At 36.7% G+C, this 144,179-nt stretch overlaps 11 protein-coding genes across 14 annotated transcripts in view; 4 read left to right on the top strand and 7 right to left on the bottom strand.

Annotated features, from left to right (window-relative positions):
* Positions 1-24,035: 24,035 nt before the first annotated feature.
* Positions 24,036-29,743, bottom strand: rbm46 (RNA binding motif protein 46; the record flags this gene model as incomplete). The annotated part of the gene is made up of 5 exons (XM_082165897.1): positions 24,036-24,378; positions 26,822-27,622; positions 28,364-28,493; positions 28,688-29,025; positions 29,638-29,743. 5 exons carry the CDS (start codon positions 29,741-29,743, stop codon positions 24,185-24,187), a joined length of 1,569 nt encoding a protein of 522 aa, XP_082022023.1. The 3' UTR covers positions 24,036-24,184.
* Positions 29,744-31,244: 1,501 nt separating this feature from the next.
* Positions 31,245-33,865, bottom strand: lratb.2 (lecithin retinol acyltransferase b, tandem duplicate 2). Its single transcript, XM_082164954.1, has 2 exons — positions 32,894-33,865; positions 31,245-31,631 (listed from the first exon to the last, which is right to left on the bottom strand). The coding sequence occupies exons 1-2, from the start codon at positions 33,545-33,547 to the stop codon at positions 31,476-31,478; spliced, it is 810 nt and encodes a 269-aa protein (XP_082021080.1). The 5' UTR covers positions 33,548-33,865; the 3' UTR covers positions 31,245-31,475.
* Positions 33,866-35,544: 1,679 nt separating this feature from the next.
* Positions 35,545-38,051, bottom strand: LOC309494360 (lecithin retinol acyltransferase-like). Its single transcript, XM_082163679.1, has 2 exons — positions 37,413-38,051; positions 35,545-35,948 (listed from the first exon to the last, which is right to left on the bottom strand). The coding sequence occupies exons 1-2, from the start codon at positions 37,938-37,940 to the stop codon at positions 35,796-35,798; spliced, it is 681 nt and encodes a 226-aa protein (XP_082019805.1). The 5' UTR covers positions 37,941-38,051; the 3' UTR covers positions 35,545-35,795.
* LOC309494336 (uncharacterized protein) lies at positions 37,739-57,728 on the bottom strand. Of its 2 annotated transcripts, XM_082163636.1 has the most exons (21): positions 57,340-57,728; positions 56,632-56,732; positions 56,412-56,478; positions 56,075-56,205; positions 54,957-55,045; positions 54,748-54,847; positions 50,317-50,360; positions 49,564-49,641; positions 48,383-48,579; positions 47,592-47,656; positions 47,349-47,455; positions 46,111-46,213; positions 45,901-46,000; positions 45,723-45,762; positions 45,566-45,617; positions 45,137-45,257; positions 42,131-42,214; positions 41,260-41,383; positions 40,689-40,779; positions 40,237-40,340; positions 37,739-37,875 (listed from the first exon to the last, which is right to left on the bottom strand). In XM_082163636.1, exons 1-20 carry the CDS (start codon positions 57,587-57,589, stop codon positions 40,266-40,268), a joined length of 2,019 nt encoding a protein of 672 aa, XP_082019762.1. In that variant the 5' UTR covers positions 57,590-57,728; the 3' UTR covers positions 37,739-37,875; positions 40,237-40,265. The 2 variants fall into 2 exon arrangements, with proteins under 2 accessions (XP_082019762.1, XP_082019761.1); XM_082163635.1 differs by lacking the exon at positions 37,739-37,875 and having other exon boundaries at positions 39,639-40,340; positions 57,340-57,727.
* A 1,507-nt stretch (positions 57,729-59,235) lies between these two features.
* fga (fibrinogen alpha chain) lies at positions 59,236-62,508 on the top strand. The gene is made up of 6 exons (XM_082163634.1): positions 59,236-59,394; positions 59,543-59,653; positions 59,782-59,965; positions 60,090-60,235; positions 60,444-61,344; positions 61,648-62,508. The coding sequence occupies exons 1-6, from the start codon at positions 59,341-59,343 to the stop codon at positions 62,343-62,345; spliced, it is 2,094 nt and encodes a 697-aa protein (XP_082019760.1). The 5' UTR covers positions 59,236-59,340; the 3' UTR covers positions 62,346-62,508.
* Positions 62,509-66,373: 3,865 nt separating this feature from the next.
* Positions 66,374-70,665, bottom strand: fgb (fibrinogen beta chain). The gene is made up of 8 exons (XM_082163656.1): positions 70,521-70,665; positions 70,407-70,421; positions 69,884-70,087; positions 69,407-69,590; positions 68,580-68,921; positions 67,704-67,826; positions 66,998-67,283; positions 66,374-66,890 (listed from the first exon to the last, which is right to left on the bottom strand). Exons 1-8 carry the CDS (start codon positions 70,593-70,595, stop codon positions 66,659-66,661), a joined length of 1,461 nt encoding a protein of 486 aa, XP_082019782.1. The 5' UTR covers positions 70,596-70,665; the 3' UTR covers positions 66,374-66,658.
* A 1,445-nt stretch (positions 70,666-72,110) lies between these two features.
* rnf175 (ring finger protein 175) lies at positions 72,111-82,482 on the top strand. Its single transcript, XM_082163669.1, has 9 exons — positions 72,111-72,239; positions 74,958-74,995; positions 75,424-75,565; positions 77,378-77,532; positions 78,259-78,366; positions 80,175-80,295; positions 81,038-81,171; positions 81,389-81,490; positions 81,881-82,482. Exons 1-9 carry the CDS (start codon positions 72,219-72,221, stop codon positions 81,999-82,001), a joined length of 942 nt encoding a protein of 313 aa, XP_082019795.1. The 5' UTR covers positions 72,111-72,218; the 3' UTR covers positions 82,002-82,482.
* Positions 82,483-82,705: 223 nt separating this feature from the next.
* Positions 82,706-102,975, bottom strand: trim2b (tripartite motif containing 2b). 3 transcript variants are annotated; one of them, XM_082163631.1, is made up of 13 exons: positions 101,098-102,975; positions 96,313-96,473; positions 95,546-95,593; positions 95,209-95,369; positions 93,544-93,695; positions 93,013-93,193; positions 91,157-91,919; positions 89,576-89,679; positions 89,330-89,497; positions 89,078-89,246; positions 88,881-88,951; positions 87,771-87,911; positions 82,706-86,352 (listed from the first exon to the last, which is right to left on the bottom strand). In XM_082163631.1, the coding sequence occupies exons 3-13, from the start codon at positions 95,583-95,585 to the stop codon at positions 86,200-86,202; spliced, it is 2,103 nt and encodes a 700-aa protein (XP_082019757.1). In that variant the 5' UTR covers positions 95,586-95,593; positions 96,313-96,473; positions 101,098-102,975; the 3' UTR covers positions 82,706-86,199. The 3 variants fall into 3 exon arrangements, with proteins under 3 accessions (XP_082019757.1, XP_082019758.1, XP_082019759.1); XM_082163632.1 differs by lacking the exon at positions 101,098-102,975 and adding an exon at positions 100,768-101,079; XM_082163633.1 differs by lacking the exon at positions 95,546-95,593.
* A 152-nt stretch (positions 102,976-103,127) lies between these two features.
* On the bottom strand, positions 103,128-105,301 carry eslec (eosinophil lineage-specific marker). Its single transcript, XM_082163683.1, has 6 exons — positions 105,174-105,301; positions 104,992-105,079; positions 104,717-104,814; positions 104,266-104,400; positions 103,529-103,640; positions 103,128-103,323 (listed from the first exon to the last, which is right to left on the bottom strand). The coding sequence occupies exons 2-6, from the start codon at positions 105,065-105,067 to the stop codon at positions 103,241-103,243; spliced, it is 504 nt and encodes a 167-aa protein (XP_082019809.1). The 5' UTR covers positions 105,068-105,079; positions 105,174-105,301; the 3' UTR covers positions 103,128-103,240.
* Positions 105,302-129,782: 24,481 nt separating this feature from the next.
* The window catches only part of LOC309494350 (interferon-induced protein 44-like), a 132,692-nt gene continuing 118,295 nt past the window's right edge, over positions 129,783-144,179 (top strand). The window contains exon 1 of the mRNA XM_082163667.1: positions 129,783-129,921. The gene's annotated coding sequence lies outside the window, so the exon portion shown is untranslated. The remainder of the gene's footprint in view (positions 129,922-144,179) is intronic.
* LOC309494356 (interferon-induced protein 44-like) overlaps positions 130,658-144,179 on the top strand; it is an 18,143-nt gene continuing 4,621 nt past the window's right edge. The window contains exons 1-2 of the mRNA XM_082163674.1: positions 130,658-130,688; positions 131,034-131,238. Of these exons, the coding sequence (XP_082019800.1) occupies positions 130,678-130,688; positions 131,034-131,238 (216 nt within the window). The 5' untranslated portion in view covers positions 130,658-130,677. The remainder of the gene's footprint in view (positions 130,689-131,033; positions 131,239-144,179) is intronic.

Here is a 144,179-nt window from a genome sequence, read left to right as displayed (position 1 = left end):
TGAGTTGTTCCAACTTGATGACATCATTACACGACAATGTAAGAGAACGGCTGCGATCATTTTTTAACCGATTCACTGAAACAACCCATCCGAAAGAACCAGTTCACGGAAATGAATCAGACTCTGTATCACTACCCTTGCACTTTTATTGTGAAGTAATGACATAATGATCTACGGAGCCCCTGAGGGGACCTGTGAAAAAAAAAAAAAAATAGGACTTTCGCGTGCGCACGAGAAACTATCGCGTGGGCACGAGAAACTATCGCGTGCGCACGAGAAACTTTCGCGTGGGCACGAGAAACTATCGCGTGGGCACGAGAAACTTTCGCGTGGGCACGAGAAACTTTCGCGTGGGCACGAGAAACTATCGCGTGGGCACGAGAAACTTTCGGTTTGCGTTATAGCGTCATTAATACAAATGTGGAAATATGGATGATGTATATATCATTTATGTTGTTGTTTGACATGTTTTGAAGTGTATATTTTAGCAAAAATCTCAAGCAAGGTGCTATTAAAGACAAGACTTAGAGGCATATTTTAGTCACAATTCAAATAATTGTATTAAATGTGAATATACTTTGAATAAACTTTGTAGGCTATTTGTATGTGTATTGATAAAAAATAAACAACAGGCTAATAATCTTCTGCTACTGAGATGAAGGAAACATTTTTTTAAAGAAGTAAAGTTCACAAGATTGCTATTTATCTTGACCAAACTGTTCCTTCATCAGCTCTTCCTCAGTTCCGCACTGCAGAATAAAATAGTCATCCTCTGCTGCAGTTGTACGGATTCTTAACGCATTTATTGCAACTACATTTCATCTTTTTCTCATCAAACAACCAGACTAACGAATGGTTCGACACAACCCGTACCTAAGAGCCTAGACAGGTCTTTCTTCTGTATAGATATACTGTATACAGGGTAAATGACGACTGTTGGCCTACCATGGTCGCCCTCGTCCAGTAAGTTTTAAATAATAATAATAATAATAAATTAAGATATAAATCAATATAATTCGTTGTAAATTAAATTTAAACAATAGCTACAAAAAGGTAATAATTGACTGTATAGTCCTAACGTTCATGCATGAACTGCCATTCAGACTTACTAACAACCAGAGAACAGAGAACATCAGAGATATTAAAATACATACTCTTCTGAGTTTTATGATGTAGGCCTTTTTTTATTAAAATGTATCGGCCTATAATTTATATCTCAAGGATGCGAGCTTGTGCGTGGCGCACTCAGTCATGTTGAGAGGGAAACACGCATTATATTATTAGGCTAGTATATTCAGAAATAGTGTAAAAGACCTGTAAATAAAATACAACATTAACATTATAAACACTATTAATAACATATAGGCTATGCGTATTTTACTTCCCCATAGCCAAATCCTTAAATGAATGGAATCAGAAAACAACAAGAAATGAAAAATAAGTAACCACTTATAATAATAATAATAATAATAATAATAAATGCATAGTAGTCTATAAAAATAGCCCATTGTGCCCTTTATTACAAACAACTTTTAGCCTATTTTAAACGCCAAGCCTAAACGAATTTATTTGAATCGAAACTGAAACGAAACTGAAACTATACCGCAAAGTTGGGTTCGCGCATCTTTCGTTCGGTCCAAAGTTTAATACTGAACAGGAATTAATAATCATTTAATAATGAACCGGCTGTGATGTCAAGTTAATGTCAGAAGTGAACCGATGTTGTTAATATCGCGATTCGCCGGCGCCATCACTTGAATTTGTTCCTCAGTTGGGGAAATAACTTTATCGTTTCATACTCTGTCATTCGAAACAGTAAAATGTATATTTTTATTTGTGTAGCCTACATTCAAAATGACTACAAAATGTCATGCCTTTGAAAAAGAAAGAAAACAACATGATGCGGACGTGTAGAACTTTATCCAAGAGCTGCTGTAAAGCCTAAACAATCTGTTACAGTAATGTTCTATTATATGCAAAAGCTGCAGCCAAATTGTTAAAAGCGCTATATAAATGAAGGCGACTTCACCTGACCAGGGGTGCGTTTCCCGAAAGCATCGTTAGCCAACTATGGTCGCAAGTTCCGTCGTTATCAGCATAGTTCAACGATTTGGTGTTTCCCGAAACCATCGTTCAAACGAACGTTCGCAAACAGCATCGCAAACTTGTGTGGTTGGAACGACAGCTCTCGAGCTGTGGTTAGAAGCATAGTTTCTAGTTTACATTAGATGTAGACTGAATAAATCCTTATCTTTAGCAAAATAAGCAAGCTGACATTCAGTACAACCCGTGTTATTTATTTAGAATACATACAAATGTAATTTATGTCTTTTAGTTTGTCAAGAGATTTAAAACACCGTTTTTGAAGACTGCGCATGTGCGAACGTGCTCTACTATGTAAGAACGAGCCAAATATTGAGTCTGGTAATAAAGCAAAATAACTGAGAAAAATTAGAAATGGTCCTCAGATGCAATGTCTGTAACTTATATGACAAAATCTAGCGTTAATTCGATCTCAAACAGATTAATTAAAATAAGTTATTAGTCCACCACGTGCGAGACGTCATAAACCAACGTGGTTGAACGATACTTTGCGACAGACGGTTTCGGGAAACAGTCGTGACTAGCTAGTTGATTTCTCCAACGATGCATCGTACTATGGTAGTTAAGCAGCGAGCTATATAGTTGTACGGGAAACGCACCCCTGACTAGAAATCGAACAATTCAAGCTGTTTATTAAATTTTCTACATCAGAACGAAAAACGTTTTAGAAATATTGTTTATAAAACGAAAAAGGAACTCTTTTCTAATTTTCTACTTTAAATATTAAATCAAATAAAAAACTATACTGAACGAAAGACACACTGATTCAATTACACTAATTGAAGTTTGAATAATAAAAAAAAAAAACCTTTATCTAAAATTTATATTTTATATATATATATATAAATTTAAAACATTGTCTTTTTCAGACTTTCTTCTGTGAACACAAAAATGTTTTGCAGAATGTTCATTGAACAGTCATCAGCTTTCTTTGTCATCATTCTTTTTTCGATTTCTAGTCAGGTCAGGTGAAGTCGCCTTCATTTATATAGCGCTTTTAACAATTTGGTTGCAGCTTTTGCATATAATAGAAAATTACTGTAACAGATTGTTTATAGGCTAGGCTTTACAACAGCTCTTGGATAAAGTTCTACACGTCCGCATCATGTTGTTTTCTTTCTTTTTCAAAGGCATGACATTTTGTAGTCATTTTGAATGTAGGCTACACAAATAAAAATATACATTTTACTGTTTCGAATGACAGAGTATGAAACGATAAAGTTATTTCCCCAACTGAGGAACAAATTCAAGTGATGGCGCCGGCGAATCGCGATATTAACAACATCGGTTCACTTCTGACATTAACTTGACATCACAGCCGGTTCATTATTAAATGATTATTAATTCCTGTTCAGTATTAAACTTTGGACCGAACGAAAGATGCGCGAACCCAACTTTGCGGTATAGTTTCAGTTTCGTTTCAGTTTCGATTCAAATAAATTCGTTTAGGCTTGGCGTTTAAAATAGGCTAAAAGTTGTTTGTAATAAAGGGCACAATGGGCTATTTTTATAGACTACTATGCATTTATTATTATTATTATTATTATTATTATAAGTGGTTACTTATTTTTCATTTCTTGTTGTTTTCTGATTCCATTCATTTAAGGATTTGGCTATGGGGAAGTAAAATACGCATAGCCTATATGTTATTAATAGTGTTTATAATGTTAATGTTGTATTTTATTTACAGGTCTTTTACACTATTTCTGAATATACTAGCCTAATAATATAATGCGTGTTTCCCTCTCAACATGACTGAGTGCGCCACGCACAAGCTCGCATCCTTGAGATATAAATTATAGGCCGATACATTTTAATAAAAAAAGGCCTACATCATAAAACTCAGAAGAGTATGTATTTTAATATCTCTGATGTTCTCTGTTCTCTGGTTGTTAGTAAGTCTGAATGGCAGTTCATGCATGAACGTTAGGACTATACAGTCAATTATTACCTTTTTGTAGCTATTGTTTAAATTTAATTTACAACGAATTATATTGATTTATATCTTAATTTATTATTATTATTATTATTTAAAACTTACTGGACGAGGGCGACCATGGTAGGCCAACAGTCGTCATTTACCCTGTATACAGTATATCTATACAGAAGAAAGACCTGTCTAGGCTCTTAGGTACGGGTTGTGTCGAACCATTCGTTAGTCTGGTTGTTTGATGAGAAAAAGATGAAATGTAGTTGCAATAAATGCGTTAAGAATCCGTACAACTGCAGCAGAGGATGACTATTTTATTCTGCAGTGCGGAACTGAGGAAGAGCTGATGAAGGAACAGTTTGGTCAAGATAAATAGCAATCTTGTGAACTTTACTTCTTTAAAAAAATGTTTCCTTCATCTCAGTAGCAGAAGATTATTAGCCTGTTGTTTATTTTTTATCAATACACATACAAATAGCCTACAAAGTTTATTCAAAGTATATTCACATTTAATACAATTATTTGAATTGTGACTAAAATATGCCTCTAAGTCTTGTCTTTAATAGCACCTTGCTTGAGATTTTTGCTAAAATATACACTTCAAAACATGTCAAACAACAACATAAATGATATATACATCATCCATATTTCCACATTTGTATTAATGACGCTATAACGCAAACCGAAAGTTTCTCGTGCCCACGCGATAGTTTCTCGTGCCCACGCGAAAGTTTCTCGTGCCCACGCGAAAGTTTCTCGTGCCCACGCGATAGTTTCTCGTGCCCACGCGAAAGTTTCTCGTGCGCACGCGATAGTTTCTCGTGCCCACGCGATAGTTTCTCGTGCGCACGCGAAAGTCCTATTTTTTTTTTTTTTCACAGGTCCCCTCAGGGGCTCCGTAATGATCAGATCAGTAAATAATTTTTCATTTTTGGGTGAACAAACACTTGAATCATTATGTATTGTAATGGCTGTTTAAATTCAGTTTAGCATGAATTGCACAATCAATCACAGACTAACGTATTGCAGTCAGAGTGAAAAACTGTGTAATGTAATGCATTACTCTTGGTAAAGAATTACCATCACACGCTATTGATTTCTTGGTGTAAATGATTAACTGTAATGAATTTCACTAACACTGTCATTTCCTAAGTATCAGTTCACGCACCAACAGACTATACAACTAACCAAGAATACAAAAGCAATTGTGCAAGGAATCTGTCCCATACAGTGCACTAGCAATGCAGATCATGTGCTTCAGCAGAAACAACATAGACAGCACTCAAAGGACAGGGGTTGTTTTAGGACATTTATAAATAATGAAGATCAGGAAAAATCTTAAACTTTAAAGAATTCATGTGATAAAAACAAACAAAACTCTAAGCTATGCTGCAGTGAGGGTGACATAATGGATTATATGCAAGATAAAAATAGTTTAGATATGCAAATTAAGACCTCAAACAGTTAAAGGAATAGTTCAACCAAAACCCATTCCAAACCCAAATGCTTCAAAAAGAACATTGTTATTTTAGCATTATTTATTGTATTTATGCTTTTATATAACTGTTTATAATTGCTATATTATTGTTATTTATTATACATTTCATTGTTTTATTTTATTAATGCATTGTTTGTTCTATTGTAGGTGTATGCTTTGTGAAGCGCTTTGAGATGCTTTTTAAAGGCGCTATATAAAAATAAAGTTTATTATTATTATTATTTAAAAAAATAAAATAATTAGCTCTTATTTTTATATTTTTTATTTGAATTTTGGTTCAAGTTTTAGTCATTTTTTGTGCATTAATAATTGTTATTAGTTTTTGTTTTTTTGGTATAAATCTATTTAGCTTTAATCTAAATAGCAATGTTTCTAATTTGCATTTACGTCGTAGAGACGCTATTTAATGCTTAAGGCTATTTTTTTAAGTTTTAGTTAGCAATAACAACACTAAAAAAGCACACCTACATTAATACACAACGTGGAGGCAAAGACCCACCCGACGCTTATACCATGGTCATTTGCCAGCATTGACAACTTAAAACTGTTATTGATGTCTGCAGCGCAATATTTGACCAGAATGGTAATAATGATGGTTATTTAAATCAGTTATGGCTCGTTAGATCTATAGCATTCTGCCCGCTGTGAATCAGACACAGAGATAAAGTAGAGCGTAAGATTACATTTATTTGAATCAATGAATTATAGCATTTATTTGAATTCGAGAGAGAGAGAGAGAGAGAGAGAGAGAGAGAGAGAGAGAGAGAGAGAGAGATGTGTATTTGAATTACCTGTGTCTGTTCAGGATCTCTCTATTAACAATGAAGCTGTGAGTTTAATTACTTCAAAAACAGTTATTTAACCCCCTCATTGCTGAGAAATATTATGTAGAGATTCAGTAGTGAAGCTCTTTTTAAAAATAAAAGTCACGGGCAGCGTTAAGTTTCAGTGCTCCTAAATGTTTCTGTGTGCTTCGATGAAAACAACGCTTTAAGAACGGTGATTAAACTGACTTGGAACTGCCTGTGTATTAAATGGTTTTAATGCACACCTTCCAACCAATCAGAATCGAGTATTCTGAAAGACCATGGAATAATAATAAATTAGCTTTTCTAATAGGTGGTGGTAAGGTTGCAATTTTTTTAACTAATTAAACTCACAGCTTCATTGCTAGTAGAGGGAGATGCACATGCATGTCGCACGCACATTTCTCTCAATCGATCGATAAGCTTAGTTCTTTATTTTCCTTTTTTTGAGATTTTATAGTGGAAAAATCTATCTTCTCCTCACAGGTGATCTGCAATGTCAGTCTTGATCGACCACTTCAAGGTTTCCATGACATCGCTGCATGTCATCTGCTGAAATTATTCGCTGAGGAATGAAACTCAAATAGGCTACTTTAAAATCACCAGCAGCCCATTTAAACACAGTTTAGAAAAAAAGAAACATGGCAAGAGAGGCAGAACCACAAAGGAAATTAAAAAAGTTGTCTTTTGTTTAAACAACAGCTACAGTATGTTCTGTCTCTGTTCTACATAAAACCATTCCAGTAATAGCCATTATTATTTAATCTCTATCAGGTTTCGCAGAGTCCGCAACCAACACAGAATGTCAGAGGTAAATCCACAGTTCTCCCAACCCCATCATCACTCTTATCAGATCTAATTTGGAGATATTACAGTCATTCTGAGGATCATTAGCTGGACAATCTCAACAAAAAAAGGCTAAAATAAACATGATACCAGATGTAAGCCATACACAATTCTCAAGTGATCCGATAGCGATGCATCGCTCACAGATGGACAGAAGAAATGACAGGGAACATAGATGGATAAATGAAGGGTAAAAGGGCATCGGAGATGATAAGCTCTTTACATGCTGCCAGAGCATGATCCCGTTTACTATAAGACAAAAGAAACAGGAGACGTTAATCCTCAAAATACAGGTTGCAGTAAAAAGACCAAGAAAGGGGAGACAAGTCTGAACACTCTGAACCCATAACTCTGAAGGTTATGGCGACCAGCAATGAGAAATGACAAGCTGTGAAAAAGTCATGCGGACGAGCAGAGCCGAGACAGGAGGAGGGAGCTACATTACATGAGAACGAGACAAGGGAGATAATGAAAGCCTTGGATAGCAAGGAAATGTGGAAAGAAAGAAGCCAACGAAGGGGAAAAAACAACTGAGAAAGGAAAACACACAATGTTAGGAATCAGGTGCAACACATACTTAAAGAAGTCATATCATAATTGTTTATATATATATATAAACAATTATGATATCATTAATATTATGATAATATTATGATATATTAATATCTATCTATGGATAGATATTAATTTCAATTTCATAAGATACAGGACGTTTTGTTGGTTGCTTGGTTTCAATTTCTGCAGCATTGCACTGGGTTGCGTGGCCCGCTGTGAAATCAAATTGGTCCAAAATCCCACACCTCATAACTGTTAATTAAACATTCTGATTATATTCTGATTAGTTGTGATTGTGTTGAGACATACAGCAGTTTTCTGGTGGACAGAAAAGGTGTTTGTCACTGAATCTTCTCATCTAGTTATGACAATTGTTTTGAATTTAACAGGTCATTTCAGGTAAAGACTTCCAAGTAAACCTGTTCATATGTAAAATTATTAACAGCGCATACGGAATTTGCGTCTCCTTGATATTTTGCACATTTCTGGAGAATCAGATCGCCGTCATTCACAAAGTTCTACACATTCGCTGCCCCTGTTTATTTATGTGGAACAAGCAATATTAAATAAGTTAAAGTGCATGAGATTGAAACAAATTGGATTAATTGATAATAAATAAATAAAAATGCTTATTGTGTTTTTAAAACACTTTGTTAATTTGTATAATTACAAAAAAAATATTTCTGTACATAAAAAAAATTCATTTATGTATGACTGACAAATGTATGATAAAAGAGAAATAAAAATTTTTGTACAATTCAAATACATAAATCTTAGGGTAAATATTTTTAATGTGTTTAGGAAATAGTATTTTACTAAATCCTCCTTAATACCTCACCATGATTATGAAGGACACATTTCTGAATAGGAATTGTACACTGTATAATTTTTATTTTTTTTGAAGATGTAATTAAAACAATAATTATTGGAAAGCGTTTTACAAGAAAAAAGACTATTTTAAATACTATTTTTAATCATTCAATGTGTTACTTGCAGTTTCTTTGTAATTGTTTGTGAAATTTACTAGGAAATTCTCAGCGAAAATTATTGAAATTGAAAATCGCGATTTTATTTTATTTTTATTTTTCAGTGTAAAAAAAAAAAAAGTTGCTGCCTTAAATTTGAGTACAATCTACTTGGATGTTTAAGTCATTTCAACTTAAATTACATTAAACTGACTTAAAAAAATTGTTGAATTTTAAATAACTTTGTTAAGCAATGTAAAATCATAGTTGTCAACTTCTTATATAATTTCTTTACAGTGTGTAGATGCATAAATGTAGTCGGTCATATGTTAATGCACTCTTCATTCAGAAAGTAATAGATTACAGAATTGCAGGCATTTTTTTAGTATTGACATGGACTGGGAATGAAATTGAGATACCTTCGAAATATCAAGGACATTTAAGAGACAACACACACATACTCTCACAGGCACACAGAAAATTCAATCTGATCGCACCAGCGATTGTGACCTTTTATATAACTCCACTGTCAGAAAAGTCACACGAACCACCTTCATCCGTAGTTTTAAATCAGAAGATGTCTGTGATTTATCAACTTGGTTCCATGCTCACTGAAACATGTTTCCTCTGAACAGGGAGTCTTTAAAAGACCATTACAACAGCACAAGTCATGACAGCATCGTAAAAATCACTTAGAACTGGCACAGCATCAGAACAGCCTGAACAATTTACAAGACAAACTGATGAAGGTTGTAAGGACCATATGAAAATGTTGCAGCAAAATGAGCTATGAACTCAATAAATAACCTTCACACACAGTACAGCAAGATCCAGGAATGCTAAATGGAAAAGGAGACTCTTCAATTATTTTGTTTTCCTGTGAACAAAATAACAAATGCTCCTTATCTTCATTTAAGTTCATTTATCACGCACAAAGCCCTCATCAAATTCTTCATTCACACTTCAAACACATTTCGACATGCATTATGAAACATGCTGAATATATCTTGGGGATAATCTAGAATTATGCTTATGGTGAGTGTGTTTTTCACAAAAGCGCACCTGTATCTTCTGTTCATGCCCCAGATAAACATCACAAATAGGCAAACGCTGTCTGAAAAGTGCTACATGCTGCGATCTGGCCCCTCATTTCTCTGACATCGGTGAAATTATCACCTTGATTACCTGCCAATCAGTTTGTAAGGTGCTGCAGACAATGCAGATATCACACACTGATGCACATTTATAATGCTCAGCTTGTTTGTTAGCTTGTTTCCTATAGGAAGTGAGGGGGATGAGATGACCCAGATATGTTCACCTCTTAATGTTAGGAAATTTGTTCCATTAGCCTCTGCGATCTCACTGGGTTGAGAGGAGGAGATCCATAGCAACCAGCTGAGCATCACGCCTCCTCTCACTAGTGCCGTGTAGAGTTCAGGATTTCAAAGACCGTCATTACAATGGCACCTGCAACTGAGGAGGCGAGAACCGGTGTTAAAAAAAGATGACCACCCTAAGGCATTTTTCTCTTTTCAATGCAGACATAAGAAAGAAAGAAGGATAGATAGAAAGATACGAAGAAAGAAAGAAAAAGGAAGGAGAGCTAAGCTACATTTGGTAAGCAAATCTTGATCATTAAGAAATTGCATCTACATTTTCAAATAATGATTTGCTAAACAAACACCAAATGTCCATGTGTTTTAAAGAATGCTTTTTATCAGTGTTTGTTCCCCAAGAATCAAATCCATGACCTTGGCATGATCTACGGGGTTGCACATCATTCAGAACTGAACTGAGAATGCCTTTTGAATTCCAATTCAATTTGTGAACTTAAACTGAGGAAGCAAACAGGGTGCAGAATTATATCGAATATTTGTATTTGAATTTGAATTTAAGGAAGCAGAATTAAAATGGAATGAATTTCAAAGGACTCCAATATGAGGTTTTTAATTATATATTTTTTAAAAATGTGTTATTCATAAACGTTATCATACACAACATATAAGGTATTTTCGGAACAGTGTTAGGTAAGTTGCTATAAAAAAAGTTATAAATTACTAGCTACTAATTCAATAGCTTCAACAGTGTAATTAGATTACTGTAGGCTACTAAATCTCTGCAAAAATGTATTGCATTATTTATTATTTTTTACTTTCTAAATCCCTTATCAATTTCGTCCAGTTGAACAATACAAGGATAGACATGAAACTACTATTTTAATTCTTTCAAATAAATAATATAAAACGGCATAAATTATTCTTGAACTGGGCAAAGTGTGTGAAAGGAGAAGGTTACATTAAAAACATTGTTTTTATTGTTCTATAATCTATACGGTATTTAATGCAATTACATCAGAAGTAACTAAATTACAGAAAAATTAAGAGTGATCCCTTATTAGTTAATTAGGCTTACCAGATGGAAAACTTAAATTATATGTTCTTGCTGTCATTTTAATTCAACTTTCTGTGGCCAATTCATTTCAAATTCTAACTCCTGAATTGAAATGCATGTCAATTCTGCCAAACCCTAATGCTATCAGCTGAAGTACAGGAAGAACGAACAGAAAATGACAATATATTTTTGACATTATCAAATATGCAAGAGCAGTATTAGTTGTGTAATGTTAAAGGAACACTCCACCGCATTTTTAAATAGGGCTTATTCACCTTCTTTCCTACATTTAGAAAGGTGGGCAAATGCATTTTTGTCTCAGTGCATGCATTGTTTTAGTTTGACAGGGTCGGCGCGAGCTTAGCTTAGCTTAATGAATGGAATCCTTTGTTGCCAGCTAGCATGTCCTGAGTAAAAGTGATCAAAAAAACAAACAAGAAACACCAAATTACTTCTTGTGGCCTGCGTATTCACAACGGGTACAAGCGATGCAGATTGACACTAGGCGATTTCCTAAGCAGATATTGACTTGGGACTATATCAGGGTGAAGCACAGGCGAAGCACTGCTACTTGGGCGCAGAGATATCACGAAACACATGAAATCCACAACTGCGGGCACGCTCATCTTGATCTGACGCGTTGAGCCTGGTCATCAATGGCAGTAACTTGTCCCACTCGCCACAGCACAGACACTCTATTTCAGTCGGCATAGATTGGCATATTCCCCCACATTCACACCACCAGTTCGCATTGGCTCTCATCCTCACGTCCTCAGGCTGTTGAGCGATCGCAACCTCTTCCTCCTGTCGTTCTATTTCCAAAGCACGCAGCTCATCTTCTGAAAACTCTGGTTCAAAGAGGTATGGTTCTGGATCTTGACTGTCTGAGAAGTCACCCTCATCGTCTCTCAGCCATGTTCATCGCCATTCATGTACTGTAGGAAAAATAGCCAGCTATACTATTCACTCCGGTATGTTGACGGAAGTCGTGGGATTTCATGTGTTGCGTGATATCTCTGCGCCCAAGTGGCAGTGCTTCGCCTGTGCTTCCCCCTTATAGTCCCAAGTCAATATCTGCCTAGGAAATCGCCTAGTGTTAATCTGCATCGCTATTTGTACTCGTTGTGAATACGCAGGCCACAAGACAGTCCCTCCAGAAAAACGCGATTATGCGATCGCATAATTCAGTGCATAATCAGCCAAAGTCCGCATATTTATGTGGGGGCCGCATTTTTTCAAATACGCCGCACTTTCGGCGCATAAATTGCCGATTTTCGCGCGCAAAATACGCGGGGCTTGCATGATTTCATAATCCCCGCATTTTCGTTGCAAAAAAGTCACATATATCTTAGCAGAAAGTTGAAAGATTTTGCGTTTACGTCACACAAGAGCAGCCATTTCCCCCTGTTGCCATTGGAACGTTATGAAGTGACGTTATTACAGTTGTAAGTATATTAGCAGTATGTACATTTACGTTACAGTAAGAGATTGCACTTTGTGCATTTTTTTATTTAATTTTATTTATTCATTTTTACAGAAGTTGTAGCATATTCCTTTTGTAAAGCTACAGAACTTGTTTGACTCATCAATGTTCTGCAAGTCTGAGCCATGAGTTTATAATGTTTCATGTCTGAAATAAAACAAGATGAGAAGATATTCCCTGCACTTTCTGTGATGTAGTATGCTTGCTTATCATACAGTAGGAAGTAATAAGAAATTACTCTTTACATTAAGGTAGTAGCCTAGTGTGAACAGGGTGTTGGGGGAATCACTTTTTTTTCTCTTTTTCATCAAGTTCCCGCAATTTTTGCAAGTTCCCGCAATTTCATCGCATAAAATCGCATAAATATCCCGCATATTCCATCGCATTTTTTAAGAAAACGTGCCGCATAATCAAGGATTTTTGCCCGCAACAATCACAAAAAAACTCCGCATTTTTCTGGAAGGACTGACAAGAAGTAATTAGGTGGGGTTGTTTTTTTGTTTTTTTTTATCACTTTTACTCAGGACATGCTAGCTGGCAACAAAGGATTCCATTCATTAAGCTAAGCTAAGCTCGCGCCGACCCTGTCAAACTAAAACAATGCATGCACTGAGACAAAAATGTATTTGCCCACCTATCTAAATGTAGGAAAGAAGGTGAATTATAAGCCTATAAACGGTGGCGTGTTCCTTTAAAATATAAAGAATTCAGATTTCTCAAACATCAACAGAAGATTAAACAATCATTGCTATAAAATAGACAATACTAAAAGGACTCAAAATTAAAAAAAATCTTGTCATGACATCTTTTGTATATATATTTTTGAGCATTTCAATGGATCCATGTGATCTAAAGACAAACATGCCACACATAAGCGCCTCCTGACCATCAATAAAAACTTGAATAGGGTTAAAAAAAGGGTTTCAATCACAGCTGCAACCTGGTATACACACAAAAACACATATACACACACACACACAAAGTGCTAGAAGCGTTTAAGAGCAGCCCAACACTTTCTGTACACCATACTTTTAAAATATTATGAAGAATCGTTCACATTGCCTGCAGGTCCCAGATGTTATTTGTTAATTAGAGCTGCACTTTGCAAGAGGCTGAGTAACATTACAAGTGAAAAACAAATCAATATAATATAATAAAAACGTGTGATATTGTAACGATATAGACTCAGAGAGCACACCGGGAGAACAGTTAACATCAGTTTATTGAAATTGCAAAGAGAATGACCACACGTTGATAGCAGGCGGAAACAGCGTGATGAGGGATGATGAGATGTCAACTGAAAGTAATTGTATAACAGAGTGGGAGAATGATGGTTGAGAAGCACACACCTCAGTTGTCGATGACCAGAAGGAAACAACGGTGACAAGGAAATGCACGGAGACGAAGGAGAACAACTAGGGAGATGGTGAGAGAGTAAAGATCGTGGAACGCTGGAGAAGGTATAGGAATCTTTCGTAGAGACGTTGTCAACACAGGTAAGTAGCAATTCGAGTGTCAGTATCCACTTGGGAGAACAAACAATGTGTGCGACTGAGGTGTGTGCTTAAGTAGTCCATGGCTGATAAACAACAGGTACAGGTGATTAGTATTCGGGTGACAATGATCGTTGTGAGGGTGTGAAAGCAAAGCCACTGAAACATATTTCCAAAACAGATCTTTGATTTGACCATTGCACTGGTTATATTAAAATATGTTTGTTACTTATGCCCTCGCTTTTTAAATACTTTTTAAAGTGTTCACAGATAGGTCTAAGTGGAAATATTGGTGAAAATAATGTTTTGTATAGATTCAAAAGGCATCATTTATGAAACACAAGCAGAGCACAATTCTGTGCAAAATGTTTTCAAACCCATACTTTTTAATATTTTTGTATAAAATTCAATTTCCATAAAAAATTCATTAATATTTCCATTTGAATGGATTTGAGAATAATTTACACAATTTATTCTGCTCATGTTTCATTAATGAGGCCCAATGTTAAGTGCGAATCTACAGTACATTAATAAAAAGCAGCACAGTTATGACCTTGAATGCTTCTTATAACTCCAAAGACATTTCAGCAAACCTGGAGGCAAAGAATGATTGACAGTCAGAGGGCATTTCTGATTGGCTAAAAAAGGCTCTTTTTTTTAAGGTTGTCACAGAGACGGGTGTGATTTCAATATCTGTCAGAGTAATGGACACTTTATGCATGTTTTTTTTTAAAAAGACCTCTGACAGGGAAAGCGATAGAAAGTTTGATAACAATATTTAAACTCTTGAGGTCGAGTGCAGCTGAGAGACAAAAGTTCAGATAGAGAATTTATACACGTAGCACTTCATTTTTATCTTTTATTACAGCTGTTAGCTGCAAGGACAGATGATCATTAGTCCACTGAGCTCAAGAGCTCCCCTGCCATTTTCACTTCGCACTGGGCCTTGAACTGTCCACATCACTTTTAGCTAGTGAAAGATGACAAATACCAGGGATTTAGGCTTCATAGTCAGTGGCGCGTCAGGGATTTAGTCTGAGCTGAGCATGAATCTCAGGAGCGTTTGGGTGCTAAATGGTAAAACCCACGGAGGCATTTCAGTAATTCAAGTGAAAATTACTTTCTTTTCCTTGCAAAAGCGTTGTGAGCCATGCCTTTAATAAGTCAATCATGTTTCATTGTGTTGCAGAATGTTTTATAGCTTGTTGTATTGTAATTTTAAAGTATGCTGCAGGCCAAACACTGAGATGTATTAATTTCTATCTGTCTGCAAATAAAGTGCTTGATTGAAACTGAAATAAGGGCAGATTTAGTACTCTCCCTTGAAGTTATTTGCTTTTTTTTCCTTTCAGCATGGGACACAATGCTTTACACATGGGACCCTATTTTAACAATCTAAGCGCATGGTCTAAAGCGCAGGCCGCAAGTGCAGTTAGGGAGTGTCCGAATCCACTTTTGCTAGTTTAACGACGGGAAAAATGGTCGGTGCTCCCGGCGCATGGTCTAAAAGGGTTGTCCCTATTCTCTTAATGAGTAATGGGTGTGTTTTGGACTTTGCGTGCAATAAACCAATCAGAGTCTCATCTCCCATTCACTTTAAATGCCAGTTGCGCTCGCACCATGGTGGATTCGCTATTTACATGACGGAATTTGATAGTGGAAAGACCGAACGCGTCTCCAGAGCACAAACGGATCTGCTCATGCGGTGGGTAAAAGTGCGCAAGCAGACCATCTACGGGACAATGCATTTGCTATTTAAATAACGTGGCGCAGGACGTAAAAATGATAACTGCGTCAGACTGAAACTAGCAAAAAACACTTGCGTCGCGCTTGGCACTGCATTGCGCCGGCTGTAAGATAGGGCCCATGGTCTGTTAAATATTTTCATGGGCCCATTTTACGCAGCTGTTTCTTGACATGCTTTTTTAGTTTCTTTTTAAATCTTTTTGACCATGTTTAAAGTACAACCCCAATTCCAGAAAAGTTGGAAACCCCGCTACATCAAGAAATGCAACTTGAATCTCACTCTGTGCATCTGTTCAATGCAGAGATGGCGCTGAGTTTTCTGGGCCCGAGCTTATCTCAGATGGTCCCAAAGACAGTGGAAATGTGAGCTGTGGTCAGATGAGTCCATGTTTCAGCTTGTTTTGGGGAAAAAACGGACTTTGAGTTCTCAGTCTCAAAGATGAAAGGAACCATCCAGATTTTCATCAGCGACAGTTGTAAAAGCAAACATCTGTCATGGTATGGGGGCGCATCAGTGGAAACAGCATGGGTGACTTATGTGTGAAGGTACCATTGACATGGAGGCGTATATTGGGATTGTACAGAGACTTGTACTGCCATCAAGATGACATCTTTCCTGGGAAGCAAGACAATGCCAGGCCAATACCATTCTGCACGTGCTTCAACAGAGTGGTTTCTAGGCACTCTACACGGAGTAGAGATGTTGTGCTTGACTGCCTGTCAGCAGTTCAGATCTGTCTCCTATTGAAAATGTACGGCCCATCATGAATCACACAACAATGACCACAGACTGTTGACAGCTGTCTTGTATCAGACGAGATTGGGCAAAAAAAAAAAAATACACATGCAAAACTGCAACAATTAGTATCCTCAATTCCCAAACATTTAGGTGAGGTGATGTAAAACAGTGGTAAACATGCCTCTGTCCCAACTTTTTTAGAGTGTGCTGGGGCCATCAAAAACAAAATGTGTTCATATTTACAAAATACAATTAAGTTGGCCAGTGAAAACATTGGAATTGTACTTTTGTAAGTAAAATAAAGGTTTAAGATAATTAACAAATCACAGATTTTTGGGGTTGTACAAACCTCATCAATTCTGGTATTTTTTTGTATCATAATTATTATTATTATATGTATTTTTCTAGTTATTTACCCATAGTGGCTAATGAATTGGAAGTTTATTAAAGATAGCTTACTTCCACATTGCAAAATAAGGTGGATATTAGTCCCTAGATATGGCTCAATGTAAGTCTATAGGATTTTTGTGACAGTTTTGTTGTCCATCAGGTAAAACCCGCAAGCCTGAATGCGAAGAAAATAGCACACCTCTCCTCAAGCTGTCTTGCTCAGTCTTTGTACAGTCAGGTATACATTTTCTATACAGGGGCCATGTATAGAAATTAATCCATTGAAAGAGGCTTGGACAAATAATATCCCTGTAGTTCCAGTAACTGAACAGCAGACTCCATTCCTAACCGATTCAGCTGAAGTTGTTTAAAATACACATTTTATAAAGCTTCGTGACTAAAACATCACATCTAGTTATATTCAGCTGCTCCGATCAAATGCAAAAGTCAAGGTGTTGAATCATAGTGCTATACAAGACAGTTTTATAGAAAGTAAGAGCGAAAGATTGATAGAGAAACGTAAAAAAGTATGAAAGGATGTGCCGTGTAAGCAATATTCATATCGCACAGGTATAACCCACACTCATCTTGCCTGGTTAATGTCCAATAAAGCAATATGTCAAACCATAAAGTAGCAGTGCATTAAATTATATTTATAATGAAAGTCTGGCACAAATGCACATAAATTGAAAACGACGCTCTGAGACTAGAGAGCACAGAAAATCTAATATATAGAATCGGGTGTCTCCTGTGTCAATATTCTAGCTCACAATGGCCAAAGGTCAAACTATATCATTGCAATGAGGCTAGACAGCTAGATTACAGTGCTCTTGTCCAGATGATTAAGGTCTACTAGAAGATACGTGACTATAGCTCCCGCTGTTCATCAGATTGGCTTGTGGATGAACGTAGAGGTTGAGAAAGTTCGTCATTATCTGTCACAGGAGGTGGCCTATTTGACAGCTGGCTACATATTGACCTTTAGAGAACAGTATTTTAGCGTCAAGCTGCAGGTGCAAAGTGCAGGTCAGAGCTATGAACATAAATTCAAGATTTGTACATTCCTGGCATGCTTATAAAATTCTTGGAAAGGCGAATGGTAATCTAGGTTTATTGCATGGCTTTTATAATTGGTCAGACTCCTGCAATGGGCAATTGACTTGCCATGTTATTTATTTTTTTTTATAAAAAATTTTAAGACCAATTATCTATGCTTGTCTTAGATTTTCATTACTTGCCATGGAAAGCTTTGTCTATCAAAACTATCCATTCAAATTGTGAGCAAATTGTAGAAATTGCAAAATTGCAATCTGACAGTATTCATCATGAACTGAAATGAACAAAAAGATTTCTCTGGAAATTGGAAGACTAAATGTTATAGCAGCAATCTCTCAAAATAGCTTGAAATGTCATGCAGTGTAAAATACTACATTCCATCTATCTATCATTATTATATATGCACTTTATATTAGCATATCTTAACTGAAGGAATATATGGAACATTTATCCTTTAAAAAAATAATTTGTCAAAAGGACTATTTATGTATATTAACTAGTCAGGGTAAATAGAGGCATGTGGCATCTAAAAACAAACATGTTCTCTTGCAAATAAATGCCTCTCAATATAAAACCATTTATTTGAAAAAGAAAAGGTCATTTCATTTATCAACTATCCATTTATACTGAAGCTCGTCTGTGGGCATTTATTCAAAATGCTGTCAGTCTGACTATAGCATTAATGAAGCAACATTGTTATAATATTGTGATCAAAATTGATCATGAAATAGAGAACGCGTGGTCTGTTTGGCTCACATACATTAGTAATCAGCACGCACATATCCCGATGGTCTAAAGCAATTTTAACCATCTACTGTACATCTTCAAATGAACTTTTTAACTCGTCTTTATACAGTATAACATATTTTAAAATGATAATCTCACTGTTCTGGATGCTGATTCCAAAAATGCATTGTCTAAATGTATGAACAAAATGATTTGTGTACATTTAAGAGCTCACTGCCTATAGGATAATTTATTTATTTGTAATCAGTTTTTCTGCATGCTGTCAGTCATGATACAAGCTCAGATATATTACGGCTCAGAAAAAATCATGCTGGGATCATTTTATCCTCTGGGGCCCACTATCTTTTGATACCCTTATAAGAATTTATTTCATTTTTCCTCTAGTCTTGATCTGACATATGGGCTCTGCCACCTGAAACCATTCTCACAGCACCATGAGACTGCTTCTTGACCTCATCTGTCTAACTTATCCATTTTTCATGCACGAGAGTGCATGTGTGTGTGTATCTGTGTGTGCTTGTTTTATTGGACTGTCTCTATAACACACAACCAAGCACTGAGAGGCCCTCGACTTTATTAATAAGATTTACTCCAAATTTAAAACGCTTGGCAATTGGCTCTTAAAATGATCCATTGCTTTGGGCACTCTCATTCCACAAATAGCCTCCCAACCAGAAACAGAATCTAAAAAATATAAGGACTACAGTAAGTTACTCCTGAAATATAAAGTGAATGCATATTCCTCTTCTTCTTGCACTTACTTGACCGTATAATAGTTAAAGACCCCCTGTGGTGAAAATCAAGCTTTTAATGTTGTTTATATGTCTATGTGGTGTTTTTTTAATATGCTTTCAGACAAACCATGTGTAAATTCATAAGTCAACACCATTGCTGAGTATTTTCTCCTTAAAACTGCAGTGAACCAAAGACAGTCTCAAAAGCTCGGTTTGAAATCGCTGATGTTTCTGACGTGTCAATCTACCTTGTAACCACTTACGTCAACGTGCCGGCGGGCTTTAGCATTTCATCATTACTATACTGCGAAGCAGGGGAGTCTCAAGAAAAGCCAGATCAGGTATGATCTGGTACATTTAGCAATGTAGCGGGTGAATTATGTATATGATGTATTTTACGATGTTATGATGAACTATATGCCTTTCTCCACTGATGCTCTAAGTTGTTCAAAGCATTTCTAAGGATGCTGATTTTTAGAAGGCAGAATGAGACAGCGAACATGCTTTGTGTAACATTAGCAACATAATTAGCTGTTTGATAACATAGTCAAGCAAAAGGCTAATCATATTAATTACTGTTATATCCGACATTGTAAAGAGCAATTACTTACCATTGTGCAGCGTTTACTACGGTAACTTGAGTAAAGTTGACCGAGTGCATCTCTGAGCTGGCCTGAGTGGAGGCAGGACTAATTTACATACTCATGGATCCGCGTATACTAAACAAAGCAAGTGAGTAGAGTTACATTCAAGCTTTTTCAAGGCACAAAGACATTTTTTTTTTTACAGTAAAAACTTTTAAATATGTCATTTTGGTGATCAAAGGTGTTTTAAGGGTTAAAATGATTGACTACAGGTGAACTTTGAGGAACTGGACAGGTCATTTTGTAGGAGGCAACAGTCTTTTGTAGAATACTATTACCAACATGTGACCTCTGCCACTCACTTTATGAAGAAAAAACAAGAAAAAAAGAGCTACATAAAGATGCATTCACTAAAAAGATTGGCAATAACTACCCACCTTAACATTCATTCTCAATCATGTTCAAAGTTCACAATATAATTGAGGTCAAAATTATATATGATCATGGAATAAATAAATAAATTATAATATATGTGACATACTTGAGGAGGGGGTGTGTAATGAATAGATATCCATAAGTGAACTGCATAAAACCTATTCTGGGAAAATATTCACAGAACTCAAGCAATCACCTCGACATAAAATCAGTGGAATTGGGAAAATTTTGCAGCCACAAAGTGTTGCACTGCCCCCTAGTGATAGGCATTGAAGATGGTACCTTTAAAGTCTCGTTCAGAGACCCACAATATGCACAAAAATGTGTCCTAAGCCACAGTCATTTTAATTTAATTTTAACAGGAAAGTCTGATTCTATGGGACAAATGGCACATTGGTTCATCCTGCAGTTTTGTTTTACTAAATAGGTATTCGACAGACATCACATTGACTTAATATTTAATAAGTGGACACAGGTATAATACAGCTATGAGAAGAGTCAATACAAAATAAATGTTGAATATTTGTTCAAATGTGACCCTGGATCACAAAACCAGTCACAAGTAGCACGGGTATATTTGTGGCAATAGCCAAACAATACATTGTATGGGTCAAAATTATCGATTTTTCTTTTAGGCCAAAAATCTTTAGGCTATTAAGTTAAGATTATGTTCCATGAAGATATTTTGTAAATTTCCTACCATAAATATATAAAACATTTAATTTTGTGAGTGAATGCAGCACAATCGCGAACATAAATGAACAACTTTAAAGGCGATTTTCTCAATGTTTAGATTTTTTCAGATTCCAGATTTTCAAATAGTTGAATCTTGGCCAAATATTGTAATATCCTAACAAACCATACATCAATGGAAATCTTATTTATTCAGCTTTCAGATGGTGTATAAATCTCAATTTAAAAAAATGTACCCAGAATCACAAATATCAAATTCCGAGATACACCAAAGTGGTCCGTTAATCCTAAACATCACCTTTTAAGCGCGGGCAAAGCTTTCCTTCCAGGAAACTGGTTGACCTCATCTTTTGAGAAGGGATAAAATAGTTTGTTTCTCTAGCAACACAGCTTTTGGCTGTGGTTTCCAAGGTTACTGCAGGATTTCTGAAGATGTCATGTTAAAAAGCTCCCTTCACTGCTCCCTTCAGTATTTTCAAAGCTGAAGTACTCCCTTTGAATCCAAAGAAAGTATATGTGACGTCAATGGCCACCACAATAACGCCAAACAGGTGAAGTGTCTCACAGTACAAATGCTAATAGACCTCATGACATCATGAAAGTATTTATCAGTACCCAGAGTGGACAGGTTAATTTCCAACAGCTTCGAAAAAGTAATTACCAGACCTGGGGTAAGACTGTCATTTTTAGTGCCTATACTGTTGGCCTACAAATAATGTGAAGTTTCACAATACTTACCAAAAGCACCTGCTGTACTTTTACAGTACACGTGATGACAAGAATGAAGAAGTAATGATGAACCGAGGTGCTACGTTTGTTCAGCAAACCCTGTTCTGCCTTTCCTAAAAAGGACATAAAAATGCTTCAATAAACCAATGTTAGAAATGTCCCAATTGAATTGGGAAGAGTTGCAGTCACATGCCTGATTTGGATCGAAAGACGTCCCCTGAGCTTCTTCAAACATCTGCTGATCAGGTGTACTTCATGGATGCCAGTCCCATGGTCTGGCTAAAAGAGTAAAAAAAGAGGCTAAAGAATTGAAGAGTAAAGGTAAAGCAATATGTACAACACATTTCTAGTAAGTAAATTCCATTTATAATTAAATATTTCAAATACACACTTGACCCAATGTAGAATTTATGCAATGGCGGTTCAGGTTCAGTCTGCGCTTTCTCTCTCTGTACTGTCCTGTATAGCATATGGATATAATAAAGTCAATAAAACACAAAAAGCAAACTAATGGCTATATTTTGTAAAGAAACAACTAATTTTGTGTCCTAAAAAGATCTTACAAACCTTATACAGCTCTTATAATGAGAGTATTCTGTCACTCCCTTTCATTCTCCATACTGGTTTACATCTCTCACTGTTATGAACATAGACTGCCTCCAAAGCATCAAAAATCTCATTAGAAATCACTGGTGGCCCTACAAAGCCTCAGCACATTCTGTGAGCAGCAACACTGGCAGAAAGGCCCAGCATTGCACAACAGACAGCATCTCCATTGCCAATTGAATCTACTCCTTAGCATAGCAGAGGCTATCCAATTACTGAAAAGAGGACAGCAATGAGTCAAGCCAGGAGCTTGACACACAAGTATACTAAATTGTCACCACATGCACAATGTTTTAATTATATAATTTGCACCATTGGATTGTATTTTTAATCTTAGTCATCGGATATTTTTTATATTGAATTTTGCCTGGATCCTAGTGTCAGAGACTGTTTAATTTTGTATGCACAAAACTTAATTGCCCTGTGAGTTTAATAAAGATGTATTATTCTGTACTTTTTGAATATTTACTTGGTTTAATTACCTTAATCATATAATATCTGACTCAGAAATAATTACAATAAACATGCTTCAACTGACTTAAAAGTGCTTAAAATTATAACACATAAGGAAATCTTTAAAAAGGTTTAAAACTAAAAGACTAATCAAAGCTGTTTTATATTACATGAAGCGGGTTGCATTATGAAGCCAGACATGATGAGATTATGATGAAAAGTTTTGCTTTTGCATGACACTATCCATATACCTAGCAACCTACCTAGCATATAAATTGAGGACGAGCGCAGGAAACAAAACGAAAAACAAATACAACAATATAAAAGAGCACCTTTAATGTACTAACTGCATGCTTGACTAGGTGGTTATAATGTTTGAGCATTGTTGGTCATTTTATCAAAACATTCTTTTTACATCCATAATAAATGAACAATCAAAATGAAATTATGAAATTTAATCTGCCAGGGGGAATGTAACACAAAGTTGAACGTGCAACATTACCTACTCACTATTGCAGTATTAAGAAGATGCGTCTGTTTTTTGCTAATTTTAACAGTTTATATCTTTAGTTTCTATTCAAACACTGTTTCTAATGCAAGTAAATAACTTACTTCTTAAAGGGATAGTTCACCCAAAAATGAAAATTCTGTCATCATTTACTCACCCTCAAGTTGTTTCAAACCTGAATGAATTTCTATTTTCTGCTGAACACAAAAGAAGATATTTTGAAAAATGTCTGTAACCAAACAGTTGATGGACCCCAATGACTTCCATAGTAGGAAAAAAAAATACTATGGAAGTCATTGGGGTCCATCAACTGTTTGGTTACAGACATTTTTCAAAATATCTTCTTTTGTGTTCAGCAGAAAATAGAAATTCATTCAGGTTTGAAACAACTTGAGGGTGAGTAAATGATGACAGAATTTTCATTTTTGGGTGAACTATCCCCTTTAAGAATAAAAAAGGGAAATAAACACCCTAACAGAATATATAAAATACTCAGCTAAACAAACAACAACAGTAAAAGTTACAGTATGTAAATAAAAAGAAAAGAAAAAACAAATCCTGCCGCAGCTAGTCATTTTATGAAAACAGCACTAAACCGAAAAATATGTGAAACAATAAAAATGACATTTAAGAATATGAACATTTAAGAAACACACTGCAAGTAAAGTAACTTTTCAGTTACTGGATGGCTTGACTACAGGAACGATGACTGGTTGGGGAGGTAAAGTCTTTGGGCAGAGGAGCAGGAGATGGGTAGAGGAGGCGAGATGGAGGCCATGGGGTACGCTTGGTAAGGCAGAGACCTGCATCCAAAGGACAGGAAACCAGAGGCAGAAGGTGCAGGAGAAGAAACATTCACAGGAGAGCCAGAGGAATTGATAGAGCAATCTGTTATAGGGAAACACACACACACAAGCACATAGAAAACACAACCTTTAACATGTGCATACATACTGAAAGTAGTTTGCACAATATATTGGTAGCATATTGCTTGTTAGACAATAGTTACATTTTAATTTATCTGTAACAATCAATTTAGGATATATATCAGTTGATATTTGATATATACACATTCAAAAGTTGGGGGTTGGTAAGATTTTTTTAATGTTTTTGAAGAAAGTTTCGTATGTTTTTTTTACGGTATTAAAAATACCGTAAAACAGTAAATTGTGAAATATTATTACAATTTAAAAAAACTGTTTTCTACTTTAATATATGTTAAAATGTGACATGATCCTTCAGAAATCATTCTAATATGCTGATTTGGTGCTCAAGAAACATTTCTTATTATTATCAATGCTGAAAACAGTTGTGCTGCTTAATATTTTTGTGGAAACTGTGACATTTTTGTAATTTTGCAATAGAATTTTTTTGTACCATTGTAAATGTATTTTATGCCACTTTTGATCAATTCAATTGTCTTTGCTTAATAAAAGTATGAATTTCTTAATTAAAGTATTCTTTTTTTAGTTTCAGTCATAACATGGAAGTAATTATCGTCTTATACCAGGGGTCAGCAACCTATGGCACATGTGCCAAAAATGTACACGCAGAGGGATAATCACTGACACATGACATGACAATAGCTAAAGAGGTGCAGGCCTATGTATTTAATTTAAATAAAGTCCCTAAAACTTGCATATGCAGGGTGTCTACAGATATAAACAAGTTAAATTTAAGACTTTTTAAGACCTTTTTAATGCCACTTTGAATGAAATTTAAGACCAAACCTGTGATGGAAATACATATTATATTACATGCGTATATGTAATATTTAACCTAAGTAATTGAAATAATTTAATATTCACTCAGGGCCTGAATTTCATTTTGAAAAATGGGGGGGAAATTTGAGGGGGGAGTTTAGACTTTTTTTTTTATTACATGTATCTCGCTAAAATGTATGCTCACTCATTGCATTTTTACAATGGGGTAATTTTGGTCTTAAGAATGTACACAACACAAGGAAGCTTGATTTCAATCTTTGAATTAAATTGAAAAACGTAGCACAAATAAATACAATAGAATAAAGATACCAATAAATAGAAATAAAGAGAAAAGTTTTTGCTTAGGTCTAACACTAGTATTCAGAAATACTACAGAGACTGAATAAAGTAATCAAATGTAAAATAACACTGGGTAGTATTTTAGTCCTGACTAAATTAAATACATAGGCTATTAATCCTGATTCCTTAAAATAAAAGCTATGGTTTGTTGTTTTGACAACCAAATTAATGACAGACACATATGGCTGCTGTGCTGTCCCTTTAAGAGCTAGTGCACGGGTCCTGTTTTCATTATACGGTCACGTGCGATTTATGCTTAAGACATAACCGACTGTGTTTAGAGGATACTCACCAAGACCGAAATTGACATCATTTTCGCATGTTTTTGACTGTTACAGCGATAAAATCCACGAAAAATAACTTTTGTTACCCGTGAGCTGTTTGTGAGGCGGCTTTACTCTATGTATTTGTGCAGAAAAAAAAAACATCTCTCTCAGACAGCGCGCAAGTACTGAATAGTTTCAAATCGCGTGAATGTTTAATCAGGTAAAACTTTAAAAGACGTGCAAATGGTAAAGTTACTTATGATGCAATGCTGGCCCGATTATGCAAGTGACAATTCCGTCTATCCCGACTCCCGAAACGCGAGAGTGTATTTTTACCTCAGTATGTTTCTTCTGGGAGTTTTTTTGTTTGCCGTTATGCTCATTTGTTTTGATTTCTTCCTATAAAATCTATAACAGAGACAAGCAGCGCGAGCCTCAACAGCGTTACCAGAAAAAGCATACATTATCATTATCAATAGCTGTTTATGTAATAAAATCTGAATCATTCTCGCGATTCGATGCTTCACTGGTTATTTGATGGATATTAGGTCCGTCAGACTGGAGAAATTTTAGCGGTAACGTGACCAGAATATTTAAGACCTATCGAATCTGAATTTAAGACATTTTAAGACTTTTTAAGGCCTTTTTTTAGGAAAACTTTATTTAAGACATTTTAAGACTTTTTAAGGACCCGCGGCCACCCTGATATGGATGTACATTTTTAAGGTAATCATTCCCCATAGTTACAGCCTGTTTTATTAAGTTAAAAATACTTTTAATGTGAGAGATTTTAACCTGCGCTGGCACGCAGATCGCGCGGAGGTGGGCTCTTCTGTGATCATCTTTCCGCGTGCCATAAGGTTGCCGACCCCTGTCTTATACTTTATGTATCGGCCAGAATTTTTATATCAGTGCACTCCTAACTTCAATTTGTATGTAACCTTTAAATGTTGTACCGAAAAGACAATTAAAGAAACCAGAGAACAACTGAGAGAAACTAACCCAGGTTCCAGAGTGCATTCTGAGCAGCAAGCTCCTTGGCATCCTCTAATATGGTGCAGACTTTATCAGGCATGAAGCTGCTCCTGGTGCTGCTGATGACTACTTTGTAGATGAGCAGTATTTTCCCCTCCTGTCCGGCTAGGGAGTAGAGGTGATACTCAGGCAGAGACCAGTCATTCTTGTGGCAGTAGTAATCCAGCAATGATACAGCTGAGCACAGCTGGCTGGGCTTCAGGGTGTTCAGGCTGACTGGGACCAAAGTGGATCCTGGTAGGAATGGATACGCACAGCGATCCAAGTCCACTGCATACGGGCTGCCCAAGTGAGGCGGCAGGCTGAGGGGACGTGCAGATAACCCATCACCCATTGCTCCTGTTCCAAAGTTCATATCATCTCTACTTTGGAACAAGAAGCTGGAATCACTGTAGTTTCCGCCAGCTGCCATTCCATTGTGGCTACCCCGTGGTCCGGATCTTTTGTTCCCATCTTTGCTGACAGGCTTGGCAAGAGTCACCTCGATGGGCGAACCATCAATAACTTTCCCATTCATGGACTCAAGAGCAGTTAGGGCATCCTCACGGTTATAGAAGTGGATGAAGGCATAATCCGTCAGCTTCTTAACACGTTCCACAGAGCCAGGCTTCAGGCGTGAGAACTCAGAGCGAAGCGTCTCCTCCGTGGTGCTCAGCATGAGGTTACGAACATAGAGGACTCGCACTCGTTGCATGGTTTCCTCATCTAATTCCTTTTCAGGTTCTGCCCAGTCAACCTGGATGGTGTGACCCCACAATTGAAATGTTCCTGAAACATAGAGTTGATATTGACACACAGTTAGTTGTGTATTTGTGAATAGTTCTAACAAGTGTAATGTTGAAGTGTCATGCTCAAACCCTTGTGAAATATGCACCGGCTAAAATTGAAACACCACCCACCAAATTTTGTTACACTTTCAAAACAGTGTGATAGTTGCATATTTAATATTTCTATTTGCAGCCTGCTTGATTACTGCTTTTGGTAATCAAGCAGTCCTAACTGCTTGATTACTGCAAATTATTGTCCATTAAAAAAAACAATAAAAAACAGAATAGTTTCTATTTTTGGCCTGCTTCTCCAGCCACTTTATTCCTATCTGTCTGAAATAAAATAATTTATTTACAAAATATCATGTGTGTTTTTTGTGTGTATCAGGTGTCATGTGTGTATCAGGGATTTTCCTTGGATTTTCCAGAAAAGATCACTTGTTTTACTTCCATAACCAACTAGAATATATTCAGTAAGAAAAATAATGAGGAACTGACTGAATTGTGAAAAGTTGTCATTACATATGCATGTACCTTCCAGGTGGCTGGAGAAAAAGAGGCATGGTTGGCCAAAAATTAAAGTCATTTCAAAAGGCATAGTGAGTTTTTCTATTTTGATTAAAGATTGCAAAGCAGTGAAAACTAATATATCTAATATATGAGCAATAGAACTAATGATGCTTGCCATATCAAGTACCACCAAAAATAAATCTTTTTGTATATTTCCGCTGTGCTTTTGCACCTGGTATGAGTTTCCTGCGTGCCATGGCAGCTGCCTTGTGGGATTCATACTCGACAAAGGCAAAGCCACGATTCTTCATCCTGTCCATTGCACTGGGATACACAATCACGTCCACCACCCCTTCAGTCACCTGGATTTAGAATTGCAATAAAAAATAGATTAGACATTAGATCACAACCGACTGTTTTATTATGCTTTCTGTAATGTTATCAAATGTACATTTCTTTTAAGATTTTTGTTCACAAGATGGTGCTTGTGAACATGTCATACAGTTTTAACAGTTCTGTGTAGTTTCTAATGTTTGCAGTCGTGTGATATACTGACCTTCATCATTTCTTCTTGGATCTCCTCCTTTTTCTTGTCTTTCGGGATGGAGCCGATAAAAAGGCGGCAGTTGTCCAGACTTACACATACTCCTATGAACTTTCCGGGGCGGATTTCGAAGTTGTCCAGGAGCTGGATTGCACGTTGGGCTCCCTCGCGCGTTGTGTACATGACGAATGCGTAGCCACGGTTCTCCCCACTGAACTCCATCATCAGACGGAACTCGTAGATGTGACCGGCCCGCTCAAAAACAGGTACCAGCTCGTCTTCGTACATGTCTCTGGGGATTTTACCCACGAACACCTCACATCCTCGTGGAGGAGGGGGGCCCTCCCAACCTGAGACATAACTTTAGTTTATTATTATGAACACCACTATCTGACAAAACTAAAAATACCAAGTTTGAATGGTTTTGTATTATAGAATTCCAGTCTTAATTGTATTACAGTAATGTTTTACAGCAATAGTATTGCACATTTTATGGCAAATTATGATACAGGCCAATAAAAAAATGAAAGATGATTAATACATCATTAGCAATTTAAACTTTCTTGACTACTTACAAATCATATTCTTATAACTTTAATCAATCTAATTGTAAACTGTTAAAGACAACATGAAATTACAGTTGCAGTAATTTTACCTTCTTAATAGCAAGCAAGAAAAAGCATTGGCTGGAGCTTGATTCTATCAATACTGAAATTATTGGATTGTAACGAAACAGAATAAAGCTTATTGTAAGTTTGTAGTCATCTGTGTAGTAGAGGATGGACATTTTGTCCCAGGATCCAGAGATTTTAGAAAGGCTGATTTATCTACATCAGGTGCTTAAAATAATACCTAAATAGCTATTTGGCTACTGGTCAACAATATTTCCCCATTCTGGCCCATACATAAATTATTCATGGAGCCTAACTTAGATGATATCTTGTATGCAGTTTCCATATTACCTGGAGGTGGACCACCAAACTTTCTCTGTCCATTTTCCTGAACCATGCTGTAGCCTGTCCTGTCCATCAGGGATAAAAGAGCAGCTTCTTTTGAGCTGTCCATCATACTGTTCTCGGATGACTGAATGATGCTGCCTTCATCCATGATCATGTCAGAAAACACAGCGCTACCAAAGAAAACCGTTGTGTCAGGTATCACACTTGAGCCTCTCTATTTATGAAAGTTCAAATGGCGTACGTGTATAAATGTAGATAAGTAGGCCTACTAAGTAGAAAAACGTTAAGGTGTTACACACAAATATCTATATTTATTGATAAAATGACAATTGACGAGTGTGAGATTTAAGGCTTGCGTAGGAACGCAGCTTTTCTCAGCTAGCAAACAAAATTAGCATCATAACTATCGACCTGTCAAGTAACAAAATATACATTATTATTCGAATTTAACGTTCATTTTTTATGAAAACACCAATAAAACTGCATAAACCAATAAAACAATTCACTACTATATATAACCTTCGAGAGTCTTAACAAAAAAAAGTGTGTCAGGATTTTGAGGTAAAAAGTTCATATTCAGAACAGAACAGCCAGACCATTTAAACGAGCGGGAAGCAAATGCGACAACCAAACTAGTTTCCTTAGTCGAATATATTTTATATACCAAGCTGTGAGTGAATAATAGTATAATGCGAGTAATGTGTGACACACTTCTGTTATCAGCTCTCGTGAAAAAAATGACACTGGAATTGTTCAAACTGATACTGATGCAATTAAACCGCTTCTCTTACCTTTTGGCCACACAATAAATTAATTAGGAAACGTAAATTGCAGGGATAACTTTGTGTGACACTTGATGATCGACGACGATTCGATGTTGTGGACGAAATGTTATTGTTAACGTTACGACAAACACTATTTACCTGACGGTCGGTCGTGTTTTCAACTAATGAGCTGCCCGGGCGTTTTTGCAGAAGGGCAGCATTTGATCTGCAACTTACATTTACGTAATTAACGTTCAAGAAAAAAATACAAAAATAAAATACAAAAAAATAAGTGCATGGAAATCAAAATTCTGAGGAAAATCTGGTTATTTTAAATTATGCTAAAAATATTATATGGTATTTATTTATTTATTTCCGGTTGATTAGGATACTTTTTCTAGTAAGTCATCTCAATGGCAAAAAGTGTCCCACTATTTAGACTGAGTAGGCATACCATGGTTTTCCTAAATATATGACATTCTTTAAGTAGCTAGCTTCAAGTAGGCCTACACTGTAAAATATTTCTAGGATTTCACAAGACATAACTGTAATATTTCACAGTTAATTACATTATTACCACTTCACAGGCTTTACCTGTGATATTTCACAATATAATACCGTATTTAGACTTTTAGGCTCTCGCTCTCTCTCTCTCTCTCTCTCTCTCTCTCTCTCTCTCTCTCTCTCTATATATATATATATATATATACACACACACACACACACACATATACATACAGGCTAATAAGGCTATACATGAATGTACATGAATAGACACCATTTACAGACAAAAACATAAATGTCCTTTAATTAATAGGCCTAATACTGATATGGCAATAGGCCTATTGTAAGTCACAACATACAGTATGAAAATAAATTATCTGATAGGCTATTAACATGACAATACTGGAAAGATCACATAGGTTTAATCGAAAGGTCTTCTTTGTCCTGATAAGTCTTTAAAAAATGTGCTTTAGAGTAATGAAGCACTATGTTTAACTAAATAATGAACAATGGAAAGAAAAAAAAAATTCCAAAAAATATCCTGTTGTCTCCAGACAGTTGTTTGACACAGCTTCAGGATGCCATCCAAATAGTGCCTGGGATGAAAACCGTGGGTAAAATTACAAAGATGGACACGGTTTCCAGATAAAACATAATGAACAAGCACAACAGAAAACTTAGAAGAGAACTTGTCTTGCTGCACACAATCTTGCGCACAGCTTTGCAGAACTGTTGGGGAGAAAACAAGAAGTCCAAAGTTTAGAATTTTGCATTTGCATTCAATTTAAAAACAATTTTTTTTCTTTTTCAAATGAGAAAGGTCAGTTGAGGATCTTAAGTCTCTCTAAACACTGACAGTAATAACTTTCTTTGGTGTTGAATTGGTGGAATTTTTTGGATGCATTTTTTTTTTTTCAAAGTGCCACCACAGATTTCCTGATTTCCATGGTTCATTTCCATTTAATGGAAGACAGATCATTTAGAGAGCCTAACAAAACAAAAAAACAGAATAGTTGTCCTTTGATGAGCCTATATTTTAGATTCTTGTGGCAAAATCACATCCACCACAGTTGGAGAGTGGTTAGTTTTGTCATGCTGTTGGAATATCATCATCGTTTAGACTGAAAAAAGAAAGAGAGATGATGTGTGTGTATGCAAAGAGTTTCAAAGAGATTACTGCCTGTTGCCTGGAATCTGCAGATTAACATTCTTGCTCAACACCAACTGGAGCAACTGAATCATAAAAATAAATAAATAGAATAAATCACCTCTAATGTTAATGCTCTAATAGTCTAAACTCATGTTCATGTCTGCCTGTTCTCTTCCACTCCATAGTTTTTATGCACCGATTGTATGCAACTCATACATGTTGTTTTTTGTTTGACCTGTTGGTGAACCGAATCTTTTGTGATTTAAGCAGCTTTAATACATTTCACTTACAGACATCTGCTATAACTGATATATTTGCTATTTTACTACAACCCTACACACTCACCAACAATGCCTTGCATAAAAGTGATTTATATTTCTCACTCACATCACATTTCTGAACCTAATTTTTGTGCGTAATCCCATTAGACATGGTTAGCTAAAGATATTTTTATCCTAATTTCAAGACTTCTTAGTCAATGCAATATTTTTGCAAAAGTGTCCTCCTCAGTCTCCTATTGATTGAAAGAGACAACATAGCGAGAGATGAAATGCTTAAAGAGTTTTAAGACTTTTTACTTCCTTTAGTCCTTGTAGATTACATAAATTCATGTTGGCATGGTCTTATGGTCACAAATATACTCTACCAAAGCAACCCAAGAAAGTCTATTTTGGTACTGAATATTAAAGTTGTTAATAATACTGAAGATTTACAAATTTCAGAGCTTCAGATGAATTATTTCAAGAGTACATGAAAATAACCTCTATTTCTTTTGATAGATTTCTTTTGAACATGCTAAACACAGACTTCTGATTTTGCTCTCTCTTCTGAAACATCTCACCTGGTAGGTCTGAAAGCTCATGCTGGTGCCGTATCTGCAGTACATGACATAATGCTCGCAGTTGTACCACAGCAGACTGTAAGCCACGGAGCCCAAGAGCTTCTCAGCTCTTCTAGCCACCTCTTCTCCGGCTAACGGTGGCCGACTGCACACCTTGTCCATATGGTTGACCAGAATCTCTGCTCCATATGCAAAGTCCTCCACTGAGTCCACGCGGACACTTGCTTTTTTTGCTATCACACCCAAAATCAGCCGGTTGTTAGTCACCATTTTCTCAAGGGCCTGCTGTTCAGTGGTCAAGACTGGCAAGATATCAGGGATGAGGTGAGCCACACGGTTGTTCCCCAGATAAATTCCAAAGTGTGTAAAAAGAGTTCGAGGGACCTCTAGCAGATCTCCTCTTTTATAAATGGAGAAGTCATGTTGGACCACTTGCTGCTTCTTTTTTTCTTCAAAGATTGTGGCCACTGCAATATTAAACAGGCTGAGGAACTGTAGGGGAAACATCCTCACTGGAGAAGTGGTGAGCTTCTGGATGGTCTGGCACCTGCAGGCTTTATCCCAGTCGAGGCAGACTTGGGAGGGAGCGTGAGGATTACAAACCCAGGGCTTTTTTTTTTTTTTTTTTGAAAAAAAGCTCCAGAATAAGTACATCACATGCCCATTGAAACAAACAAAGCATAGTTACCCAATGACTCTGTAGACCTTCTCACCCTTTTTGGATAAAATTGCCTAATGTTTTCTATATCTGGAACAAAGAAAGGTATTGCTGATTGTATAATGAACAAATGTTGCAGCAATGCCGATGTAAGTCCTTAAAACCAATAACTGACTTGTTAAACATTTTCAAGATTCTCCTTTGTTAAATAACATTGTTACAGTAAGGTCTCATTTTGCAATGAACAATGAGCAATATATTCCTAATCCTTTGCATGCAAGTTCAAAATGTTCATGTTCGTTCACAGTGCATTGTCTAATGTTAACAAATGCAACTTTTGATCTTAAAAAATGTACTAATAAATGTTAAGATCAACATTAACTAATATAAATATAAACGATATATATATATATATACAGAATGTTCATTGTTAGTTCATGTTAAAGTTAGCATGAACTAACAATGAACATTACCTTAATATTAATCTTAACATTTATAATAGATTTTTTAAGATCAAAAGTTACATTTGTTAACATTATAATGCACTGTGAACTAACATGGACATTTTGAACTTGCATGATGTATGAATATATTGCTCATTGTTAGTTCATGTTATTGAATGCGTTAAAATTAGACCTTATTGTAAAGCGTAACCATTTTAGTTAACTACAATAACAAACCAAACCTTATTCTAATGTGAATGTGTTACCAATAAAATCAACTCGTATGCCGCCTCACCAGAAAAACATAAATTATTTGTCAACACTTTGAGTTAAATTGTAAAAATTAAAGTGTAAACTGTACTTTTTTTAAAAGACTGAAACAATTGGTGTTCATTTTCTTTGGCAAACATCTGAAAATAAACACAAATGCAAATATAGATGTAAATTATTTTTTATTATTACACATCATTTTAAGGTAAAGTAGTTACACGCTATATATGTACTTACTATAGTAATAAAATATGCATAACATGTAGCCTAACTAATCCTAAACCAAAGCCTAACCGTAACATGTATTTTTACATTTAATTAATATACTTATTTGAGTAAGTCCAATGCAACTACTTCACCTTAATAAAGTGTAACCAATTAATGTTATTAAAAAGTCTAATTTATGTTCATTCTTTACTGTACATGCTTACTGTAAAATAAAGGTTCCAAAAGGGGGTTCCACAGAAGAACCATTTTGGGCTCACCTGGGGTCACTAAAGATTTACGAGAGGTCACGAAGCTCACTCTAGTTTGAGGGTTACAAGTAAGGATGTGTTTACCGACACACGATACAATTCATTACAGTTTAATATTTTAGTCATCATTAAAACCACATTTGGTAACCAGGATTTGGACAAACTCTCTGTAAATATTGTCCAGCATTAATTAAAGATAGCAACAGTCTCTCATGCAGGCGCAGCCTCCAGCGTAGGTTTTATTCTAAAAATCTAAATTTGGATAATAAGCTATTATAAGCTCACGGAGCAGATTAATTAGCCTACCTATAATCGTTAAAGGGATAGTTCATCCAAAAATTAAAATTCTGTCATCATTTACTCTCCCTCAAGTTGTTCCAAACCGGCATGAATTTCTCTCTTCTGCTGAACACAAAAGAAAATATTTTGAAGAATGTTTGTAACAAACAGTTGTGGGGCAGGGGCCAACTGTTTGGTTACTGGCATTCTTCAAAATATCTTCTTTTGTGTTCAGCAGAAGAGAGAAATTCATACAGGTTTGGAACAACTGATGACAGAATTTTTATTTTTGGGTGAACTATCCCTTTAAGGATCCTGCACCTTTCAGTGAACAGTTTAAAATAACCTTCTTCTTTTTTCTTAGTGTGAAGAACAATATAATAATAACAATCTAAAGATCTTTTTTCCACTAAAGAACGTTTTGTGCAATGGAAAGGTTTCATGGCGGATGTTAAAGGCTCTTCGTGCTCTGAAAAGAAAGAGATAGGCCTACTTGTGTTATCACGGAAGAGCATATAAGGCCAATGTATTTGATTTGATATTTATTAACTTGTTAACATTGTACAGCATGTTTTCATAAGTCATACAAATTTACAATATAAAATGTTAATATATGAAAGTAAAAAAGAATAAAAAAGATTAAGTTATCAATAGCTAAAAAATACAACTGAATGTCAACAGCCGCAGTGACATATGATAGGCTACAGCAAAAAAAAAAAAAAACTTTTTGATACATTAAATAGGCTAGTTCGGTGGGTTTAGACTTGAAGTGTCTCTTATCCAGCCATCCACAAGATGAAAGGAATGATAAAGGTTAGAAGTGCGGTGGACGGCGCAATTCCAAGAAAAAACATGGAAAGCATTCCGATGACCGTGGTTAGAAGAACACTCCTCTGGTCCCGGATTACTGATTTTAAACTTTCACAGAACTGTTGAATGAAAGAAAGATGGGATAGATGAGATTCAGAGCACTATAACAAACAAAAAAAAGCAAAGTCTGATTCGCATCAGAGACGGTGCTGCTATGTTTTTCTGGGCGGGTTACATCTCCCCAAACCCACTTGCCACTGAATGAAGCTGTTGTTTCTTTTTGCGCTAAAATGACCCAGATTTTCCGAAAAGCTCCCGGTCAGCCAAATGACGTGAAAATACGTTCTCACTGGAGATGGATGTTAGGAATTAAAGGGGTCGGTGGAGCATCCAACCCTGCGCCAATCTGCCATTTAGAATCTTAAAGATTTCATATAATTATAGCCTATTCGAACGAAAATTTGCTTAATGGCTACACCTCTTCCTAAATGTAATTTATAATTAGTCATTTTGATATTTTTGGGAGACTTAAAAATATCAGTAGCCTATAGGCAATAGGTGATTGAAGGCTACTTATATATATATATATATATATATATATATATATATATATATATATATATATATATATATATATATATATTATTGTAGCTTTATTATATTATAAAAACAGTAGGCCTTAAGCTATTTTGTTTTAAAATATTATTAGGTCTATTAAATATTAATAAAAACGTTCGTTCGCCAAAATCTAAAGTCAGGAAGCCATTTAGTTATCATGTGACAAGAAACCCGAGAAGACACTCATTACTGCCAGTGCCAGTCAAAGTTTTTTTTAATATATAGGCTATAAAAAAATTTTTTTATGGAAAGTCATGTTTTAATAAGTTCACATTAAACATAATAAGTTTAACACACTAAACTTTTTTTTGTGTGTGTGTGTGTGTGTGTGTGTGTGAAAAAAACGTATTTGTAAAAAAAAAAAAAGTCCCATGAAAAATTCAAATAGAATGAAAAACAGCCTAGGCCTATTTTTGTATAAAAAAGATAAAAAAATAAAAAGTTTATATTTGTCCACTCTCAGTAGCCTACAAAACGGTAAATGGTCCAAAATCTGTCACTTGAAAGGAATCCTTTAAAACGGTTCTTATATGTACCAATGCAGGCTAATATAGGCCACATAAACTTTTTTTGAGGTAGGCTATGAAAAAAAAGGTGTAACTTTTGAAAGGGTACCGCCCCAGTGACAGCTTTTGTACCCTTTATTCTGAGTGTAGGGTACTAAAATTAAAGAACACATTAATCCCTTTAGTCTTGAATTAAGTTTGTGCAGAAATAAGATTTTATAGAATAGGCTAGCATGTAACTTTTTCCTTATCGACCCTGTACAAAGTTTTGCATTTCATGTTATGTTCATATTAATTTTGCTAAACCTATTTTAAACATACCTTGCTAATGCATTAATGTGCGTGTCATGCAAAGAAGAAAGTCAAGAAATTGGCAACATTTCCTTATTAACTTTTTTATCTAGTGATATCGATTCGTCGATTAAAAAAGAAAACGTGTTGGAATACAACCTCGTTTACCTTGTCTGTCTGCAGGCTGACCGCTGTCCCGTAGCGGCAGTAAGTGACAAAATGTTCGCAGTTATTCCAAAGAAGACTATATGGAATATGACCGATAAGTTTTTCAGCTCTTCTGGCGACCTCCTCAGCGGCCAGCGGCTGTTTTCTCAGGGTAGTATCCATTGTGTTGAGCAAAACAGGGGATCCGAAGGCAAAATCCTCCACCGTGTCGACTCGTATTGATGCATACTTGTAGATCACGCCGAGAAGCAACCTCTTGTTTGTCACTACTTTCTGGATTTGAGATGTATTGCTCGTCAGAACCAGCAGTATGTCAGGCATAAGGTGGGCAACTTTGTTGTCACCGAGATAGATGCCAAAGTGAGTGAACAAAGTGCGAGGAACCTCCAAAAGATCTCCGCGCTGGAAATAAGTGCTCTCCTCGCGACGCTTTGTGCATCTTTCTTGTTTAGATGAAGTGGTTCTGAAAAAGTTAAAATGTGCAAGTAGGAAGGTTTTCTCCAACAGTAGAGCAAGAGAATCTAACATTTTGCAGTGCTGCTCAGGCTTCACTTTCCCCGCTTCGTTTTATTCTAAGGAGCAGCGGTCCTGCATGACGTCAGTGCGTTTTCTGAAAAGACTATTGGTCACTATTGATGAGCTGTAAAAATGTAAACGAAAGAAAATGTAAATAAAACCTGATAATTGATTACCTGTAAGATACTTTATCATATAGCTACGGTAAAATATAGCCATGCATGTAAAACAATGCATATTAGTTTATAAGTAAAACTCACCAGAATGCATCCAGAAATGCTTATAACTGTTTAAGTTTTACAGTAAAGTTCTGGCTAACGCATTCTGTTTTTTTGTTTTTTTTTGACTCTAGACATGTTTTAAAAATGTGTAGAAAGAATACACACAAACCGATGCATGTATGTATTGTTTACATATATTTAAACATACATACATACGTATATATAGTCATTTTTCAAATTCAGGTTCTAAAAATCAAGTTAATTTATTCTTATGGCTATTGCTCAAAAATGAACAAATAAACTAGTTCAACTGAATGTCTCTGAGCTCCAGCAGCGTCTGGATTTTCTCTGATGTAGGTATGGGCAGGGTAGATGAATGTGGAAAAAGTGAGAGCAGAACGTTTGCCCAATGGTGGTTTGAAGTTGAGAGCCGGTTCATGCCATGTGGCAATAATTAAAGTCCTCAATACATTCACCCAGACCGCACCAAACAAGAGCTCCTTTTAACCAATAGACCAGTTTGCGGGCCGTGCAGACAGAGCACGTCAGCACTTTATTAAAAGTCCCCAGAAATGTAGCCATCACATTTCCAAAACAGAAAAGGATTGAATTCACCATGAGTTCAGCAGCACTTCTAATGAATACCAATAGCACCTAATGGTCTTAACTAAGTGTGTCAATGGAATGAAAACAACCAATTGTCTTGTAAATAGTCCAGCTCCATTCAATACTTAATGCAAAGTTTATAAAACCCACATTGAGCTTAAGAGGACATTAAGTGGTAAAAGTTGTAGCAAAATGATGCAAAACAGTCTTAACTCAGAGATAAAGGAAAGGATTAAAGCTGCACCCTCCCCCTGAGGTTTAGTTTAGTGGGAGAGCGATGATGGACAGGAGGAGAAATCAGTGTCAGAATGGTAACAAAGGTGTCCCAGTGAGGGCAAAAGCTGAATGTTGAAGGATTAGTGATTACTTGGTGCTCTCTCGGGGCTGTTGCTTGTTTGAACAGCAGTGGAGCGCTGAAAGATAGCGGGTGATAAATGACAAGCCATTTATCTTCCTTCCCTGTTTTGTCCCCAAGCATCCCAAAGTCTGTATGTGACAGCTGAATGCGCTTGTGATAAATGTGCGAGTTTTGAGGGAGAGTGATTTCAGTTTATGTGACCGTGTATGTGTTTGTTGTGAATGACACTCCGTTGCATTGAGACGAAGCCAAGAAGCTCTGCGAGCGCACAATGAGGAACTGCTGGATCTGTCTGTCGGCCGTTGACAAATGAACGCTTCACATGTCTCGCCTTCCACTTCCTTTTGATCACTCTGTGCTGCTAAGATCACGCTGTTAGCACATGCTAATGCGGGTCAAAACATCGCAGTTCGAACGATTTCCCATAAAACCTACTAAAAGAATGTGTTAACGTCACAGTGAATAAAAATGCATGAGGTATTTGAGTTTGGACCATTTTCTACAATCATTTCCAATACCTCATGATGCGCCATTCAAGCAAATTCTTCTTCCTTAGAATACATGCATATATCTTCAACGGTAAACACGAACTCAGTCATCAGAAGAGGAAAAGCCTTTTGCTTTCTGCCTTCCTGTGTCGATAGGGGTCAGAGGTAATGAGAGGACCTTGTATATGGGGACTTCAAGGGTTTATTGTTTTGCTGTCGCCTGTAAGACGTGGCCAACTCAACACAACTAAGTGAAGTACGGCGTTCTCTAATGTATTCACTACATATCAAAGTGCTTGCATGTTCAACAACGACCCAACAAAACTCACATTCAACTTCAATTGGCTCTTTGTTTTGTGTACACTGAAAAAAAAAATGTAAAGCTCATGCGTACTACTAATCATTCTTAATAATTACAACAGAAAATAAAAATGATTAAAGGCACAGTTATGTGTTTGAAAAGTTCACATTTTGATTGGAAACTGTTAGTAGACACAAAGTAAAACGGAAGAAACTGTTTACATTATACAAACTTCATAATATAATCCATCTGGACATTTTCAAACATTATAAAACTACTATTCTTTGACATTATCCATTTGAAGCACTTTTTAAAATGTGAAATCTCAACACACCACTGGCATCCTTCAGTCTTCGTCCTTTTTTAAACAACCATTGATTTCAAATCAGGTAGGTCTCTCAGTTTGTAGTCAAGCAGCATTTGCCCATAGGCTTTTCCCTGCAGAATAACACATTTTTAGTGACCCTGAAAACACAATGTTACGCTATGTGGTATTTTTTTTGACTGACCCCAAATTTTGTATCATGACATATATGTTTGGAATGACAAAAGGGTGAGAAATCATTTTCAAGCCATTTCTTTAAGGTTGTAAATAGCTAGATCAAGTAATCTCATACCAAGTGTGATGTGCTTTCTTCTTTAAAAATACCTTTTCTCCCCAGAATTTCATTATTGTTTTGTTTTTTTGTGCTAACCTTTTCTATGAAACTTCAAAAAGACCCACACTGGTTGAAGCCACTGTGCCTGTGTCCATTTTGCGAGTTTGTTTGAATGAATGTGTGTTACCTGAGGGTCGCTGCGCAGAGACGCCACCCCTCCCCCTCCGAGTGAGTTTGGAAGAATGAAGTTCAGACCGTGAATGCCAGGCAGTTCGTACCTGGAAGTCACCACAAACATGTGAAATGCATTATTTTAATTGAGATCACCTCCCGGTTTTCACACATCTGTGCATTAGCTCACACCACACTCTCATACAGACAGGCATCTAGACATGTCAGTCCTCAGCATGAGGTGGTCCTCATTAGCGGCACCAAAGGCGTTTTCCCCAACCCATAAAACAAGAGGCTTGCATGCATGCACTCTCTCTCACACACACAGGTCTTTAAAAAAGCCGTGCAGGCTGCAGATGTTGAGAAGCTCAGTATAAAGGTGTTACAATGTTTATGTTGTGTGACTTTAACTTCCTTACAGCCTCAGACATCAACTGGTAATGATTTCCTTAAAAACAGACTACTAACAAAGTATTATATTGTGTTTTTTGTGTCTATTGTGCTTTTTGCCTCATTAAACCATAACATTTTGATGTCTTTCACCACTGAAAGCACATCTGCTAGCACATTTTTGGAATTCTTCTTACCGTATGACGGAGGGTTCATCAGTCTGATCCTTTCTGATCAAATGTTGGAAATACTGCTCCACAACTTCAGCAGTTAACAACTTTTTCAGGTAGGGAAAATACAGTGGGTGTCTTGCAATAACCCCTAAACACAGAAGTTATACATACAGATTTACTGATATATGGAATAGACATGTGAAATATCTACCCTAAATATTTGATTTATACCATCATGCTGAATGATACTACCATATTCATGTAAAAAAAAAACATGACAGTGGCTTTTAAGTTTAGTCATTTTATGTTCCCAGTACAACGCACACATGCAAGAAGTCATAGATTACCAGAATTTCTCTACATTTGCATATGCATATGCATTTATTTATTTATAATAATGTACAGACAGACAGATAGATAGATAGATAGATAGATAGATAGATAGATAGATAGATAGATAGACTGATAGATAGATAGATAGATAGATAGATAGATAGATAGATAGATAGATAGATAGATAGATAGATAGATAGATAGATAGATAGATAGATAGAGTTTGACATGTTATTTCGACATGAGAAAAGCTAACAAATTATGTAAAAAAATAAACCCAGACTCAAAGTCTACTATGAATGACACATAACCACCCGTCACATCGAAGATGAAGTTAAAACCAGGGCAAGTTGCCACATCACAAGAGAGTGTTGCCTTTTGGGCTGCAGACAGTGGGCTGTGATTTGTGGTTTGTGGTCAGAGAACATGGCCTGACCCAGCATTTTCCCAGCATTTATAGCCAGAATGGCTTTTTTGGTGTGACACTGACATGCAATAAGCAAATTGTCTCATCGTGAAAATATTATTCACTGCGTGTGAAAGCACATGGAGAAACACTTACCAATGTTTGCGGAGTCCCCTTTGTCTCCACTGCGCGTGTATGCTAACTCCTCCAGTCTGAAGGTATGCGGCCCAGAGGGCAGATCTGAAAGAGAGACAATTTTGTTCTCAGTATAATTAAATTCAGCAGTTGGCAGGTTGAACTAACAGCGAGCATCTGAGCCCATTTTGCTCCAAGTCAGCACACATATTGCTTGATCTGATTGATTATTTAAATAGGAATGAGCAAATAAAAATGGCCATTTACACTATTGTTCAAATGTTTGTGGTCAGTAAAAAAAAAATTTTGTTGAAGAAATTTGTACTTTTATACAGCAAGGATGCATTAGAATGATAAAAAAAAAAGACAGTAAAAACATTTCTAATGTTACAAAAGATTTTTGTTCATCAAAGAATTCTGAGAAAATGTATCAGTTTCCCCCAAAAATATTAAGCAGCCCAACTGTTTTCAACATTGATCATTTCAAGAACTGTTTCTTGAGCAGCAAATCAGCATATTAGAATGATTTCTGAAGGATCATGTGACACTGAAGACTGGAGGAATGATACTGAAAATATTAATTTCGGCATCACAAGAATAAATTACATTTTAATATATATTAATATAGAAAACATATATTTTAAATTGTAATAATATTTCACAATATTGCTGTTTTTTTCTGTAATTCTGACCAAATAAATGCAGCCTTGGTGAGGATAAGAGACTTTGTACAGAAAATCGTAGACCTCAAATTCTTTAAAAGGTAGTGTATGTTTTACTGTAGAACATGTAACAGGTCACTATGATGCTGGTGTGTTTTGGGTTGTTTCCAGGGTGTTGCAATGTGGTTCTTAGGATGTTATGAGTGGTTGCTTATTGCCCAAGTCTAAAAAGGCCAATGTTGAGTCTCTATGTTCACAGATACGTTTTTTTTTTGTGTGTGTGTCATCATTTACTCCTCTTCGTGAAGTTTCAAATCTGTATGACTTACTCTCTTCTGAAAATGAGATGTTTAAAGCAGAATGCCCAAGATGCTCAAGATTTTCTATGACTATCAGCTAAAAAATCTGTTTGTTTTTCATTCAAAGCTAGTTTAAGCTTTGAGAAGACAGTATACAAATGCATTCATGATGCTTTTGGTACTTTTTGGAGCTTTTGGTCTTATGCACCTTTATTGCATTGAGAAGAGCAGCATGAACATTCTTCAAAACGTTTATGTTTCACAGAAGAAAGAAATACAGATTTCATTTTCGAGTGAACTATCAATAGTAATAGTGATGGTTGGTTCTTTTGGAGTTCAACACAGCTCTTTGGCGGTTATCATTGGCTACATCCCCATTAATCAGTTTTTCTGTCTCGGAAAAATGCCCTTGGGCTGCGGTAACGTTAGAAGCCTCTCTTACAATCAGCCCTCTGTGATGCTCTAATCACCGTGGCTCCAGGTTCGTCTGTCTGTCCATTTAAGTGGGAAAGAGAGTGAAACAAAAAGAAAAGAAAAAAAAGCTTTATTTTGTGTTCATTTGTATTTAAGACCTTCAGTGTTTGTGTGCATGGTCCTTGCATATTTGTGAATGAATGCGAGTGTGTGCGAAACAGTCTGCGCTTGCGTGTTTAAACGCTAGATCCAATGAAAGGGTGTTTCCGATTATTTGAAGGGTTTAGCTGCTTGTTTAGGGCAACTAAGAAGTGGCAAATAGATAAAGAGAATCATGCAAACACTGCCAGAACACTACAAAGGCTGTGCCTTTCAGAGAGACTAAAGCAAAGAACTCTGGGAAAACAAGCAGCACTGGATTCCGGTGCAAGGGATCTTATAAAACCTTCTCTTGGTAGAACAATCAAATTGGCCCTTAAAACCAGGCTTAAGCCCATTTCTTTCAGTTGAGTTTGTTGCTCAAACATTCAATCCACTTCCACCTTGAAGTAGGCCATATCAAACACTGCATGCTTACCTCCATGTGAAAAGAAACTGTTTTGATACACAAGAGAGTCTGTCATTAATAAGGATTAGTCACAATGTGCTGATTTGGGAAGAATTTTGGAGAAAAAAATATTTTGTGCAGAAAAGTGTACAAAGCATGTTATCTGAAAAAAAAAAAGATGCAGAGAATAACTTGTCAATGAAAGGAAAGAAAGGTCATATTATCCTTATCATATTCAGACTTCTTTTGAACAAATTACTATTGAACTCAGTTAGTATAGAAGCTTCATTGTTTCTGCAAAGTAAATGAATGTGTTTACAAGGAGACTGTTTGATTATTTATTGTCGTTAAATGAAACGTTATGCATATTTAATTTAAAGCGTATTGTATGACTTTTAGACGTGGTGTGGAGTGGAGCTTGAATGAATGAATGAATGAATGAGGCATTTATATAGTGTTTTCATGTAAGCGTGACAGTCGGGGTTACAGCCTTCTTTCATTTTATGGAAAAGAGCATCTTGCTAAATAACTCCTTTTTCAAAGGTGAAAAGATGGTGTAGACTACAGTTCAAAAGTTTGGAGTCAGTATGATTTCTTTAATTCTTTTGATAGAAGTCTCACCAATTATTTGTAAAAACAAACAAACAAAAAAAACAGTAAAAACAGCCATGTTGTGAAATAGTATTGCAATTTAAAATAAATGTTTTCTATTTGAATATATTTTAAAATGTGAATTATTACTTTGATGGCAAAGGTGAATTTTCAGTGTCACATAATCCTTCAGAAATCACTATAATATAATGTAATCAATATGTTTATTATCAGAGAAAACAGTTGTGCTGCTTAATATTTTTGTGTTAACTGTGATACATTTTTGGGGAATATTTGATGAATAGTCAATAGTCAGAAATTCAAAAGAGCAGCATTTATCTGAAATATATTTTTTGTAACATTATAAATGTCTTTACTGTCACTTTTGATCAATTTATAAATAAAAGTACTGACCCTAAACTTTTAAAGTAGTAAGTTTCAGGTAGTGTAAGATTCATATTTGTGTGAACTATTCACTTTACATTTTGTATCCCACATACAATCAGCAGGGTACCTGTGGGTTTTCCTCTGTATTCCTCTGAGGGGAGGGAGGGGTCGTGTCTTTCTGCTAATGATGGGTCTGATACCACCTCTCTGTGTGTCTCCACAAGCTCCCCATTCACATGAATGTGCACCTGAAATCAACAATTAAGAGTCATTCATTCACACAATCATCCATATGTATATTTTAAATGATCCATTTGCATATTCTGTCCAATCCATATAGAATAACCTTTTAATTTAATGCACATTTTGATTTTGTTGTATCAGTTCCCTTATAAAAAACCATACAGTAATGATGGTATCAGATACTTGAATTCAGCATGAATTCAGGTTAATCGGGACACTTTTTTCCCATTCATCTCAATAAGAAATGTGAGCCAGTTTACCTGAATTCACCCTATACTATGGTACTGTATTACCATATTCATAAAAATAATACCTCCGGATCTGCTTTGGGATGCAGGAAAAAGAAAGGTTTCAGAACAGGTGATCTAGAAAGAGAAATAAGACATATACAACATTTTTCATGGTACACTTTTATCCAAAGTTATAAACAATTTTTGGTACTTAAAGAACTACTAACTACTAACACTCACATTCTTGGTCGCCCTCCCACAATAGCTGTGAGTCCTGGAGCTGCAGAGGGGAGAGAGGAAGAAATAAGATACTGACCTAAGATGTTTAAATGTTTCTTCAGCCTTAAATGAACAGTGAGCTTAACCGCAGTGTTTTGGAAACAGAGTAGCTGAAGATTGAGTTGAGGTTTTAACTCACCCATGCCTGTTCCCGCTGGTGCCACCTCTCTGGAGAAAAACTCTAGAGCTTTCTTCTGCTTGTGATGGACGGCCATCCAAACCACAGCCTCACGAAGACCCTGTGCAATGAAGAACAGCCTTCGAAAAACTGAAGGTTATTTGTTCTAATTGTAAACGGACTGTGAAGTTAAACACAATTTTGAATGGAAAACAGAAACAGACAGCCTACTCTATTGACCGCATGTGGTCCATATGTGTCCTCAGCGCCCAGAACTTGAATGTTGACTTCAGCATAGTCCTCCAAACCCAGCTGTCTGAAAATTCGCTGGGTCCTAAAGATGAGGTTTCAGCATAAAGTGCTACAGTCTTAGAAAAAAAGGTTCAATAAGGTTCTACTGTATATAAAACCCTAGGGCTCTTGACTTAATTTTAAGAGTCCTTTACATCAAAAAGGTTCTATATAAGGAGAAATGTCTTAAATGATTGCATAATACTTTCATGTTTAAAGGGTTATTTCGATTCGTTCTAGTGGTAAAGTATATTTACAAGCTGTTTAATTCATAACATTTAGTTAAAGTGCTATTTTAAAGGTTTGTTTTGAAGGTATCCTACAATAGGCTTACATGAATTCAAGGTCAAAAAACACTTTATTTTTCTCATAATACACATTGCACATCACCTCATTTTTCAAAGAGTTTGAAAACGGCAAGTTCAAAGATTCAATCTCTCTAAACCACCCCTTTCTGAGAGCCTACTCTGCTCTGATTGGTCAGACGGCCCAGTCTGTTGTGATTGGTCGATCACTTACAGTGCATGATGGAAACTAAACGCCTATTATCATATTTGAATTTTAGCTCCGGAGGCTTCCTCAGCGCTTGATACAGAGTGATACGAACGATTTCTGACCAAAATTAAAACTGAATTTATAAAATGATCCCATAGTGGGAAACTACTATTTATGAAGCACCTGACAGAACCCTTTATGATTCTATATAGAACCTTTTCTTCTAAGAGTGTACAGTTTATTTCATATCATTTTATCATGCATTAAAAGCCCTAGAGGGGGGTTAATACACTTTTTAAACAGTGTATTGTAACTTTTTTTAGGAAATGTAATCTTGACTGGCAAAGGCCAATTCATGCCAAACCAATGGCAACAGACACTTTGTCTGGGTTTTGTCGGATCAGTGTGTTACCCCTGCCGGCGTCTGTTGCCGTTGGTCAGCACTTGTTTTCACCAACTGAACATGTTCAGTCATCGTTTGTCGGTTTGTGGAATGTCTGAGAAGTGACGTACTGTAATCTGGTGATTGTCCGCATTGGTTTGCGTCTGTCGGTGCCATGTGAATTGTCCTGTAATCTAACTTATACCAACTTCTTGTATTGCCGATTCCAAGAAATGAATCAAAGCAATGAATTAAATATCAAGTATTTGATGTACGAAATCACTAAAAGTAAAGCCATAACCTTTTGATAATACTCTCTGCTGTTCTTCTGGCCTTTTCCACTGCTCTCGGACCACCAACAGGACAAACTGCAGTCGCCCTGAACCCATCCACATATGTGGCACAAACCTTGAGATGATAAAATACAAACCATAACCAATTTTTATTTATTTAAAAAAAGCATATTTATTAATTCTTGATTATTGCCTAAAAAGTTCATTAAAACGACTGACTTAAACCAACTCGGGTGGAAAGGTTAACCCACCTTGTAGTCACCTGATGGAGGTGATCCCTTGGCACCATCGACTTTCACTGCTCCACCATCCACATCTAGAAATCAGAAGGGCAAAACAAGTCATAGTGAAATAGCATTAGTAATAAAGTAAATATAAATAATTATTATATATATTTTTTTTTTAAATTAATTATGAAATAATGTAATAATGTGCTCTTAATCTATGACAGTTTTGGTTTTGAGTAAAAACTAAATAAATGCTCATTTAAATTCATCAGTCTTGTGATATTTTTATATATAGCAGCTATAGGCAACATTCGTCTCCAGAGATCAGCCCTTAAAAAAAAACCATGTAACATATTGATCTCAGCATTTTTTAATGTTTCCACAAAAGATCAAATCAAGCTAGTGTACATACTGTACTGTTAGCTTTCTGATTACATGGACAATGAGATTGAAGTTTAGGGGACAAATAAAATATTTGTTTTGTGACAAAGAAAATAACATTTAAATGGAAGAGGTTGTAAAGGTTATAGCAGATAGCTGGAACCGGCTCTTAGGTAGCCAGTCTAGACAACTGGTGTAAAATCCATGGGGCAGCGTCTCTGAATCAGATATTTAGAGATAATAAACAACAATCTGATCACTGCGTGAGGACTTTCTACAGGAGATAAGTACTGTCACCAACCAGCTTCAGCTTGCTTAAAGTTTTCTCTCCACAATATTAAAATTATTAATAATTTTAAATATGCCACTGCCAGAATATCATAAACAACCATGCATGTAAGATCCAGTAAAAGCTGACTAAAAAAAATAATGACCTGGGATCTCAGTAATGGTGACATTGGAGAAGTCACATGTCACATCAGGTAGGAGGTAATGCTGTGGGTCTCCGATCTCATACACTAATTGCTCTGCCACTGTACCAAATGAAACTAGCCCACCGGTTTTCGGAGGTTTGGACAGTGTAAATGAACCATCAGCAGAACATTCTACCACAGGGAAGCCCATGTTATCCCTGCAAATCAAATGAGAATGCACATAATACTTCCCACTGTTATTATAAACAAAGAATGAGGTACGTTTTGTCAAAGGTACTGTAAAAGAAAAAAAAAAGTGACAATTTTTTGACTGAATACAAAACATCTCAAGCGTCAAGGAGGCAAGAATATGTATTTTCTTTTTATTAACAACAAATTGTATAGCAGTTACAGAATTAACAACAAATTGTATTTTACTTAAAGAGAAGAAAGCTCTTTTCAGGACCATTTGGATTTTTGGTTGCACTTTATTTTAAGTTGTCCGTGTTACAGTACATTTCAGTAATGAGTAACAATAATTAACTACATGTACTTACTATAGGGTTAGGGTTAGGATTAGGGTGTGGTTTAGGGTTAGTTGCATGTAATTATGCACAAGTTATAGTAACTACAATAGTAACTACATGTAACAAGGACATTGTCAAATAAAGTGTTATCAGATTTTTTGGCACTGTGACATTATTTTCATGACAATCTTTAAGCAAAGATATGATGTCTTAATGAAATTAAGTATGAAATACTGCATCCAGGTATATATACAGTATACTGTATGTTACAGTTATAGTCAGTTATGTTCTGTTTTGGCTATGTTTCATTGTGTTTTGGTTCTGTCTTCCTTGATTGCCTGTTTGACCTAATTTTCAGTTTGTCTGTTTATTCATACCATTAACCTGTTGGTTCATCAATTATCTCATTAGTTCTTTTCTTTGCTCTGTGTACTTAGGACCTGAGTTCTCCTTAGTTCTCTGTCTGTTATTAGAATAATGAGAATCTAATGCAACTGAGAATAAAAAAACATCAAAGTGAAACATCAAAGAATCATCAAGATAAACGACTGTAATTTTAAGGAGAATTTATGGAAGAAAAAGTGCTGTCATGAAAATAGTCACGATGCAATGAATTTTTCTCTTTTGATTTTGAGTTTAAATGTGCCATGAATATATCAGATTTTGAGTTGTTACCAGTCAGGAACTGTGTGCCAGTCTGTGAAAATCCCCCCTGTGGCCTGTGCACCACACTCAATCAGATGACCTGCAAGGCTACAACAGGAAAAAAATTCTCATGAAATTTCATGGTAACCAAAACAGGAACAGAACTTGACTAATAACGTAAATGTGGTTAACCACACATATTCTTACACTGAAAGGTCCTTCACAACACGCGACAAAAACAAATGATTCATGTATGGCTGTCTGCCCTTATGTTCACCTCAGACCAGTGTGCGTGTGTGTGTGTGTGTGTGTGTGGCCAAGTAAACCTTACATTATTAGGACAAAACGTCTGCACAAAAATGTCAATACCCGAAATCCTTGTCCTTGTGGGGAAATTTTTTGGTCCCCATAAGGAAAACAGCTTCTAAATCATACTAAGTAATGTTTCTTAAAAAATGTAAAAATGCAGAAAGTTTTGTGTGATGGGTGGGTTTAGGGGTAGGGTTAGTGTAACGGGATAGAATGTACAGTTTGTACAGTATAAAAATCATTATATCTATGGAAAGTCCCCATTGAACATGAAAATAAAAATGTGTGTGTGTGTGTGTGTGTGTGTGTGTGTGTGTGTGTGTGTGTGTGTGTGTGTGTGTGTGTGTGTGTGTGTGTGTGTGTGTGTGTGTGTGTGTGTGTGTGTGTGTGTGTGTGTGTGTGTGTGTGTGTGTGTGTGTGTGTGTGTGTGTGTGTGTGTGTGTGTGTTTCAAGAGCTCACAGATTTAACAGTACCTTCCAGCAGCCAACAGGTCATAGTTATTGGAGTCCCACGCAAACTGTTAAAAGACAAATGTTATAATAATTTTTATGTAAATAATTTGTACGTTTATTTAAGAGAGACTTATTCCATAAACATCTCGAATTTTATATATATATATATACAGGCTTGGGAGGGTTACTTTAAAAATTTATTCCGTTACAGTTACAAATTACTTCATAAAAAAAAGTATTCAGTAACGTAATCAAAGTACTATAATATGAAAGTAATGTAACTGATTACTTTGGGATTACTTCAAGGTCACGCATATAAATAAAGTCAAGCAAGAAGAAATATTATTAAACAATTTTTTTTTATTTTTTTTTTAAGAATTTGGTCCAGTGTACAATATTTGCAAAATATACACACGCCTGAATATATATTTATGTAAAGGGCTATACAGATATCTAGTGGCTAATGTATGGTATTACAGATTATTTTGTTTTATTTTTAACAAATTTTTAACTAAAAAATAAAAACACAACATTTAACATTTTTACACAATCTACATATTAGTTTATTTTAAAATAGGCCAACATGTTGACTAAAGCCGTGATCTTTCTTAGTTTGCCTGACTGGACGTGGGGCGTTGGCAGTGGGAGTTCCCCTACGTTACCTAGACAGCGAACATCCCGTTACGTGAGAAGAGATTAAGAAAGGACATTTTGGGTACTAAAAAAGCTACTCTCCTAATTTCTACAAAATAGCAGTGGAATTTCCATGAATTAAAAGCGATTTTACCCGCAGATTGTTTCTACTAGCAGTGATTTAATCTGCGTCTGGAGGAGATTGTAGAAAGCTGCTATTTGCACATGCACCAGCGCGTGGCACACGTGAGTCATTACTGGCAACAGAACCAGGAACTACTGTATAATTAAGCAGCGCTTAATATAGTGTTACTATGCCAAAATACTTATTTATTTAGTTTTAAATGAAACCATTGTAATCCTGAAAGTATTCCCCCTTTTTTCAAAATGTAACTATAATCTGATTACTATGTTTTTTTACGTAACTGTAACGGATTACAGTTACTGGATTTTTGTATCCTGATTACATAACGCCGTTACATGTATTCCGTTACTCCCCAACCCTGTATATATATATATATATATATATATATATATATATATATATGTTTATATATACTACTTACAGTATTTTGAAATAAATTACAATAATGAAAATCTAATGCAACTAAGAATGAAAAAATAAAAAAATAAAAAGGTTAAAAAAAGACTGTAATAAGAATTTGTAGAGACAACACGCTATATAAATTATGTATAAACTTATTTATAAGAGACTTATTTAAAAAAAAAAAAGTTTAAACCTCTCCCTGTAGAAGCTAAAGTAAACTTAGTTCCCTTTTGTGGTCACTACGAGTTACGTCGTGACGACGAATGGGGTTTCGCTTAGAATGCCTCTCACCTTCGAGTATACAAAACGAGCCAATGGCATGGGTCTGCTGAATTTGCATAGCGTAACTCCGCCCCACCTCGTGGGTATATAAGGAAGTACGCTGGCAACATGCAGTTATGTTTTCGCTTTGGAGCCAAGAGTTTTCTTCACTCCCACAAGCCATTCTGAATTATCTTCACTCTACGAGACGAGCGGCTCTCCAGTGTGTTGGTTCAACGGCGCGTTCCAGCGAGATCATATTGCCTGCTGCTGATCTGTGCAGTGATCTCCCGACAAGTGTGTGTGCTTCTCCCTGGGCGCTTCAGCACTCAGCTGAGCTTTTTCCTCTCTCTAAAAGAGCTGCACGTGGCACATCTTTTTCAAGACGGCTCGCCCGTGTGTTTTCTGGATGTGGGCACGTGATCCATCTGCTCATCATCGTGGATGAGTCATGTTTTCATTGCGGGAACATGACCATAGCGATGTTTAGATCGAGACTCAATGATCTCCGTGTGGGTAGAGTCCCCTCTGCCACACCCCAATCTATCTCTTCCTCGAGAGGGGATACTTTGGCTGGTGGCTAGGGTGATCTGAGGGTTACGGTGTGGCACAATAACCGACGAGTCATTCCTCGGGCCACGCCCCCGTCCTTATCGCAAACCGTGGAGCTTCCGTGTGTGCCTTGTGCCTCTCAGGGACCAAGTGTTTTCATTCTGGGCTCCGGCGGATGATGTCATGTCACTCACAGCATGACAAGGCGGGCTTGATTCCTCTGGAAATGAGGATTCGACTGTGTTGCCTCCCTCGGGAGTGCCAGCGTTAGCCGAGCCAGATCCAGAGCTGACGGCCATGCTTTCCCGGGCAGCTGAAAGCATCGGTTGGAGTGGCACCACATTCCCCCGAGCACTGTAGGCTGGACGATTGGTTCCTGGGCGCGGCACGTGCTGCACTTCCGAGGCAGTGCTGACCAGGGACTTCTGTCAGACCAGGCCGCCGTGGAACGCTAGTCCTTCTCCTTCCCTTGGTGGAGGGCCGGGGGAGAATCTTTGTTTTTCTAAGAACTGATGCCCCTACCTCCAAGCCCCAAGAGGCCGTGGATGGCAGTGTGCGATGCTCTGCCTCGCCACTCTCATCCCCCTCTGTCGCCTGACCCCTGGCAGAGCAGGCCCCCGTGGAATGCTGGTCCTTCCCTGGTCTCCTCTGTCAGGACGCGGCAAATTACCGTGCCCCCAAACTGGGACGCTATGCCTCCCACGTCCGGGCCGGTCATTGCCCCATCGAGGGTACGTCTGTGGTTCGCATGACCCTGCTGGTACAGTTCTTGGGAGCTTGGCTAGAACTTCCCAACCTGTCCCGTTGGGTCGCGCTCGGCTATGTGATTCAGTTTGCACGGTCTCCTCCCCGTGGACGCAGTCGAAGGTAAGTAACTCATCAAAGGTAAATCCATGGGAAAGAACGACCTGGTCATCAGGTTCCTGAGAGGAGCGAGGAGACTAAATCCTCCTCGCTCTCCTCTCGTACCCTCTTGGGACCTCGCAGTGATTCTATCCACCCTGCAGAGTGCTCCCTTTGAGCCTTTGCAATCAGTCAAGCTTAAGTTCCTGTCAGTGAAGACAGTGCTCCTGGTTGCATTGGCCTCCAAGAGGGTAGGGGACCTGCAGGCATTTTCGGTTGACGAAGCGTGCCTGGAATTCGGGCCGGCCTACACTCATGTGATCCTGAGACCCCAGCCTGGATACGTGCCCAAGGTTCCCACCACTCCCTTTCGAGACCAGGTGGTGAACCTGCAAGCGCTGCCCTTGGAGGAGGCAGACCCAGCCTTGGCATTGCTCTGTCCAGTACGCGCCCTTCGTGCTTATGTATTATGCAGAACACAGTGTTTCAGGACCTCAGACCAGCTCTTTGCTTGTTATGGTGGGAAGCTGAAGGGAAAGGCTCTCTCCAAGCAAAGGTTGTCTCACTGGATAGTGGCATATTGCTTTGGCATACCAGCAGCAAGGTCGACCATGCCCCCTTGGTGTGAAGGCACACTCCACCCAGAGTGTGGCTTCCTCTTGGGCTCTTGTGCATGGCGCCTCGCTAACAGACATCGCAGAGCTGCAGGCTGGGCGACACCCAACACATTCGCAAGATTCTACAATCTCCGAGTGGAGCCAGTGCCCTCTCGTGTACTCGCTTCAACTAGCCGGTACTAGGATCTGCTCAGGTGTCTTCGCTTGCTCGCCATTCCACTCCTCGGACTGGATACCCCAGTGTTTCTCCATATGCAGCCCGCTCGCGGGTCATATGTGTATTCTGTAAAATAGTGTAATGTGTACACTATTTGCATATTTCCACTGAGATATGCTTCCCAGTGTACATTGGTATTCCTGTGTTAAGTATGAGTCCTTCGTCTGTGCTAGTCTCACGACAGGGAGCTCAGACTTACGCAGGGCACTGGAAGACAGCTGAGGTGGCGTGATTAGACTAGGAACCCCATTCGTCGTCACAACGTAACTCGTAGTGACCACGAAAGGGAACGTCTCTGTTACGTATGTAACCCTCGTTCCCTGAGTAGGGAACGGAGACGTTACGTCTCCCTGCCACTTCCGCTGTACCGCTGGAATGCCTGAGTTCAGTCTCGGCTCCTCAGCGAGGAAACATAACTGCATGTTGCCAGCGTACTTCGTTATATACCCACAAGGTGGGGCAGAGTTACGCTATGCAAATTCCGCAGACCCATGGCATTTTTTTGCCATTGGCTCGTTTTGTATACTCGAAGATGAGAGGCTTTCTAAGTGAAACCCCATTCATCGTCACGACGTAACGTCTCCGTTCCCTACTCAGGGAACGAGGGTTACATATGTAACCGAGACACTCTTTCTGAAAAGATACGATGCTGGTGTGTAACTTGTTTCGGTTTTGTGCTGATGAAGAAGGTTCAAATTACCAACTTGTCGTTACTGATGAGTCTGTTAAACAATGTCTGTTGCACAGCAAATCTGAAGAACTCTCCTGCATGACAAACCTACCGAATGCATCAGCGGTCCAAGAACCACAGCGCTGTCCACACAGCGTCCCGTCACAACAATATCAGCCCCGAGATCCAGGCACCGTTTAATGGGGAGGGCGCTGAGAGATACAGACACATGAATCTCATTTGCTCATACCACCAGTGCGGCTCCAGGCATGAATAACAGACAGGACCAATGACATGCTGTAATTAACTTGTAGTTCTTACCCAAAATACGCATTCATGCTGTGGACGTTTTTTGGAAGTGGTTTCTTTCCCTCTGAATCAGTCATCCTGAGTTCAGTCAAAGAGTCTTTCTAGGATACACAACAAACCAAAAGATCACAGGAAAGATTTTAACACTGTCTAAAAATCCCTAAGTAAGGGTAGAGGATATAATATTATTAGTGCTATGGCTATATAGTAATAATTCATACTTACTTTAGGAATTTGAACAAACCCATAAGAATTATTGCAATGAAATGGGGCAAGAAGAGGGGTAACGTTTTACAGGTGGTGCTTGCCAAGGGTAATACACACCTATACCCATAAGTAGTGTTAAAGTATTAACTATACTATACCGTTCGAAGGATCAGGTCAGTACGTTTTTTAAATGCTTTTCTGCTTCATTTATTTAATCAAATATACAGTAATATTGAGAAACATTTTTACATTTTAAAATAACAGTTTTCTATTTGAATTTATTTTAAAATGTAATTTATTCCTTTGATCAAAGCTGAATTTATCATCATCATTACTCCAGTCTTCAGTGTCACATGATCCTTCAGAAAACATTCTATTATGCTGATTTGATGCTCAAGAAATATTTATTATTATGATCAATGATGAAAACAGTTTTTATCTTTTTATCAGTACTTTTTATCAGTCTAATGTACCATTGCTGATTCATTTGAATGGTTGTATAAGTATTATTCAAATTTTGTAAAAAATCTAGTCATTAATTATGATACCCTTAAATATTCGCCAATGTGTGTTGAACAATAGATGCTAAGACACTAAATACAAAATCTCTTTAAGGTGCATTCAAAACTGTATTGTTTGTTGTGATATATCATTCGGCTATTGGATATGACTTTCATGTTGGATTATACTGACACCTAGTGATGTGGCTGTAGCATCAGGAAAAAGTTAAAGTTTTGTAGAACTGTGGGTATTTGCAGTCAGCCATGACTATATTAAGTGAAAGTGTCCAATAATAGGGGGGTTACTGAGATAAAGAGTAGTACTTGGCTGGTCATGTGATGTCAACATGTCAGCTCCTATGAGGCGAGTAAATGCCCATGCATCGCAAAAGCATTTAATAAACTTACAGTAAGTTCAATTACCTTTGGCATCAGGTCATCGCCAGTAACCACAGCTACCTTCAAGTCAAGTCCCGCTTTTTGAACTACTTCCTGTAAAGCTGCTCCACAGGCAAGAGGATTGACACCTCCAGCATTACTGACCACACGAATGCCTACAGGGGGGGACAGCATGACAACAAGACATTCAGTCTAAAAAGTATTTCCATAAAATATTGTGAATAAGATAAACCATTTTTGCACGTTATATTATATAATAAAAGTAAATATAACACAATACAACCCATATAAACATTCATTAATCTAAAAATATGTGTCTGGATAAAAGTCACATTCTTATCATAACTTAACATAACTTTACCTCTTTTGCTGATATCCTTAATAAATGGGGTAAGTGAAAGGACGAAATCAGGAGCGTATCCCATATTCTTAAAGAAAAGGGAGCATTGTTAATCTAAGTGTGTATCATAATTAACAAATTAAATCAAAAGTATTATTAAATATCACAGAATCACTCTTACTTTATTATCTTACACCAACAAAAGCAGTTTTATGGGTCACATCAGGTATAAATAACTTACAGGTGCTTTAGCTTTGGCTGCTGAGAGTAGTGACATGGTGATTTCTGACAGATAATCAAACACAAGGAAGTCCAATTTCCCACCATATATGAGCTGAGGAACTGCATGGAAGAGATTTTTTGCAATTTCATCAAGACAAAAGTGGCCCAAACAGTAGGCTATTTGGACACTTACGCCACACTTAATGTATGAATGAATTAAAAACAAAATATCAAACCAAGTGGCATTTATTCTAGAGAAATATTGCACTAGCATACTTTTACAAGCAAAACATTGTACAAAAAGTTTTTATTTTTTAGCTAGGCTATATAGTGATAACATAAGGACGTTTAATAAAGACAAAAATATTTGGACATTTGTGGTTGTTAAACGTTATGAACACACATAAGTCCACTAAAATGAGCTTGAGAACAAGTTGGAAGAAAATGTTTAGTAGCCTATCATTTGTTTTCAGCTTTCCGGTTGTTTTGATGTAATTTAATATAATGCAGTGAAAGTCAAACAACACATATTTTTGGCGTCTGGGAGGTTGGAAAGTGTGAAAGAGTGAAAGGGCTTTAGTGACATCTAGTGGCCAGTCAAGGAAACAACTAACTTTTTTAGTTCTCTTGTTTGGTGTATTCTTGTCAAGAACTAATATGCAGAGATGGATAAATAACTTATAACCAATGTCAAATTACATAAACTAAAGTAATTGAATTTAAATACCTGACGTTGCAGTATCACCCCAAAACCCAGACGCGCATCCAATCCGTACAGTTCGGTGTGCTGATGAGGCGTAATGTCTGTTACTGCTTCTGTGACGTGATTCTCTTGTAAAACATCTGACAGTCGTTGCAGATTTGGTGATATTGTGTGAATATGAAACATTATTCCCGCAGAAAGGCAGTGGTGAGGTTGAACAAACTCTCAATGTCAACCGATGCAAACTCCCGGATATGCGCGCGAGATTCGTCATGATCGACAAACGAGTTTCTTTTGAATTTATTTTTTATGTTTTATGCGGACAGACGATAGCACACCAACTACAAGACTGGACTTTCAAAGTACATGATCGTACTGTAACACACAATCTCATCCGTGTAGGACAAAATTATGTTATCGTGGTTCCTACTATTCTAGGACACACACACACACACACACACACACACACACACACACACACACTACATGTGCAATATATGTGCATTATATGTGCTGCTATATTACCGTACTATATTTATTACTATACTGCTACTTTAGCAGTTGGCATTTTTTTTTCTATTATGACCCTATTTAAAGGTTGAATTTGCAAATTATACAATCTTTTTAAGGATGCACTTATGTATATTATAGCCTACTACAAGTGCTATAGACCCTACAGAAATGGTCACCAAATTTAACAATTAAATATGCGATTTGTAATATCATTTCAGAAGCAAAATACCACTTTGCATGGTGTTATACAATAATATATATATATATATATATATATATATATATATATATATATATATATATATATATAAATTGTTATAGATTCTTTTGGCAGATTGGATGAAAATTTGGTAGCCAAAATTGTTATCCTCTCTAAAATCATGATTAAATAACATTAAAGAACATTAAAGCTGAGCTGTCTTTCATCAACATAAGAGATGTTATCTGTAGTACAACGAGAGTGCACACCAAAAACAACTTAAAACAAACATTAGTTGTGTAATTGAAAAAGACAGTCTGATCTTCACAGACACAAGTTCCCACTTTCAATGTGCAAATCATGTTTGCAAACATTCAGTGAATCATCCTGTTGAATCAGTCAGTAAGCAATGATTTATCCACAACCCTAAAATTATGTAAAATATAGTTAAAATGTTATACAACTTTTTGCCATATACACTTCCGTTAAAAGGTTTGGGGTCAGTATATTTTTGAAAAAGTATCTTATGCTCACCAAGGCTGCATTTATTTGATAAAAAAAAAAAAAAAAAAAAAAAGTAATATTGTGAAATATTATTACAATTTAAAATAACTGTTTTCTATTTTAATATATCTTAACATGCAATTTATTCCTTAATTTTCAACATCATTACTCCAGTCTTGAGTGTCACATGATCCTTCAGAAATCATTCTAATATTCTGATTCGCTGCCCAAAAAACAAAAACAAAAAACACTTTTTTTATTATTATAAATGATAAAAAAACAGTTGTGCTGCTTAGTATTTTTGTTGAAACTGCGATACTTTTTTAGCACTCTTTGATAAATATAAAGTTCAAAAGAACAGCATTTATTTGAAATAGAATTAAATAAATCTGACCTCTTAAGTCCCCAAATATATATATTTTAAATAATATAACAATAAATGATACAATAAATATATATTCCATTAATATGTTCCTAGCCCCACGAGGAATGTATGAGTATGTCATACTGCAGTGCCAGTTCTTGTACAAGTACAAATGTTATCTTTCCCGTAAACCAGTTGATAATGGTCAAAATTGTGTAATTTGCATCTCTCTCTCTCTCTCTCTCTCTCTCTCTCTCTCTCTCTCTCTCTCTCTCTCTCTCTCTCTCTCTGTTTCTGGGAGGGCAAGTTTGTCCACACACTGTTCTCTGTTCCAGATTGCGGGGGTGACGATGGTCAATATTGAGTCAATCTGTTGATCAATCAGAAGGGTTCATATGGGACGTGTGAGCAGTGAGAGTCTGTATTCTGCACAGAGAGGCCAGAGATGAAGCTCACACATTCGCTCTTCTGCCTGTTCGTGGTCGTGTCCTCTGCCCTGGTAAGTTACTTTTTTTTTTCATGCACTGCATTTATTTAAACCCATTTGGATTCTTTAACACACACCACTAATAATGTATTTATTTATGCATTGATCACAATGTATTTGCACACTTAAAGTAGTTTTCCCTCTCTGACTTTTTTTCCAGGCACAGGACACAGTCGTGAACCCTAGAGGTGCTCGTCCTATTGAACACGGTTATAAGGCACAAGATACCTGTCAGACAAAAGAATGGCCTATGTGTACAGATGATGACTGGGTATGTATTATTATTTATTTATTTATTTATTATTTAAGTCATACGTATCGATTGAAGGTATAATCAAGCACAGATAAGTGCAATAAGGTCCAACAACAAGTTAGCTAAAGACCATTTCATTTCTTCAGGGAAGCAAATGTCCATCCGGCTGCCGAGTTCAAGGCCTCATGGACAAAGCAGACCACGATATCCTCAAGAAGATTGAGAGGATTCGTAGTCTCCTGGACGAGGGCCGGAAACTTTATCGCTCCGCTGATCAAGCGTCCAAAAGCACTTACACTTACCTAAGAGAGCGACTGACCACTACCGCCGGTAAGGATACGCTTTGTTTCAATCTATGATTTTTGGACATTTTTCATAATTAATGCCAAGGATAAAGTTCATTTTTGGAAGCTCACACAAGACAATTCAAATAATGTTTTTTACTTTCACTCAGGTGGTGATAACAGGTACGCATCATTGGCTGAGCAGCTGAGACAGAGAATTACTGACATCAAGATTAAAATCGACCGTCAACTCCGGTTACTGGACGCTTTGAAGTCGCAGGTCAAAGATCAAGTTATTGTTATGCAGCGACTTGAGGTGAACAAAATACTTCAACAAAATCTATCTATCTATCTATCTATCTATCTATCTATCTATCTATCTATCTATCTATCTATCTATCTATCTATCTATCTATCTATCTATCTATCTATCTATCTATCTATATATCTATCTATCTCTACACTAATTTCTTGATATAACTTACTATTAAAGCACATTCTCCCAATGTGATCTCTTGGCGCAGGTCGACATTGACATCAAGCTACGCACATGCAAGGGCTCTTGCGCCAGCTACAGTGAGTTCACGGTGGACAAGGAGAGCTACGTGACTCTGGACAAGCAAATGGACAATCTGGACGCTATCCGCGTACAGAGTGTGGAGACTGTCAGTTCCCTGGGAATCATGAAGAGCAGGCCGTTGAAGGACGTGGTGTTGCCCTCCATATACAAAAGCGGAACGGGTAAAGCCGAGCAGAAGCAGTTCCTCTTCGGGGACGTGGGTCAGATGCAGCTTACTCTGGAGGCGGAAGGTTCCACTGCTGAATCTGCTGCAACTGTTAGCAAGTTCCCCACATCAGGTATGGGCTCAACTTCCTCCTCTACATCGCATACCTCCTCCTCCTCCTCCTCTTCCACCTCCACCGTCAAGCAGTGCACCAAGTCAGTGCGCAAAGTGGTAACACACACCAAAGACGGCCCAGTGGAGAAGACTGAGGTTACGTCTAGCGGGCCCGGATGTGAAGATTTAGAAAAACTAGGAATTTCTGATTCAGAATTTATGACGGGAGCCAGAGATGGGAAAGATCTGAGCCGTGGCACCACAAGAATAACCATGACTGGTGGGGATGAAAAGTCCATCACTTCTCTCACTCACGGCACCAGTGATCTAGGTGGCTTCGGTGAAGACTTCTTCAAGGGGCTTGGCACTAATACCCAAAAGTTATCCTCATCTTCATCCTCATCTACAAAAACAGTGGTGTCAGATGGAAGCAAAAGTTTCTCAAAGACCACCCTCTCTAGCGACCCATTTTTTGGGGATGACCTTGGGGCGTTTATGCGTGGTGATGTTGAAGAGGATCTGCCCGATATTCACGCACGAAGTGTGAAATCGAAGGACGAGCGCAAGGCTGGCTATGTTGGTCGAGGTACACTTGAGTGAAACTCCTAACTCAAGCAGCATACACAAGTGAACCATTAGCAAATGTAATTCTCTTGATAATACTGACAATATTAGCAAGAGTTTGTTTAGATCTTCTTGGAAGCATGTGGTGTATCGTACTAAACTATTATCCAAGTAATTACAAAAAACATGTCACATTTAATTGCACTCAGATGCTCATCCAGAAACAATCTTGCAGAACTATGTAAATTCCATTAGTTTCGAAATTAATGAAACAAATTTGCAATGCAGCTTTGCTCTAATCAGCAGGTGTGTAATCTTCTTTCAGATTGCGTTGAAATCCTGCAGAAGCATGTTAACGGCGGTCAGAGCGGGCTGTTCAAAATAAAGCTGGCTGGGTCAGAGGAGGTAGTAGAGGTTTACTGTGACCAGGACACTGGGATGGGGGGCTGGGCTCTGGTTCAGCAGAGAGAGGATGGGTCTGTTAACTTCAATCGCACTTGGAAGGAGTATCGAAATGGTTTTGGGCAGGTAGACCAACAGGGTAAAGGCGAGGTCTGGATCGGCAACATCTTTCTACACCTTCTCACTCAGAAAGAGAGTCTTCTGAGAGTTGAGCTGCAGGACTGGCAAGGGAACGAGGCATATGCCGAATACAGTTTTAGAGTTGGCTCGGAGGCAGAGGGGTTCCCATTGACCGTGTCCCATTACACGGGGGACGCAGGGGATGCGTTAGTGAACGGACAGGCAAACTTCGAATCCTTCCTTTCACATGCTGGCATGAAGTTTAGCACCTTTGATAGGGACAACGATAAGTGGGAGGAGAACTGTGCGGAGATGTATGGTGGAGGGTGGTGGTACAATAACTGCCGGTCAGCCAATCTCAATGGGATTTACTATAAAGGAGGCCAGTACGACCCAGACACCAAAGTCCCTTATGAGATTGAGAATGGTGTCGTGTGGCTGCTTTTCAAACCAGCTGATTACTCTCTCAAAGTAGTGAGAATGAAGATCAGACCTGTCTGAAAAGTGAAAAAGAGGGGATTTGGGGGGAGAGGACAGCTAGCCATTGCTTTGAATGATCCGTGTCAATAACCTGCTTGTCATAATGTAAAGCTGTAATGTTGCCATGTATATTTTTAGACAACCATCATACCTCATGTTTCCAATAAAAATGTGTTCACTTTAAGTTTTGGACTGTGTGTGTGTGTGTGTGTGTGTGTTTTATTTTATTTCAAAATATCTGCTTTTAGAATATTTTCTGGAAATAGACACCTTACAGCTAAGTCATAACCACAAAAAAGACAATCTGCTTACATAATCTTGGTTTCTTTAATAAATTCAATAAATAAAGCTTATTTTAGTATGTCTCAGCAAAACATAAAAAAAAATCGGACCTTTGTCACTGGGGCAGTACCCTCAAAAGGACATCTTTGTACTTTACGTACCTCTAAAAGTTTCACAGTAGTACCACAGAGTACATATTACTAGGTTAAGGTACTAATGTGCACCTCTAGGGGTAGATAAGATACAAAGTTGAGTGACAAGTTGTTGTACTCCTAAAGGTAAAATGTTTGCACATTTTCTTCTGGCAGTGTCCTAAAGATCATATTATCATCTTGACCACAGTTAATAATTAAAACTAATTTACCTACCTTTAATATATTCAGTATTTAATATAAGACAGTTGATAGTTGTCTGTTCCCTACTGGTTTAGATACTTAGTCATTTTATTTATTTTAGACTTTATAAGGTGGTTTCACATCAAGATTGTAGAACAAACAATGAGCTTACAACATTACCACTATATATCACAATTAAATGATATTCCCCTATTAATGTGAACAAAATGTTCAAAATTAGCCACCATCACCCATCTATGAACAAACATTAAAGTGTAATACAAGTGTGTTTGGTTTGTTGCAGTGTGTACGGCCTTGAAATCCAGTCGCAAACAACATAATCACTCTGGTTTCAGCAAATTTGGACAGTGTCCAGCATGGTCAACATACCCTTTGTGCTCTGATGAGGAGAGGGTGAGTGATTTTGGAGAATCACATAAAAAAATAATGGCATCACTGTGAAAACCCTGTTATGGAACCTTTATTTTTAAGAGTGCAGGTCACTTATCTAAAAGTGTTTTTAGTAGATTAATTAATAAGTAAATTAGTAATAAATCATAAATTAAATATCAGATATTATATTGCACATCAAAAACCACTATGAAATAATAAAAGTGCATTCATTAACTAAGAAAAGATTAAGAAAAATTGTTATTCCACAATGTTGGAATTAGTCAGTACTGGAATTTTTTGTGTGATTTTTTTTTTCTTTTGCAGGAGGATAAATGTCCATCTGGGTGTCAAATGGAGGGTCTTATTAATGTGGCAGATGAAGATATTCGTAAACGACTGAGAAATATTTGTGGAATGATTCAACAAAATCAGGACATCACCTCATCAGTAATGCAAACGAGTGTCCAGCTTTATGGGTCACAAAGAAAAGCTATCATCCAAACATATAGTATGTTAAATGTTATGGTTCTTTTCATATGTCTAATTCTCAAATCAAGTGTTTTGCCAAAAAAAAAATATATATATATATATGGAAAGATACCTTAAGCACCATTTGGAGTTGCTTAGATTGCAACACAAGAAGAAATCCTCAAGAGAATCTCCAGACACCCTTTTGAAGTTGCCTCAGATAATTAATATCTGTTCTCACACAGTTTTAATATATATTTCAAGTGCTTCAAATTGTTCCCTTCTAAAGAGGTCACTGGATGAATCATTGACTGGAACTAATAGCTTCCATCTGTTCCTCAGAGAATTATATTTTTTGAAAGGGTTCCTATTGGTTCTCCAGAGGATTCTGCCAATGTGCCGAACAGAACAGTTATGTAAAATATTCATTTCAGATTTCTGAGTAATTACTCAGAAGGCCCCTTCGACAAAACATAACAATAGAAAAAATCTGTTCTATTATCATTTTTAGTAATTTACAAAAGGCTGAGGAGGTCTGGTTTTCTCTATGTGCAGTGCAGGAGCTCAGATACGCTGAGTTTGCTGAAGAACTTCAAAGAAACCTAACATTCCTGCACAAGAGGTCTACAGAACTTGCAGAAGACTTACAGAAGCATCATCGCATGATCTGGGATCAGATAAATGAAATCCGTCGAACTGAGGTAAGGTATTTACCAAAGTCTTTTATTTTAGCTGTTCTCAACCAAGGTGCAGTCAAAGTCACAATGCACTAACGTTCAAATAACATAGTATGAATAAATATCTCTGAGAGGTGAATACATTACAGCCTATTTAGAATTTCATTAAAGCCTCTTCAACACTGCTGTTTTTTTGTTTGTTTGTTTGTTTTTGTTTTTTGACTGGAAGGTCAGTTGAGTAAATTCAGGTTCACATAATCAATATATTTGATCAAATGTTCTGCAAAAACGTTTGAGTCAGGGATTTCACTATTTGCTTGAAGGTTGAAATGTAACTTTTGCCCTGATTCAGACTTGTTTTTGTGTAATTCTTTGGAGTGAAGGTGGACATTGACATCAAAATACGTGCGTGCAAAGGATCATGCAAGCAAACCTTTGACCATGCCGTTGATAACGAAGCCTTCAAAGCTATGGAGTTCAAAATGGCGCAGTTCAGCATGATCTCGAAGAGGCGGAAATCATTCGCCAAAGTCAAAAAACTAAAACTTCAGTCTGCTGAGCGGCCCGCTGTGTCCCCCACTTACCGTAAAATTCCCATTGTTCGCACTGAGCTTCTCACAAAGTTTGAAGACATTGAGCAGCATCAGGTGGTTTTAGATGAACTCCTTGAAGATTTTTAATCATATTTATGTCTAGATTAGTAATATGAGGGATTGTTTTTATCTAACACGGTGTATGGTTTGGTAATGTATACGAGCAGTAGGCTATACTGGCAAATGCTTATTTCTTGTGTTAAATATTTGTTGCATATTTATTTAAAGATCACATGTCCCATTTATTTAGCCAATAGCACCTCAACAGTTTCTTGTTTTTGTTTTTTATTATATATCTAAATTATGTCCAATATTCCTGGTGTTAGAAAACAAATATTCTGTTCTTAACAGCAGAAGAAAAAGATAACTAAGAAGCAAATGTGCATGAGATACTGTACAAAATGCCATTTCACAAATTTACCTCATTAACATCTCACAACTGTAACGTTTTAATGAGTATCATGACTTCTGTGCCAATAAAACATTTTTCATAAGGCATTTGTGTGTGTAGGTGTTTGGCCACTTTTTCAGTTTTTTTCTTTTCTTTTCTTAGTTAAGTATGACATTAAACAATGTTTATTAACAATGTTTCAACCAAACAATTTTTCCCCTAATAAAGTATACTTGTTTACCAAGGACACAACAAAATGGGTAATAAGCATGCTGAGGATGTAACATGAGACATGTGAAGTCATTTCCAACTAAGCTGTGATTATGTCAAATAAAGTATGACATTTTTATTTAATTGTGTATGTTTAGGATATACACTTTCAGAATTTTTTTTATTGGAGTGGCACCTATTCAAAAGGTACGCGTTTGTACCTTATTTACCCCTAAAAGGTGTATATTACCTTAAATGTACATATTACATAATAGTACCATAATGGTACATATCAGTACCTTTTAAAAGGGTACTTTATTGTTTTGTTTTTTGTTTATTATTATTTTAAAAATGTCCACATTGTCATTTCTATCACAAAAATTCTCCCATGATGCATGTATATACACTTTTGGTCCTGACCCTAACCCTGACCTCAACCCTATTACACAAATTAATTAAATAAACCTGTGAGAGTGTGAAAAGGGTTTTAAAACAAATTATTTTGTAAAAATCCACAATTTCAAAAGTACTCATAAAGTGCAGAAGAAACAACTGTATGTGTTTAGGTTCAGTCATTTTGAATATGCCAGAATTTATTGCTATTGCAGCTTCATACATCTCAATCCAAACCGATACTACTGTTGCTCTCTAAAATAAAATAAAAATAAAAATACATAAATACTGAAGACACTTTGCTTAATTTATTTTATAGATCAGCTTTAATGAGAATGAAGTGGATTGTGTATCCATCTTGTTTTACACTGTTTTGCATATATATTCCTTTTTAAACACTTCCAATAACACAGTTCCGAATGTTTCAAGTTCAGTAAAACTCTTTTATGCAAATACAAATAATAGTTCTAGTAAAAATTTAGGTTCAGGTTTTATTATACTCCTATTTCTCAAAAAAACCTAAAAGAAATGAGTGGCATTGAACAGGAATGTACACAAGAATGGACACATAGTATCTCATTTCAATTCACTTTTATCTTGCTTTGAAGTAAGGTCTGATCTTCATGCTGATAGATTTGAGCGAATACCATGAGCCCTTCCAGTTCATCCACACAATGCCATCATCTGTCCCATGCTTGGCCATGTATTTTGTATAAGCTCCCCCACTGTAGTATCGCCCATTAGGATTACAAGAGTGGCATCGGTTGTACCACCATCCGCCTCCATCTTCCTTTGAACACTGCTTAGAAGGATCTCCAGGTATCCTGTTTACGATTGACACAATTGGAGAGAGAAAGAACATTAGATACTGACGTTTTTCCATGCAGTTTTCAGTCTGGCCATCATTAGGACAAGCTATCTGTATACAAACCATTTGTCGTTATCTCTGTCATAGGTGCTGAACATCATGCCATTATGGATGGTCATGGTACGGTTTTCTCCAATCAGTTCTGTTGCGCCATCTAAGAACGTGTTTCCAGCTGTTCCTGAGTAACGGCCAACTGCTAGGATGTAGTTGTTGGCTTCGCCCTGAACAGTGAACTGCTCGTACTGAGCGTAGACCTTTGAACTGGACCAATCTTCCATTTCAACCAGAAGCTCGGTGGGACCCATCTTAGTAAGCTGACTAATACGCTCGTTACCCAACCAGTATTCACCTAAAACAGTCCACAACAAGTTAATTAGAGAATGAGATGATATGGTGAATCAGTGAATGTAACATTTATATTGAGAACTTTGCTGGAAAGACAGTGTTTAGAACTGCTATTCTGGTACAGGCTGGTATATACTGGTGTTTATATGCTGTTCACCAGGTTTTTATTTTATTTATTTTTTTGCAATACTGGTTGAACATGTAAGCTTGCTGGTTTAGCTAGTTAAGAAGCCTGGCAGGGTAAACCAGCACAACAAAACACAACATCTTGGTCTTTTCTGCAGGGTCTAACCACACAATATGCAATGCTAGTCCGAGGTAAGTTCTTGGCCAGATTCTTCTTTCTACACATTCTAAAACCCGATTCCCACATTTGATAAGTTTATATCATGGTTTTGCATATCATTTGTTAGCCATGGATTACCAGGAGTCTGGCAGTGGCCTTTGCCCACATCAAATGCAATGTTTCCAAAGCCTCTTCGGTAGTCGTCCCAGCGCCTGCCAAAATCAACACTGCCGTCCATTCGGCTCTGGATGACCACCCAACCTTTGGAATAATAGAGAAGTTTATGATGATGGTTGCATCATTGGAAAAACACGCCTCTACCTACATTTTTGCAAAACTCCAAAAATGTACGGTTTCCAGTTGAAATTACCATTAGTGGCACTATGGCACCAAAACACACAAATTATGATTACAGGAGCAGATTATCGATTTAGAAAGATTTATTTTAGCGCCGTTCCTTGACACTATGTTATGACCTCAAAATATTTTACCATGCATGATTTGTAAAAGTACATTTTGTCATTTGCATCACATAACCAGCTCCATTTGCTTGGCTATTGTATAGTAAACTTGCTCAGAAGCGCACCTGATACAGCAATGCACTTGCTCGGGAATCCCGTGAAACATCAATCGCAATAAAAGAGCTAAAAACTGGTAGAATCAGGCTAAAATGGCATGGCTGCTTTAGCAAATGTGTTATTATTTCACGTTTTCTTTTGTTACCATTACCGGTTAGGATTATGGCGGTGTTTATATGTGCATTAGCACATTAACCTTTTAGCACCACATTTAATGTCCGAACTGCCTAAATACAACAGGCAACATAAAATGTTGCCAGATTCACATTCATTTGTTTCAGATAAAACTGAACTCACTTTTAGTGCCACTCACAGGACATATAGTAGTTTTCCCAATGAATCTGGGTTGGGTGTTTCTCGTGACTTTCCTCAATAGGCCACATGATTTTGAGATCCTGAGTTACATTAGGGGTTTGTTTAAATGAAGTTGACATACCTCCTTTTTGACTCGTTTGATCGCAGAAGACCTTGTAGGGTGTACTGAGTGGATCAGGCCGTATGAGGTACATCTGAGAGTCCTCTCCTCCTTTGCGGATAATGTCTTCACACTCCTTGCCGGAAACCACAGGAATCGGGCAGCTGACTTTACAAGGCACCTGGCACTTGGCTCTCTGAGTAGTGATGGCTTTCTCCAAACGCTGAATCTTCTCACGGACCTTCTCCAGCACAGCCTGTAGGATTTTGATATTCTGGGGGAAGGTGACGTCCACAGCATCCTTAATATAAGCATGCTGTGTCTCTAGACTGTCTGTGTACTGACCAACCAGCCTACCATTGCCTATGAGGGAACACAAAGAGGGGGATGTTTAATAATTGAGAATGTCTCATAAAAACGATAATGAGTTGATATTTTTATTTATTTGGCAGATCCCTTAATTCGTATTGACTTACACAATATATATTTTTGATCAAAATGTGTGTTCCCTGGGAATCAAGCCCAGGGAATAAAACAGCTGAGTTATAGGAAAGCTTATCAAAAATCATCCTTGTTTCATCACAATAGACTTGCAGAGGTTCTCAACTCTGGCCCTCATGATCCACCTTCCAGAGTTTAGCTCCAACCTTGCTCAAACTCATCTGCCTATAACTTTCTTGTAATCCCGAAGACCCTGATTAGCTCGTTCAGCTGTGTTGGTTTAGGGTTGGAGCAAAACTCTGCAGGAAAATGGACCCCGAGGACCAGAGTTGAAAAACCCTGGGCTAATACTGTACTTCCAGATGAAAAGATTCTAAGCTCTCTGAAGGAAGTATAGTTATAGTTACCCTCGCTGACTCTTTGTCTTTGTGCTACTTCTGCAGTCATATCCGTGACGTAGCCATAGATAGAGTTGGTGGACTGGGTCAACTCATCCACAGATCTTTTCAGCGAATCTACAGTTGGCCTTACGTTACGTTCTTGCTTTTGGAGGGTTTTCTTCAGCTCACAACCTGTGGGACACAACACTCCCTGAAGAGAGAGAGAGTAAAAAAAAACAACTAATTTAATTGTGGTTTGTGTGGTATTTACTTAAATTAGGGCCGTAACCACCATTAACAGTTATATTCAGATAAATGGGTTAATGGTTGAACAAATGGGGTTTCAATGAGAGATTATATGTTATTAAGATTATTCCTCTAGGCCTCACTTACAATTTTGTCATCTTATCCTAAAATATCAGAAATTAGTGCCTGAATGGGTTATGCCACCCATCTAAATACATACTGCACAAATAGAATCAAAGCATATATTGGCACTCTGACCATTTTCTCAGACATGTGGGTACATCCACCCGATTCTGGGTACTCTTCCTTCTCCTGCGTAGCTTTTCCCACCGGCGCTACAGTTGGTCGTCCACGATAACGGCTTGCCCCACTGACGGGAGGTGGGGCCGCTGGGCCTGAGGAGTACGTCTCACGACCTCTACTGACAGGACGATGACCCCTGGGATCTACGGTTGCTTTAGGCTAAATTCAGAACAATCCATCTTAAAATGTCACTGCATTTTTTTTTTTTTTATGTAATTGTTTGCACATTCCATATGATTTGAGGTCATATGTACGCCAAAATATGATCTGTATATACACATATATGCTACACCATATTTGACAAGTTTATTTTTATTTTTATGTAATACAATCTTAATCAACCATAACTGACAAATATATCTATCCAAAGTCACTGTGTGTGGGTATTAATTTATTAATCATATTTTCTGTATTATTTATGCAGTATATGATTTGAAATGACTATTTATTAATATTTAGAATTTTAAAACGGACTTACCTCTTTTTTTGCTTCCTGAAGCAAGACGACATATAAAAACAAGACAGTAATTACTACATTTTCAAAATGAAATATTAAAATTCTATTAAATATTAGAATGTTAATAATATTTACCCCTCCATAATCATCATATTCGTCTTGTGCGAGAGTTCCAACAATGCACAGGAAAAGTAATAAGAGAAGCTTCATTTTGGTGGAGCTCACACTTCAGTTCCAGCAACAGTGTGAGGTTCTCAGCTGTAGATAATTCAGTGCTGCTCTCCCCTAATTTATACCATACGCCCCCCTGCACTGGAACAGGAGGGACTGCACTGCTGGTTAATCTTTAATTCTCGATGTGCCGCTTTTTTGGTAATCAGTTCAGGGACGGCATCATTTTGGGGAAATGAAGAAATGATGTGAACAAAGCAATAATAAATAATCATTAAGCAATCAAGTATATTCAGTATATGCAAATTAATATTTCACTATAACAAACTATAGCAAAAAACAGTTGGTATGTTATATGGCTTATACTATTGAATGTAAAAAGTTATTTACAATGGCAGACCGATTTTGGAATAGAAGGCTCACTTCTGGCCACATTTTAATTTAACTGCCCACTAGGCTACTACATTAGTTGCTACCAGAACATGTATGATAAAAAAAACAAAAAAACTGTGTACATGTTTATAACATGTGAATTGTTCAAACTGCAAAAATAAAACGAAGCATTTTTAGTAAAATGACTAATACTCAATAGTATGATGGACCTGTGATTCACAGTAAAGAATCTCCAATTGAGACACGCTCAATCAGTTGAACTATATGTTTCTGAATGTTCTGTTAAATCTGCATTACTCAACAAGTGAACTATTGCAGTTTGTTTGGCGAGTGTGATTTGTTGTGCCATATCTTCTTCAACCACCCACATCTTTTAACTTTGACTCATAGCTAACAGACATGACAAACAGACACTTTGTACTCAGTGTGTAGTTATTATGATTTTTTTTATTTTAACACTTTAAGGCTCCCAATCACTCCTATCAGTGTAAAAGTGGAAATCTGATTAAGTGTAAATGAGAATTAATTCTCAAATCTTACTGAATTACAAATTATACATTTTTGGCTGTGTTAGATAGCTAGCTACTCTAAAAACTTTTACTTATATATATATATATATATATATATATATATAAACGTAGCCTACCATATATTCCACAATTTCATAAGCAAGCTATTTGGTATTTTAGAAAATATAAATGAGTTTACTTTAAACGAACTGATATTTTAACATTTCTAGTGAATGTAGCCAATCCCGTAGATGTGTGCGTGAGTGTTGCTCCTGCGCAGATCTGTGCCAGCAAGCCGTCATGAACACATTACGGGAAGTCAGTCGGTTCTTTTGAACAGTTCACTTCAAAGATCCGGTTAAAAACTATAAAACAAAATATAAAGCATATATAATTACATCTCGTGCTCCTAAATTCCCGCTGTAAAATATCAAAACGTTTCAATAAAATAAAATATAACGTAATAATATCCAAACTATAACAAACAAAACAACACAATTAATTTGTGCAACCTATCTGAAATCATTTTTGCACGTTTTAATAGGACCTGCTTCGTCAAAAACATAGACTGTATAAAACTGTCAAAAGAGACGGTTCAGATCAGGACAGGTTCAAACAAATGAGTCGGCCAATGAAAAGATTCATTGAAGAGATTCGACTCACCGGAACTATTCGTTTAGAATGGAACATGAGCATGATGATGTCTGCCGGTAGAAACGGAGCCATTAATAGATGACTGGAATCTAGAGCGATATTAATAATGGCTGACCTGCAACCCCAGGTACTGGATTCAGTATTTCATATATAGATGGTCCTCAGACAACTAAAACCGCTGATGTTTCGCCTTAATATTTTAGTATATAGGCTAACTGTCGTGTACACTGTCAGCGACGCGGCGGTTAGCTAGTGACGTTACCCTGCTATTGTAACGAACGAATCTGTTTACATCTGATCAACACTCTCGCGTGCAGTGTAGATATATCCGTTGATTATAATGGGAAAGGTTTTGTTTAGTTTGTTCAGCAAACTTGCGAGTAAAATGCCTTTAAAAACGTGGCAGGAACATCCGTTTGTGGATTATATTGCAAACATATGGTTATGATATTCACGGTGATACTTACTGTAATGAGAAATCCATTGCCTATCACTGCCTGTTAAATGTGAATCACCGGGTAGTGAGAAGGATAAATCTGGTTTGTGAGTTTGCAAGCCAGTTTGACCCTTTTTTGTACATTGAGCAGAATGAGCACTATGTTATGAAGACTTTGAGGTTTGAAAGGCACTGTTGTATGATCAGAAGTTTGTATAAATGTCCAGCTAACTGCAAGAGCTACAAAAGCTCTCTTCTAGTCAGCTGACTCGTCATGGAGATGTGTGTACAAGCATGGCCATGTTTATCTCACACTCATTGACATACAGAATAAGGTGCCAGCATCAGATTATATGCACTCTAGATGGGTAGTTATAGGTTCAAATGTGAAGGTGTAAAGGAATCGGAACAATTGTACCAGTTTTCTTTTTGTGATTCACTTAAATCGGCACTTTTAAATGTAGCTAGTTTTTCAATTATTATTACATCTCTTGAACAGGGGCGGACTTAATGATTTGGGGGCCCTAAGCAAATTCCAGGTATGGGTCCCCAACACACAAGCAATGTGCTCTTTTACATTTGTAATCCTTATTTTGCTGTCTCTCTTTCAATCATAGATTGTAGTTTATGTAAAACTTTACAATAAGGCTCATTAGTTAACATAAGTTAATGTATTAGGCTAACTGACATGAGCTAACAATGAGCAAAACATTTTTTACAGAATTTATTCACCTTTGTCAATGTTAGTTAATAAAAATGCAGCTGTTCATGTTAGTTCACAGTGCATTAACTATTGTTAACAAATACAACTTTTGATTTTAATAACGTATTAGTAAATATTGAAATGAATATTAACTACGATTAATAAATGCTGAAGAAGTATTGTTCATGTTAACTAAGGTTGTTAACTAATGAACCTTATTGTAAAGTGTTACCGTAGTTTATTGTCCCCTTCACAACTTATCATCGACCTGATGTGGTTCTAAAGCCGTATTACCTTTTTTTCCCTATCACAAAATAACAAATTAAAAAAAGAAAGAAATCATGCTTGCACTTGGCCGTGATTTGTGATTGTGAACTAAATAAAGATTCAAACATGTCATAAATAATTCCATGTAACTTGTCCCGCCGTATTCCAAGTGTTCTGAAGGCACATGGTAGGGTTTGCTGAGAAACAAACCGAAAATGTAGCCTAATTATTAAACGAACATTTTTAGTCGTTGCACTCCTGTGTACATTCATGCGAGTGTATACAGTTTCACCCAGGAAAAGCACAACAAATAATTTTGAGAGATCAAGATGAAACACTACATGAAACACAAGGCGTATCTGTGAGCACTTTCTTCTCTGAGGTGAGTACCTCTGTTGTAAGACAGTCAGACAGTGTTGTGTGAAATCATGTGACGGTAGGATTAGGATTGGGATTAGGATTAGCTCTTTACAGCACCTACTACAGTTACATAATTCGGCACGTCATAGAATCTCTGTAACACAAACACACTAGAGCTTTGCCAAATATGTTTTGCCAATATCTGATGGGGACCCCCTGATTCTCCGGGGCCCCAAGCTTCCGCTTAAGTCCGCCCCTGCTCTCGAATACTTGATTCTGATTGGCCATTTGCTGCATTCTGCTGTTAAATGTTTTTGTTTATTGAGTGCACCAGTGTCCACCCACTTTTGTAGTGACCTTGGTCTGGAAGTATTTTTAAGGGATTTTAAGAAAGTCTTAGTTTAAGAGTTAGGCTATCACCCATGAACCAAACCAACCAGCAATAAAGTGAATCACATTGTAACAAACTTCATCAGACAAAAAGACAAGAATGTGTAATTAACAGCTTAATGGGAGTTGGGTGGGCGCTAAATTGTTCTTTTGACATTTGCTTGTTGTGATTCTCTGATTGGTGGAGATTTCTCTGTAGAATCATGGGTAATGTAGTTTTTTTTTCACCAGAAATTCTGCTGTTAAACTTGATTATATAAAAAAACAAGTTATAATGGAGGTTGATGCCTTCAACAAAAGCATTTACTATTGATTAACGAGGTTGTAGCTCACACAGTAGTTCTGTCTTTAGCCTAACTATTTAAAAGTAATTGTTAAAAATCAATTCCCCCATGGAGAAAATGAATGGGATTTCTGCTTCCAGAACCCGACTGTTGCACTCTATTATGTGATTCTCTAGAAAACTTCTGAGTTCTGACTGGTCAATAGCGTTTACTAGTAACTAAAATCAACACATGAGGCAAAATAAATCCAGACCAGGGGTCTTGTACTAACTTGAAGGGTCATACAGACTACACACATAGGCTAGTAATTGTAAAAGAATAGAAGATGCATTTCAGTGTTGTTTTTGTAAAGCATGCCAGTTCCCTTATTTTTTGTATTTTCTAAATCCAGTTCTTTCTTCACAGGACGATCTTTTGAAAATGTCTAACAGAGAATCGTGGAAGTAAGTAGTCATGAGCAATCTTTTTTATGTGGTTGTTGCTTAGAATAATCATATATATATATTTTTTTTTAGATGTTCAGAAAAGTGAAAGTTGTTGTAAAAGGATGTTCAACTTTTCTAAACTGTCACAACCTGTCTTTTTTAGTGCCTTATGATTGTCACCATCTGTGTAAAAATAGTTCCTGGAGCATGTGTGTCATTGTTATAAGTGAACACTGGCAATGTCGTGCAAGTGGCCTCAGTAGGTCTGGCCTCGTGTATGATCCTGCAAAAATGAACCTCTTTCACAACCTAGTTTTCTGTATCTTTAGCTTCTAGTTTTGAAATCAGTGAATATGTGAGTGTTGATCTATGTCTTTGGTTTCATGGCATAAAGATTCTCTGATTATTTCTGACTTGTCTGTACTCTCATGTGTGTGTAACTCCAGGATGCAGCACGAGAGGTTGCATGTGAAGCATCGAGGTCATGAGGCCATGCATGCCGAGATGGTTCTGATTCTCATCGCCACGCTAGTGGTTGCTCAGATTGTCCTGGTTCAGTGGAAACAAAGACACGGCAGATCCTACAACGTGAGTACCTACGTTTACATGGACTCCTTTCGTTTCAATCTGAACTAATTTATTCCCATTGATGTAGCGTTTTCATGAATGCTAAATAAAGCAATCAGGTTGATTTGTGCCAGCGTTTATACGTTACAAGCCTCAAATTGGAATAGATTTTTTGACATTCACAACTATAGAGGGTTTCCCGCTGTGTGCACCTACTGTTCTTCTACATTGCGTCTTTTCTTTGTTTTAAGGAGCTGACTTAATATTTACCTATTTTGGGTCCTAATTAGGAGACGACGAGCACATGAACCATTGTGTTGTGCCGTTTATTTTTTTATCAAGCTGTAAAAACTCCCCTTCCCGCTAGGGGTGTGCGATATATATCGTAATTGTTGTTTTAAAGATGTGCGATTGGACATTATGGAGTATAGCCTATCCCTCACACACACACCCAGAGAGTGCATGCATAGGCCTACTCTACGTGATGTAGTCTTGTAGATTAGACTAGTGCGGGTGCGCATTTAGAGTGCACGCTTTCACTGCGTGATTTAGTCTTTATTTATATCATTTAGTAATAAATATCACAAGAGTACAGTTTTTCTCCAAATATCAGCATAACAAATGTGATATTGATTTTATACAAGTTTAATAAACAAGAAGTTAATATTAAGTGACTTACATTTTAGACTCCATATTGCCTGTTTTTCACCAACGAAAATAGTTCAAAACAAAGCCACACATGGCGGTGTTTCCTTACTGAGTGAATCAGCTTTTTGAACAAATCAGTTGACTAGGATTGATAAAGATAGTCAAATCAAATGCTTCTTTCCGTGAATGAATCAGCCGAATCGGTTGAATCTCAATGATTCGCTCATTAACAGTGACTTGCTGCCACTCACTGGCTGTTTCAATTTCACATTTTAAAGTATCTTTTCTTGTTTTAAATCATTTTAAATATCAATATTCAATATTGCAAAGATGAATTTTGTTGATACTGATTTCATTTGATTGGTAACAGCCCTATTGTGTTGTTTTATTTTTATAATCGAATTTGATTACATTTATGAAATTGACACAAAAGATGATGCATGCATATAATTAGGTTTAAAAAATGGCTTTATAAAGGTAAAAAGGCCCATATTAGGTAAAAATCAATTGAAACATATTGAAAAAAAATATTTCTGTCACTGCTGTGAACTGACCACCACGCAGAGTATGAAGACTATCAAAAACTTTCGGAGTCGGCTGTCCTCGACAGTCCTAAACCTGCCAAAGTACCAACACAATAAACACACTCAGCAAAATATCGTCTAATAATCATTATCGAGAAAATCCCAGAAAATATCGAGATATCATTTTTTGTCAATATCGCACACCCCGACTTTCCGCGCCCAAAACAAGGTGTCTGTGGATGAGAGTCCGAAAACAAGGACTGGTGGGACGTTGTCCTGCTCCACTTCACAGACGATGAGTTGAAGGAAAATTTTAGAGTGACACGACAGTCATTTATGACTTCATTCAACAGCTTGTTTCATGCATCATTACGCCAAGTCATTGTGTATGCGTAGTACTTTCCCCTCATCAGTTTTTTTTCTATCCGATCAAGTGTTTATAGGTCCTCTTGATCGGATTAGAAAAGGTTTAAAGCACAATACGAATGGGATTTTAATTGGATTTGGCCAATTCATTCCGATTGACGTGATTACATGTGACTTTTTTTTTTTTTTTGACTGTGCTAGTCCGATTAAAATCAGATTTTTAGGGTCCATGTGCACAAATAAAGCTCTGTAATAAAGTAGTTAATGAATATTGTTAATATTGTTTGTCTTGTAGATGGTCACACTATTGCAGATGTGGGTGGTTCCTCTGTACTTCACCATTAAGCTTTATTGGTGGCGTTTCCTGTCCACATGGGGCATGTTCTCCGTCATCACCAGCTATGTCATATTCAGAGCCACACGCAAGCCGCTCTCCTGCAGAACACCACGGTAATACTTGAAATGCTTTCAGTTTTTTAAGAAAAAATGACATTTGTCATCATTTACATGCCTCTTATGTTGTTCCAGACTGTTCTATAGCTTTTTATCTTCTGTTAGTCACAAAAAGAAAAGTTTTGAGGAATATTCACTCTGTTCTTTTCTATACAATGAAAGTATATTGTAATCAAAGATTTGTTAAGCAAAAAAGGACTATTCTTTGGGTTACAAAGTTTCTTATTTGGGTTCCATAGCATATAGAAAGTTAAACTTTTTCATTATTGAATTTTCATTTTTGGATGATTGTTTCTTTTAAATAAGCTAAAAGAGCAGCAGGATGACTTAGTATTTGAAGTATTTATATTAATATATTATTCATTTAAATTAAATACTAAAAGAATGCATAAAATAAAAATAAACTGAATTTCTGGAATCACAAAATGAATCATAGTTCATTAATTCAATATATAAAATTAATTAACAATGTTAAATATATCAATCAACAGTTTGTCATAATTACAGCACAAATATCATGTGTATGCAGCTTCGGTTACTGTATTGTGTTGGAAAACGGAGGGCCTTCAGATTCAGAAGCACTGCTTTACATATAATTATCTCATATAAAAAAAACAGCAGCTATGCGAGTTTTATGAGTGCAATACACAACGTGTAATGCCCCTTGTAGAATGTGTTGCCTGTGCATTGTTATATAGAATATGAAACCTTTCACTTCTGCAGGATGGTGTATAAGTGGTTCCTCCTCATTTACAAGCTGAGCTACGCTGTGGGTGTTATAGGATATCTCGCCATCATGTTTACCATGTTTGGATTCAACGTTTTTTTCAGGTACGTAACATTGAAAACATTGACATATTTGATCAGAAATGAAACAGTGCCTTCATTCAGATCCTAAAATCCCAAACACAGGGCACAGGGATCCCAAGGAGGAGAAATTGTCTGTCTGAGTAGTGAGTCAGTAGTTAGTTCGCCCCCCTGTTCATTGTTTCCATGGCAATGCTGACACAATGGCGTTCTAATTAGAAGGAATTACTCCCTTAAGCCCTTTTCGGATGGCACTAAGTTTCCAGGGGGACGGTAGAGACATTTGTGTTTCACAGACATACTTTGCGATTTTTAATCCCACCCGAATCTGCCAAGTCTTTCCTCACACAACCTCTGTAAAAATTCCAGGGCAAATTACCTACTGTTTTCAGCAAACTCCTCTGGGAAATATAATCCGGTCTGAATGTCTATGATTGCCAATATTGTATGATCCTAATGCTTCTCCTCGTGTTTTTTTTTTTTACCTATCTGAGCTACCGTTTGCACACCAGTCTTTGGCATGCTTTCATTTCATTGCAATATGGATGGTATCCTAACAAAAAATTTAATTCCAAAATTAAAAAATGGAGCCAAATTGCGAAAACTGCCCATTTTAATATCAGTGTAGGGTAAGAGTAAGGTACTTGTCTTGATTTCTCTGCTCACTTATGTGAGTTTATTATGAACAGCCACCTCTATAAACTCATCAAGTTTACTTAACCCTCTGGTGCTGCTCATGTGGTAGTCAAAAATGGCAGAATTGTTTTTATAATTTCAATTAAAATGTACTGTATTTTAGTTCGATAATGTGTTTTATTTAATATTTAGTATTTTTAGGGGATTTTATTAGCCTGACTACGTCAGACTTCGTACTTCCGCTCAATTTCATTTCGCTTCTGTACTCAGTCTGAGACAGCGTCATAGCTTTCCGTTTTCCTCCGGCCTGAAAACAGCCGGCCAATCAACGAACAGAGGGCGGGCTGAGAGCCGTGACGTAGACGCTGATTGTACCGTGGATGCGTAGATTTACTTCACATAATCTGCAAAAGTCGTTCACAGCCATGTTCACTCCGGTATTTTGCTCGATGGTTTTGTTTTCGCATCATACATGTGTTTACAGTGGAAGTTAGATGCGGCTGAGCATGCGCATAACACACACCATAACCAAACGTTATGTGATTGGCTTATGGGTAACCAAACGATTTTAAACTTCAGACAAGCGCCCCCCCGCGAGAAAGAAAACGCTTTTCAATTATGCCATGCCAGACTCTGTCTATGAAGCAAAGCGAAGTAGCAGAGTTTGGTATTACCAGGCTAGGATTTTATAGTACTAAATTAAATTTAAGAAATATTTATGATCCATTTATTACCTGCTAATCACTTTTTGAGCATAGGCCTGAAAATGAAATTTCCAACTTAAACTGTCGTAAATCTTGAATGCTTTGAAGCACAGACTTAAGTTTGGTCTCTTTATAAATTCAGTATTGCTGAAGTGAAAAAGTTTAAAAAGTGAAACTATAAAAAAGTTTTATTATTATGAAAAATGCACACAAATGCAATTGTAATTCAAATGTAGTTTTTAAAACTAGTCCCGTCCGAAAAAGGTATTGAAATTGTGAGTGTGAAAAGAAATGGATGCATACAGTACTTCTGTGGTGACATATGTTTCAGAGGATGTGCATGCTAGGCTGATCGCCATTCTAAGAATATTTATATAGACAATTGATTGTATAAGTTATGGTTGAAATATGTTTTTAAATGTTTAAGGGCTGCACAAGTATTTAAATTAAAGTTGAAATTGGGAAATGACCAAATGCTTTTTTTTTTTTCAGGATTAAAGCAGAGGACTCGATGGATGTAGGTGTGATCATGCTTTTCTATGGTCTGTACTATGGGGTAATGGGACGTGACTTTGCTGAAATCTGCTCAGACTACATGGCATCCACTATAGGGGTAAATACATATACATCAGTTTCTATACGTCAATGTCCAGACATTCTCATATTAACTCTTTGGCCGTGTGTCCACCGAAGCGTTTTTGTCCGTGTTCTTTTCAATTTTTTTCAATGCGATTGGCGCTTATTTAAATATGGTAGGAGCGTGACAAGGCGCTGAGCATCTATTTCGTGCTGAGTGCTTGCTGTTTTTTTCCGGATGCTGAGAGTGGAAGAATGTTAAACTTTGGGTAAAACAGAGGCTCATCACTGTCACTTTTTACCCAGCCATCCAATTACAGTGGAGGAGGGGCGGGACAAATCCCACATCAACCAACCGCCACATCCTGCTTGTACTAGGACAACAGACGACAACAACCAGCACAACAATGGAACAAAATCATTTAAAACAAGTACTTTGCATTGTATCAACATTTTTATATTCAGATACAAACTATCTGTGAAATCAGATATTATTAATAGTAATAACACTTCCACGAATATTCCGTATCATATCAACCAAAGCGTCTTAACTGAAAAAGTGCAAGGCGTTTTCAGAAGAGCGCCTGGCGTTTTCAGCTGGCTAAAAATGCTTTGGTGGACACACGGCTTTAAATCCTTCAATTTATTCTCAGATATCCTGCAGTATTATTGGCGAACATTTCAATAAAAAAATTTAAAAAATCATATCTTAGTAAAGGTTTTTGTTCATTCTCCCAGTAACTCTTTTACCTGGTTTATTTTCTGTCTGCCTTCTTCAGTACTATAACATAGGTGGTATGCCATCCCGAAACCTTAGTGATGACATTTGCGCCGTGTGTGGTCAGAAGATTTTTGTGGACATAGATGAGGAAGGCATCATTGAGGACACCTACCAGCTCTCCTGTAACCACATGTATCCTTCATTTCCCCTAAACCTTGCCTGTAATGTTTTTCTTAACAGGAAACAAGAAGTTTTGTTGTTATGTGGAAAAACTGTTTTTATGTAATTTATTGATGTTTCAAGAACTTGATTTTTTTTTCCTATTTATTGTATTAGGAAACATGAAGTAAAGTTTCTGCAAACCTTTCTTTGTTTAGTCAAATTATCCTTAACTACCTATGGTCAACAGATTTCATGAATTCTGTATTCGTGGCTGGTGCATCGTGGGAAAAAAGCAGACGTGTCCATACTGCAATGAGAAGGTGGACCTCAAAAAGATGATGAATAACCCGTATCCTTAAATTTTGTTAAATATGGCCATTGGTCAATTTACATGCATGACATTCAATTAAATAATGACCAAATTCCTAGAATGATGGAACTTTGTTTCCACCACTGAATAGAAAATGAAATAGTTAATTGTGACTTTATCCTGCAATTCTGACTTTTTTTTCCTCAGAATTGCAATATAAAAACTCGCAATTGCGAGAAAACTATTATTATCTGGGATAAAACTTTGTACTATATGCATTTTTTTATATTATGTTAAAATAAACATTAAAAAAATTGGGTAACTTTATTACACAGTGTAAAGTGTACTGAAGATGAATTAAACCACAATACACACTAAAAGTTTTTAAATTTGTAATAACCATATTTACACCTTAAATCTCCACATCAGCTGGGAGAGAACACATGTTTTATATGGACAACTTCTGGATTGGTTGAGGTACCTGGTCGCCTGGCAACCCATCATAATTGGAATCGTGCACGGAATAAACTTTTCACTTGGACTTGAATAAACCCCCTACAGTATTCGATTCTGTTTAAAACCGTGCATGTGTTGACCTTTTTGAATATTTATTTGTAAATTTTACACTTTATAATATAAATCAGACAGCTGCTTATTTTGCTTTTTAAAATCATTAGACACATGGAAACAGACTTGTTCAGATACACACTACTCTTTCAGAAGTGACCTACGTTGATACATCAATCAAAGACGTACAGAAGCCCCTCTAAAGCTGCTGTTTATCACTCGAAACTATCAATCGAAACTGTGCCTCATTTTGTCTGTCTGTTTGTTTAATTGTTTAGCATTGTAATGGTGTGGATATTAAGTGGTTATGGTTTTGTTGCGGTAAAATGAAGCGTGGAGACTAGAGGGGTGATTGCCAAAGCTGCACTCAGTATTTTTTATTTTATGTTGAGCTGGCCAACTTGTCAAACCCCATGAGGCGACCTGCTCTGTGTAAAATTAAACCATTTTTATGTGGCTACTGATATGACTTGAGTGTGTCGTGATTGTGCCAAGTAGAAAGAATTTGAGTTTGAAAAAATTAAGGTATGAATTATTCTCAAATCTTTATGCTCAAATTCATATTTGACTTTCCACAAAAATATTATCTCTTTCCTTGACAATGTTCCTTATGTTGCCAGTGCCAGAGTTTTTTTTTTTGATCATTTTCATAAAACTTTCATGGCCCCCATAATTTTTTATGTATAAATATATGAACATGCAATATATCAAAAAAAAAAACAGAACCTCTGCTTTTAAAGGGGTGGTTGATTATGATTTCAGTTTTATAACTTTAGTTAGTGTGTAATGTTGCTGTTTGAGCATAAACAACATCTGCAAAGTTACAACGCTCAAAGTTCAAAGCAAAGGGAGATTTTTAAAAGAAATTCCTTTTTAAGGACGACAACAAATGGCTGGTAGGAACTACATGACATTCCTCCCGGGTTAGTGACATCACCAACCCTAGAATTTACATAAACTCCGCCCCCTGAACACGATTTATAGATTATCAAAACAGAATATGCTAATCAATGACTAGAAGATAACTACACATCAGCTACATAAATTCACCAACTAACCATTCAGAAATATCCTGTTGCTTCTACATGTCACTTCTTGAGTCTCTCCATCATTGTCTGACTCTGGTTTGAACATAAAAGGCTAAAAGTTTTTTAAATTTTCAGTGCATGTTGTGTGAGGTAAAAGGACATGAGCTCTTGAAGCTCCGCCTTCTGCGCCGGGAGCAGCAGCTCATTTGCATTTTACGGAACAGACACAAAACTGCATTTTTGCTCACCCTCAAAAAGTGACAATTTTAACATGCTATATAAAAATATCTGTGGGGTATTTTGAGCTAAAACTTCACATACACACTCTGGGGACATCCAATACTTATTTTTACATCTTGTGAAAAAGAAATTATATCACCTCTTTAACCAAAAACAAAAAAAAGTTCTAGCTGCATCCATTATTTTTTTTATCAACACTTGAATGTGGGTAGGTCTCATTAAAGAAACAACATTTTAAACAAAAAGCTGAGAAAATAATTTTTTTATAAAAGACTATGGTCGGATAGGATTCAGAACGATGATCAAAACATAGAGTAGATCTCTCTTTTTATCAACACTCCCAAAGCGTCTCAGTCCTATGTCAGTGCCATTGTTTTGTCTCAAGTAATTACCAGTAATATATACATTTTTAAGGCACATTTATAAAAGCCTAATTGAACTAAGGCCTAATCCTGGCTTAATCTAGGCCTTGTCTGTGAAACCGGGCCAGAATATTGACTATTTAAGTGACCATATAAAATGAAAGAGACATATAAAATTTAAAGTAACAAATTAATGATGTCATATTATTTATCATCAATTCTTTTTTAAAACAGGACAAGCTTTTCCAAAGTCACTTTTTAATGCGCTGTACATTAGCATGATAATGGTATGATGTGACAGCAATATTAAAAAAAATCAACACAGTCCAAGCAAGATTATCATTGTAAGTCGTAAACAGGCACACATCAAAAATTGTAACTAAATAAAATAAAATAAACTACTGAAACCCTTTTTATCAATAAAGTGAAACAATGGAAAATGTTGCATGATGTAAATGTTAAGGCTGATTTTTTTTTGTACAGACATAAAACGATAACATTCAAGTAAAATTCTTTTTTTGATGAATGTACAAAACATTCTTTACATACAATCCTTATATACAGAAAATAAAGCAAATCAGCACATTAAACCATATGCATAATTTACAGTACAGACTTACTGTACCAAAACAACATAATGAACATTCTGGAATTTGCAAAACATAAAAATGACCTTCGCGTTTTAATGATGATGAAATACTATTGCTAGAGAGTTACGCAGAAATTTGTATGACATCATTACTACTATGTATGAATAATCCCTCTAAGAGTGAAGAAGAATGATGGACAAATCAAAATCAATTCCTTGAAAATGTTTGGCGTTGACTACGTTTGCATTTGAAACCCAAACTTCTTTGCTCTGAAACATTATTTACGATAAATAAACAAATATATAGATATTTCCAGTTTTTAGTAGTATTCGTAAGGAAAATAGAGAGTCCTAATATTTTCTAAATAAAGAGCCGTACGCTGCTAGTATCATTCTATAGGTATGCAAGGCAACAGTGCGTTGTGTAATCTACTGTACACAAGTACACACAGTACGTCATTACATGGGACAAATGCTTCAAATGCTATTCGTGATGTTTCAATTCCACACTGTAAGTTTGCTTATTGAAGTTGCACTGATTGGAGTAAAAACAATGAATTAAACCGAGACGGGTGGAATATGATCAGCGTTTGTGAAGCTATAATCAGGCCTACAGTACTGGTCAAAAGTTTGGAATAATTAAAATGTTTAATGTTTTTTGAAGTCTTTTATGCTTACCAAGGCTGCATTTATTTGATCAAAAATACAATAAAACTGCAATATTTTTGCAGTATTGCTATATTAAAATAACTTGAATTAAAGCTGAATTTGAAATCAAAGCTGAATTTTCAGTATCATTACTCCAGTCTTGTGTCACATGATCCTCCATAAATCATTCTATATGCTGATTTGCTGCTCAATTATTATTAATTATTCTTGGTGCTCAATTATTAATAATGGTTCTTATTATTATCAATGTTGAAAACAGTTTTGGCTACTTTATTTTTCAGGACTCTTTGATAAATAGAAAATTCAGTGAACAGCATCTACTTGAACTAGAAATCGTTTGTAACATTATAAATGTCTTTACTGTCCTTTGAACAATTTAATGAATTCTTTGTTCATTTTATTATTTATTTATTTTTAATCTTACTTTCCCCAAACTTTTGAATGGTAGTGTATCATGGTTTCCACAAAAATATGAAGCAGCAAAAACTCTTTTCAACACTGATAATAATCAGAAATATTTCTTGAGCACCAAATCATCATATTAGAATGATTTCTAAAGGATCATGTGACACTGAAGACTGGAGTAATGATGCTGAAAATTCAGCTTTGAAAAATACATTTTAAAATAGAAAACAGTTTAAGTTGTAATATTAAAAAAATATTACGGTTTTACTGTTTTTTTGATCAAATAAATGCAGCCATGGTGAGCAGAATAGACTTTTTTCAAAAACATTACAAAAAGCTTAATTATTCCAAACTTTTAGTAGTGTATTAGTCAATTCTAAGATGCATAAACAATGGAGCCAAATGGTCAATGAGGGAATGCCAAAGCTTGGATTCAGTGAGATATCGCTTTCTGCTCTCTTGGCTGCATGAGTTATGAGTATCTCTAAAATGTTTCCTCATCAAAAGGTTCTTAAAAGTGTTGAGATAGTGTTCTAATAGCATCCTAGAGAAGTCAGATGGGACTCGGATTTGTTCCGAAAGGTGGCGGCTCATGCATGGTTCCCACATGCAGCAGAGTTTTCAGCTTACTGTAGGTAGTACACTCACCAATGCATTCTGATGTCTCAGTATTTCCACAGTGGAATGTGCGGAGATTTGGCAAAGGCATTCCAAGGCATCCCATAAATAGTGTTAACAAGCTTTAGTCTTCTCAGAGAGTCATTCGACAGCAATAACAAATACTAAAAGATGTGAAAACCAAGGAGGGAGAATACCATAACATCACATTAAGTGCAAGATTTGGACACATACAGTTTGACTTTGTTTCTTTTTCCAGGCCCTCTGAAGTCATTGCAGGTAGCGGTACACTTTGAAGCAATGGTTCCCAGAATCAGCCACCACAACATGGCCATCCGAGGTCAAAGCGAGGCCCTGCGGCCCGTAGAGAGGGTCGGCAGCGGTGTTGATGTAGGACAGGAACGATCCACTTCCGTCAAACACCTGAGAATGACAATTTAAACATTCTGTGTTGTAAGTATGTATTAATCGGTTTTGTATTGTCATTTTAGTGTCTGAAATGTTTTATAGGTGAGACAACTATATACTACCGTTCAAAAGATTGGGGTCAGTACGATTTAAAAGCAGAAATGAATACTTTTATACAGCAAGGATCCATTAAATTGATCAAAAGTGACAGTAAAGACGTTTATAAAGTGATATCTGTATTTCAAGTACAATAAATTATGTTCTTTTGAACTTTCTATCCATCAAAGAATCGTGAAAGAAACTGCATCACAGTCTCCACAAAAATATTAAGCAGTGCAACGGCTTTCAACATTGATAAAAATAAATGTTTCTTGAGCAGCAAATCAGCATATTAGAATGATTTCTGAAGGATCATGTGACACTGAAGACTGGAGGAATGATGCTGAAAATTCACAGGAATAAATGACTGACATCATGACAATTGCGGGGCTCTTCAGTGTCACATGATCCTTCAGAAATCATTCTAATATGCTGATTTGCTGCTCAAGACACATTTTTTATTATTATTAATGTTGAAAACAATTTAAATTGTAATCATATTTCCAAGTATTGGTGTTTTTACTGTATTTTTGATCAAACAAATGCAGGCTTGTTTCTAAAGCATTAAAAATCGTACCAAAACCACAAATGTAAAAAAAATAAAAATAATTAGGTTGGCTTTCCAAAGAGTGAACACTCTGGCTCTGTGTTGCTTTCAAAATAAAATGTTCTTAAAATATCAACTTCTGACTCACATATTGTTGTGAGTTTGGGATAAGGCAAATGCTAGGAAATAGGAATTGGACGTGTTTCCGAAGAGAGTGCAGAGAATAAAATAAATAATGAATAAATATTGACGTCACAATTACAAGGTGGAGGATTTAAAGGGATAGTTCACCCAAAAATGAAAATTCTGTCATAATTTACTCACCCTTAAGTTATTGCAAACCTGAATGAGCTTCTTTCTTCTGCTGAAAACAGTTGATGAATTCAGACAGGTTTGGAACAACTTGAGGGTGAGTAAATTATGACAGAATTTTCATTTTTGGGTGAACTATCCCTTTAAATCCTCCACCTTGAAATTGTGACGTCAATATTTATTCATTATTTATTTTATTCTCTGAATAATTCTCTCACAGAATTAGAATTTTGGGGTGAACTATCCCTTTACGACAACTATTCAGATTCTTTTCAGAAACAAAGTTCCTTCTGCAAAGGTTCTTCTGCACTTTATTGAGACTGACTTGGCTTACATTAGCTTGTAAGGTACTAGCTAAATGTTTCTAGCTAGATAGTCTAGACAGGGCGGTAGGAGTGTTTGTTCACCTTAAATATAATTTTTTACAAGTACAGTGTCTGTCAAGTTAATACAGGACTTCACAACAACTCATTACCTGTATCCGACTGTTTCCCCAGTCTGCCACAATAATGTTCCCATTGACATCCACAGCAACCCCCGTGGGAGCATTGAACTGGCCGTTGCCTTCGCCGTTTGAGCCAAATTTGAGCAAGAAATCACCATCTGCATTAAATACCTATAAGAGAGTATTAAGTAATATTATAAAGTTATATGCCATAAGAACATTATATACAGTACAGAATATACATTAGGAACAAAAGACAAAAAGTAGTCTTTTGTTCATGTAACATCATGGAAAAATTGGTAGCAATTTATTTTACAGTCCTGTTCCCCCATGTAAATACTATGTACTTATTATAGTTATTACAAAAACTGTGTAATAACTAGGTACTAACCCTAGACCTAAACCTAACCTTAACCCATGTAGTTACCTTATATTACCCAGTATTTTCTTAGGTAAGTACAATGCAAGCACACATACTGTAAAATAAAGTGCAACCGAAATATTTGTGATGAGTTTGAGCTCACAGTTATTGCCTAGAGAATGGTTGAATCGCACAGAGTAGCAATTGAGAACAGGAGTATGAAGATAAAATACAGGCGATTCAATAAAGCAACAATCTTCTATTCTGTGATTTTTTTCCCTCATGATCCTTTCAAGCCTTTTTCTTTAGCCAATGTTTAATTTCCAACCAACTTTATCACCCCTTAGTGTCAATCAGAAGTGCTGCAATAAATCTGTAAAACAATGTTATTTAATGCAATGTTATGATATATTAATTGTGGATAGAAATTATTTTATAACAAATATGTATAATATTTAAATAAATAAATAAATATGACTATTTAATGCAATACTAATAGTGTTTTGATCTGTAACATTTAACATTTTATTGTTTTATTTATTAAATTATATTTTATAAATTAATAATACTTATTTGTTTTTATCATTATTATAATAAAAATCATTCTTATTATGTGTATTTTAATTTATATATTTTTTATTTATATTAGTTATAATCATACTATTATTATTGTTAATTAATAATAATATTGTTTTGAATAATTCTGAGATAAAATAATTTTCCTACAATATGTCTAAGCAGAGGGTCAGCAATGTTAGTACACCGCATGTTAAGCTTACCTTAACAGAATGGTTATGAAAGTCTGTGATGATTATTTCATTGTTGTTGTTGACTGCTGCAAAGTGTGGGCCTACATGGAAAGAAAGGGCAAGGATTCAGAACCATAGAATGATAACATTACATGATTGAATAAAGTACAACATTTTCATCTGTCTGTTGCCACTCATCATCTTCACTGCTGTAGATCTGCACCTACCTGCAAACTGTCTGTCGCCGATTCCCCGACTGCCAAACTTAGTGACGAGTTTCCCGCTGGGCTGGAAGATGAAAACAGTACAAGCCTTGTTGTCCACAACGATAACATGACCGTTCTGATCCACAGACACTCCCTTCGGACCCATCAGCCTTCCTGAGCCCAGCTTGGCCTTTAGAAAAATCAGATCATTAAAACTCGAGTTTCATTTCAAATTCTACATTTGCTTGTCCGTACTATCTAAATATAACTGACCTTGTATTTGCCCTCACTGGAGAAGATGCTAACCCACTTATTATCATAGTCAGCAATGATGATGTCCCCATTTGGATGCACAGCTACTCCAGTGGGCCGCTGCAGTTGTCCCGGTGACCGGCCACGTACCCCGAACCGGCTTTGAAACTCTCCCGTATTTGAAAATATCTGGTCAACAGAGAATCTGTATATAAAGATATACTGTGCCTAGAGTTTCCATGTTTGAAAACAGCAGGGCTTTCTTACCTGCACGCACTGATTGTTACTGTCGGCAATTAAGATCTTTCCTGTTGAACAAGCTGCTACTCCCTGGAGGTTAGTGAACTCTCCTTTATTCCTCCCTTTTGTTCCTATGAAACCAACAGGTGTTATGTAAAATACTTTTTTTTTGAAGAAAATATGTGTGGTGTGATGGTTGCAAGAGTGTTGCTAGGTGGTTATGTCAGGGATTTTTTTCAAAATTTTAGGTCATATAACCTAAAAACATTCTTCTGATTTGATTTAGGTTCATTTATAAGGTTAGATTGGGTACAAATATGCATGCAAAAGTTTGGGGGCAGTAAGATTTATTTATTTATTTATTAAGAAAATTTATATTTTTATTTAGCAAAGATGCATTAAATTGATCAAAAGTGACAGTAAAGACATTTATAATGTTAAAAAAAGATTGCTATTTCAAATAAATTGTGCTTTTGAACGTTCTATGCACATCAAAGAATCCTATATATATATATATATATATATATATATATATATATATATATATATATATATATATATATATATATATAAATGGTTTCCACAAACATTAAGCAGCAGATAAGATATATATTAATAAGATTAATTATAATTATATAAGATTAATAAGATTTTTTTTAAATACTTTTGAATGGAACTGTATGTACTAGTTTGGTGCAGGGTTATCATTGTTAACTAAAACTAAAATAAAAAATAAAACTTTAAAACATTTTTGTTGCTTGAAAAAATAAAGGTTAACTGAAATAAAAATGTATTAAAAAAAACTTTTTTCTCATTTTTGTTTAGTATAAAGTACTAAAATAACAAACTATATAAACCAAAACTAATAAATTAAAAATTAAAAACCATATATAAGACATTTGTTGTAAATCTACAAAAAAATTTAACTTTTAACTGAAATTAAAGTAAAAATAAAATAAAATAAATAAATATAATAATAATATAATATAATTAATATAATATAGATAAATAAAATCTAAGTCAAAATATTAACAAAAACTTAAACTAAAACTAATAAATAAAAACATATTAAAACTATATGACATTTTTTAAATCTACAAAATTACTAAACCTTTAACTAAAATTAAAGTGAAAACAATAAAATATAAATATAAAATCTAATTCAAAATATTAACAAAAACTATAATAGTATCTCAATGATCCTGAAATAACACTGGACTGGTGCTAGTCTAGATAGAAGTGCCAGCAAAACTAGTGAACCTGTTAGTGTTTTCAACAGGGTGAAAGAAGTTTAGGATTTATTAAACCACATATTAAGGCCCGTTCACACCAAGAACACTAACTATAAACATAATTATAACAATAACTATATTAGCGTCCACGCCAGCGGATTATATCATTCTGTTTATTCTAAGCACGCGCTGCAATTTTTGTAGTCTGTTGCTTTAAATGCTCGAATTCTTTAAAGTCAGGTGGATTCTGATTGGCTGTCAGTGTTTTTATCGTTCTGAATCATTTCTCCGTGCCGTTATCATTATAGTTTCGGTGTGGACTCTACTATTCTTTTATATTTAGAACTATATCTTTACCGTTATCGTTTGCATGTACCTATTTTAAAAATGAGGTCATCCTCGATCGGGTTCACTCTCTTTTTTGGGGTGCTGAACAAGCTTCCTCCCCGCCTGACGCCCTTCTGCCGGCTTCTGCTCCCTGGGGACTTGGCGCTCCGTTTCCGTGCCCCGCCATCGCTGGAACCCGTGGATGCAGCATTGGCTGCAGTGGTGGTGGGTGGAGAATCATCCGGAGAGCATGTGACCTTTAACTGGAAGGGGCTTCCTTTAATATGCTGATCATAAAGTCTCAGTGCTAGACTAAAATTGCCCTCTTTCTTCACCGTGTATTGGAATTCATACGTCCCGTTTTTATGGTCCACAATTTCGCCGTCTGCAACACTTCCATCCGGCGTGCAAACTTCAGCCGAGATGATGGCGTTACCCGTCTTGCACAGTCCTCCAGCCTTGTCCCTTGTGGTTATGATGACAGATGCCGGATGGCCCACAACACACTGTTCCAGACCCTCCCCAGACGCCTCGCTCTGACTGGCCACGGCATTGGTGGTGACGATAGTGCCCAAGTTGTGGATGGACTTGCGAAGCCCTTCGATCTCCATCATGAGATCCAGCTGGTCGTTCTCCTCGGGCTGAAGAGGAAGGCCCTGGCTGGCCAGGTCGCTCAGTCTCTCTCCTACGTCTTTGTGGGTCTGCAAAACAACAGCCTTGTTTCCCCCGTCCAGGGCCTCACCGGTCAGGCTGCAGTTATGGTTGATGGCAGCCTCCTCCTGTAGAAGAGTGTCCAGCTGAGCCTGCAGAACCTTTAGGATACACAAAATAACATGAAAGATAGGCAGCATAATTAAGATACATATTTTAGATTTCTATATTTTATTTATTTATATTGAATTAATGTACTAATATACTTTAATATGTTCATTTAATAAATACACTACCATTCAAAATTTGGGGTTAGTAAGATAAAAAAGAAATGTATGAAATGAATACTTTTATTCAGCAATGATAAAAGTGACAGTAAAGACATTTATAATGTTACAAAAGATCTCTATTTCAAATAAATTATAAATTTATCATGGTTTCCCCTAAAATATATAAATATAAATACTAAAATAATAACTGTTTTCAACACTGATAATAATAAATGTTTCCTGAGCAGCAAAATCATATTGACTGGATGCTGAACATTCTGTTTTGATCATTAAAATAAATTAAATTATAAAATATATTAAAGTAAAAAAAAAACAGTTATTTCATTTTTACTGTATTTTTTAACAAATAAATGCAGCCTTGGTGAGCATAAAAGACATCAAAAACATTTAAAAAAAAATCTTACTAACCCTAAACTTTTTATTTGTAGTATACAAATATATGTAAATTAATATATCATAATTTATTTGGTAACAATTTACAATAAAATTCCATTAGTTAACGTTAGTTAATGCATTAACTAATATCAACTAAAATGAGCAATAAATTTGTTACAGTATTTAATCTTTGTTAATGTTAGTTAATAAAAATACAACTGCCCATTGTTAGTTCATGTTAGCTCAGGTCCATCAAATAATATCAACATTTTTTTAATGATTTTAATAATGTATTAGTAAATGTTGGAATTAACATTAACTAAGATTAATAAATGCTTCAGAAGTATTTTTCATTGTTGGTTCTTGTTAACTAATGTTAAAAAATGTCACCTTTTTTGTGAGGTGTTACTATTTATTCAATACCAAAAGGTATGCATATTTAATCCAATTACAAATTGACTAATATGCCAAATATCTGTGCAAGGCATAAATGTTGATGCTTATTAGCATTTAATGCTGTTATCTTAGAAACACGCAAACACCAAACTCTATTGAAATCAGTTGTGTGTCCTGCGTACTGCAAACAAACCTTCTGCTTCAGTCCATAAGTGACTTCCAGCTCCATGAGCAGGACGCTCTTGCGCGTATCGAGGGTTTTGTGCAGCTCGCTGAAGGACGAGTGGATGTCTTCCTCTATGGAGCTCCGCTGAGTGATCAGCTGCTGCAGAATGTCTCTCAAACACTGAACTGCTTCTCTTATCTGAGGAAGCCTGTAAGTTAGTTAAATATGTCCATTAACAATCCATTCATCAGTCCATTCATTCATCAACCATTACTGCAGACATCAATAGTAAATCACTAAGCAATCACTTAATGAATACATTTTTGCCTTGTGCCAAGACACACACATAATCTACTGAGAATATTTTCACATTTTCTGTACTTACGGTAAGGTAAAATCTGTGGAATGCTTTTAAATAGCCAGTTGAAAGCATTATAAAATATAATAAATGCACATAGGGTAGGGCTATATATTTTGTGTGGCTCTTCTCATTTATACATCTAAAAGTCTATTTATTTTACTGAACTGAGAATGACGGGATGGGCATCATGGGCTCACCTATTCTTAGCTGAATCCACTCTGTCCTGAAGTGCCGCTAGTTGTTGGTCCACAATATTTTCCAGTGAATCAGTGGGGTGTTCAGAATGTTCTCCCTTCTTACAGTCCTCACATATTGCATTCTCGCATGCCAAACAGTACAGCACAGACACCTGAAAACAGCACATAAACATTCTGTCATGACAACTCTCTGAGTGTTTGGCATGGTAATAGACATGACAATGTAACATGTTTGGTCTTGGTGGAATAGATCTGCTACGCTGCTGCTGCTGCAGAGCAAGTACGGGAATTGCTACTACCAATAAATACACAACACGCTGCTGTTAGCAAGTAAGACATGCTGCTGCTGTACAATATAGCGTACATTAATCACCCGTAGAAGATCTACTGTATACAGGTGGAGCTGGGGAAGGTGGAGGGTTTCTGAAAGCATTATAGAGCAGGAACTAATCAGCTGCGTCCTATAGAGATGAGCCCACGGCATCTAGAGTTTCATGACAGAACTTTGTATTAATGCAGAAATTTAAAAACACCCTAAAATGTACTGAAACATTTCAATTAACTTTCTATGTTGTAAATTTTGGGGGGGGGGAAATTGTATTTGAATTTTTATAATATTTGCCATTTCATTTTTTACAAAATGTATTTCTATTAAAATAATTCTAACATTTACTTTTTATTTTTCTAACAAACATTTATGTATGTGTACTGTACTGAGAATGACGGGATGGGCATAATAAACATTTAATTTACGAATGGGGAATTTTAGAAGACACACACACACACACACACACACACACACACACACACACACACACACACACACACACACACACACACACACACACACACACACACACACACACACACACACACACACACACACACACACACACACACACACACACACACTCTTATGTGTGTGTCTGTATATATATATAAGTGTGTGTGTGTCTGTATATATATATATAAGTGTGTGTGTGTGTGTGTGTGTGTGTGTGTGTGTGTGTGTGTGTGTGTGTGTGTGTGTGTGTGTGTGTGTGTGTGTGTGTGTGTGTGTACTAAAATTTCCCATTCGTAAATTAAATGTTTATTATTTACACAGTGGAATCCAAAGGTCAGAACTTTCATTTGATAATGTCGTATGCTCTCCAAGTACTGGTTATTGAAAAAGCCATGAGAGTGAACCACTATTCTAGATGACTGCTATGCCGAAATCAATCCCATTCTATTTACTGTGATGGCCTTTCCATTGATCCTTCCTTCAGAACAGTTTTGTCTTGTGATGCTTGAACAGAAGCTTATTATATTTTCCAACAATATTCATAATCAACTTCAGGTGCTACATATACATGAATAATGATACATTCCCAAACTGTCAAAAAAAATCTCAATTACTATGCAAATTGTGAGAAGTACCTATCATAGGACCGGTCATCCTAAATGTTTCCTATCCTATGAGGACACTTAGCTGTATCTTTCAACTTATGATATTTATAGAGCAACCAGCTGAGATCAGGGTACACTTGTTTATCTGGGACAGAAAGCTTATGCTCGTGGGAAATACACTGCCTGTGAGACATCTCACCCATCTGTGCAATCATTTTGTGGTGTGTGTCAGTTTGTGTGTGATTATGTGTATGAGTGTACTGAAAGATGTCTCACTTTTCCTTTGTGCTGAGAGCAAATTAGAGTTGTTCCCTTGCCAGGCAGAGCCTCTAGTACAGTACATTCCTCACTGCTGCTATCAGGAGAAGCTTGCTGCGCCTCCATGCGGTTGGAGGGTGTAACTGCACCCACAATACAAGGATGCAGAAAGCACAAACCTGAAACAGGAGGAAAACATTTTGGGACATCCTGAAGAGTTATGATGGCACATTGTTTGTGGAGAAAGTAGTTTGATCACTCATATCAAATAATTGAAACTTTATTGTTTTGTAATTGTGGCTATATCGAACAACTGTGATTTTATTTCTTATTTTAAGCAATATTTCACAATTACCTTTTATATTTTTTAGTCTGGGATGGAAACAGGCTTCCATAGTGAAGCCTATGCCAAGAAAGGTGGAGAAACAGTAAAACTGAATGTCTAAGACTAAATTGCATTTTTAAACATCATACCAAAACCTGTCCTATTAGTTTCCAAGTGACTATATACCAATATAGACAGAGCAAATAACGTTATATTAATATTTGAAAATGTTGCTAATATTAAGAACAGACATACCATGAAAGGAAATTAATTCCTGATGGACCATGGTTATTATTATTAACTAAAACTATTTAAACATTTCTGTTAATTGAAATAAAGCTGAAACAAAATAGGCTAAAACATAAATAAGTTTAAAAAATAATTAAAATAAGTTGAAGTACTAAAATTATTAAGTGAAAATCAATAAAAACTAAAACTGAAATATTTTTATTTATTTAAATAGCAATATTTAATAAAATGACAAATGCACATAACAAAATTACAAAAAAATTTAACTGAATTCAAATGAAAACTACAAATATAAAAATATAAAAATAAAAGCTAATTCAAAATATTAATAAAACTATGTTAAAACTAAAATAACAGTGCAGTGGACAAAATTAAGTCCCACCCTACATTTTTTTTTCTGATTCAATAAGCCGTTTAACTCGGATATACGTCACAACAGGAATGAAAAGATGATCGCAACTTCCGTTTCATGCCGACATTAAGTATTGAACATAAGCATACAACAGATGAAGAAATCTGGTCTGACTCTGATTTAAAGTGTTTCTCACCTTAGAGAGATGAGGCTCAGGCGTTGTGCATGCAAGTGTGTGAGTTTTTATATATGACTGAAGATTATTAAGGTAAGAAAGTGTATTTGATCCACTGGAGACACAAATACACCACAGGTTGCAGGGGCCAATCACAATCTCCCCTCATTTGATACTGGGCTCTACAGAGAAAAGAGAGATTAGTGATATTAAAACACACACATACATAGAAGGCTACAAATAGAACAAAACCTGTAGAAAAGCAGGCAAGATCTGAGATACAAGATACATGATATTACCATTGTACATGTCAAAAAAACATGGTATTGCAGTGATACCATGACAAATCAACTTGTATGGAACAGACAAGAGAGTTAAAATAATCTAACTGGGTTACACACAAATTTACATAGACCTACAGGTTACTATGGTAACCTAATATGCCAATTCACAAGAGCTGCATTCACATGAATATTTTCTGTAAATAAATACACATAATTTATGTGCTGAAAGCCCGTTAATGAGCACAGTCTCACAGCAAAAGTATGCTTTTCGATGTCGTGAAGGAATGTTTTATGGTACTGGTTTATATAATCTGAACTCTTTCGAAAAGCAATGTGAGATGTTACAAAAGATTTCCAATTCAAATAAATGCTTTAGATACTTCTATCCTGTATACTATATAACAGTTTCCACAAAAATATTAAACATAACAACCGGTTTCAACACTGATAATAATAAGAACTGTCTCTTTCAGCAATTCAGCATATTAAGTAAAATAATTTCTGAAGGGTCATGTGACACGGAAGACTGGAGTAATGATGCTTTGCTATCACAGGAATAAATTACATTTTAAAATAGAAAACATTTATTTTAAATTGCAATAATATTTCACAATACTATTGTTTTTACATTATTTTTTTGATCAAATGAATGCAGGCTTAGTGAACCTTGTTCGGATGATTTTTTTATGTTTTTGAAAGTAGTGTTTACTACCACAATCCACAATTAAACATTAAATCTTTGAAAAATGAAGCAACTATGTAAGAATGAGCTAGATATATTTAAATATATTGAAATACTACTCTTCACCACATCAATAATTTACAGAAGGTTGTGATATTCTGACCCAGACAGAGGACAGAACGCAAGAACAAACAAACACTTATAAGTTCTCCAAGTCCTGTTCCAAACAAACAAGTCCCTTTTCTGAGGTCACTATGATCTTTGTTACTGATTTATCATCAACCCTCGCTTAGACTAATTGGAATTTAGGCAGAGCATGATTAAATGACTAAAAATGTTAAAATCTTGATTCTTTAAAGCTTTGTATTACCGTTAGTAATATCCCACAATGCTTTTAAGGTTTAATTGAAAAGTTAACTGGAATAGGGTCACAATCATGCTTTGTGTTTCCTGAGGTTTGAATCAGTAACTACAAGCACTCGTATTTAAAGGAAGCAATATGTTGTGATAGTACCTCACATGATCCCTAGAAAATGAAAAATAATTTTGTGAATAGTGATTAAAAAAAAAGTTACTGGGGAATGTGAATGAGGTCACAGGGGAATTGGATCGGATGAAACAGATGATGTTCATGACATGACGTAATACAAGGAAATGGAATATTGAGCTGCCATATGTCATTCCTCTTCAGACAATGCCATTTCTATCACAAAAAGCTCTCAGTGTTCGAACCAGAGCCCCTCTTTCCATCTCAGAGATCATAAAGACAAAGGACAAGGAACGTTAACCATAAGGATCCTGGCAAAGACAAGCAAGCGATTTTGTGAAGGACTATTTAGAGTTACTGAAGCAGAATCTCCCCAGGGTGAAACCACTCATGCATTCTGGACAGAAGATCCAAGAGCACTCGATAGTTTTCCTGTTACAGACCAAAAAATACATATCTGTATACATGAAGGCACAAGCACTTGTCATAATCATGAGCTTTTACAACCAGTGTTACATGCTACAAAGCATTAAAAAAAATTATTCACACACTGACACTTCACACAAATACGGTGTAAAATAGGGTCTGAAAAATAGTGGTCAGTGAATGAAGGTGCTAAGCTTTCAGAAAATGTTGATGGTCAACCTCAGCAGCCTACAAAGATGCTTGGAAGCTAACATGTTAGCTGACTAGCTTATCATTTAGCCTGTTACTTTAACATGCTGTTATTTGATTAATCTGTTGTCTTAGTAGTATACTGCTAACTGAATATGTGTTCCTCGCTACCTTAACATACTGCTAGCCGATTAGCCAGGAAGCTTAGCTGATATTGCTACAAAAGATAATCAGAACTGCTATTTTGAATATATATGGGATTCCCAAACTTTGTTGTCAAATGAACCCCTTACATATTTACTTCCCCTGAATATTATTTCAATAATTTAACAACACATTCACTTTTCAAGGTTCTCAGATGTTGGTTAATGGTCACATACAGGTAAACAAATAAAAAAAATTCTCTTTTTAAGTTTGTGTTTTATTTTGATAGTTTTTATTTGAAAAATTACATTACATTCTTACATTCTATTATATTATTAGCTTTTCATCAACTATTTTCATAACGCTAACTCCAGTTAGGGAAATTCTAATCTAAAAGATTTTGCAATGACATGGCTTTCACTGGGGGTCCGGGAGGAGGGGGGATATAGGATTCTGCGGGGTTATACAATTTTGCACAACACAGAAGTTACAATATGTAATCTGTTTATCTGTGGTAGACATTTTTTGTAACAAGTGTATGTAGTATTGGGGAAAAGCCTGGAAGTATAAATAAGAAACACCCACTTCACTCCCAGTTTGCTTTAATCAGAAGATAGTTAAGTTATGCTAAATTACATAAAGAGGTCCACCACCATAATTGTATCATGTGTTTATGATTTGTTGGTGGGGTGATTAACTAAGATGAAACATCCTCAAGAAAGGAGGATAATTTACATGAACTACTGTGGTAAAGGCGGCAGGAAACTGGTTCACTGCAGTAAGGCTTTAAGAACAATGTAGGAAGGCCATCAGTTCTTGTGTGGTCATATAAAAAAATAAAAAAAATCTTCATAAGGAATGCCAGATGCCTTCAGAAAGACACAGGGTTCATGCTAAAAGTGCCCAAATGATGAAGCGTGTGTTCTCTGCGCCTTGTTTTGTGTCCTGTATCAGCCAAACGCCACTGAGGCTGCCACAGAACGCAGTGGACAAGAACCAGTCTCTGACCTGGATTTTGACAAAACTTAGGCTATGTTCAGACTGCAGGCGCAAATTAGATTTTTTCCTCAAATCAGATCTTTTCAGGCAGACTGTCTGCACTATTAATTGCAAGTGACCAAATAAGATTTGTCTGTCCAGAGACATAATGGGTTGCTTTGGTAAATGATGTAGGCGTGCCCACGTATGTGACAAGGCTTTCAAAACAGATTCAGGAAAAATGGAGGTGCATCATCTCGCCCTCCAAATAAGCAGCCTTTCAAGTCGTGGTGCAGAAATTCTCCGTCGCACAAGAAAATGCAGAAATCTTACCGTTTAAACACCGTATGAATACTTCCAGCATTTCCTTAATCGGTTTTGACATTTGCAGAATTCAGAACCGCATACTAACATATTACTCGTACTATTTTTGCTATAGAAAGATATGAGAAAAATGTTGAGCAGTATGCGAATTCAGCAATTATCATTGTGTCGTGTTAGGAGTGACGCAAAAAAAATGATTTGAACAGTTCTGAGACTCACACATATGTCAAAATCTGATTGGAATCACATTTCAAACCTCCTCCAAATGTTTTGCTTTGTTTTTTTTGCTGTGCAGACTTTCAAAATCAAACAAATCAGATTTTTGCTGGCAGTCTGAACATAGCCTTAGAGAACTCAATAACTATGATAGATTTGTGCCTCTATTGCTTTGTGCCATGTTCCCTAATCATGGAAAGTACCTCCTATGTCAAAACCACATGTTGTTACTTCACATGTCTAAGAGACAGAAGCATAATTTCTTCTGCTTGACAAATCATGAAACCAATTAATTTGGGTAAACATGATATATTTCACAGTATATGTTTATATATATATATATATATATATATATATATATATATATATATATATATTTTTTTTTTTTTTTTTTTTTAAATAAGTATTTTAAATTGGATATAAGTATTTAATATATGTTATGATATATTTCTACTGTTTATATTGTGTCATTTCAGTCTAAATGACAAATGTCTGATTTCCTTTATCATGGTACACTGATTGAATTTAAGCCAAGGAGCACAGCACATTTTGACATCATGCTAAATCAGTAGCCTACATGAGAAGCTGCCAGCAAAAACATTAAACTATATTGAAAGCCTTTGACAATTGAAATCAACAGAATGTTAGATTAGATGCAGAGCTAAATAAATAAGTAGCAGTTTTGCTATACGTGAGGCCGGCCTATCAGAAAGATGCAACACATTCACTTTCATTCTACAAAATACCTGATATTGTGTGATTGCATGAGGCATGTGCAGTCTTCAATAGAACAGGTTCAGGCTTCATGCATTACACGCATCACAAACACTTGATCTAAAGAGACAAGCCTGCGAACGCAACAGTAATATCTTCCATCACAGTGCATATGTGAGCATCCATCTCCTCTCCTCCTCCTCCTCCTCTGCTTCCACCCCACCCCCGTTCTTGCTTCCCATGGAAACATAGTGCGTTGGTGTATCGCAGATGCTGCTACATCATTCCCTGACTGCAGAACAACAAACCTCCCTTCCTTTCTGTGCTGTTCTTCATGTGTATGTCTGTAATTCGGGTCTTACCTTTCCTCCATAGCTGTGTAGCTTCAGATGCACCAGCGATACAGTTTCTTGCCTTACTCATCAGCCTGAGACCCATTTCCCGGAGAGGGGGGGGTGGGGGGGGATGTTTTGCACAGTCTCTCTTTTCGTTTCTGTTCTCTCCCTCTCTCTCTTTCTGCACTACAGCGACATAAGCAACTCACACCAGCATGCCGTAGGGGAGGAGCCTGGTGCGGGCTGAGCTCAGTAGCCAATCACAGGACAGGAAGTAATAATCTCTGCGCTCTCCCTCTACCTTGATTATTTTCTCTCTCACACACATCCAAAATACACGACTACCTTCTGGTATTCCTATTAGGGATCACACTTGTGATTAATTAAATAAATTAACTATTTTGTTTCAATAATATTTATTCTTTAATATTTTGTATTTTGAGAGGAGTTTATGGTGTTTGACAATATTCACCTAGAGCCTAACTGATACGCAATTTTCCTCTATAAAAAATAATGCAAATAAAAAAATGTCATATTATTTTCAATTAATAGCCTAAAGTTTAGATTAAAAAAAGAAGGAAAAAAAAGGAATTTTGGAATGCCATCTGGTGTGAGAAATAAGGAAAATCATTTGTAATAGGCTCTGTGTGTGTGTGTGTGTGTGTGTGTGTGTGTGTGTGTGTGTGTGTGTGTGTGTGTGTTATTTGTATTTTCCATTCATTTCCTATGTCGGTCATTTATGACCACAGAGATAATCTGGTATATATTTTTAGCCTTTAGCAAGTGCCACAAGTTTCATACAATTCAAATTAAGTAAAAATATATATTTTTTTAAATCTAAAATAACCAAATACAACCAGAGGTTTAAGGAGAAACAACAAAATTTAAAACAACATATCAATAAAATAAGACTATAATGTTGCTATCTATATGGATCAAATAGATTTTATGACAGCAGTGTACAATACTGTCTCCCTCTTCTAATATGATACTTTCCACAAATAGCTATACAATCTGGTGTTCTATTACCTATTGAATTAAAAATTGATATTCAGGAGACTGTAATAATAATCTATTTTAATAGTTTATTAAAAAAAATTTTTTTACAGTTTGTGTGTATAATTAGCCTACAAATAATACAGTGACTGACATGACTGATTTTAAATTATGGTATTTCCAAACCAAATCAAAGGGAGCACTGAAGCTCTTTTGAATGCTGTCCAAGTTGGAAAATATGAGTGGGACAGCCTGGTACTCTCAGTCAACACATCTCAGTGTCATCACAACTGTCGGACAATGCACAATGCAGACACACACTTACACAAAAACACACATTCATGTGAATCAAAACAAAAGCCTCCGATGTCACAAAAGCACACATAGTGTGCATGCATGACATTGAGATTTACAGCTTATATACTTGTTTCTGGTTGATCATTCAGCAGACACTGATCTCAATAATTGGAGTGTTAAACAACCAGTGACAAATTCTGGCCAGGACTGTTTGCTTAATTGATGTATTTTTAAACAAGTAAACCAGCCTTTACAATAAGGGTTTGTTTAGCTAAAGAGGCCCGAGATATTAAAGACAATATCATGGAGCCAGTCAAGCTTTTGCTGGATAAGTCATGGACTCATTAAAGATTTCTGCTCAAAGTATTTTCTGTGAATACAATAGTACATATTTCGTGGAACTATGTGCCTATCTCTTTTCTTTATAACATCACAAATTCTCATACTTAGTATATTCATTTAGACTATAATTAATTTTTGTTTTTGATAAAAAATATTTGAAAAGTCAAATTACTCTCAATGTTTAACCTCATATAAATGTTATTCTCTGGTTTATGGTTTTTATTATACTATTATGTGTGTTTTTGTTGTTCTATTCTTGATACAATTTTACGCAGGTTGTTTGACATGAATAAAGGTATTAAACATGGTAGAATAGCAGCGACCTCTGCTGGTAGATGTCGTAACTACAACATCAATTTGACAGCTGAACTGTATGGATGCCTAGTGTATGATTCAGGGCAACAAAGAAAGAAAGCTGCATATTTGTAGTTTAAATTTAATTTTTTATTTTTGCAAAGATGGATATTAAAATTCAAAGTATGTCTGTTGCATCAGATATGAAGACTTTGGAGATCTGAGATGGACAGACATGGGATTAGTCAATATCCAGTCTAACCACTCTGTAACAGATGAAGGGGAGGCGAGTTCCACAGGGTGCATCATTCCAGCGTTTCTCATCTGTGGAATTTCAAAGTCATGATATTCAGAATATTAGGCTATAGCCTATATAATTAGGCTTTAGTGCAAACAGGAATCTTTAAACATAATGTGTAATAAAACATGCAAGGTTTGAATCCACCTTTGGAACAGCTCATGATTCATACTAAATAAACAATTTTGGTAAAATAGGTTTAATATATGGACCGCATAGGTGAAATATTACCTCCATAGCCCATCTCCGCACATCTTTCGCTACCTCCGTCATTATTCGGCTCGCCAGTGTTCCAGTCATTGTACTCAAACTTTGATCCGTCACTCCAAAACCACATATACTCCTGAAAAACAGTATTAACATTATTGAAAGCATGTATTGTTTCCATTTTCACTTGATTATACTTTTCCCCCCTCCTTTTAATATTTATGTGGGAACTCTGACTAGCTATGTTTAAATAGGCCTAAACATAAAACTTTTTTAATTTCGAGTGTGAAACTCCTGCTGGTGTTTGTTGGGGCAATGCAAACCAGCCTTTAAAAATAAGAAAAAGCACAAGCTATTCTTTTATTTTATTTTATAAAAGCCAACAACATTTAATTTCAACAATATAACTTACAATAACAAAACCGATTTTGTTATTTTGTTACAATGGTTATAGAAGCCCATTTCCACCACAAAAAAAAAAAAAAAAAACCTTCATAATTATGACACAAAAAGTGCAACTTGACATTTTTACTTTAAAAGTCATAATCATAAGACAATTATGAGTTAAATTCAAAATAATGATGTCATAATTTCAACCATTAAATGTCTAATTATAACTTTTTAAGTCATAATTTCAACTTTTAAGTCATAATTTCAACTTTTTGTGTCATAATTATGACTTACCAGAGCATATTTTTTTTGTTTTGTTTTTTGTCCTTAGGTTGGACTGATATTTAAAGAGAAATAAAAAGAAATATCACCTGAGGTGCATCATGAGCACCAATCCAGGTTCGGCTGAGGGCTTTGGAATTGTCTGTCACGAATTTTTTTAGAAAATTGTGAGTGATTTGACTGTGGATAGATACAAGGTTCCCTCCTTGGTCAACACAATCTTCCTGTAAGGAGAAAGGGGGGATAGTTTATCATAATCTTTGAAAAGTGCATGTCATAGTTTATCATAATCTTTGAAAAGTGCATGTCATAATCAACATGCAAAACACTTAAAACACTCAATATTTCCTGAATTCGTTTTTTAAAGAAATAAACTCAAATTCATAACGTTTTTTTTAATTACTTTACTTTTAAATGTGTATATTTTTAGCTTTACACTAAAGTGCACAGGGTACGCTATTTGGTGACCCATAAGCACTACCTGTGTAAAAAGTGTAACTTGCACCTAATCATGTACATTTCCGAAAACACAATTTTTACCTCTGCCTCGGCCCATGTTTTAGAGTCGCTGAAATATTTAAAACATTGTTTTCCAAATTTCGTCCAGTTGTCGGGGCATTTTCGGCCAAAGCTAGGTTCTGCAAAGAAGATTGAATAAAAACGAGAGATTAGTATTTAGTGAATGATGAAAATTGAATGAATCCATTTCATCAAAGAAAGCAGAATCTGAAAACCTCCTCATTATCTGCAGTTTGAACAGATGCAAAAAAACAAAAATGTAGAGGTAATGTATCTATTTTGTTCATTTACTGTACCTGAGGCTGCGGATGCCACCTTGATGACTCCATTCACAGCCAATGCAAAAAGGAGGAATGTTGCAGAAATCCACATGTTGGCAAAGTCCTATTAAAATCAACATTATTATAAATAATGTAATATATACATGCATTAACAAGTTTTAAAACAATAAGAATGGAAACACAGAAAAAAGCCATACCAGTACAACTCAGCAATACAGTTTGTAATACTCAGATCATAGCTTGAAATCAGCTGTATTTATAACCAGTTGCTCAGTCACAAAGGTGTGCACCTCATGGTTCAACACCAATGAAAACTTCTTTCAATCTATCAGTCCTTATTAGGTAAACAAGACCCAATTCTGAACATCCTTATTTATGATGTTGCATTTTGTTGCAAATTCCAGTGCAATATTATTGCCAAATAATTACTGCTAATTGAAATAAAAAGCAAATGAACAAAAATAATCACTGTAATGTGATTAACTGAATGTGTAGGTTTTTATGGGGCGCCGTTTGTAAAGCGGCTCACGCTGAAAATAACAGCAACATTTTGTCACATTTAGCTTCAAACATCATTTAAAAAACTGGTATGAATTTTTGACGGTCACTTTTTAGCACATTTATGTAATAAGGATCCACTGGAGGCAAGTTGATAGATGAGAACCCATGTGCAGTTTTATTATAACTAAAACAAAACATGAAACAAAAACATGGCGTGGCATGAAAACAAAAACCAAAGCTTGAACATGAACTTTGCACAACAGCAGACTACAGGAAACAATACTTGACAAAGACACATGGCAAACATGAGGGCTTAAATACACAGACTAATGACAAAACAAGGGACACCTGTGAACAATGATCAGACAATTAACCAATGACAAGACATGGCAGGATCACATGACAAACAGGGAATCACATGACAGACATGGAAACAAGACATGACACAGAAACATGACAAGAACAAACCCAAAACGTGACAATTTACAACAATATTTGTCAACTTAGAGATACTTTAAATAGTTAAATCTAAATATTAATTGTTACACCTAAATGTTAAATGTTAAATCTAAATCTAAATATTAAATCTAAATCTAAATCTAAATGTTAAATCTAAATGTTAAATCTAAATCTAAATGTTAAATCTAAATCTAAATCTAAATGTTAAATCTAAATGTTAAATCTAAATCTAAATCTAAATGTTGAATCTAAATGTTAAATCTAAATCTAAATCTAAATGTTGAATCTAAATCCGGTTACCGGCATTTTGAATTTGCATATTAGTTAAATATTTAGTTTCACCCGAAACATTTAGATTCAACATTTAGATTTAGATTTAGATTTAACATTTAGATTCAACATTTAGATTTAGATTTAGATTTAACATTTAGATTCAACATTTAGATTTAGATTTAACATTTAGATTTAGATTTAATATTTAGATTTAACATTAAGATTTAGATTTAACATTTAGATTTAACATTTAGATTTAGATTTAACATTTAGATTTAGATTTAGCATTTAGATTTAGCATTTAGCATTTAGATTTAACATTTAGGTATAACATTTAATATTTAGATTTAACTATTTAAAATATCTCTAAGTTGACAAATATTGTTGTAAATGTGCTAAAAAGTGACCGTCAAAAATTCATACCAGTTTTTTAAACATTGTTTGAAGCTAAATGTGACAAAATGTTGCTGTTATTTTCAGCGTGAACCGCTTTACAAACGGCGCCCCATAGGTTTTCATTTTAATAGACACGAATAGCAATTTATCTGATCGGATGTCATAGCCCTTTCATGAATTATGAAAACCTCTGTCAGGATTTTTTTGCTAATTTGTTTTTATTGCTTGAAAAACAAGATTTGATCTTTTTTTTTTAACATATTTTTCAAAGAGATTTTCAGATGTGGACAGTATAGCCTATGCGTTTTTGTTTTTAACTGAAGAGATACTGTATTAAAAATAATACCGTAATAATAATATAATACAGCTTGCAAATGCAACTGGGTTTGTTGCATTCCAACAGCAGACTAAGAACCTCATACAACTGAATGTCATGTGTCTTTGATATTAGAACATGAGGACGTGATTCCATCAAATATCTCTACAACCGGTGAAGGTACAACTGTGTGGAAACCCAACACGCTCCATCCAGTCTACCAGAGTATGTCGATTTACCCGTATTAGCTGATAATTCTGTTTATGGGCAAAATGGACACATTCCTACTAGCTCTCGAAAGAAATCTACATTGATCTATTGATGTTTTCCGACTGTGGAAAACTTTTAGTCTCATCTGAAATGAGAGTGTTGTGAGTAACACATTACAAGTAATGTACATTACGTAATCACATTACTTTTTTGATGTAACTGAAACTTACATTCTAATAACACAAAAGCATTTATTTACAGCCTAAAATGAAGTATTTTCAAGAACAATATTCACAGTAATAGTATGAATTGTAGCTGAAATAGTGATACATGATGTCTAATTTAGTTGACAGATGATCAATCAGAATTTCCTCCCAATATAAAATCAATACTTGGTAAATGTAACAAAATGACTCCTTAGATGTTACTTGATGCCAAACTATTTTATTTAATTTTTTACCTGCAAGAGTTTACTAGGATAGAAGGAATGGATGGATATTCCAGAGCAACTTGGCATTTCTGACTGGCTGTTGGCCATCTTGGTTTGGAGGGGGAAAAATTCCACATACAACAGCTTGCCACTTGGTGGAAATGTATAGGATGATGCACTGTCGAGTCTGATGTACAACTATGCAATCAAAACCCATGCATACACAAGAAAAAAGCTTTTTGAATAGCATGAAATGGCAAAAAAATGTCTATGTGCAACCTAGACATGCAATTATATTTATAATTATTTGAAAAAAGTGAAATCCTTTTTACTGAAGTATGTTGATCAGCTTATGTGTTCAAATAAAATAATGTTCATTATGCATTTTAAAGATTCAAATGTTCAGTTCAGTCATACCATTTTTTATTTCAAAATGAGTGTTACAGTTGCCCATGATCTTACAGCTACAGATAAGGTGTTGTATGGTAGCTAGTAATCAAAACAGCTTTAATATCTGTCATTCAATTTGTGGATGTTGGTTTGAATTCAAAGGCATCAAACTTTTTGAAAATATTGTGAGATTTAAAAAATATATATAATATTGTCAGGGTTCTGCCCTGGCAGCGTTGTCTGTGTTGTCTCTGTTTAATGTATCTATGTTTATGTTGTGCTTAAACACATGGCTGTGTCTTTGTTTGTGTTTGCCATGTGCTCCTCTGTCCCTTCCTCCTTGTTTCCCGGTACCACGCCCCCTTGTTTAGTTGAGTCCTTGTTTGAGTGTTAGCACCTGTCTCCTCGTTAAGTCCTTGTTTGTCTGAGTGTGCTCACCTGTTCCTCATGTTCTTTGCTCCCTTTATATGTTTGCTATTTCCCTCTTGTGTTTGCCAGTTTGTTAAATGTTGTACCTCAGAGTACTACTGTGTCTCAGTATCGTTCCTCTTAAATCGTTAGTGTTTTGTTGTAGAAGTTTGTTAGTGCTCTGGTTACTGCCATTGGCTCTGTCTTGTTTCCCTGTTCCAGTCCTGTCCAAGTCCTGTCCAGCAAGCAGTCCTGTTCTGAGCCTGAGATACCTGAGCGCCAAGCTGTAAGTTCCTGTCTGGCTTTAGCTGGTTACCTCTGGTCTCACTCTGTTCTGCCATATCTACACTCCAGCCTACGGACACCTCATTACATCTGCTCATCTCTACCTACAGTATTGTTTGGATTGCTACCTTCTCCCACCTCGTCGTGTCATCTGTTTGTCAATAAAGCTGTTAATTGTTATCCTGCATTTGAGTCCTCCTTCACAGATCCATAACAAATATAAGAAAAATATAAGAAATTCAGTATGTTACAATTGTCCCCTTTCTCCCCTATTAAAAAAGATGAAAATTATATAGGCCATCTTTGTACTAGAAATCAATATTTTATAAGTGTGGGTGAGATTTACTGAAAAGGTAAAAACTTTATATGAATTGATTACAAAACATTAAAAGCTGCAATAAAAAGAGGAAACTGTAAATATTAGGCAATTTGCAAAGTTCAACAGTTAAAATGTCATGATGATTTTGTAGTTCGCATTTATCTTTATCAGACACACCCGATGTTATGCGAGCTAATGCCTCCCACACTTTCCACCTTATATTGCAACCTAGAAGTAAGCCAATCTCTGTAAATGTGCAGTAAATGCTAAAACTATTTGCATTGCAAATGAGTGTGTGTATAATTACGACAATACATTAAAATAATATGATAAGAAATACCAGTCTCCAATGTAAAGCAGCATATCGAGTTGTTTTTTACAGCTAAAATAACTGCAAGCGGAAGACACAGGGAGTCTTGCACATCCAAGTTACAAATGGCCGCTCCCTGTGACTTTCAAAGTCGCTGAATGAATGTGTTATTACACAACAAGAAGACTGTCTATCGTCGATGACATTTCTGTCAAAACACATTTCACACAGCAGGACTTGATCTTGCAGGTCTAACCTGTCACTGTATAGGCTACTTATTGTTTTATTGAGGTTGATTATTTTTAATGGATTTGGAAGCAATGTTTGGTTTTAAAATAATATTCAATAATAATTGAATGTTATCATTTTCATTAAATTCACAAATAAGCCTTTTTTTATTTCCTATACTATCCTACTCTAGAGACAGAACAAGGGAACAATTAAACATAATTTAAACCCTCCCATCTCAGGGATTATTACTCCTTTATAATATATTATATATACTCCTTCATGTCATTATAGCCTACCTATTATATTGTGGTCCTCCATGTATGCAATTTCCCACAAAATCCAGCCATTCAGGTCTGAAATATAAACACTTACAATTGACTTCCTTTAGTGTCAATGTAAGACAAAAACACGGTTTGGAAGATTTATGATGTACTTTATCATTATAAATTGTGTTAGTTTTGAATGAATTTAAATTTTTTTACATAGTGTACCTATAAGTATCCAAGTCATATTAAGGCATATGTTAGGACATCTTTTTAGGACCGCATTTTTACAGAGATATAATTAACATTATACATAATAATAGTTGTAGCGCCCCCAATTGGTGGAATTTTATGGAACTTGGTGTGTGTCCTCAGAATGTCCTGTTGTCTTTGTTTGTCAAGTTTTGTTAAGCTTAAACAGTACCAAAATGGGCGTTTCCTGACCAATTGATTAACTTATATCTTTGCAATTATTATTATTATTATTACTAATTTTATTTTTTTGATAACTTTTTGCCAGCACCATCCTTAGCTTCTGTTCTTCTTTGTGCCTATTTTGTTGAAAATTGTAACAACGGCTTGGGAGGAGTTCGAAAATGTTTTTTGGAGAAATTTCAAAATGGCTCAAGGCTCAAGGATGACTCAAGAAATTTTGTTATGATCCAAAACACAAATGGCCTTATTATACCACCACTGACAGATGTTAGTATACACTTATAGGGCAGAAAAACGGTCATTTGCTGGAGCTGGAAACTACCATTCTTATAAAGAACCCACCCGACTGAAGCAGACAATGACATCCTTGGAGAGAGTTTGCAAAAATAAAATATATCATAGCACAAAAAGGAACAAAGGGAGGTTCAGAAAAATGCAACAATGAGAAATTAAAGATGTTTTTTGATTATTTTAGTCAAAATGGCTGAAGAATCACAAGTACTATCACTGTAATATGATTAACTTGCTTATCACTTTTAACCAATAGGTGGCACTGTCTGTTATCAAATTATTATGGTGTGGTCAATGTGAGGCGACAATGACACATAAAAGGTTTGGTGTCAATATGCCAAAGCATTGCTGAGTTACAGCCACAGAATCAGCTTGGCATCATGCCAACAAATCTGTTGATGCGTTACTCGAGAATGGTTTGGCCTATCAAAAAAGCTTTTGATAACTTTTGGTGAAAATCAGACCAGCGGTCTAGGAGGAGATCGAAAAAGTAAGTTTTTAAAGAAATTTAAAATGGCGGACAGCAAGTTAGAGCATAATTGGTGGTATCATTGTTCTCAGCATGACCCAAGGAATCTATCAATACCAGTTTCATTAAAATAGGCAAAATAAATCAAAAGTTATAAGTATTTTTTTATTATATTCTTTTGGGTACTTTCAGGGCATGGACCTAATGACCCCCACTGAGTTGTATGACGATACGCTAATGCATTCATAAAATACAGCATTCTAGGACAAAATTCTAAATGGCAGACGCCCACAATAGCCACAATTGGGCTACCATCCCTCAAAGTTTCAAGTCTCTACGACTTGAGATTTGGTCTGCCCGGTCACTTTTAGGGGAGAATGCTGAAATCCTTGGAAATTCTAACAATTACAATAGGGTTTGCATTGAACCCCTAAAGAAAGACAGAGAAAGAAGCAGAGCACACAGCACAGCAGGGATGGCCAGATCGAATTAAAGACCTGCCAAAAGACCTATACAGCTATGGGCCTTTCTGAGATGAACTTGCCATAGAGTCAGGAGTTGTATTTAAGGGCAGACAAGTGCTTATTCCAGAATCCATGACCAGCGACATTCTGACTCAACTCCATGCTGCCCACCAAGGTATCGAAAAAACACGCAGGTTGGCTCAAGAAAGTGTATATTGGACAAAGATAAACACAAACTTTGAAAAAATGTGCAGATCTTGCAGTACTTCTGCAGAACATCAAGATGCACAACCAAAAGAACCTTTCATTCCAAACAAAACACCCATAAAGCCATGGCAATACCTGGTGTCGGATCTATTCGAGATCAGTACTTACTTACCGTGGACAGGTATTCCAAGTACCCATTGGTTGATGAAATGCCCATACCAGTAAGTAGCCATGAAGTTGCACAAAAAAAATGCAAAGTTACACGTCTTTATTGGGTCAACCAGATGAAATAATGACAGAGAACGGACCACACTACAAGGGACAATCTTTCAGGAAATTCATAACTGACTGGGGAATAAAACACACTGCATGTTCACCACACTACCCAAAAAGCAATGGATTTATTGAAAGACATGTGAGACACATCAAATCCATCATCAAAAAAACCATCCCCATCAGACACCATCAACACCATCCCCTGCAGAATTACTCCTTGGCAGACCTACCACACTCCTCAATTAATGCAGATCCAGGTAAACCGGAACACAGACAGCACCTGGAAAAAAGGACTATAAGGATGAAAACACATGATCAATGCAGTGGTAGAGACTTACCACCATTGTTTCGTGGATAGTGTGCAAAAGTACTGGACAAGGAGAGGAAAACATGGCACCCATGGACTATTGTGGAAAGATACAGGGAGCCAAGAAGTTACCTGATCCTGTCATGATTCTGTCATCTTGTTCTTGATTTTCTCTCGTCTTGAGGCAGAATCATGACAGACCCAAGTTTTTATGTGCAGCACATGGCCATTTGTTTGGGCCATGTGCTTGCGTTGTCTCGTTTCTAACCCCGCCCCCTTGTTATCCTCGTTTTGTAAATATTACCATATTAGTTTCACCTGTTGTGTTCATTTTTAGCTTCCCTTTATAACCCCCTTGTGTTTCTCTGTCCTTTGTCGGTTCATTGTCAAATACTGTCGTGTGTGTGTGTGTGTGTGTGTGTGTGTGTGTGTGTGTGTGTGTGTGTGTGTGTGTGTGTGTGTGTGTGTGTGTGTGTGTGTGTGTGTGTGTGTGTGTGTGTGTGTGTGTGTGTGTGTGTGTGTGTGTGTCTGTCTTTGTGTGTGTGTGTCTTTGTGTGTCTTTGTGTGTGTGTATTTGTGTGTGTGTGTGTGTGTGTGTGTGTGTGTGTGTGTGTGTCTTTGTATGTGTGTGTGTGTCTTTGTGTTTCTTTGTATGTGTGTGTGTGTCTTTGTGTGTGTGTGTGTGTGTGTGTGTGTGTGTCTTTGTGTCTTTGTGTGTGTCTTTGTGTGTGTGTGTGTGTGTGTGTGTCTTTGTGTGTCTTTGTATGTGTGTGTGTGTGTCTTTGTGTGTCTTTGTATGTGTGTGTGTGTCTTTGTGTGTGTGTGTGTGTGTCTTTGTGTCTGTCTGTGTGTGTGTGTGTGTGTGTGTGTGTGTGTGTGTGTGTGTGTGTGTGTGTGTCTTTGTGTGTGTGTGTGTGTGTCTTTGTGTGTCTTTGTGTGTCTTTGTGTGTGTGTCTTTGTGTGTGTGTGTCTTTGTGTGTCTTTGTGTGTCTTTGTGTGTCTTTGTGTGTGTGTGTGTGTGTGTGTCTTTGTGTGTGTGTATGTGTGTGTCTTTGTGTGTGTGTGTGTGTGTGTGTGTGTCTTTGTGTGTCTTTGTGTGTCTTTGTGTGTGTGTGTGTGTGTGTGTGTGTGTGTGTGTCTTTGTGTGTGTGTGTGTGTGTGTGTGTGTGTGTGTGTGTGTGTCTTTGTGTGTGTGTCTTTGTGTGTCTTTGTGTGTGTGTGTGTGTGTGTGTGTGTGTGTGTGTGTGTGTCTTTGTGTGTGTGTGTGTGTGTGTGTGTGTGTGTGTGTCTTTGTGTGTGTGTGTGTGTGTGTGTGTGTGTGTGTGTGTCTGTCTTTGTGTGTCTGTGTGTGTGTGTGTGTGTGTGTGTGTGTGTGTGTCTTTGTGTGTCTGTGTGTGTGTCTTTGTGTGTCTTTGTGTGTCTTTGTATGTGTGTGTCTTTGTATGTGTGTGTCTTTGTGTGTCTTTGTATGTGTGTGTGTGTGTGTGTCTTTGTGTGTGTGTGTGTGTGTGTGTGTGTCTTTGTGTGTGTGTGTGTGTGTGTCTGTGTGTGTGTGTGTGTGTGTCTTTGTGTGTGTGTGTGTGTGTGTGTGTGTGTGTGTCTTTGTGTCTTTGTGTGTGTGTGTGTCTTTGTGTGTGTGTGTCTTTGTGTCTTTGTGTGTGTGTGTGTGTGTGTGTGTGTGTGTGTGTGTCTTTGTGTGTGTGTATTTGTGTGTGTCTTTGTGTGTGTGTGTGTGTGTGTGTGTGTGTGTGTCTTTGTGTGTGTGTGTCTTTGTGTGTGTGTGTGTGTGTGTGTGTGTGTGTGTGTGTGTGTGTGTGTGTGTGTGTGTGTGTGTGTCTTTGTGTGTGTGTCTTTGTGTGTGTGTGTGTGTGTGTGTGTCTTTGTGTGTGTGTGTGTGTGTGTGTGTGTGTGTGTGTGTCTTTGTGTGTGTGTGTGTGTGTGTGTCTTTGTGTCTTTGTGTGTGTCTTTGTGTGTGTCTTTGTGTGTGTGTGTGTGTGTGTGTGTGTGTGTGTGTGTGTGTGTGTGTGTGTGTGTGTCTTTGTGTGTGTGTGTGTGTGTGTGTGTGTGTGTGTGTCTTTGTGTGTCTTTGTGTGTGTGTGTGTGTGTGTGTGTGTGTGTGTGTGTGTGTGTCTTTGTGTGCCTTTGTGTGTGTGTCTTTGTGTGTGTGTGTGTGTCTTTGTGTGTGTGTGTGTGTGTGTGTGTGTGTGTGTGTGTGTGTGTCTTTGTGTGTGTGTGTGTGTGTGTGTGTGTGTGTGTGTGTGTGTGTGTGTCTTTGTGTGTGTGTGTGTGTCTGTGTGTGTGTGTGTGTGTGTGTCTTTGTGTGTGTGTGTGTGTGTGTGTGTGTGTCTTTGTGTGTCTTTGTGTGTGTGTCTTTGTGTGTCTTTGTGTGTGTGTGTGTGTGTGTGTGTGTGTCTTTGTGTGTGTGTCTTTGTGTGTGTGTGTGTGTGTGTCTTTGTGTGTGTGTCTTTGTGTGTCTTTGTGTGTGTGTGTGTGTGTGTGTGTGTGTCTTTGTGTGTGTGTCTGTGTGTGTGTGTGTGTGTGTGTGTGTGTGTGTCTTTGTGTGTGTGTCTTTGTGTGTGTGTGTGTGTGTGTGTGTGTGTGTGTGTGTGTGTGTGTGTGTGTGTGTGTGTGTGTGTGTGTGTCTTTGTGTGTCTTTGTGTGTCTTTGTGTGTGTGTGTGTGTGTCTTTGTGTGTGTGTGTGTCTCTGTGTGTGTGTGTGTGTGTCTTTGTGTGTGTCTTTGTGTGTGTGTCTGTGTGTGTGTGTGTGTGTCTTTGTGTGTGTCTTTGTGTGTGTGTGTGTGTGTGTGTGTGTGTGTGTGTGTGTGTCTTTGTGTGTGTCTTTGTGTGTGTGTGTGTGTGTGTGTGTGTGTGTGTCTTTGTGTGTCTTTGTGTGTGTGTCTTTGTGTGTGTCTTTGTGTGTGTGTGTGTGTGTGTGTGTGTGTGTGTGTGTGTGTGTCTTTGTGTGTGTGTGTGTGTGTGTGTGTGTGTGTGTGTGTCTTTGTGTGTGTGTGTGTGTGAGTGTCTTTGTGTGTGTCTTTGTGTGTCTTTGTGTGTGTGTGTGTGTGTGTGTGTGTGTCTTTGTGTGTGTGTGTGTGTGTGTGTGTGTGTGTGTCTTTGTGTGTGTGTGTGTGTGTGTGTGTGTCTTTGTGTGTGTGTCTTTGTGTGTGTGTGTGTGTGTGTGTGTGTGTCTTTGTGTGTCTTTGTGTGTGTGTCTTTGTGTGTCTTTGTGTGTGTGTCTTTGTGTGTCTTTGTGTGTGTGTCTTTGTGTGTCTTTGTGTGTGTGTGTCTTTGTGTGTGTGTCTTTGTGTGTCTGTCTTTGTGTGTCTGTGTCTTTGTGTGTCTTTGTGTGTGTGTGTGTGTGTGTGTGTGTGTGTGTGTGTGTGTGTGTGTGTGTGTGTGTCTTTGTGTGTGTGTGTGTGTGTGTGTGTGTGTGTGTGTGTGTGTGTGTGTGTGTGTGTCTTTGTGTGTGTGTGTGTGTGTGTGTGTGTGTGTGTGTGTGTGTGTGTGTGTGTGTGTCTTTGTGTGTGTGTCTTTGTGTGTGTGTCTTTGTGTGTCTTTATGATATACCTCTGTGAGTACTTTGTCTGGAATCCTGTTTAATGTATAGTGAGAATTGTTTTGCTGTTAGTTACTGTCCAGTCATCGTCAAGGCTATTTGCCTCTTGTCTTGTTTTGCCCCCTCGTGGGTTTTGTTTTCTCTGTTTTGTCTACAATAAATTTTGTGTGAGCATTCAGTCTGCTTTTGGGTTCGTCTACCTTCATCCACATGACAGATCCAAACACCAAATGGAAACACAATCAGACAAACTAGGAGCCAACTCCGTGAAATGTTTGCACCACACACACAGAAAATCCAGAAAAAGGTACCATTCGCTGAAACACCCAAAAGGATCACACAACTTGTTTGAGTTGAAAACAAAATCACACAACCTATTGAAACATAAACAGACAATACAGGCACTGAGACAACAAGACCAACCTGTGCAAGGTCTGGACGGGTCATTATCAAGCCAGCGCAACACAAGGACTGTGTGTAAAGCTGAATGAATAGTCAAGCAGTAAAAAGAATACCAAATATGTGACCCTGGACGACAAAACCAGTCACATGGGTCAATTTTTCTGAATAAATAAGCTTTCCACCCATACACAAAAGAAATATATTTGAAATGTATTTTCAGTATATATTTTGGAATATATGCAAATATTTGAAATTGGCCCAATAAATATATTTCACACTTAACATCATATATTTTGGTTTTATTTCAGAATATATTTCAATGTATTTGGAATATATGCCACATATATTTTGACACTTTTGGGGACCCATACAGAAAAAAATACATTGAAATATATTTATTTTGTGTATGGGCATTGATGTATGGTTTAATTGTTAGGATAGGACAATATTTGGCAGAGATAGGCCTACAACTATTTGAAAATCTGGAAAATCGCCTTTAAAGTTCTACATTTATGTTCGCGATTGTGTTGCATTCACTCACTAAAATAAATGTTTTACATATTTACTGTTGGAAATTTACAAAATATCTTCGTGGAACATGATCTTTACATAATATCCTAATGATTGCCATTGGATTTTGGCATAAAAGATACAATACAATACAATACAATACAATGTATTGTTGGCTATTGCCACAAATATACACATGCGACTTGTGACTGGTTTTGAGATCCAGGGTCACATATAGACTTATTTTTGCACAACGTAACCACCAAACAGGTTGTTATTGTTCATTATTGTTATAATGTACGCCCTATGTTGGCTATTGCCACAAATATACACATGCGACTTGTGACTGGTTTTGAGATCCAGGGTCACATATAGACTTATTTTTGCACAACGTAACCACCAAACAGGTTGTTATTGTTCATTATTGTTATAATGTACGCCCTATTGAAAAAAAAAAAAGCTTGACATATTTTTGTTTAAAAATCTTCTGTTATATATAGATTCTAAAAAAAGATGTTTACACGCTTATGTTAAACGACAGGAGGGATGTTGTGATATGTAATACATGTGTACATAATATGCTATGGGTGTGTACCAGAAATGTATGTCATGTTGAACATGTGAATCCCTAGTAAAGATGTTCTAATCCACCTATGATGCTGTCAAGTAATACTTTAAGCAGAACTAATACAAAGAGGGAAAGTGAAACTGTGCCTATTGTTAGTCTGTTGCCCTTTGTGTGTATAAGGCTAAGCCCTAGAGTTTTCTGTTCATTGTCAGGTCTTGTTGTTCCATGGTTATCATTGCTCTCATCATATTCAACGACTTTGAGATATTGCATACTTCACCCTTTAAATATATCTTTATCTGATTTGAATCCTGCACTTATGTTACACTTTGTTTGAAATATTAAGTATTAAAAATCATTTTGAACTATTGATTTTTTGACTGCTTTTAACTAATACTTTATTGAGTTACTGAGATTTCAAAAGGTACACCTTTGTACCTTATTCACCCCTAAAGAGGTGCACATATTAGTATATAGTGTGTGAAGAAAATATTTCATGACAGTCTTGGTTTGTTCACTGTTTTTACAACACTGTTAGACTTTTCAAGGTTTTTTTTACAGTAACTTACTGGCAACACTTTTGGCAGTAAGTTAGGCAAGGCAAGGCAAGTTTATTTATATAGCACATTTCATACACAATGGCAATTCAAAGTGCTTTACATAGAAGAAATTAAAATAATAAAAAGAAATAAGAATAATTAAAACAGTTTAGTAAAATAAAATAAAATAACAGTACAGTACAAACAGTCGGACGAACAGCGGCACAGTGCTCATTCAGTAAATGCATAGCTAAACAGATGTGCTTTGAGTCTGGATTTGAATGTGACTACTGTAGGAGCACATCTGATCTCTTCTGGAAGCTGGTTCCAGCATAATAGCTAAAAGCGGACTCGCCATGTTTAGAGTGAACCTGTAGTGGTAAAAACAAGTCTCCTATTTTTAATCCTTGTTTCTTGTCCACTGTGGGAGATTAACGGGACTAACCTGGTGGGTGCAAAAAGAGAGCCTTCTGGATTGTACTTTTGTTCCATTCTGAAAGTGAATTCTGTAACTCTCTTTTTGCACCCACCAGGCAGTGTTGGGGTAGTTACTCAAAAAAAGTAATTAGTTACTAGTTACTAGTTACTTCTGTAAATTGTAATGAGATTACTTTACTAGTTACTGCATTTGAAAAGTAACTTCACTACTTATTACTTTACTTTCCCTTTTCTTAATTTACCCTGTAGATAAGGACAAACATCATAGCCCTATCATCACTTAGCCTGTCCGCATAGTGTTTATAAATGTAGCCTATACAAAATGGCATGTAAAACCATATGAAAGAACAATATCCATGTCTGCACAAAGAAATATGCCTCACTGTAAAATCCACAAACAACAGGATAAAGGACAAATGTCTGCGGTGGTAGACACATAATCAGGGCTAGACTGGGACAAAAAAAAAATCGGCCCTGGCATTTTGGCCATAATAATAATAGCACACTAATAGACATATAATGTAAAACAAATGCACTGAAAAATAAAGGAAACTTTCATAATTAGTTTTGTACTAATTTCTAAAGGCTACTTGAAAGAGATATAAGCACATGATTTTTTATTTTGACGGAAAACATGTTTTACAAACGCGTCTCATTAAATTTATAGTACATTACGGTAATCGTCAACTATGCAGATGTGGAAATAATGCGTTACTGGGTAATGGGTCTACACTCATGACATAGCCTAAGTGTTTTGAAAGTAACTGTTAGTTCTGCTTACCGCAGGCTCTACACTTTCTCATATCTGTCCTGATCCTCCTCACTATCCTCATCATCAGCCACGGGAGCTGATGAAGGTCCTGCTGCTGCAGAAAACATTTTGACACATTTTACAGCGTCTGCTTGAAGGGTCTGTGTCTATTTTTCACGCTATTTCTCTGCACAATCCTTGCGTTTCTTCTCCATCTCTCAGACTATTTTGACAGATACACACTGACACACTGCACGCTCACTCAAAGCCCAAAGGGGGAGGTGTTTAAAGATGTGATTGGACCAGCCCAGTGTCAATCAAGAAAAGATCCAATGGGCCAAGGTGTTTCATGGGCCGGTCAGCTATCAGGAAAATTACACCGGCACGCACTTACTTAACCCAGCGCCGCCAATTAAGCAAAACGAATGGGCCGCCGATGTGCGAGTTTTATGGTCCGTTAAGACAAAAAAAAAAAAAAAAAAAAAACTTATGAGATGTCGGCACAAAAGGCACGTCAGCCCACTGGGAATCTCCCGGTAGTCCCGAATGGCCAGTTTGCTGCCTGGGCATAGAGTGCATTTCACGCGAATATTTTTGTCCTTTCGAGCAATAAACTGAAAGTAATGTGAATATCGCCACTGGCCGAAACCCCTGTCTCCGTCTCCATTTCCCGCTCCCCTTCGCACCAGCAGCTATGTCACTCAAATCGATCTCTATGACAACGGTGCAAGCGCGCGCGCGCACACACACACACACACACACACACACACACACACACACACACACAGACAGATATGCACGCACCACAAACAGATCAGAGCTTTACACGCAGGCAAACACGGCTTGGGTAACGCAGGAAAGCGCGTTCCTATAGTCTGGTAAAGTAGTGTAGTTACCGATATTTTTAGTGTAATGCGTTACTTTATTTCGTTACCCAAAAAAGTAATATCGTTACTGTAATCCGTTACTTTGTAACTCGTTACCCCCAACACTGCCACCAGGTTAGTCCCGTTATCAGATCGAATATGCATTACTTGGCCTCTTCTGGCTATGAATCTTCTTAAAGCATCAATGCAGGAATCTGTGTTCAGTGAGTGAGCCATTTCTAGGTGAACTGCCCTGCTTGTCATGCAAGTGAAAATAACCCCATATCTTTTTACCTGACTTCTTCCTCTTTTTGTCATAAAAGGTCCAAAGTAGTCAACGCCAACATTGCTGAAAGGTGGGAGATCAGCTTGTAGTCTTTCCTTTGGCAAATCTGCCATCTTTTGCTCCCCAATCTTTCCTCTTACACGCTTGCACACAAAACATTTAGAAAGAACTTTACGGGCTGCAGAATTGGCATTTATAATCCAATATTTCTTTCTCAGGTGTGAGAGAACATGGTTTCTGCCAGCATGTCCGAGCTGTTCGTGTATGTGTTGAAGGATAAGTGTGGAGATGTGAATATCTTTTGGAAGTATTATTGGTTGCTTGGTCTCCTCAGGCATTGCAGACTTGTCCAACCTTCCTCCAACCCTCAAAACTCCATCATCCATCACTGGATCTAGCTTGTATAGGCTGCTGAATCTTTTCAAGCGCTTTCCAACAAGTGATGTCTTTTTAATTCTTGACATTTCCTCTGAATACCTTTGTTTCTGGCAAAACTCAACAATGGACTTTTCTGCTTTACAGAGATCATCCAAGCATATGGATTGTCCACAAAGTGATGTCTTGAATGCTTTAATTTCATTACATACCTTGTTTTGGCTCTGAATGTCCTTATTCACGCAGGTTGCCTGTATTTCTTTTCTTTTTGCAGTAAGCAAGCGAAGGATATTCTTGAACTTCAAGAACCACGCTACTGCCAACTTTAGCTTTGTCCAACTTGAGAAATAGTTAAGCAGTTGGCTGGTAGGATTTTCCTTTCCTTTGATGACAGTACTATAAACAGTGGTGCTCCTTTTAACTTCAAGATCATCGAGTGAGAGCGATATGGAAATGGATCCCAGGGACTCTTTAGGCCATTCCTCTTCTTTCTTCCATAGAAAGTCTGGTCCATGGATCCACTCTTTGCACTTCACCAATGTGCCAGCACTCACCCCTCTTGATGCTAGGTCAGCAGGGTTCTGCTTTGTCCTGATGAATTTCCACTGTTTAACATCTGTGTTTTCTCTAATAACAGAGATCCTATTTGCTACAAATGTGCGGAATCTTGCATTCTCATTTGCAACGTATTTCAGCACTGACTGACTATCAGTCCAAAATGTTGAGCTTTTGAGATCGAGCTCCAAAGCTTTTCTTACCATAATGTCCACTCTGACTGCTAGCACTGCAGCTGTAAGTTCTAGACGTGGAATTGTGACGTGCTTAAGTGGGGCCACTCTGGCTTTTCCCAACATGAAAGACACATGTACAGTGTTCATATCATCAGTCAGTCTCAAGTAACTCACTATGCCGTATCCTTGTTCACTAGCATCAGAGAAATGATGCAGCTCTGCTTGCTTCAGCATTCCAAAACCAGTTGGCTTTACACAACGTGCCACTCTGAAATCTTCTATCTCGTCAAGATCCTTTATCCACTTTGTCCACTTATCCACTGCACCCTGTGGTATTTCCTCATCCCAACCACATTTACTCCTACAGAGGTCTTGGATAAGCAATTTGGCAGGTAGAGTAAAGGGACTCAAAAATCCAAGTGGATCATAGATGGAGCTCACAACTGATAGTAAGTTTCTTCGGGTGTGGGATTTGCACTTGACAGTGATATTGAACTTAAACACATCATTCTCCACGCACCACAACAATCCAAGAGCTCTTTCAGTGGGAAGCTTTTCCCTATCGAGATCCAATTCCCTTACATTCTGAGCTCTGTCTTCTTTTGGAATATGTGCAAGAACAGTGCGACTGTTACTCACCCATTTTGTGAGGTGGAATCCTCCTGTTTGACAGAGAGATGTTAAGTCTTTCACCAATTCTACTGCTTCATGCTCTGTTGGAAGGGACTTCAAGCAATCATCTACATAGAAGTTGTTCTCAACAGTGTTTATCACCTCAGTTCGAAAACAGTCTTTGTTGTCTTTGGCTGTTTGCCTCAGAGCAAAGTTTGCACAGCTGGGGGATGAGACTGCCCCAAATAGATGTACCAACATTCGATGTTCCACAGCAGGCATGCTAACATCACCACTTGGCCACCAGAGGAATCGCAAGAAGTCAACATCTGATCTTGACACTCTGACCTGATGGAACATTGCTTTGATTTCTGTCATAACTGCTACAGGTTCTTGGCGAAATCTGGTCAAAACATCAAAAAGTGTGCTGGTCAAATCAGGGCCCTGAAGAAGTTCTGAGTTGAGGGATTTACCTTGAAAAGTAGCAGCACAGTCAAAGACCACCCTTATGGTCTGTTTTTGGGGATGATATACACCATGATGTGGGATGTACCACAATTGACCATCTGATCTTTTCAGCTCTTGTTGCGGCACCACTTCAGCATAGCCCTTATTTATGACTTCTGTTAGAAATTCAGTATAGTCGGTTTTGAATTTTTCATTCCTCTTGAACTTTCTTTTCAAACTTTGAAGTCGCTGTTCTGCCACTTGGTAATTGTTAGGTAACACTCTGTCATCTTTGCGAAAAGGTAGATCAAGAGTGTAATGTCCATTTTTCAACTTTATTGACTCTTCTGCAATCTTGATGAATCTTTTGTCTTCTATAGACATTTCAGCCTTCTCTTCATTTGACCTCTCATTAAAATCATGGTTGTATTGTTGCATCAACATTTCCTCCAAGTTTGAGACAGAAATTCTGTTAACAACAACACCATCACAGCTGTTTCTGTTTGCTGTGTTTTTGCCTTGTAAAGGACCATTAATAACCCATCCTAGTAGGGTCTTAACTGCATAAGGCCCACCCCCTTGGCTATTAAGGATTTCCCAAGGTTCAATGGCTTTGGGAGCATTGCTTCCAATCAACAACTCCACCTTGGCTGGAATCCTAGGAAACTGTACCTGACTCAGGTATGGCCATTTAGATAGTTCTTCCTTTGTGGGAATGTTACAGGTGTCAACAGGCATGATCTTTTGAGTGTAGACTTCTGGCAGGTGGATGAAGTTACTTTCTTCCAGCGAAGAAACTTCCAACCCACTGACAATGTAAGAGGGAACAGACTTATCCTGGCTCATTGTTTGAAGAAGAATATTGGTCTTTCTTCCAGTAATGTTGAGTTTCCTCATAAGATCCTCTGTGCAGAAGCTTGCCGAGCTACCAGGATCAAGAAAGGCATATGTGTGCAGAATTTTACTTCCTTTTGAACTTTTAACCTGTACTGGTACAATCGACAACAAACATTCTGTATAAATCTGCATGTTTCTGACTCCAGCATGCTTACCATCTTGAAGAGAGACCTGTGTGCTACTCACAGGTGTTTTCTTAAGTTGTTTAGAAGATTCCAACGCTTTAATGTGTAACACAGTTGGATGCTGTTTGTTGCATATGGAGCAGTAAAGATGCTGTGTGCAGTCTTTACTCAGATGTCCTCCTTTGATTAAACACCCAAAACAGATTCCATTCTGTCTAATAAAGTTGATCTTTTCCCTGTGTGGCTGCTTTTCAAACTGCAAGCATGACATCAAATCATGTTCTTTGTTACAGAAGAGACATGATATTGGCTGGGAATCCTTAGATGCGGTCTGTGGTGAGTTCACATGCACATTGGTAGCAAAACTGCCTTTGGATTTGGGTTTCAATACTTTGGGCTTTCCTTTACTTGGGCTTGGGTCTTGCAGATCACCAAATATTGGGTCTGAGACAATGTTAGCTTGTTTTTCAATGAAGCTGACGAGATCTGCCATCTTTACCTTGGTCCTCCTCTGTTCTTGCAACTCAAATGCCTTTGTGCGCCACCTCTCTCTGAGCTTGTATGGGAGTTTAAAAGCAATACTCCTCATATTGGAGACCGTGTCCAGCTCTTCCATGAACTCCAAGTCATCCATACTATTACAGCAGCTTCTAAGAAACAATGCGAAGGCCTGTAAAGCCTTTGGATCTTCTGGTTTGATTGAAGGCCAGGAGAGTGCTTTCTCGATATAAGCACATGAAATCCTATATGCATTACCAAAGTGTTCTTTCAATAGCTGCTTTGCCTTTTGGTAACCTTGGTTCGGTGACATGTGTTGGCAACTTCTTACCAGCTCCTGTGGTAGCCCTCTCGTGTACTGAATGAGAAAGTGCAGCCTGTCTGCATTATCATCCGTCTTAGTTTCAATGATGTGCTCAAAAGAATGAAGGAATGACCTGTACTGCAGAATATCTCCACTAAACATAGGAATTTCCCCTCTTGGTAAGGTGGAAAGAAGTTGTTGTTTTACAAGCATGTCTGTCAAGTTGTTTTGTTTTTGAAGAATTCTAGCAAGATCAGGCCCTTGAATGACATTAGAAGATGATTCTCTACTTTCTTGAGGTCTTGCTTGAGCTGTATGAGAGATTTGTGCAGGGGATTTGGAGTCAGTGTTCACAGTGGTGGATTGTTGAATTGCATTGATATTCTGAGGATAAGAATGTCTTGCAGTCTGAGTTGGGAAATTTTCTTTTGGGCGCACATCTTGTGCGTTTGTTGCACTGGAGAGGTTTTTATCCAGCATCTCTTTACAATACACATTCATGGCATCTTCTTCGACAACATTTCCATTGGTTATTGAGGTCTCAGCATTTTTGAGATACTCAATTTTTGCTGTGTTGGCAGCAATTTCAGCTTGAACTTCCCACACCTCCTTCATCTTTCTAAGTTCCTCCTCTTTCTTCTCTATAGCATGTTTTTGTTGCATTGGCTTTGGCAAGTAAAGCTGCCCTCTCTGCCTCTGCACAGATACGCACTGAGGCTGATGTTGACACACTTGATCTGCTTGAATGTGATCTGCTAGATCTGCCAGATCTACTGCTACGCACAGATGAAACAACTGAAGTGTTATCTTCATCATCATTTAGCTGGTTATTCACTTTTAGAGCAGAAGAAACTTGAGTACTAGTTTGAGAGTCAGGTTCTTGAATAGTAGACATCCAATTCTCAACAGTAGAAACAAACATATCAACTTGTTTCATTCTTGGTTCATACCATGTTTTCAGGTCTTCAACTTTATCCTCTTCACTCAACACTTGTACATATGATTCTTGAAGAGACTTGAATTCATCAAACATTTCATTGAACTTCATGTTTCCCTTTACTTCTTCAAGATATTCAGCATCAGTCATCAAAGAGTTAACAATATTCATTCGTCTTGTGAGGTGTGCCATCTTGCCTGCTCTAGAGGCTTTCAAACGAGCAGCAACCTCATTCAAGTCTTTTTGAGCTGAGTTTGGGAATTGTTCTAGATAAGACTCGTCCATTTTTCCAACAAGCAAATGTCCTCTTTCCAACGACACAAACTTTTCAAATTTCCTTTGATTTCCTCTTTAAAATGGCATGCATCAAGACCTTTGAACTCTTTCATCAAATTAATCCTTTCATCCACAGTTTGCAGAATCAAACTTGAAAGTCTTTCCAATAACATTCAATTTTAACTCAGCACATTGTTTCCACAAACACATACCTCTTTGAGATGTTTCCTTTGTTCTCTGCAACCAATGCCATGCGGTCTTCAAACAGTCCATCCACTCCGTTCAAGTTTAAGGATACTCTTTCCCAAACATATTCCATTTTCACAAGTCCATTTTCAAAGCAAGTCTTTTGACATGTTGTAGTGGTAAAAACAAGTCTCCTATTTTTAATCCTTGTTTCTTGTCCACTGTGGGAGATGCTGATGCTATGTTTCTGACGCGTACCATAAATAGATCCAGAGAGGCGTGTTGATGTTTCAAACAAATAACTGAAGTTTATTAAATCAAAAATAAAGATGCATTGTAACATAAAACAAAACAAACAACTTTTAGGCCGCTTGCACGTTTGTTGCACCATGCCACCCTAGCTCCAAGTGTACGGTCAAAAGACTGTGTGCTCTTGCACCACCGCCCCCTTCCTGTCAGGGGTGGCCTATCCTTTATGCAACTTTTCACCTCTCACCTATAGAGGGCACACACTCAGAGAAATAAACAATTAACAATAAATAACAAACTGATATTTAAATGAACAAATGTATACAAATTAAATAAGGTGGTAAGTATGGCTCCTACAGAACCCTTGGTATTTCTAGCTGATATGATCCTAATGATCTGAGTGATCTGTTTGGTTTATATTCAGTGAGTATATCTGCAATGTATTGAGGTCCTAGGCCATTGAATAATTTATATACCAGTAATAATACTTTAAAATCAATCCTAAATCTAACTGGGAGCCAGTGTAAAGACCTGAGGACTGGTGTGATATGTTCATATTTTCTGGTTCTGCTCAGAATCCTGGCGGCAGCTTTCTGTATGAGCTGCAACTGTCTTATGGTCTTTTTGGGAAGGCCAGTGAGGAGTCCATTACAATAATCCACCCTGCTGGTGATGAAAGCATGCACAAGTTTCTCTAAGTCTTGTCTGGAAACAAAGCATCTAATTCTTGCAATATTTTTTAGATGATAGTATGCTGATTTAGTTATTGCTTTAACATGACTACTGAAACTAAGGTCTGACTCTAGTGTCACACTAAGATTCCTGACCTGATGTTTAGTTGTTTGACCCCTAGAGTGAAGGTATGCGTTCACCTTGAGAACTTCATCTTTGTTTCCAAACGCAATGACTTCAGTTTTGTCTTTGTTTAACTGAAGAAAGTTTTGCCACATCCAACTGTTGATTTCATCAATGCATCGGCACAGGGAGTCCAATGGGGCTGTAATCATTAGGCGATAGGGCTAAGTAGAGCTGTGTCGTCTGCATAGCTGTGGTAAGCAATTTGGTTCTTTCTCATTATTTGGCTCATAGGGAGCATATACAGGTTGAACAGGAGTGGCGCAAGAATCGAGCCTTGAGGGACTCCGCATGTCATGGATGTCACTTATGGTCTCCTATACTCACATAATGACCTCTCCCATCTAAGTATGACCTGAACCATTCTGAACCAATGCTGGAAATTATGTGTTACATTTTTACACATTAATGGGTGAGTTTAGGGTTTTGTGTTCATTTTAACTCATTCATTGTGTTAATGATTTTAACAAAGTAAACATGTCAGAAAGGTTAGCACAAAGATGTGTAAACATGTTAAATTAACACATTATGTGCTGTCCTTCACATACATAGTACATAAAATCCTAAACAAAACATTAGCATTTGACAAAATGATTGTAGAGGCATTGGTTGTTTAGCTTATACAATTATTATAATGAAATATCAACCATTACATTCATAAAACTGCAGAATATAAATACATTAAGCAGTCAAAAAGGAAATGTCCAACACAGGGCAAAACACAGTTCTTTTCACAATACATGACACATAACCCCACCTTCAAAATAATTTCACTTATTTCCAAAAATGTGTTGGATTCATGTACACTGGTGGCCAAAAGAAGTATTTAAGTGTCTTAGTGTTTTTGAAAGTAGTCTCTTTGATGCTCAAGAAACATTTCTTATTATTATCAATGTCTGACTGTCTACTTTTCCACAGCATAGGAGTAAAAATCATCATCAAAATCATCTTTAAAAAGCCAACACTGTTACGTTATGGTTGAAGCAGAGGAGGAAGCAGGATCCAAGTGCAATAGTCTTTTATTAAATAAACCCAAAACTAGACAAACTCAGACTAGGGAAACAGGACACAGGAACCAAACAGCCAACATACAAGAACTCACCAAGACTGAGACTAGACACAGGGCTTAAATACACAGGCAAACAAGATAAACAAGATAACAAGGGGGCGTGGCTAATAAGAACCACCTGGGGAGACTAATCAACATAACGGGGAACTGCTAAACACGGGACAAGACAGAGGAACACAGACATGAATCATTACAAACACAATGTTTTTGTCCAGCTTTGTGAATAAATGAACTTCTCCAAAGATTGGTTCCTGTTCAGAACTTGACAACATCAGAATGTTCCCTGGGGCCTGTACCATGAAGGTAGCTGAACAAACTCGGGGTTACAGGATTAGTTTTGAGTTGACAAAACCAAACCGATGCAATCAGGCTTTATTGGTACCATGATGCAGCTCATCAACTTTCTCTGTCAACTCAGGCTTTGATCCTTAAGCTATGATTACTCCACGCGCGCGTGCACATAAAAGAGTGACGTCGACACTGAACAACCAATCGCGGGTAGAGCGTGAGCGATATATTTTCCCGCGGAGGAGCAAGAGATAATCATTCAGAATTACGATGAATTTAAATATGTATTTCAAGCTCGAAACAATACGGTCTCTGCTGCCAAAGCAAGAGAAGACTGTTGGAGAAAGATTGCTGATTGTTAATGTGTAAGTTAAACAAATACGTTCTATATTTATGTAAAATTATGTATGTATGTGTAGCCTATATGTGTAATATAGCCTATAGCCTATTATTATAATATATAAAAAATTATACATGCACATTTTTTATATATTATAAAAATAGGCTATAGGCTATATTACACATAGGCTACACGTATACATACATAATTTTACATAAATATAGAACGTATTTGTACTACTAAGAAAGCTAGGGAATCCTATCATAAGATTAACAGAATAATAATAAAGATTTCAAATAATTCTTAACATGTATTATATTGTATAGTACATTTGTGCAATTTGCTTTTTGAAAAAATATAAATAAAATGTGTTCATGTGATGTCACCCTATCAATATATCTTACCGGCAACTTTATAAAAGCCCTCTTTTATGGACATGGCCGATAAATGTCCGGGGAACACTATTAATGAAACTATTCATGTACTCCTGCAGAGCGAGGACCACCTTACGAATGGTTCGACAAACCGTGTTTTCCCCGAGCTTCTGTGCGTCACCCACCGTGCAAGAATGTACCACTTGAAAAAAAAAAAAAACGCAACGCAATATTTGCGGTACAGTAAGTGCATGAATTCGACGTGTTAAATTCTTTATGTGCGGCTCAAGAAGTTCGCAAAGATAAGACATTCCTTCCGCGGAAAATCTGTATCTTTCATACAAGTAACTATCAGGAAAGGCAAGGTGATTTTGTCTGGCTAAAAACTCTTTCTCTACGAAGTGCTCGTCAAACAATTTGCGCTGAGATGTCACAGGATTTGGAAGAAAAGGTGAAGTCATTGCAACAGACACTGGAAATAAGTTACGTCACCTATATGTTTCTTTGCTCTCAGCTGATAGGTCAAACTTCAGTCTGAGATCTTGAATCCAGAACATAACCTGCCCCGGAGCAGGTTAGCCGTGCAGCGTAAGATACCATGGCAACGAACACCGATTCAAGCCAAGCTACTTTCATAGTACCTAAAACCCAGGGTTGGCGGAAACTAAACTGAAACATAGCTGGCTAGCCACCTAAACCGGCTTCATGGTACAGGCCCCAGGTCTGTATTCGTGTCCACAAATACAAATGTACTCAGTCCTTCAGAGGAGATCCTGGCAGGGGCGGACTTGGACCAAAAAGTGGCCCTGGACTTTCTGTAAAAAGCACGATGGAATGGTGCCAGTCAGAGAGGCCGTTATGTCAAATACAGTAGTAGGCCTATACTGCAAATTTAAAAAATACAGTAAGTCTCTGTATGTGGTTTTTGACGTCACAGAAAATTCCCATGATGCAATGGGAATCACAGTTATTTACTGTAAAGAGAAATAGCAGTATAATCCTGGGTGATTTAAAGTAAATAACTGTAGAAATTACAGAAAAGTCTAACAGTGAACCTTATTGCTCCTACAAGTCCTATTGCCCTTTGATTCTGACCAGTGTTAAAGCAAACAGTGAGAAGCAGTTCATTTCAAAACTGAAAGTAACCACTATGAATTGAGTCAGTTACAGGTGAGGTTCCTGAAACAGAGAACAAAGGCGTCATACGCTGTCAGACTGACTAAAAGGTAGGACTCATTTCACCTTTCCACAAGAATAAAAATGAATTGTAAACGTTATACTGCATATGGGTACAGTAGTCTACTACTACCCATTCATGCAATAGACTTGGTGCTGAAGTTTTGCAAAATGAATGAGTTGAATGATAGTCAAATACACTATTCTATTATAAATTATAGTAACTACAGTGATGAGTTTTATGTGAATAGATATATGATGAATAATTTTATTTGTAAGAATATACAAGGTTTTATTTTGTGACAAAATTATTGCTGCTGTGCTATTATGGCAGAAAATGACAAAAATATAATGTAACTGACTAATTTAGAAATGTAAATGAGTCATGAATGGAGAAAGACACTATTTTCCTTGATCGTTTAACATATAAGAGGTCATCGTATACAAATGTACTGTAAGTTTTAGAACTCAAAACTTTCTAGTTAGTCCAGACAGATTTTTTTCCCAGCTCATGTTGCATTTTGATAATTTGAATTATGTTATCGAATATTTTATTTCTACTTATGGTCAAGGACAAAGGTGTTGCTAGGATGTGGTCAGTTAAAAAAATCCAACAACCCGATCCTTCTCCTCCTTCTCCTCCTCCACCTCCAGGTAAACGCAGATTTTATGAAATGGTGCTTAAATAATTTTGGAACTCAGCAAATATATTGTGCAATAATGCAAAAATAAACAAATAAATCAAATAAAAGGTTTAATTAATTAAATATTCTTTTTTTTAAGAGTTTGATAAACCCTGGAGGTCCATGGACTGGAAGTAAGCTCTGAAAACTTTTTCCTTCCACGTTATGCTTATTAGGCTACTCAACTCTCAGGAATACTTGATTCTGATTTGTCAATCACAGCATTCTGGTGAAATATTTTGTGTTTTGACCACTAAACTGAATGACCATTGTCTCAGGCAACAAATTGTGCATAGACAATGAGAAAAATTAGCCTTTACAAAAAAAGTAATATTTCAAATTCTGTGCAATTCTATTCAGTTCTGAAATTCTGAATATTTTTTTTTTTCTAAAATGGCAATGAATCTGTTAGCATTATGCTTATAACATACATTCATAGGCCAACGTGTGTTTCCCACCTTTTAAAACTCCTTGTCTAGTGAAGATAGACAAACCCTTTTGACAACAATAAACAACTTCCAACCTGAGAACAAAGAAGTCAACACTCTCAGAATTCTTCTGCATGGACCACAGGGTGCTGGAAAATCAAGCCTCTTCAACTCTGTGTATTCTGCTCTCCAGGGGCGCATCACTACCAGAGCTCTGGCACATTCAGTAGAAACTGATCATAGTTTCACTTTGAAGGTAAAAATATTGATACCTGTGTTTAAATGTATTTTTCATAAATACATAAATATTGTACTATTTTCAGTTTATTTTGATAAATTAAAAAATTCTTTTTTGAACAGTAATTATATTGTCAAGAAAATGTGTTCATTTTAGTGCTGTCAAAGCGATTAATCGCATCTAACATAAAAGTTTTTGTTTATGTAATATGTGTACATTTATATTATTATCTTTATTCATATATATATGTATATATATATATATATATATATATATATATATATATATATATATATATATATATATATATATATATATATATATATATATATATATATATATATATAATATGTTTATCATAATATATACACGCATATATTATATAAACAAAAACTTTTATGTTAGATGCGATTAATCGATTTGACAGCACTAGTTAATAAATTTTAAAAAAAGTAAGTCTGAAAGCATTGAATGAGATCCCACATTGATTTATTATAGCTTTGCAGTAGTAACAAATATATATGATATTTTATTATATGATATGATTAATATAATAATTTTAAATATGGTTTCATTATAAATCTGGTGATTATCTGATTAAATTAATATATGATATTTACCATCTGAATCTAACCATGTTATGTCAACAAATGGAAAAGTCAGCCAGCTATTTAATTTATTGTGCAGTTAGTCCCAACAACAAGGGCGCCTTTTACCCCAAATTCCATACTTTTACATTCCGTTATTGAAAAACTGTTGCTTTAATTACCTTGAACAAAACTGAAAATCAATAACAAGACCATTTTCTCAAAATATAGTCAATAATTTCAGTTGGTTCTCTTTTACTACATAAATCTACAACATTTATAAAAAACACATTGCTGTCCGCGATGGCATCAAGGATCAGCCAAATTTGTTGTTAAGAAAAGTGCTGAGCTGAAATTTTGCGCCATCTAATGGTTTAAAAGAGAATAATGTGTATTTTAATCAAATGTGTATTTTACCCCGGTGCACCTTTAGCCCCGTTGTAGCCTATTCATGGGTTTCATCAGGTCCCTTTCCACAGGTGTATAAAATCAAGCACCTAGATTATGAATGCAGACTGCATTGTGCTTGATTAATACACCTGTGGAAAGGGACCTGATGAAACCCATGAATATATTAGGGGTGTAACAGTACACATAAGTCACGGTTTGATACCTCTGTTGTGGGGTCACGGTTCGATACTAGTTTGGTACATTTAGGCCTACATGTCCGAGGAGAAAAAGAGCCATCTACATCTGAGTCTACTTCACCATTCCACAAGGAGAAAATGAGTGAAGTGACACCTGAGGCTTCCCATTTCCAGGACATGCATATTTCATCAGTGGACTGTAATGACACTTCCATGACACAAATCAGCACAATGCCAAATAGGGCTGCTCGATTATGGAAAAAATCATAATCACGATTATTTTGGTCAGTATTGAAATCACGATTATGTAACACGATTATTTCACATAACTTTGGGAACGTGTTGAATTTATTAAAAAGACACGGTAATACTTTACGATAAGGTTAATTAGTTATGTTTTAGAGAAAGGACCACAGGTGCTTGAGGCTATAGTTCTCACCCTGGAGCATCGGTCAGAACGCATGACAGGAGGCAGAAATCATTCTAAACTTTTTACTGAATTATCTTGGGCAGCACAGACATACATTAGACACTGATTACAGATGCAGACTTGAATGAAGTAGTTGCAGTTTAGATTAACAGGAATGGTATTTACATCAGGTATTTGAGGGTATGAATGCAGTGTAGTGTATGTAGCTGAAAATAAACAAAACAATAATAAATGTAATATTGTATAAAGTAGCATTATAGATGAAGTCTATCTATCAGCTTAGCATTATATCTAACACAATACACCAATTTAAACATGTGAATTATAACATGTGAGTCATCATTCCTTAACATAATCGCTATACAAATAATGTAAAAGTAATGTAAACAATAATAATATATCTGTTTGTATAATACAAGCATAAAACTGAAATCAGTTACAAATAACATGCATCAGCATTCTACAATGACATTCACTCTATGTTAACTACACGGCATGACTCGTCATTTCTCTCGAGTGGATTTATGACCCAAATACTCGATTATTTCTATATATATATAATCAATCTTAAACAAGTAAAGAATAAATGAAACTCACTTTTCTCGCAAGGATGTACACAGTTATTATTGTTCAACACGAACACCGCACCGTGACTTCTATAACAGTCTTCCTGAGGAGAGCTCAGCTGTTATTCTTCACGCGCATTTCACGTGCGCGATCACTTCCCGCGCATCCACTAATAGCCACTAGTTTGCGCCTTTGCCCTACCTTTGTAACAAGTTAACATTAGTTAAAGAACAAGTTCGGTATTTTACACTTAAAGCCCTGTTTACAGATCGTTTCTGATGAAATCGAATGGTTAAGATTAAAATTTGGACACACACTGCTGTCCCGAGAATTTTAGGTTTCTTTCGCTTCTCCCCCCCACCTTCAGAATGGCTGCATATGGGCACTGGAACAATCCTTCCAAAAAACGCATTAAACTTTCGTTTACAAAGACGTGAAACTCACCGAGTGGTCAGGGGTGTTCACTGATATGCTCACACAAAAATCGCTACAAAAGACGCTTTCCAACAGGTTTTATCGTAGTTTTTGTCCAAGTTTTTTTTTTTTTTTTTTTTTTTGTGTGACAAAAACTACGATAAAACCTGTTGGAAAGCGTCTTTTGTAGCGATTTTTGTGTGAGCATATCAGTGAACACCCCTGACCACTCGGTGAGTTTCACGTCTTTGTAAACGAAAGTTGAATGCGTTTTTTGGAAGGATTGTTCCAGTGCCCATATGCAGCCATTCTGTAGGTGGGGGGGAGAAGCGAAAGAAACCTAAAATTCTCGGGACACCAGCATGTGTCCACATTTTTATCTTAACCGTTCTATTTCATCAGATACGATCTGTAAACAGGGCTTTAAGTGTAAAATACCGAACTTGTCCTTTAAAGGGTTAGTTCACCCAAAAATGAAAATTCTGTCAGTAATTACTCACCCTCATGTTGTTCCAACCCTGTAATACCTTCGTTCATCTTCGGAACACAAATTAAGATATTTTTGATGAAATCTGAGAGCTGGATCAGTCCTCATAGGCTTCTAAAGACGTTATAACTTGCTGGACCAGAAAATGCATTAAAGACATCGTTAATATAGTCCAAGTGACTACAGTGGCTCAATCTTAAGTTTATAAAGCGACGAGAATACTTTTTGTGCGCAAAAAATAAATAAAAAATAAAGACTGTATCAAGGGCGTAGGTTTGGCCTCAGCTTTGGTGGGGACATCCCCCTCCCCCTCCCCCTGGAATGAGTTTTCTATATGTAATTAAATAATGAACAAATGAATAAAATACACACGTATCATAGTATGCATTCAACACAACAAATCCATTATTATTATCTATTATTATTATTATTATTATCCATGATTACAGTATTCCATTAATACTAAAATTGTATCTACTATTCTATATCAAATTCTATTGATATATTCTATTCTTAAATATTAAATTCTTAGGCTACACTCACTCACAAATACATTACATAAATAGAATGTAGAAACGAAAAATGTCTCAGATCCACTGTTTATGTTGACTGCAAGATTCTAAGTTAAGGTCAGCTAATTAACATTCAGTGACTTGCTAACGTAGCATTCTATCATGATAGCGTGACTTCTATGAGTCTATCAGTGCTGCACAGCCTAATCAATACTCTTAACCTTAGTTGAAAGATTGCTGCTGCTAGGTTTAACTGTAACAACATGGTAACACATACTATCACCAATCAATACTATTTTCCACAGTAGAATCTGCATTTGAAAGCCTGGTCAGTCACTACTACTGCTAGTTTATTTGTGTGGCTAGTTATTTTGCCTACTTACACTCTGCTTTATGAAAAAGTTTCGTATGTCCTTCGTATGTCCCCAAGAATAATTAAAACAGTTTAGAAAAATAAAATAAAATAAAATACAGTACAGTACAAAAAGTCGGACGAACAGCGGCACAGTGCTCATTCAGTAAATGCATAGCTAAACAGATGTGCTTTGAGTCTGGATTTGAATGTGACTACTGTAGGAGCACATCTGATGTCTTCTGGAAGCTGGTTCCAGCTGCGGCTGGCATAATAGCTAAAAGCGGACTCGCCATGTTTAGAGTGAACCCTTGGTATTTCTAGCTGATATGATCCTAATGATCTGAGTGATCTGTTGGGTTTATATTCAGTGAGCATATCTGCAATGTATTGAGGTCCTAGGCCATTGAATGATTTATATACCAGTAATAATACTTTAAAATCAATCCTAAATCTAACTGGGAGCCAGTGTAAAGACCTGAGGACTGGTGTGATATGTTCATATTTTCTGGTTCTGCTCAGAATCCTGGCGGCAGCTTTCTGTATGAGCTGCAACTGTCTTATGGTCTTTTTGGGAAGGCCAGTGAGGAGTCCATTACAATAATCCACCCTGCTGGTGATGAAAGCATGCACAAGTTTCTCTAAGTCTTGTCTGGAAACAAAGCATCTAATTCTTGCAATATTTTTTAGATGATAGTATGCTGATTTAATTATTGCTTTGACATGACTACTGAAATGAAGGTCTGACTCTAGTGTCACACCAAGATTCCTGACTTGATTTTTAGTTGTTTGACCCCTAGAGTGAAGGTATGCGTTCACCTTGAGAACTTCATCTTTGTTTCCAAACGCAATGACTTCAGTTTTGTCTTTGTTTAATTGAAGAAGTTTTGACACATCCAACTGTTGACTTCGTCAATGCATTGGCACAGGGAGTCAATGGGGCTGTAATCGTTAGGCGAAAGGGCTAAGTAGAGGACTGTGTGTCGTCGGCATAGCTGTGGTAAGCAATTTGGTTCTTTCTCATTATTTGGCTCATTGGGAGCATATACAGGTTGAACAGGAGTGGCGCAAGAATTGAGCCTTGAGGGACTCCGCATGTCATGAGCCGCGTTTCCACTGTCGGGCCAGGGCCGGGCCGTGCTAGTGCGTGCCAGGGCCAGTCGTGTTTCCACTGTCACTTCCGGGGCTTGATCGGGGCTTACTCGGGGCCAGCAGCCAGGATTTCTGGCCCGTCGAATACCTTGGGCCAGAGCGGGCCAGCTCGGGCTAGAGGAGTGGTTACGAACAGAGGCGGAGTTCACCTGAGTCGGGAGACAGCAGCGCCGGATGATTCTGTCAGCATTAAAGACTTTTAAAATAATTTAACTCGCGTTCAGGTTTGAATGCCTTGTGTTTGTGATGCAAAAGTGCGCGCTAACCATTACCATGGTAAACATAGTAAACGCTTGAAGATACGCATAGTAAAAAAACATACGCTTGAAGAAATCAGACCAATCATAAAGGCTATCACAGTCATGTTTTTATTTTATCTGTCAGTAGCCTACGTCTCGTCTCTTTATACCGAACTATCATAAAATAAAGCAACTTTTTTTTCGGGAGCTTCCTCTGTTTCTCTGACTGAAAATATCTGGATGGGAGTCGAGAGAGTGCTAAAGCTCCTCAGGTCGTATTTTTGGTGGCATATATTTGTAGAAATTATCATTCTTTCTAAATGTGATGTAAATATGTCCTGTAACTACCAGATAAATAGTAACAGACGCGACTGAAGAAGTAAGTGTGTCCTCTTTCTTTTGTGAAATAGACCTAACGGTAATTTATTTCTGAGTGACTAATGTGCAATTTTGACATAAATTAATTCATTATGATAAATGTATCACTTTTTATTGTAAACCTGTGGTAAAACATCGATGCTTGGGTTAAATATTCAAGTAAACAAGAAAAATGTCAGCAAACGGCCACTTTTATCATGTTTGTTTTCAACGCGGTTTCCAGTGATTTCTGATTAGTTTTCTGATAAAACTTCCATTTGTTGGTGAATGGGTTAGTGTGACGTTGTTCCAGAGAGGCGTGTTACGGGCGTGTTTTAGTGAAGCGCTGTGGAGCTTCTGGCCTGACAGTGGAAACGCAGGCCTGGTGCTATTAGCCCGAGGCTATTAGCCCGGCACGGCCCGTTTAAAGCCCTGGCCTGGCCCTGGCCCGACAGTGGAAACGCGGCTATGGATACTCACATAATAACCTCTCCCATCTAAGTACGACCCAGAAAGCCAGACCCAGTTTTCCAGCCTGTCAAGAAGTATGTTGTGATCGACAGTGTCAAATGCAGCACTGAGGTCGAGTAGTACCAGCACTGATAATTTGCCTGAATCAGTATTTAAGCGAATATCGTTTATTATCTTTATGAGCGCTGTCTCTGTGCTGTGGTGCGGTCGGAAACCAGACTGAAAATTGTCAAAGTATCCATTCGAGCTTAAGAATTTGTTCAGCTGATTGAAGACAACTTTTTCAATGATCTTGCCTATGAAAGGAAAATTTGAGATCGGTCTATAGTTGCTTAATACGGTCTTATCCAGATTGCTCTTTTTCAGGAGGGGCTTGACAACTGCACTTTTTAGGGAGTTTGGAAAACTCCCAGAGAGAAGTGAGGCATTTACCACTTCTAGAAAATCTGCTTCTAAACTGTTTAACACACTTTTGAAAAAAGATGTGGGAAGTGTGTCAAGGGCGCATGTTGATGTTTTAAGGTGCTGTACGGTTTCTTCCAAATTTTTGCCATCAATTTCTTTGAAATCAGACAAAGTTACTACTTTCTCAGGTGGTCTGATCTGTCTGACCCCAGCGCAACTCAAGGATGTGCTGATCACCTTTCTGATATTATTGATTTTCTCAGAGAAGAAAGAAGCAAACTCACTGCACTTGTTGTCTGAGAGCATTTCACTGGGAATCTGGCTTGGGAGGTTTGTCAGTCTCTCTACAGTAGCAAAAAGAGTGCGTGTGTTGTTTAAATTGCAGTTTATAATATTTGAGAAGTAAGTCTGTCTAGCATTGCCTAGTTCCATATTGAAAGCATGAAGGCTGTCTTTGTAGATGTTATAATGGACTACAAGTTTTGTCTTCCGCCACATGTGCTCTGCTTTTCTGCATTGTCTTTTCATAATTTGCACTGCTGTTGAATTTCTCCAAGGTGCTTTTTGTCTGCCACTCTTCTTCCTGACTTTAACAGGAGCAATATCATCAATTACATTTTTAACTTTTGAGTTAAAAGAATCAAGGAGAGTCTGCAGATATGCTTGGTGTTAAGGATATAGCCTTCATAAATAGTACACTATCTCATTTAAGCATCTCTTCTTGACAGAGACAGATCTAGCTTCAGTGGCAGGAGAGATCAATATATCAAAGAAAATACAGAAATGATCAGACAGTGCTACATCCTTAACAACAATCGATGAAATGTTTAGACCCTTACTGATAAGTAAATCTAGAGTGTGTCCATGATTGTGAGTGGGTCCATGTACATGCTGAGTCAGATCAAAAGTTTTTAAAACAGTTTTGATTTCTTTTGCCATGTTGTTTTCTGCACTATCTATGTGAATGTTAAAATCTCCAGCAATGGCAAAACAGTCAAACTCTGAGGTAATTGTTGATAACAGTTCTGTAAAGTCCTCAGCAAAGGCTGGAGAGTATTTTGGAGGCCTGTAAATAATAAGTAAAATGCGTGGTCACCTTTTAACACAGTACCCAGATATTCGAAAGACGGGTAATTCCCAAATGATATTTGCTTACATTAATAGATATCTTTAAAAAGAGAAGCTAGACCCCCACCTCTCTTAACAGCTCTGCAGACACTCATAAAAGTAAAGTTAGGAGGGGCTGTTTCATTGAGGATTGTTGCACTGCAGCTGTCTTCTAGCCAGGTTTCATTTAGAAACATAAAGTCCAGGTTGTTTGTGGTTATTAAGTCGTTGAGTCGAGCGAATGTTTAAAAGAGCTAACTTAACAGTCTTACTTTTTGTCCCCACAGCAATCTTAGTTTGACATGTAATAGGCACCAGATTGGCTATTGACCAGATTGGCAGATTGGCACCATATTGGCACCAGACGTAGGATAACTGCGCAGCGCTTCTGTGTTGTACGTCACCACGCATCACACACATGACCAGCGTCAGCCAATAGTGAGCCTACGTGTGACGTGCAAAACACAGACGCGCTGCGCAAAAACACTACGTGAAAAAACTCTAGGCCCAGAGAGAAGGAAATGAATAATGAAATTAGGGCTGGGCGATATGGCCTAAAAAAATAATCCCCGATTTTTTCACAAAAAATCCGATTTACAATTTAAATAAAAAAATGTTTCTTCCCCTACTTAAAATCAATCTGCAGATGACAAAGAAATTGTTCAAAATTTTTTTTTACTTTATTTTGTTTTGATTTTCCCTTCTGGGATTTGATTTGGATTTTCCCCTTGGGGTTAAAGTGCAATCAGAAACAACAAGCCAAAAAGACAAGATGGCAGGCCCTGCCTTTGTAAACAGTGAAAATGTAACATAACATGAAATGGGTGGATTGGGATTGGTGGGGAACGTGAATTTTTTTTTTACATCACAATAAAGTGTATTGTGATTGTCAAACCATTTGGTAACTAAACAGAATTTTATTAAGTTTAGTGACAACACAATGTTTACATGGTACAATTACTGGTATGCTACTGTTTGTATTATTGCTTTCACAATTTCAATTCAATTCTTGTGATTTGATTCTGATATCGATTCAATATCGATTCCTTTGGATAAATACTAGGTACAGTAGATACATGTTAATTTAAAGCCCTGTCAGCTGGTATTATTATTAAAGGTTAAAAATAACATCTCAAATTAAATATTATGCTTTTTTTTTATAATAACAAGTTCAACATTATAATATTTTAATGATATAGATAAAATAAAATAAATAATGTAATATAGTTATCATATTTAGCAAAATACTACTCTCTACAGCAATTATTTTAAAGTCCAACTAACGTGCTATGGTCATTAATGGGCTTTCCAGAGGTAAAAGTAACTTTACGTGACGTATTGTCCTCTAGCTGTTATTATAGACCTCTTTCCGCAGTTGAAAAACAGATCGATCGATTTTATTTCATTTCGGTAAGTTGAACTGTATCTTTCAAATGACCTATTGATCATTCGTGTTTATTTAGCCTACTATTAACTAATAGTAAAGAGTAACAGATGATCGGTTCACGTGCCGCTTGAACTCTGTCAGCGATCTGTCAAGCGCCAAAACAGTGTTTATTTTTTGAATTTCGTAATTAAATCACAGAATCTGAGAGCTGAGCATTTGTTTCATAGCAATAGTAACCTTCTCTGTCTTGTCTGTCGGTGTCAGTGTCCTCTTTGCTTCGCGACTTTTCTCTGCGTGAGAAAATGGATGTGTGGCGTGAGAGAGCGTTTAAAAAGTGACGATTGCGTGAGTCTCACGGTGAATTCGTGAGAGTTGGCAGCCCTGCGGATTCAGTTTGTAAGACTGTAGGTTGTTTTTTGGCGGGTGTGTTTCTGCTGGCGCGGTCTTGCCGTGTTGTTTTTGTATCTATGCCAAACGCGCGGGGGAAGAGCTGAGCCCGTTCGGAGCTACGGGAGCCCAGAGGGTAGCGTCGGCGAATGTTAAAGAGAAAACCGATTTTCATTCAAAAAAATCGACGTAAACTGCACATTTCGAATTAATCGATAAAATCGATTTATCGCCCAGCCCTAAATGGAATAAAGTCGTTATTTTTGTTTGTTTTTGCACACAAAAAGTATTCTTGTCGCTTTATAAAATTAAGATTGAGCCACTGTAGTCACTTGGACTATATTAACGATGTCTTTAATGCATTTTCTGGGCCAGCAAGTTATAACGTCTTTAGAAGCCTATGAGGAGTGATCCAGCTCTCAGATTTCATAAAAAATATCTTAATTTGTGTTCCGAAGATGAACGAAGGTCTTACGGGGTTGGAACAACATGAGGGTGAGTAATTACTGACAGAATTTTCATTGTTGGGTGAACTAACCCTTTAATGTATTAACTAACATGAACTAACAATGAGAAATACATTTGTTACAGTATTTATTAATCTTTTTTAATGTTAGTTAATAAAAATACAGCTGTTCATTGTTTGTTCATGTTAGTTCACAGTGCATTAACTAATGTTAAAAAATACAACCTTTCATTTTAATAACGTATTAGTAAATGGTGAAATTAATATTAACTAAGATTAATAAATGCAGTAGAAGTATTGTTCATTATTAATGTTAACAAATCGAAATTTGAACATTGATTGTACTTTTTGAACTATTAAAATAAATAATATATCAGATAATAGGCTACTTCAATGAGTATTTTAATAATTCCCGCAGGTCTACCACTTATAATGCGGGAAATTCCCCCACAAACATTGATTCAATTTAGCATGTAGATTGTATGAGTAGCCTAAATGAATCCACACAGATTATAGCCTAAAATCAAATCAATAATTTAAAAACTTTCTCCAAGACGCAAAACTACACTCTCGCGTTTAGGAGTCGGGACATGACGGAATTGTCACTTGCACAATCGGGCCAGCATTGCATCGTAACTAAAGTTTATAATTTTCACTTCTTTTTAAGTCTTATCAGTTTAAACATTCAAGCTGAGAGAGCTTACGGCTTCGGGAGGGGCGGATGTGCGCGTGCGCGCGTTCAGAACACAAGACAAAATTAGAGTGTTCTTTCAAAACAGAACATGGCAAATAATCGTTTTTACTCGATTGTACTATTTTGGTGATCGTTGGGATCGAAATTCAATTAATTGCACAGCCCTAATGCCAAATGATTTTGTCTCATTATAATGGCTGAAATGTCAAGTTAACGTCAAGTTAAATAGTAGGTAATGTATACAGACAAGACTAAGAAATCATTAAGGGTTTTTAATATGTGTTCCAGTTCCAATGGTGTGCTGCGGCTGCTCTGAGTTGAGTGGGTTCAAGATGGAAATAAATAGGTTGTGTAGATATAAAATCCTTCAAAAAGATTTATTGGCCAATGCAGTCGGCTTTGAGAGAACCAATCAGCTGATCGGAGTTTCATGACTGAACAATGTATGGTGATTCTTCAATTAGGGGAACTTTTATGTCCCCAGGTTTTACATTCATGTTAAAAATACTATATTATAAAATAAATGGTTTAGTTATTTTAAATAATATTTATTGCACCACCAAAAAATGTTATAGGCCTACACTAAAATCAGTATGATTTCCATTTTTAAAAATGTTTTCATCACTAATATTTGGCTACTCAGGCCTTGTCCCCAACCCAGACTTTAAAACTTATCTGCTCTGAAAATGTGATAAAATGTTATCAGTTCATTAAAAAAAATCACAATATATGTTTAAACAGTACCTTAAAAAGGCACTTGATGCATAATTCGGGTTCATATCTGTGCAATTTGTGAATATTTTTAACAATTTAGTATTGTCCACAACAATACTGTCATTACCGCGACAGTCTATGATTACAACAAGAATATTTTTGAGGGTAAGACTTGTTTATGCCGTAACCATTGAAATGAAGACTAGCAGGGGAGCACATGTCAGCCATGAAAGAACAGTGATATTTGATGTCTGAAAAAGTAAGTAATTTAATCATGAATTCCTTCTGATCATGGAGTAGACTTATTCAGCGTCATTACCATAAATGCTGTAGCAGCAATATTTTGATATATATATATATATATATATATATATATATATATATATATATATATATATATTCACATGATTTATGTGTATTAAAGGGGTGGTATAATAATTTAGCGCAAAATACCCCACAGATATTTTTATATAGCAAGTTAAAGTTGTCACTTTTTGAGGGTTTGCAAAAACGCACCGTTTTGTGCCTGGCCCTTTAAATGCAAATGAGCTGCTGCAGAGGTTAGCAGCTGCTGTTACCTCACGCAGACACACTAAAATGACAGAAACTGTTCTGCCTTTAATGTTAAACGGAGTCAGATAAGGATGGAGAGACTCAAGAAGAAGTGACAACATGTAGAATGCAACAGGATGTCTCTGAATGGTTAGTTGATGAATTTATGTTGCTGATGTGGAGTTAACTATCTTCAATTAGGATATTCTGTCATGATAAATCTATAAATTGCTCATATATGAACTGTTGTGAGATGCACACAGAGTGACTTTCTATTGCATGTGAAAAGATGGATGCTAAAGTTTGAGCTGACTCACAAATGTACTCTTATACAACAACTTTTCCTCTTCTCAACATGGACTGCGTGTTCCCAGGGGTGGGGTTTATGTAAATTCTAGGGTTAGTGATGTCACTAACCCGAGAGGAATGTTGTGTAGTCCCAACCAGCCGTTTGTTGTAGTCCTTTTCTTTAAAAGCAAATATCTCCCTTTGCTTTGAACTTTGAGTGTTGTAACTTTGCAGATGTTGTTTATGCTCAAACAGCAACATTACGCACTAACTAAAGTTAGAAAAGTGAAATCACACTCAACCACCCCTTTAAAAGTTATTTTTGTACTAGCTGTTGAGTGATGTTAGCAAAGCCATGACCTAGCATCTTTTTTCCTGAATTTTTTTTTAAATGTCATTACCGCAACACGTTATTACCAACACACAACTTCTTGTGATGGTAATGACAAGTGATGGTGGTAATGACATGTTCTGTGTCACTATCTATATCATATTATGTGTTTATAAATTAAGTTAAAGAATTGCATAATAGTGTGATTTTACAATGAAACTTAAGTGAGATGCCTTACTTCCTAAAACTATTTTTTCTTATTTTTTAACCAGAATGGCTCCCAAGAAATCAACTGAAAGGTCTAGAGATTATAGAAAAAAAATTGAAGGAAGATCCTGTAAAATATCAGCAGTACATTGACAGAGAAAAGGAAAGAAACAAAAGAAGAAAAGAAACAGGAAAGCTTAAAGTAATCTCACAACTTTCAAAACGGGAGCAAAGACAGAAACGCAAACATGGAGAGTTAACCAAAA

The sequence above is a fragment of the Leuciscus leuciscus genome (assembly GCF_965113295.1).
Source record: "Leuciscus leuciscus genome assembly, chromosome: 3".
In the NCBI taxonomy this organism is placed as follows: domain Eukaryota; kingdom Metazoa; phylum Chordata; class Actinopteri; order Cypriniformes; family Leuciscidae; genus Leuciscus; species Leuciscus leuciscus.
This window is presented reverse-complemented; position numbering and strand designations above follow the sequence as displayed.

Bases quoted from the DNA above. Each gene is read 5' to 3' on its own strand.
- lratb.2 (XM_082164954.1), bottom strand. From the start codon at position 33,547: ATGTACTTATTCTGGAGCTTTTTTTCAAAAAAAAAAAAAAAAAAGCCC. The intron at 31,632-32,893 runs GTGAGATGTTTC...TCTCCCCAACAG, and splicing joins TGAGCTTTCAGACCTACCAG to TTCTGCAAAGCTGTGCGCAA.
- LOC309494360 (XM_082163679.1), bottom strand. From the start codon at position 37,940: ATGTTAGATTCTCTTGCTCTACTGTTGGAGAAAACCTTCCTACTTGCA. The intron at 35,949-37,412 runs GTAAACGAGGTT...TTCATTCAACAG, and splicing joins TCAGCCTGCAGACAGACAAG to TTCTGTGAAAGTTTAAAATC.
- LOC309494336 (XM_082163636.1), bottom strand. From the start codon at position 57,589: ATGACGAATCTCGCGCGCATATCCGGGAGTTTGCATCGGTTGACATTG. The intron at 56,733-57,339 runs GTATTTAAATTC...TCTTCCATGCAG, and splicing joins GGGTGATACTGCAACGTCAG to TTCCTCAGCTCATATATGGT. The intron at 49,642-50,316 runs GTACTGTTAAAT...TTCCTGTTGTAG, and splicing joins GACCTGTTGGCTGCTGGAAG to CCTTGCAGGTCATCTGATTG.
- fga (XM_082163634.1), top strand. From the start codon at position 59,341: ATGAAGCTCACACATTCGCTCTTCTGCCTGTTCGTGGTCGTGTCCTCT. The intron at 59,395-59,542 runs GTAAGTTACTTT...CTTTTTTTCCAG, and splicing joins TGGTCGTGTCCTCTGCCCTG to GCACAGGACACAGTCGTGAA. The intron at 61,345-61,647 runs GTACACTTGAGT...ATCTTCTTTCAG, and splicing joins GGCTGGCTATGTTGGTCGAG to ATTGCGTTGAAATCCTGCAG.
- fgb (XM_082163656.1), bottom strand. From the start codon at position 70,595: ATGAAGCTTCTCTTATTACTTTTCCTGTGCATTGTTGGAACTCTCGCA. The intron at 68,922-69,406 runs GTAACTATAACT...GTTCCCTCATAG, and splicing joins AAGACAAAGAGTCAGCGAGG to GCAATGGTAGGCTGGTTGGT. The intron at 67,284-67,703 runs GTAATCCATGGC...GGACTGTTTTAG, and splicing joins AGGCCACTGCCAGACTCCTG to GTGAATACTGGTTGGGTAAC.
- rnf175 (XM_082163669.1), top strand. From the start codon at position 72,219: ATGGCTGACCTGCAACCCCAG. The intron at 78,367-80,174 runs GTACGTAACATT...TTTTTTTTTCAG, and splicing joins GGATTCAACGTTTTTTTCAG to GATTAAAGCAGAGGACTCGA. The intron at 81,491-81,880 runs GTATCCTTAAAT...TCTCCACATCAG, and splicing joins AAAAAGATGATGAATAACCC to CTGGGAGAGAACACATGTTT.
- trim2b (XM_082163631.1), bottom strand. From the start codon at position 95,585: ATGGAAGCCTGTTTCCATCCCAGACTAAAAAATATAAAAG. The intron at 95,370-95,545 runs GTAATTGTGAAA...CTCCTGTTTCAG, and splicing joins CAGACTAAAAAATATAAAAG to GTTTGTGCTTTCTGCATCCT. The intron at 86,353-87,770 runs GTAATGAGTTGT...TGTCATTCTCAG, and splicing joins GGGGAAACAGTCGGATACAG to GTGTTTGACGGAAGTGGATC.
- eslec (XM_082163683.1), bottom strand. From the start codon at position 105,067: ATGTGGATTTCTGCAACATTCCTCCTTTTTGCATTGGCTGTGAATGGA. The intron at 104,401-104,716 runs GTAAAAATTGTG...TTCTCCTTACAG, and splicing joins AAACATGGGCCGAGGCAGAG to GAAGATTGTGTTGACCAAGG. The intron at 103,324-103,528 runs GTAATATTTCAC...GAAATTCCACAG, and splicing joins TGCGGAGATGGGCTATGGAG to ATGAGAAACGCTGGAATGAT.